The 137,027-nt window shown below is 43.1% G+C and overlaps 3 protein-coding genes across 6 annotated transcripts; 2 read left to right on the forward strand and 1 right to left on the reverse strand.

Moving 5' to 3' along the window:
- Positions 1-17,057: 17,057 nt before the first annotated feature.
- LOC112229608 (glycoprotein-N-acetylgalactosamine 3-beta-galactosyltransferase 1) lies at positions 17,058-29,073 on the forward strand. Its single transcript, XM_024395543.2, has 4 exons — positions 17,058-17,363; positions 17,665-17,857; positions 22,434-23,098; positions 26,459-29,073. Exons 2-4 carry the CDS (start codon positions 17,689-17,691, stop codon positions 26,633-26,635), a joined length of 1,011 nt encoding a protein of 336 aa, XP_024251311.1. The 5' UTR covers positions 17,058-17,363; positions 17,665-17,688; the 3' UTR covers positions 26,636-29,073.
- A 30,792-nt stretch (positions 29,074-59,865) lies between these two features.
- LOC112229607 (replication protein A 14 kDa subunit) lies at positions 59,866-61,540 on the reverse strand. Its single transcript, XM_024395542.2, has 4 exons — positions 61,163-61,540; positions 60,831-60,905; positions 60,520-60,631; positions 59,866-60,162 (listed from the first exon to the last, which is right to left on the reverse strand). The coding sequence occupies exons 1-4, from the start codon at positions 61,256-61,258 to the stop codon at positions 60,080-60,082; spliced, it is 366 nt and encodes a 121-aa protein (XP_024251310.1). The 5' UTR covers positions 61,259-61,540; the 3' UTR covers positions 59,866-60,079.
- A 26,765-nt stretch (positions 61,541-88,305) lies between these two features.
- Positions 88,306-120,438, forward strand: glcci1a (glucocorticoid induced 1a). 4 transcript variants are annotated; one of them, XM_024395538.2, is made up of 8 exons: positions 88,306-89,157; positions 106,119-106,267; positions 109,214-109,303; positions 115,051-115,197; positions 115,421-115,570; positions 116,196-116,412; positions 116,556-116,676; positions 116,848-120,438. In XM_024395538.2, exons 1-8 carry the CDS (start codon positions 88,752-88,754, stop codon positions 117,176-117,178), a joined length of 1,611 nt encoding a protein of 536 aa, XP_024251306.1. In that variant the 5' UTR covers positions 88,306-88,751; the 3' UTR covers positions 117,179-120,438. The 4 variants fall into 4 exon arrangements, with proteins under 4 accessions (XP_024251306.1, XP_024251308.1, XP_024251309.1 ...); XM_024395540.2 differs by having other exon boundaries at positions 106,122-106,267; XM_024395539.2 differs by having other exon boundaries at positions 88,307-89,157; positions 115,054-115,197.
- The last annotated feature ends 16,589 nt before the right edge of the window (positions 120,439-137,027 follow it).

The following is a 137,027-nucleotide window of genomic DNA, read 5'->3' on the forward strand; positions in this document are numbered from 1 at the left end:
CAATCTCTGAAAGGCAAACCTTGCTTGAATTTCGTCTACCTTGTTGTCAAGAGACTAGACATTGGCGAGTAGTATACTCAGGAGAGGTGGCCTGACCAATGGCCCTTCTGCCACGCTGTATTTTTGTGTCGGCTTCTGGGAGTAGATCCATTGTCCTGAGTGGTGGTCCAAACAGAGGATCCGCTTCGGGAAAGTTGTATTACTGGTCGTAATGTTGGGAAGTTGTCACTCTTCTATCCAATAGTTCTTCCCGGCTGTATGTAAAAAGACTAAAGATTTCCTGGGGTAACAATGTAAGGAATAATACATAAAAAACTAAATACTGCACAGTTTCCTAAGGACTCGAAGCGAGGCGACCATCTCTGTCGGTGCCATTTTGGGGCCTCTGTGCTATATAGCTTTAGTAACCTCCATAGAGTCAGCGGCCCCTGTGCCGTATAGCCTCAGTCAACTCAACAGAATCAGGGGTCTCTGTGCCATATAACCTCTCATCTCCCTAATGCCCCAACTCAGTAACGCCCCAACTCCCTAGCGCCCTAGGGAGTTGGGGCGCTAGGGAGGGGGGGGGGTAGGAATGGGGTACTAACCCTGGGAGAGCCCCTGGTTGCATGCAGAGGGTGTGTAGGGGGGTTATAGCAAATGGTTGTCCAACTGGTGAACTTGCCAGCAATAACACAGACCTGTCTGTGACCTGTCTGAGGATTACTGCTCCTACTAAACCTCTGTCAACCTGGACACCTCAACACACCAGATCTGACACACAGACACAACACTGGGAAATATGAAGGAAAGGTTTGAGGTCAACTTCATGTAAATTCAGTCAAACCAGTCATTGCCTTTCAAGAGGAAAATTGGAATTGAAATTTCAGTGTACTTCCGGAACTGACCGTTATAGTGTATGACGTTAACTGGCTACTAGAGGATGCTTTTGATGAATTAAGGTCACTAATTTGAAAATAACTCCTTTCACCTTTCACCTGGTATTAATTGAAAGGAGAAAACAAAAACCAGCAGACACTAGGATTTCTGTGGAATGAGTTTCACACTATCTAGGTTAGCTGATGAGACAGATAAGAAAGTGGACTGACTAGGCTTCCAGGGGGACCTCTCTCTCCTATATCACATAGACAAGAAATTGGCTGTGGGCACTGAAACCAAGATATTTATTTTATAGATTTTTTATTTAACTAGTCAGTTGAAAACAAACTCTTATTTAAAATGATGGCCTACCAAGAGGCAAAAGTTCTCCTGCACAGACAGGGGCTGGGATTGTAAGCATTTCACTATAAGGTGTTGTATTCGGAGCATGTGACAAATACAATTTGATTTGATTAAAAATACAAATGTAGAACAAAACACAAATCACGACAAGAGACACCGCAAAATTACATAAAGAGACCTAGCACAACAACACAGAATGGTAGCAACACAACATGACAACAACACAGTAGCAACACAACATGGCAGCAGCACAAACATGGTACAAACATTGTTGGGCACAGACGACAGCACAAAGGGCAAAAAGGTAGAGACATCATGTAAGAGAAGCAACATTTAAATATACACCTCAGAGATAATTATTTTACATTCCCAATGGATGATTACAAAAAAAGGGACTTACCCCTGTGTTGACAAGCACATTCTAAAAAATAATAGCTCACACTCAGTGCTCAGTAATGTATGTTCCAATTTATCCTCCAGCAGGTTGTCTGTGAGGCTGAGGACGTGCTGCTGTGGCAGGGTGCTGGCGATGGAACGTAGCCTGGCGTTGGTGGGCCAGTCCCTGCCTGGGTAGTCCGACAGCCTGATGGTGAACAGACAAATGTTGTGGTTCTTGGCCTCGGCCGCAGCACTGGGGCTGCAGGGATGGTCCACACTGGCGGTCATCAGCAACGTCACCCTCAGGCTGTCAGCCGCTGTCTCACGGCTAAACACCTGGGTTTTATTATTATTTCAATGGACATTGGTGTTGGGTCTCATACTTGATTTTGTTTTGGAGCACTTTGTTCTCAATTGGTTCTACTTTCTTGGAATAGTCCCCTATAGATGGTCAAACTATCAACAGACATTTATCTGCAACCCTGTTGGCTTGGGGCTAGAGCTTGGGTTAGGTTTAGTGGATAGTTCATTAAAAGTTAGTTGATGGTTAGTTTAACATCCATCAATCATCTGTAGGGGACCAAATAAAGATATGCTGACCTGTGTAGCGTTAGTGATGGCGTAGGCTGAGTAGGATCTGTGTCCGATGTAGGCCATGGACGCCACTCTGCTCTGGAACAGAAGAAGATGGAGAGCAGTTAGGGTTAAGTGCATTGCTTGTGGGCACAAGGGCAGAAGATTACATCTACAGTGGGCTACTAATAACAGCAACACACTGATTGCCAGCCCACCACCAACAAGATGTTTGTCTTGTCTGTCATGGGATAGAACCCTTGACTCTCTGGTTGCTAGCCCATCCCTCTAACCTCTACAGTACCAACCTGCCATAATGCAGCGCAGCTAGCATCATCCTCAGTCTCCAACCTGCTGCCTGGATCTGCATGAGCCACATGCTGAAACACAGGACAAAGTGTTTCTGCTTGTCAAACAGCAGCACCTTGGCCTTCTCTGAGCTGTCCAGGATGAACATGATCTCCACGGGGCAGATCACAACTATTGGGGAGGGGGAGAGAAAGATGGAGAGAAGACAGGTGGAGAGAAGAGAGAGGGGTGGAAAGAGAGACGGGAAGAGGATGGAAGGTGAATGAATACATTAAGGAATTAATGAACGGATTGATGGATGAAGAAAGTCTGCTTTCTGGAACCCACTATTTATTCCTTCATTTTGGAGGGCCTGATTGTAATCTGGCCAGCAGCATACCACCCTGCATATCACTGCTGGCTTGCTTCTGAAGCTAAGCAGGGTTGGTCCTGGTCAGTTCCTGGATGGGAGACCAGATGCTGCTGGAAGTGGTGTTGGAGGGCCAGTAGGAGGCACTCTTTCCTCAAGTCTCAACAATATCCCAATGCCCCAGGGTAGTGATTGGGGACACTGCCCTGTGTAGGGTGCCATCTTTCTGATGGGATGTTAAATGGGTGTCCTGACTCTCTGAGGTCATTAAAGATCCCACGGCACTTATTGTAAGAGTAGGGGTGTTAACCCTGGTGTCCTGGCTAAATTCCCAATCTGGCCCTCAAACCATCACGGTCAACAATAATCCCCAGTGTTCAATTGGCTCATTCATCCCCCTCCTCTCCCCTGTAACTGTTCCCCAGGTTGCTGCTGCAAATGAGAATGTGTTCTCAGTCAACTTACCTGGTAAAATCTCTCTGGCTCTTCCTGTATATATACACTGCTCAAAAAAATAAAGGGAACACTAAAATAACACATCCTAAATCTGAATGAAATATTCTTATTAAATACTTTTTTTCTTTACGTAGTTGAATGTGCTGACAACAAAATCACACAAAAATTATCAATGGAAATCAAATTTATCAACCCATGGAGGTCTGGATTTGGAGTCACACTCAAAATTAAAGTGGAAAACCACACTACAGGCTGATCCAACTTTGATGTAAAGTCTTTAAAACAAGTCAAAATGAGGCTCAGTCGTGTGTGTGTGCCCTCCACGTGCCTGTATGACCTCCCTACAACTCCTGGGCATGCTCCTGATGAGGTGGCGGATGGTCTCCTGAGGGATCTCCTCCCAGACCTGGACTAAAGCATCCGCCAACTCCTGGACAGTCTGTGGTGCAACGTGGCGTTGGTGGATGGAGCGAGACATGATATCCCAGATGTGCTCAATTGGATTCAGGTCTAGGGAACGGGCGGGCCAGTCCATAGCATCAATGCCTTCCTCTTGCAGGAACTGCTGACACACTCCAGCCACATGAGGTCTAGCATTGTCTTGCATTTAGAGGAACCCAGGGCCAACCGCACCAGCATATGGTCTCACAAGGGGTCTGAGGATCTCATCTCTGTACCTAATGGCAGTCAGGCTACCTCTGGCGAGTACATGGAGGGCTATGCGGCCCCCCAAATGCCACCCCACACCATAACTGACCCACCGCCAAACCGGTCATGCTGGAGGATGTTGCAGGCAGCAGAACATTCTCCACGGCGTCTCCAGACTCTGTCACGTCTGTCACATGTGCTCAGTGTGAACCTGCTTCCATCTGTGAAGAGCACAGGGCGCCAGTGGCGAATTTGCCAATCTTGGTGTTCTTTGGCAAATGCCAAACGTCCTGCACGGTGTTGGGCTGTAAGCACAACCCCCACCTGTGGACGTTGGGCCCTCATACCACCCTCATGGAGTCTGTTTCTGACCGTTTGAGCAGACACATGCACATTTGAGGCCTGCTGGAGGTCATTTTGCAGGGCTCTGGCAGTGCTCCTCCTGCTCCTCCTTGCACAAAGGCGGAGGTAGCGGTCCTGCTGCTGGGTTGTTGCCCTCCTACGGCCTCCTCCACGTCTCCTGATGTACTGGCCTGTCTCCTGGTAGCGCCTCCATGCTCTGGACACTACGCTGACAGACACAGCAAACCTTCTTGCCACAGGTCGCAATGATGTTCCATCCTGGATGAGCTGCACTACCTGAGCCACTTGTGTGGGTTGTAGACTCCGTCTCATGCTACCGCTAGAGTGAAAGCACAGCCAGCATTCAAAAGTGACCAAAACATCAGCCAGGAAGCATAGGAACTGAGAAGTGTTCTGTGGTCACCACCTGCAGAACCACTCCTTTATTGGGGGTGTCTTGCTAATTGCCTATAATTTTCACCTGTTGTCTATTCCATTTGCACAACAGCATGTGAAATTTATTGTCAATCAGTGTTGCTTCCTAAGTGGACAGTTTGATTTCACAGAAGTGTGATTGACTTGGAGTTACAATGTGTTGTTTAAGTGTTCCCTTTATTTTTTTGAGCAGTGTATATATATATATATATATATATATATACACACATACACACACACACAATGAAGAGTGTTATGACTTATGTACACACTAGATGGGCGCCAACACCATAATACAAAACATTAATTAATGCCAGATCAATTTGGGCCAGTGTAATAGTTTATAGGAACAGGTTGCACATGAAGTCTCCAGTGAGGGAATAACTGCAGGTGTAACTGTCACGTTCTGACCTTTGTTTCCTTTGTTTTGTATTTATTTAGTATGGTCAGGGCGTGAGTTGGGGTTGGCAGTCTATGTTTGTTTTTCTATGATTTGGGGATTTGTATGTTTCGGCCTAGTATGGTTCTCAATCAGAGGCAGGTGTCATTAGTTGTCTCTGATTGAGAATCATACTTAGGTAGCCTGGGTTGCACTGTTTGTTTGTAGGTGATTGTCTATGTTAGTTGCTTGTGTCAGCACAGTTCTCATTATAGCTTCACGGTCGTTATTTGTTTATTGTTTTTGTATAGTTTGTATTCAGTGTTCAGTGCTTTCTTTTATTAAATACTCATCATGAACACATACCACGCTGCATTTTGGTCCTCCAATCCTTCTCGCCTCTCCTCTTCAGATGAAGAGGAGGACGACCGTGACAGTAACATAATGACTACCCAGGGAACCAGAACCACTGCTCTCTGTCAGATCTGTCTGTTTCATTCACCCGATAGAATGGATTCTGATGCCAAGTTATTCTCAGTTACCTTTTGCCTCTATAGCAGTAATTTGCAGGATATGGTCAAACCATTTTTTCTTCTGAAATTTTCTCCATTTAGTTCCAAAAAAGTTTGACATTTCTTGAATTCCATTTCAATTGATTTATTTCATATCAAATATTTCATTGTAAATATGTTATTATAAATGTATAATTCCTGAGAATTATTCTGAGAACTAGTTAATACTCCCAGATCAATGGATTGATTAATTTAAAAGCACAAACAACCCTGAGCTCATCATCAAAATGACAGAGTTACCCGACATCATTTTAAAAAATAGCATTTCGATCTGCAACACAACATACAACACATGCGATTGTCATTTGCCTACAACAAATTTCTCTCTGGAGATGACTTGATGTTCAATAGCCTACAGTGCACTTGACACAAATGTTACATAACATAGTTTAAAATCAATTCAACCGTCCCTTGATTCTTATTTAAATACAATGAATCACAGTAATAGTCAGCTAATTTGCTCTGAAATACATAGTCCGGTGGGCAACCTTTTTAATCCCCGGTTTAGTCCTAAAGCAAGAGAGAGCCACCGTGATCAACCTGCTCGAATCGATTCAAACCTGCACAAGGGGCTGCACTGGAACACTGAATTTTTATGAAGCGCACCGACCATCACACTGTTGTCAAACGGATTGATGGAAAGAAATATGAGTATAGGTTATTGCAATTACCAACCTAAATTGACAATAGGACACATGTTGGTGGCATTAGTAGCCTCATATATTTGTCTTTCACAGTACTTAAAATGTCATCCTGAGGAATCGGCCAGAAACTTTCCTGGTTGAAGGGTGCTCATTAGCTGGAGGGGGACAGTGATCTACATCTACACTGTGACAGGGACCATGCTGCTTCTTCTTCCACACATGATAAAGATGTCAAACCACAGAACGTGTCTGTCAAAAAGTTCTACTTCTGAGAATGTTCTCAAGGAATGATGCTTGATAACTGCATGGCTGGAATTGAAGTACTGTGTTGCTCTATTGGTAAGAGCAGGACACTATCCAAACCCAAGGTTGTGGGTTCAATTCCCACAGGGATTACAAAGGCCTACACAAAATGTAAGAACTGTCCTATGCTGTAAGTCAATTTGGATGAAAGTGTCTGCACAGTGGCATATAGTGTTATTATTATTCAGTGTGGTTGTTGTGAAAGCCATGCTCTGGCACTGTGAGAGTGAGTACTGGGTCGGTAGCTGGGTTCAAGCTGGGTGTCTGGGCCAGGCTATGTTAAACCAACAGAGCCGGGCGGCAGGACCGATGCCAGCCCTGCCACCACTGGCCAGGGAGTTTGAAGGGCGGCTTCCTGACATCTCTTGGGATGCAGCGACTAAACATGAGACTGAGATAACAAAGAAACAAAACTATAGACAGCAGGCTCTGATGGAGAATAGAGGACTCCAACACAGGTTGTCTTGTCTCTCCATCAGTTGGGAGTTTGCACAGTCTGTCATCCAAGAGGCAAGAACACCAAATAGTGTCATGACTAATCAAATCAAGTCAAATGTATTTATATAGCCCTTCGTACATCAGCTGATATCTCAAAGTGCTGTACAGACACCCAGCCTAAAACCCCAAACAGCAAGCAATGCAGGTGTAGAAACACAGTGGCTAGGAAAAACTCCCTAGAAAGGCCAAAACCTAGGAAGAAACCTAGAGAGGAACCAGGCTATGAGGGGTGGCCAGTCTTCTTCTTGCTGTGCCGGGTGGAGATTATTACAGAACATGGCCAAGATGTTCAAATGTTCATAAATGACCAGCATGGTCAAATAATAATAATAATCACAGTAGTTGTCGAGGTTGCAACAGGTCAGCACCTCAGGACTAAATGTCAGTTGCCTTTTCATAACCAATCATTAAAAGTATCTCTACCACTCCTGCTGTCTCTAGAGAGTTGAAAACAGCAGGTCTGGGACAGGTAGCATGTCCGGTGAACAGGTCAGGATTCCATAGCCGCAGGCAGAACAGTTGAAACTGGAGCAGCAGCACGGCCAGGTGGACTGGGAACAGCAAGCAGTCATCATACCAGGTAGTCCTGAGGCATGGTCCTAGAGCTCAGGTCCTCTGAGAGAGAGAAAGAAAGAGAGAAAGAGAGAGCATACTTAAATTCAGACAGGACACCAGATAAGACAGGAAAAGTACTCTAGATATAACAAACTGATCCTAGCCCCCCGACACAAACTACTGCAGCATAAATACTGGAGGCTGAGACAGGAGGGGTCAGGAGACACTGTGGCCCCATCCGATGATAATCCGGACAGGGCCAAACAGGAAGGATATAACCCCACCCACTAGACATGACATGTTGTTCAACAGATATTCAGAGCGTTGCTGCAGATATAAATATGGCAACATTCTAAAGGTTCCATGTTCTATCTGCAACATTTTAAAGGTCTGTGCACCATCAGACACATTCTAAAGGTCAAATCAAATCAAATCAAATCAAATTTTATTTGTCACATACACATGGTTAGCAGATGTTAATGCGAGTGTAGCGAAATGCTTGTGCTTCTAGTCCCGACAATGCAGTAATAACGAGCAAGTAATCTAACTAACAATTCCAAAAAAACTACTGTCATACACAGTGTAAGGGGATAAAGAATATGTACATAAGGATATATGAATGAGTGATGGTACAGAGCAGCATAGGCAAGATACAGTAGATGATATCGAGTACAGTATATACATATGAGATAAGTATGTAAACCAAGTGGCATAGTTAAAGTGGCTAGTGATACATGTATTACATAAGGATGCAGTCGATGATATAGAGTACAGTATCAACGTATGCATATGAGATGAACAATGTAGGGTAAGTAACATTATATAAGGTAGCATTGTTTAAAGTGGCTAGTGATATATTTACATCATTTCCCATGATTAAAGTGGCTGGAGTAGAGTCAGTGTCATTGACAGTGTGTTGGCAGTAGCCACTCAATGTTAGTGGTGGCTGTTTAACAGTCTGATGGCCTTGAGATAGAAGCTGTTTTTCAGTCTCTCGGTCCCAGCTTTGATGCACCTGTACTGACCTCGCCTTCTGGATGGCAGCGGGGTGAACAGGCAGTGGCTCGGGTGGTTGATGTCCTTGATGATCTTTATGGCCTTCCTGTAGCATCGGGTGGTGTAGGTGTCCTGGAGGGCAGGTAGTTTGCCCCCGGTGATGCGTTGTGCAGACCTCACTACCCTCTGGAGAGCCTTACGGTTGAGGGCGGTGCAGTTGCCATACCAGGCGGTGATACAGCCCGCCAGGATGCTCTCGATTGTGCATCTGTAGAAGTTTGTGAGTGCTTTTGGTGACAAGCCGAATTTCTTCAGCCTCCTGAGGTTGAAGAGGCGCTGCTGCGCCTTCCTCACGATGCTGTCTGTGTGAGTGGACCAATTCAGTTTGTCTGTGATGTGTATGCCGAGGAACTTAAAACTTGCTACCCTCTCCACTACTGTTCCATCGATGTGGATGGGGGGTGTTCCCTCTGCTGTTTCCTGAAGTCCACAATCATCTCCTTAGTTTTGTTGACGTTGAGTGATCAAGGTTCCATGTTCTATTAGACACATTCTAAAGGTCTGTGTACCATCAGACACATTCTAAAGGTTCCATGTTCTATTAGACACATTCTAAAGGTTCCATGTTCTATTAGACACATTCTAAAGGTTCCATGTTCTATTAGTCACATTCTAAAGGTTCCATGTTCTATCAGACACATTCTAAAGGTCTGTGTACCATCAGACACATTCTAAAGGTTCCATGTTCTATCTGCAACATTTTAAAGGTCTGTGCACCATCAGACACATTCTAAAGGTTCCATGTTCTATCAGACACATTCTAAAGGTCTGTGTACCATCAGACACATTCTAAAGGTTCCATGTTCTATTAGACACATTCTAAAGGTCTGTGTACCATCAGACACATTCTAAAGGTTCCATGTTCTATCAGACACATTCTAAAGGTCTGTGTACCATCAGACACATTCTAAAGGTTCCATGTTCTATCAGACACATTCTAAAGGTCTGTGTACCATCAGACACATTCTAAAGGTTCCATGTTCTATCAGACACATTCTAAAAGTATGTGTACCATCAGACACATTCTAAAGGTTCCATGTTCTATTAGACACATTCTAAAGGTTCCATGTTCCTATAGTCACATTCTAAAGGTTCCATGTTCTATCAGACACATTCTAAAGGTCTGTGTACCATCAGACACATTTTAAAGGTTTCATGTTTTTTATTTTTTATTTCACCTTTATTTAACCAGGTAGGCAAGTTGAGAACAAGTTCTCATTTACAATTGCGACCTGGCCAAGATAAAGCAAAGCAGTTCGACACATACAACAACACAGAGTTACACATGGAGTAAAACAAACATACAGTCAATAATACAGTAGAAAAATAAGTCTATATACAATGTGATCAAATGAGGTGAGATAAGGGAGGTAAAGGCAAAAAAAAAGGCCATGGTGGCAAAGTAATCAAATCAAATCAAATTTTATTTGTCACATACACATGGTTAGCAGATGTTAATGCGAGTGTAGCGAAATGCTTGTGCTTCTAGTTCCGACAATGCAGTAATAACGAGCAAGTAATCTAACTAACAATTCGGCCAAGGCCCCATTTAAAAAAACTACTGTCATACACAAATCTATCATTCCAGTGTTTTACTTGCTATAACTGTATTTACCCTTACCCAGGTGGTAAAGGTAGGTAACAACACATCCACAACGCTGATCCTCAACATGGGGACCCCTCAGAGGTGTGTGCTCAGCCCCCTCCTGTACTCCCTGTTCACTCATGACTGCATGGCCAGGCACGACTCCAACACCATCATTAAGTCTGCTGATGACACAACAGTGGTAGGTAGGCCTGATCACCGACAATGATGAGACAGCCTTTTGGAAGGTCAGAGACCTGGCCGTGTGGTGCCAGGACAATAAACTCTCCCTCAACATGATCAAGAGAAAGGAGATGATTGTGGACCCCAGGAAAAGGAGGACCGAGCACGCCCCATTCTCATTGATGGGGCTGCAGCGGAGCAGGTTGAGAGCTTCAAGTTCCTTGGTGTCCACATCACCAACAAACTAACATGGTCCAAGCACACCAAGACAGTCGTGAAGAGGGCATGACAAAAATTATTCCCCCTTAGCAGACTGAAAAGATTTGGCATGAGTCCTCAGATCCTCAAAAGGTTTTGCATAATCGAGAGCATCCTGACAGGTTGCATCCCTGCCTGGTATGGCAACTGCTCAGACTCTGACCGCAAGGCACTACAGAGGGTAGAGGTCGACCGATTCATCTTAATGGCCGATTAATTAGGGCCGATTTCAAGTTTTCATAACAATTGGAAATCGGTGTCCGATTTTTTTTTTTACACCTTTATTTAATCTTTATTTCACTCGGCAAGTCAGTTAAGGACACATTCTTATTTTCAATGACGGCCTAGGAACGGTGGGTTAACTTCCTCGTTCAGGGGCAGAACGACAGATTTTCACCTTGTCAGCCCGGGGGATTCAATCTTGCAACCTTACAGTTAACTAGTCCAACGCTCTAACCACCTGCCTCTCGTTGCTCTCCACGAGGAGACTGCCTGCTATGCAAATGCAGTAAGCCAAGGTAAGTTGCTAGCTAACATTAAACTTATCTTATAAAAAACAATCAATCAATCAATCATAATCACTAGTTAACTACACATGGTTGATGATATTACTAGTTTATCTAGCATGTCCTAGGTTGCATATAATTGATGCAGTGCGTATCGTTGCTCCAATGTCTACCTAACCATGAACATCAATGCCTTTCTTAAAATCAATACACAGAAGAATATATTTTTAAACCTGCATATTTAGCTAAAAGAAATCCAGGTTAGCAGGCAATATTAATAACCAGGTGAAATTGTGTCACTTCTCTTGCGTTCATTGCACGCAGTGTCAGTGTATATGCAACAGTTTGGGCTGCCTAATTTGCCAGAATTTTACGTAATTATGACATAACATTGAAGGTTGTGCAATGTAACAGGAATATTTAGACTAATGGATGCCACCCCTTAGATAAAATACAAACGGTTCCGTATTTCACTGAAAGAATAAACGTCTTGTTTTCGAGATGATAGTTTCCGGATTCGACCATATTAATGACCTAAGGCTCGTATTTCTGTGTGTTATTATGTTATAATTAAGTCTATGATTTGATAGAGCAGTCTGACTGAGTGGTGGTAGGCATCAGCAGGCTCGTAAGCATTCATTCAAACAGCACTGCGTTTTGCCAGCAGCTCTTCGTTGTGTGTCAAGCATTGCGATGTTTATGACTTCAAGCGTATCAACTCCTGAGATTAGGCTCGTGTAACCGATGTGGAATGGCTAGCTAGTTAGCAGGGTGCGCGCTAATAGCGTTTCAAACGTCACTCGCTCTGAGACTTGGAGTAGTTATTCCCCTTAACCTGCATGGGTAACGCTGCTTCGAGGGTGGCTGTTGTCGATGTGTTCCTGGTTCGAGCCCAGGGAGGAGCGAGGAGAGGGGCAGAAGCTATATTGTTACACTGGCAATACTAAAGTGCCTATAAGAACATCTAATAGTCAAAGGTTAATGAAATACAAATGGTATAGAGAGAAATAGTCCTAATAATTCCTATAATAACTACAACCTAAAACTTCTTCCTGGGAATATTGAAGACTCATGTTAAAAGGAACCAACAGCTTTCATATGATCTCATGTTCTGAGCAAGGAACTTAAACGTTAGCTTTCTTACATGGCACATATTGCACTTTTACTTTCTTCTCCAACACTTTTTTTGCATTATTTAAACCAAATTGAACATGTTTCATTATTTATTTGAAGCTAAATTGATTTTATTGATGTATTTTATTAAGTTAAAATAAGTGTTCATTCAGTATTGTTGTAATTGTCATTATTACAAAGACATTTAAAAAAAGAATTGGCAGATTAATCGGTATCGGTTATTTTGGTCCTCCAATAATCGGTATCGGCATTGGAAAATCACAATCGGTCAACCTTTAACAGAGGGTAGTGCGTATGGCCCAGTACATCACCGGGGCCAAGCTTCTTGCCATCCAGGACGTCTATACCAGGCGGTATCAGAGGAAGGCACGGCAAGCGTTACCAGAGCGCCATGTCTAGGTCCAAGAGGCTCCTAAATAGCTTCTAACCCAAGCCATAAGACACCTGAACAACTAAGAGGAGGAGAAGAGAAGCGAGGAGAAGAGAATATCATAGAATCATAAGCAGTAGCTCCATCCACCATGGATCCCTATCCTCAGTCAATCAGGCAGGCCACCCTGGTGACAGACAAAAGGACTACATTCTCTCTGCTCGGGTATCCAGCTGCCATTCCATCATCACTTCATTTGACTCATTAATGCAGGACGATGGACTCCCGTCCTCTCTAATTCATCATTACACTGGAAAAACACTCTGTTGGTTCCTCACAGACAGTCATTGTAGTACTGGGCCATATCTGGCTTCAGTTTACCCCCATATCATATGAAGCATATTGAGCACCTGGTAGAAAGCACTAGGCTAAATCAATCCTATAAATTATGATTATTTCATGAATAAGGATAATTCATTAAGGATGACCCCCTGTATGACAAATGAGATACATAATTATTGGTTAGATATATTATACATAAATTAATAAATGGTTTGCTAAACAAATCCTCAGAGGCTATCAGGACACAGGCCTATGCCAGTCTGCCTGTAAGGCAATTTTAATAAAATTCTGACTACGAGACCCATACTGACTGTCAGAATAAGTGGTCTAGTCTCACTCCAGATACAGACAGAGCCAGTACCTGTCACAAAATACCTGTTGGATGAGTGTGTGTGTGTGTCTAACAATATCATTACTGTTGTTGAGACCCAACGTCTTAGAGCAGTGGTCCCTAAACACCGGGCCGCGGACCGATACCGGGCCGCACGGAAAAGATAAATACATTTTTAGCCAAAAGAGAAACCTGTGCTATCATTTTAGCTGCAGCCTCTCCTAAGAGTTCATGACAAATGTCCTTTGCAGCAGGTAGAATCAACTCCTTGCCAATAGTGAAAGGCTTCTTGGCCTTTAGCAATACGGCTAGCCATTAAGTATGACGCTCTCAGTGCAGCCACGTTTGTTGATGTGGTGGCTTTCAAGACTTACTTCTGTCCTTCATGTTCACGTTTTCTTCGCTCAAAGAATTCAACAGGTTTGTCTTTAAGTGTAGGGTGCTTGGATTAGATGTGCCAAAGCAGATTTGAGGGCTTCATTGCCTCGTTAGATAGCCTATCTCCACATACTATGCATAGGGGGCTTGGAACAAGCACGTCACCTGTCACAATAAAGCCATATTTTAGGTAGAACATCATATTTTCTATTGAATGAGGCTATTTTTTTTTTGCAGTCTCGGGCTTTGCTGTCTGCATTATCAACAACGTCGTTGGGCCTTTTATCTTCCTTACACCTTCTAAAGAAGCTCTCCAGCTATGTTTGTTTGTTTTTATTCATGTCAGCTAACATAGTACAAAGTTGTCGGGCAACACAGCTCACGCAGACCGTGATGAACACACATTACTCAAGTTCAAAGTCTGTAAACTGTTGTGGCCCTGACAGAGATATTAGAGTGGTGAGAAAGGGACCAACAGACTGCACCAGGTTCAATGTAATTACTGCACAAATAGCCTATAATTGTATAGAATTATTATTTTACCCCCAAAAACAAAGAAAAATGTATATATTTATCCTTTCCGTGTGGCCCGGTAGTGAATGTCCACGGCCTGGTGGTTTGGGACCGCTGCTATAAACTACAATATTATGCAACGCTAGTGTTGATGATATTGTACAACATTTCTTTTTTGCCGTTTACATTTTGTGCTACTGCACCCTTTAAGCCAGTGGTACCGGTCGATCTCATGTGTCTGAAGGTACAAATCAAGTGCACTATATGCCGACCGCTGGCTAATCGGGTGGCTAAGATTACCGTGTCCGCATTAACATAGCAGGCGTAAAAGAAAGGTACAGCAAAGTTGATACTGTGAGATTTCAAAACATTTAAAACCATGACTAGAGAGAAACTGTCAAAGACTGTTTATAAAAGTGAGTTTATGTTTAAGTTCTTACTCAGCACTGTCAACACTTTTATAAGCCATAAAATGTGCATTCTTCCTACTTCCACTCCTACTACAACCAACTGTAATGAAGGAGTAGGAAAGTGTATCATGAATTTGTGCATGAGGCGACTCGAGTTTCGCCATCAGCTGGAAGACAGTGTCAGTGGAGGAAAGGGAGAGCGGAGGGACGTTGAGAGGTGGACCCTGTGTGTCACGTTCTGACCTTTATTTCCTTTGTTTTGTCATTATTTAGTATGGTCAGGGCGTGAGTTGGGGTGGGCAGTCTATGTTTGTTTTTCTATGTTTTGGGTATATCTATGTTTCAGCCTAGTATGGTTCTCAATCAGAGGCAGGTGTCATTAGTTGTCTCTGATTGAGAATCATACTTAGGTAGCCTGGGTTTCACTGTGTGTTTGTGGGTGATTGTTCCTGTCTCTGTGTTTGCACCAGATAGGACTGTTTAGGTTTTCGCACATTTATTGTTTTGTTAGTTATTTCATGTCTAGTTCCTTTATTAAAGAACATGAATAACCACCACGCTGCATTTTGGTCCGCTTCTCTTTCACCACAGGAAAACCCTTACACTGTGACTGACCATCAGTATAATGTTTTTAAATGGTCTGAACAACAATACATGTGAGCGGTAGATCTCGGCTTGCGTTTTGACTCAGAAAGTGATCTTGACTCAGAAAAGGACCACCGCTTTAAGCTCACCTGAGAAAAATGACAAACTGACAAAAATGGTATCTATGTATAACAATAAAAGGTTCATTTAACAGTAAAATAAAACTAAATGCATTTCAAAATGTAAGCTGTGAATGCCTGAAATCTATTATCGTGTAGAAGTTAACCAAATGATGCTGCTATTGTGTGACTGTGACATACAGGCTCAATAACTAGGATGAAAAATATTTTCAATTGGTAAGAAATAGTCATTAATGCCCATGACATGTGCTATCCTGTGCATATATATGCACATGCATAATTTAATTGTACATAAAGTATGATCAGAGAAGATACAAAACATATCTGAAAAATGTGTTTATCTGGGGGTCACCTCAACACCAACGTTTTTTTACAGCTTTGAAAGTGGTCACTAGTGGGTACTTACACAGCTGTCAATAACCTAATAATAAAACATCTGAATGGCTTAAAATAAAAACGGTCATGGATATAACAACCAGATAAATGGGTTGAACACAAAGATTGACGTGGGCTTAATAGATACGCTGCATGTACTACAATACTGATGATAGATAACATATGTTCATTGTGCTGTGATTAAATCTTGATTCAGAGATGCAGAGATATTGTCTAGGCTCTGGAATTATGGTAAACACCGCCATCGTGCGGCGAGGGATTAAACGGCACATGTTCTTCTAGAAAATAGTGACCAACGATATTTGTTAAATCTCCTGTCCCTTCAAATATCCTCTATTCAAGGCAATAACTAGCATGGCCATAAGTATACGTACGTGCTTATCAATTGATTTATTAGCAACACATGTATATCTATTGACCGTGCACATGCAATGACAAGCAGTTCTGTAGTGTTGCCAACTTACCCCCCATTCCCTCATGAAGACAGTGACCTCCTCGGGCGCCGCCGTTTTGTTCCTTCTGAATTCATCTTTGACATACTGGTCTCCCAGCGCTCTCAAATCAATGGGCAGGAACCGGTGCAACAGTAGAATCCTCTTGTACAAAGAGAAAACTCTTGATACATGGGAAGGATTCGCCATGAAGTTGTTGGCAAGAGAAACACGCAAAAACAAATAAATCTAGTAAGATCGCTAGCCAACTATGTATGACGGTTAGCTACTTGACTTTCCTTCAAAGACAATTTGGTGGCTGATTGTATGACAGGTGAATGTTAACTAAACAAGCTATACGAATCTGTGATTGCTGGCTCGAACTCACAACTTTCAGGTTTCAAGCTAAACGTCCCGTTCACAAGTCCTTTCGTGACAAATGTGAAAGCAAGCAGGTGAAAGCAAATACCTTTGTAGAAAGTTATTCACGTGAATTTCATATGTTCCAGTTATTGGAAATGACTTGAACCAAATGATATATGCATTGCAGCACTAAGCAGTAGCCTAAATGACAAAAAAAACAAATCAGTCAGAGGATTCTCAATGTCCATCGTAACCTGAGACAAGTATTATAAAGAGTGGTTATGAACATGTTATAGAACTGTTACAAAGTTGTTATTTATAAAAACAGGACATTTTTATTTGAGTTCCCTCCCCCAAAGATAAAGAGAAAAAAATAGGGGCGACACTGACTAAATCGATTTTTGTTTCGTAGAACATTCTTGTGATTGCAGGTAAATGGATGAAAGCACGATCCGTATACCGTTCGTTCAATATCCGAATTTAAACAACAAATACGGATACCATTTGTATCAGTGGATATGATCAGACATGGCAAAATTAAGACAAACTGCTTGGTAACATCCCATGCATGAGTATAGGAGGTACCTGATAAACCATGAGTTCACCTGCCTATAAAACTCACTCCCACCGCTATGTGCTCTTACTCTTGTCAATCCATGCTTCTATGCGTTATCCACAATCAGAGGAGAATATTTGTGTTAAACATTTTTGTGTGAACAGGTAAGCCCGTTTTCTTCCAGTAAAAATGAACAACGATCATATCAAAATATTTGAATATCAAAATGTTGCAAAATGTGTTATTGTAACTTTAAAAGTAACAGTAAACTTTGATTGAGAGTCATTATTACAATCCTTTTTTTAAATGCATCCCCGCTTGTAAAGTGATCTTGAACATGATAGCACAAACAACGTCAGTTGTATACTGTATATAGCATATTTGCAAATTATTTTTGACAGGTTGGAAGTAACAAGTGTTTGTTCACCTGCCCTTAACTCACTTATTTTTTTGTATCACTCACAGGGTTTGGTCTGAAAGAGGGGAATTATGATCACTCTTTCACTGGTACCCTTTGTGTCTGGGCTGTGTATAGGATTTCTGTCTATTCAATACTTTGTTTACTCAGACACCAGCACTGCAAAACCAGCTGTTTTCTCACTGGGTAACTCCAGTGGAGTTCATAATGACAAAAGGGTTCCAAGACACATACACTCAGGTAATTGACTTCTGAATATCCATTCACTGCATTTTATTTGTGGCTTTCTTAATCCCAATATTGTAGTAAAATGTTACTCATCAAAAACGAATGTAATGTAAACAAATGCGTTTAGAGGTTTTCTCCACTTGCTATGACGATGTAAGGTCTAAGTAGAAAGCTTTTTTTGTGTGTGAGAGAATCTTCTAACATCTGTGATTCCTGAAAGAATTCTGGTTCCAAGATGCCAGTGGATTTGAGCATAGTGCTGAGAACACTACTGTTCGGGGTTTGATTCCTGCATAGGCCATATGCAGTTGTTTCAATGACAACCAAATACTTTGGATAAAGTACAGTTTCCCAAACTCGGTCCTGGCCCCCCAACAAAAAAACGTTGGTGCCCTATCACTACACAGCTGATTCAAATACAGAGCCTTCAGAAAGTATTCAAACCCCTTGACCTTTTTCCACATTTTGTTGTGTTACTGCCTGATTTAAAACGGATTAAATTGAGATTTTGTGTCACTGCCCTACACACAATACCCCATAATATCACAGTGGAATTATGCTTTTAGACATTTTTACAAATGTATACAAAATGAAAAGCTGAAATGTCTTGAAAAGTTTAAATGTGCTTAAGAAGTCACAAAATAAATTCATGGACTCACTCTGTGTGCAATGTGTTTGACATGATTTTTGGTACCTCAGTCGAGCAGTGAAGTTCAAACATAGATTCAACCACAAAGGCCGGTGAGGTTTTCCAATGCCTATCAAAGAAGGAAAACCCACCTATTGGTAGATGGGTAAAAACTAAAATCTGACATTGAATATCCCTTTGAGCATTGGGAACTTATTAATTACACTTTGGATGGTCGTATCAATACACCCAGTCACTACAAAGATACAGGCGTCCTTCCTAACTCAGTTGCCAGAGAGGAAGGAAACCGCTAAATGTTGGAATATTGCTGTGGAGACTTGCTTCCATTAAGCCACAAGAGAATTAGTGAGGTCGGGCACTGATGTTGGGCGATTAGGCCTGGTTTACAGTCGGCGTTCCAATTTATCCCATAGGTGTAAGATGGAGTTGAGGTCAGGGCTCTGTTCAGGCCAGTCAAGTTCTTCCACACCGGTCTCAACAAACCATTTCTGTATGGATCTTGCTTTGTTCACGGGGGCAATGTCATGCTGAAACAGGAAAGGGCCTTACCCAAACTGTTGCCACAAAGTTGAACACACAGAATAATTTAGATTGTCATTGTACAGAATGTACATATAGGTAAGGATGAAGTAACTAGTCAAGAAGATAGATCATTAACAGTAACAGCTGTAATGTCTGCTTCCAACTCACATGCTCTGTCACGCCCTGATCTGTTTCACCTGTCCTTGTGATTGTCTTCACCCCCTCCAGGTGTCGTTGATTTTCCCCAGTGTATTTATCCCTGTTTCCGGTCTCTCTGTGCCAGTTCGTCTTGTGTTTCCAAGTCAACCAGCATTTTTCCTGTTCTCGTGCTATTTGCATTTCTCTTTTTTCTAGTCCTCCAGGTTTTGACCCTTACCTCTTTCTGGACTTTGTACCCGCCTGCCTGACCATTCTGCCTGCCTTAACCACGAGCCTGTCTGCCACTCTTTACCTCCTGGACTCTGATCTGGATTTGACCTTTTGCCTGTCTACAACCATTCTCTTGCCTAATCCTTTTGGATTAATAAACACTGTAAAGCTCCAACAATCTGCCTCTTGTGTCTGCATCTGGATCTCACCTTGTTTCATGATATGCTCAAACACATATATCCCCTGAACGCAGCTCACTCTCCAGATCCCAATCACCTGAATTCTGATCACCTGTTTACACACCTGTATGTCATTATCACACTATTTAGTTCAGTTCGAGGCACCCCATCATTGTGAGGTATTGTTTTTTTTGTGTGACACACTTCTATTCGGAGCTCTGTTTCCCCCGTAATTTAATCCTCCCGTGTATGATAGTTTTTGCCTGCCTCACTAAAAACGTATTTTAAAATTCTCTGCCTGTACCTTAGCCTATCGGATATTTAGCAGTCTTCCTTCCGGCGCCGACAGAGATAGCCGCCTCGCTTCGCGTTCCTAGGAAACTATGCAGTATATAGTTTTTTGATGTGTTATTTCTTACATTGTTACCCCAGGAAATATTAGGTTTTATTACATACAGTCGGGAGGAACTATTGGATATAAGAGCAACGTCAACTCCCCAACATTACGACCAGGAATACGACTTTCCCGAAGCGGATCCTCTGTTTGGTCCACCAACCAGGACAATGGATCGGATCCCAGCCGGTGACCCAAAACAACGGCGCCGCAGAGGGGCCAGACGGAGCGGTCTTCTGGTGAGGCTCCATAGACAGGCACACCGCTCCCGAGTATACTACTAGCCAACGTCCAGTCTCTTGACAACAAGGTAGATGAAATTCGAGCAAGGGTTGCCTTCCAGAGAGACATCAGAGATTGTAACATTCTCTGTATCACAGAAACATGGCTCACTCGGGATACGTTATCAGAGTCGGTACAGCCACCTGGTTTCTTCACGCATCGCGCCGACAGAAACAAGCATCTCTCTGGTAAGAAGAAGGGCGGGGTGTATGCCTTATGATTAACGAGACATGGTGTGATCATAACAACATACAGGAACTCAAGTCCTTTTGTTCACCCGACTTAGAATTCCTCTCAATCAAATGCCGACCACAATATCTACCAAGAGAATTCTCTTCGATTATAATCACAGTCGTGTACATCTCCCCCAGTCAGACACATCGACGGCCCTGAAAGTACTACATTAAACTCTATGTAAACTGGAAACCACATATCCTGAGGCTGCATTTATTGTAGCTGGGGCTAATCTGAAAACAAGGCTCACAAAATTTTATCAGCATATCAAATGCGTGACCCGGGCTGGCAAAACCCTGAATCATTGTTATTTTAACTTCCGCGACGCATATAAAGTGTACACATCACGGACAAACTTAAATCGTCCACCCACACAGACAGCGTGGTGAAGAAGGCGAAGCAGCGCTTCTTCAACCTCAGGAGGCTGAAGAAATTCGGCTTGTCACCAAAAACACTCAAACTTTTACAGATACACAATCGAGAGCATCCTGTTGGGCTACATCATCGCCTGGTACGGCAACTGCTCCGCCCACAACCGCAAGGCTCTCCAGGGGGTAGTGAGGTCTGCACAATGCATCACCGGAGGCAAACTACCTGCCCTCCAGGACACCTACACCACCCGATGTCACAGGACTGCCAAAAAGATCATCAAGGACAACAACCACCCGAGCCACTGCCTGTTCACCCCGCTATCGTGCAGAAGGCGAGGTCAGTACAGGTGCATCAAAGTGGAGACCGAGAAGCTGTTTTTCAGTCTCTATCTCAAGGCCATCAGACTGTTAAACAGCCATCACTAACATTGAGTGGCTGTTGCCAACACACCGACTCATCTCTAGCCACTTTAATAATGGAAAAATGATGTAATAAATGTATCACTAGCCACTTTAAACAATGCCACTTTATATAATGTTTACATACCCTACATTACTCATCTCATATGTATATACTGTACTCTATACCATCTACTGCATCTTGTCTATGCCGTTCGGCCATCGCTCATTCAAATATTTGTTATGTACATATTCTTATTCATTCCTTTACACTTGTGTGTATAAGGTTGTTGTTGTGAAATTGTTAGATTACTTGTTAGATATTACTGCATGATCAGAACTAGAAGCACAATAATTTCGCTACACTCGCATTAACATCTGCTAACCATGTGTATGTGACAAATAACATTTGATTTGAAAAGCTGTTCAGGAACCTGTTGCTTTCAGACTTGGTGCATCAGTACAGCTTGCCATGCAGTAGCAGATAGAACAGAACTTTGTAGGGCCTTCCTCTGACACCACCTGGTACAGAGGTCCTGGATGGCAAGGAGCTCGGCCTCAGTGATGTACTGGGCCGTACACACTACCCTCTGTAGCGCCTTGGGGTCAGATGCCAAGCAGTTGCCATACCAAGTCGTGATGCAGCCCGTCAAGATGATCTCAATGGTGCAGCTGTATACATTTTAGAGGTTCTGAGGGCCCATGCTAAATCTTTTTAGCCTCCTGAGGGGGAAGAGGTGTTGTCATGCTCTCTTCATGACTGTGTTGGTGTGTGTGAACCATGATAATTCCTTAGTGATGTGGACACAGAGGAACGTGAAGCTCTCGACCTGCTCCACTACAGCCCTGTCGATGTGGATGGGTGCGGGCTTGGTCCTTTGTTTCCTGTAGTCCACGATCAGCTCCTTTGTCTTGCTGATGTTGAGGGAGAGGTTGTTGTCCTGGCACCACACTGCTAGGTCTCTGACCTCTTCCCTGTAGGCTGACTCATCGTCGTCGGCGATCAGGCCAATCACCGTTGTGTCGTCGGCAAACTTAATGATGGTGTTGAAATTGTGCACGGCCACGCAGACGTGGGCGAACAGGGAGTACAGGAGGTGTCTAAGCACGCACCCCAGGACCAAGTTTGGGACACCATGTGCTAATTGACCACACTTTTTATTCATAATTTTTAAATGATCTCTTTCAGATGAGGACAGGAGTGTTGCAGCCAGCCTGTCCCAAAATGTACGAGTACTATGTTGGATCATGACTGGGCCTAAGAACCTGGAGTCCAGAACCAAACACATCCGGGCCACCTGGGGCAAACGATGCAACAAAGTCCTCTACATGAGCTCAGTGGAGACAGAATTCCCCACGGTGGGGCTCAACGTAACTGAGGGACGAGACCAGCTCTACTGGAAGACCATCAGAGCCTTCCAGTACATCTACCAACACCACCGCAACGACTACGACTGGGTCCTCAAAGCCGACGATGACACGTTCGTGGTCATCGAGAACCTCCGACACACATTGTCTAAACAGGACCCGGAGAAGCCTGTATACTTTGGGAGAAGGTTCCGCCCGTTCGTCCAGCAGGGTTACATGAGTGGTGGAGCCGGCTATGTCCTCAGTAAAGAAGCCGTCAGAAGGTTCATCAAGGGATTCGACACTGGGAAATGTTCCCACTTCTCCACCATAGAAGACATGGCTCTAGGGAAGTGTATGGAGACTATGGGTGTGGAGCCCGGGGACTCCAGAGATGTGAAGGGAAGGCAGACGTTTCATCCCTACCCACCACACAAGTACCTGGTCAAAGAGCCACCCAGAAAACTGCCCTGGTATCTCTTATACGACCACCACAAACCAAGAGAGGTAAGCATAGCCTAACCCTAATGAAGTGGACACTTTCATCAAGTATGATCATACATATCACTCTATTCAGTTATATTTTCAGGTCTGTATGTGAGTGTGATGCTGTCTCCATGCGTAATCTAATCAAATCTAATTTTATTAGTCACATGTGCCGAATACAACAGGTGTAGACCTTACAGTGAATTGCTTAATTACGAACCCCTAACCGACAGTGCAGTTTAAAAAAAATACAGATTAAAAATAAGAGATAAAAGTAACAAGTAATTAAAGAGGAGCAGTAAAAAATAAACATACACAGGGGGGTGCCGGTACAGAGTCAATGTGCGGATGCACCGGTTAGTTCAGGTAGAATGTACATGTAGGTAGAGTTAATTAAAGTGAGTATGCATAGATGACAACAGAGAGTGGTGTGGACAGGGGAGGGGAGGGGGGGGGGGCAATGTGAATAGTCTGGGTAGCCCTTTGATTAGATGTTCAGGAGTCTTATGGCTTGGGGGTAGAAGCTGTTTAGAAGCCTCTTGGACCTAGACTTGGCACTCCGGTACCACTTGCCGTGCGATAGCAGAGAGAACAGTCTATGACTAGGGTGGCTGGAGTCCTTGACAATTTTCAGGGCCTTCCTCTGACACCGCCTGGTATAGAGGTCCTGGATGACAGGAAGCTTGGCCCCAGTGATGTACTGGGCCGTTCGCACTACCCTCTGTAGTGCCTTGCGGTCGGAGGCCGAGCAGTTGCCATACCATTCAGTGATGCAACCATTCCCTTGATGGTGCAGCTGTAGAACCTTTTGAGGATCTGAGGACCCATGCCAAATCTTTTCAATCTCCTGAGGGGGAATAGGTTTTGTCGTGCCCGCTTTACGACTGTCATGGTGTGCTTGGACCAGTTTGGTGGTGATGTGGACACCAAGGAACTTGAAGCTCTCAACCTGCTCCACTGCTGCCCCGTCAATGAGAATGGGGGCGTGCTCTGTCCTCTTTTTCCTGTAGTCCACAATCATCTCCTTTGTCTTGATCATGTTGAGTGAGAGGTTTTTGCACCACAAGGCCAGGTCTCTGACCTCCTCCCTATAGTTTGTCTCGTTGTTGTCTGTGATCAGGCCTTCCACTGTTGTGTCATCTGCAAACTTAATGATGGTGTTGGAGTCGTGCCTGGCCGTGAAGTCATGAGTGAACATGGAGTACAGGAGGGGTCTGAGCACGCACCCCTGAGGGGCCCCTGTGTTGATCAGCGTGGTGGATGTGTTGTTACCTACCCTTACCACTTGTGGGCGGCCCGTCAGGAAGTCCAAGATCCAGTTGCAGAGGGAGGTGTTTAGTCCCAGGGTCCTTAGCTTATTGATGAGCTTTGAGGGCAATATGGTGTTGAATGCTGAGCTGTAGTCAATGTACAGCATTCTCACATAGGTGTTCCTTTTGTCCAGGTGGGAAAGGGCAGTATGGAGTCCAATAGAGACGGCATCATCTGTGGATCTGTTAGGGCGGTATGCAAATTGGAGTGGGTCTAGGGTTCCTGGGATGATGGTGTTGATGTGAGCCATGACCAGCCTTTCACAGCACTTCATGGCTACAGACGTGAGTGCTACGGGTCGGTAGTCATTTAGGCAGGTTACCTTAGTGTTCTTGGGCACAGGCACTATGGTAGTCTGCTTAAAACATGTGTCACGAACTTCAAAATGAGCAGACCAAGGCGCAGCAAGCAGCGTCCATTGAGTTCCACATCTTTTTAATACAAAGTGAAACTAGAAACAAAACCACAAAACTTACAAAGAACGTGAAGACGTAGTGCCCAAACACACAAACACAAACAATATCCCAAAAAGCAGGTGGGAGATAGGGCTTCCTAAATATGATCCCCATTTAGAGGCAATGATTACCAGCTGCCTCTCATTGGGAACCATACAAAACCACCAACATTGAAATACACATTCTAGAACACCCCCCTAGTCACACCCTGACCTAAACCACTATAGAGAATCCAAGGGCTTTCAATGGTCAGGGTGTGACAACATGTTGGTATTACAGACTCGGACAGAGGTTGAAAATGTCAGTGAAGACACTTGCCAGTTGGTCAGTGCATGCTCGCAGTACACGTCCTGGTAATCCGTCTGGCCCTGCGGCCCTGTGAATGTTGACCTGTCTAAAGGTCTTACATCGGCTGCGGAGAGTGTGATCAGTCTTCCGGTACAGATGGTGCTCTCATGCATGTTTCAGTGTTATTTGCCTCGGAGTATCAAGTTGTTTAGCTCGTCCGGTTGGCTCGTGTCACTGGGCAGCTCTAGGCTGGGCTTCTCTTTGTAGTCTGTAATGGCCCTGCCACATCCGACGAGCATCAGAGCCGGTGTAGTACGACTCGATCTTAGTCCTGTATTGATGCTTTGCCTGTTTGATGGTTCGTCGGAGTGCATAGCGAGATTTCTTATAAGCTTCCGTGTTAGAGTCCCGCTCCTTGAAAGCGGCAGCTCTAGCCCTTTAGCTCAGTGTGGATGCTGCCTGTAATCCATGGTTTCTGGTTGGGGTATGTACGGTCACTGTCGTACCCACGTTATCGATGCACTTATTGATGAAGCCAATGACAGATGTGGTGTACTCCTCAATGCCATTGGAGGAATCCCGGAACACATTCCAGTCTGTACTAGCAAAACAGTCCTGTAACTTAGCATCTGCTTCATCTGACCACTTTTTTATTGATCTAGTCACTGGTGCTTCCTGCTTTATTTTTTGCTTGTAAGCAGGAATCAGGAGGATAGAATTATGGTCAGATTTGCCAAATGGAGGGCGAGCTTTCTATGCATCTCGGTGTGTGGAGTAAAAGTGGTCTAGAGTTCTTTTCCCTCTGGTTGCACATTTAATATGTTGATAGAAATGAGGTAAAACTGATTTAAGTTTCCCTGCATTAAAGTCCCTGGCTACGAGGAGCGCCGTCTCTGAGTGAGCGTTTTCTTGTTTGCTTATGACGGAATACAGCTCATTCAATGCTATCTTGGTGCCAGCCTCTGACTGTAGTGGTATCTAAACAGCTACCAAGAAATGTATTGCGTGTAATGTATTGTGAAAGGTGTCATAGATGCTTTGGGATTAGAATTCAGTGTGTCATGATTATGGCTTATGAGTAGCTAAAGAAAATATTTACTCATGGCTTTGTACTTATAGGTAAGTAGCCAAAATTTGTGCGAGCAGGAAAGGCTCATAAGACAAGAGCCTATATCTTGTTTCTGTATCGTGAGGCAGCTTGATGTCTATCGCAGGGCCTTATATAAACACTTGTATAATGTTTTATACAGGCTTAATAAAGCATTTGGCATACTACCTAAACGACTATTAATATACTTAGTCAGACTGTCGTTCTTCTTTCCCCCAGGGCCCAGAATGTTGTTCAGATCACATCGTATCATTTCACTACATCTACCCTGTAGAGATGTACACGCTGGAATACTTCACCTATCATCTACGGCCCTATGGATACAAGTACAGGTACAACCCTGATGCTGTAGCAGCTGAAATTGAGAGTAACACCACCACACCTGTCTCTGCTTAACACAGAGATATCACAGACGGACTACTGCACTGAAGAAAGAACTTATTAGTGTGTCATGTTTAAATGCCGAAACAACAGCCTGACATTACCACTCTCTTTGGTAAGCTGAGCAATGAGACTGAGGAAATGGAACCACTCTCAAATTCACTGACATGGTAGTTTTAAACATATTTTGAAGCTATACAATGTTTGTTTGAATAGACAACAAATACATGAACAATAGAGTAATATAGTTTATTTTTGTGACAGGGTGAGACTGTTGAACTAAGCTCATAAGGCATTTGCATATCATTATTCAAATTTGCATTGAGAAGCAAGGAATCTTCCAGACTTTGCCTTTAACTGTAGGCTTGCACTATCGACCACAACTGTTAATCGTATAATCTGTGTAGGTCTTATCTGTACATATGATATTTATTGAAGGCTCTTATGATTCGGGCATTCTATATTTTGTGTATATTTTATTATATATTTATTCAAACAAACAGCTACGTTCATTCTGTTTGAGTTTCACATTTCCTTCTTTGCTTTTGTTGTATAATGTAAATATATATATTTGACAATTTACAGTAAAACAGGTTAACATGATATTTTGTTCAAAAGAAAATAGAAGTATGTACTTAATGTGTTCTATAGATTTCTGAAGGTCTAACGCAATATTACATTCAGATTGTTAGCTAAAGATGTGTACTGAACTTAGTCAAGATTTCAACATAAAATTATATTTCTATTTCTTTTTTTAAATATTTCTATGAGACTCCTGACCTGTGAGAATGTGTTCAGTGTTTTTGGTTTGGAAGTTAAGGTGTCTTTTAATGGACAATTATTTGAAGCAACACAATGAGTAAAAACAAGGGTGTGTGAAAATATAAAAAATATAAAGAGGTTGAATATTTATACAGTACAGGGGGTAGTTCACAGACTACATAAAGAACACAATAGAGAAATAGAGTATACAGGTCCTCTCTGGAGCATCAGTGTAGCAGTGCTGTCGTTCACCTGATCTTTGGTCAAACTGTAACTGATAGAGAGGCTGTGTCCCGATTCTCCACCCTTATCCCAAAGTATGCACTTACACACTCCACATCCTTGGGAGAGTTGGGATGCAGCCATAGATAGATAGGAGCCCATATCCTCAGTGCATCCCTCTGACATCAACATTGGGAAATGTGCAGGCTTTGCACACGGCCCAACTCTCTTTCAACAAAGCACAACTGTCTGTTACGTGCGGACGCAGGTGCTCCTGCACCTGGCTTCCGACTCAAACTGATTTCCGTTGCCCTGGCAACCTCCGTACCAGAACTGGGCACGGCCCAGGGTCCAACACGGCCCAGGGTCCAACACGGCCCAGGGTCCAACTGCTGTCTGCACCCCACCACTGGAACAGACAAGAGGTTTTTGTAAGACTTTATAAAGTCTTCTACATCATTATAACAAGTTATAAAGCATTACATTTGTTTTATGAATGCTTATATTATATGACTTTCTATTTTAACTGACTTACAGAGAGACAAATGGGTTAATACTATCTGTTTGCTGAAGATGTGACAACTGGTTTTGTAACATTATGATGTAATCTGAACAAGGAAACAGATCCGAGCCTACCATAGACAAAACATTTATAGTGGGTGTATGGAAATGTGTGAAGAAATCCATGCACAGATAAGACAAGCTAGCTTGATAAGCCACACAAAGACAAACAATACACACAGACCCCTGCAAAAAACAAACATTAGTTCAGTTCCACATGCCAATTTTCAAAAAGAAAAACATTTGACCTTTTTAAAAAAGGACACTGGTATTGAAAAGAAACAAGAGATGTTGAAAATATGTGTCTGCAAACAGATCTTCAGCAAATGAAGGGTCTATGCCAGGGTGTACGTTCTAGGAGTAGAAGCTAGAGGTAGGAGCTAGGGGGTAGGAGCTAGGGGTAGGAGCTAGAGGTAGGAGCTAGGGGTAGGAGCTAGAGGTAGGAGCTAGGGGTAGGAGCTAGGGGGTAGGAGTTAGGCGTAGGAGCCAGGGGTAGGAGCTAGGGGGTAGGAGCCAGAGTGTAGGAGATAGGCGTAGGAGCCAGGGGTAGGGGCTAGGGAAGGGGTGGGCAAACTTTTTGGCTCGAGGGCCACATTGGGATTTTGCAATTTAACGGAGGGACACATTTTTTGGGGGACCAATTGTTTGTTAAAATCAATTTGCGGGGACCTCCTGAGTGGCGCAGTGGTCTAAGGCACTGCATCGATCCCAGGCTGTATCACAGTTGGCCATGACTGGGAGATGAGGCGGTGCACAATTGGCCCAGCATCCGGGTTAGGATAGGGTTTGGCAGGCCGAGATTTCCTTGTCCCATCGCGCTCTAGCGACTCCTGTGGTGGGCCGGGCGCATGCACGCTGACACCGTTGCCAGGTGTACGGTGTTTCTTCAGACACATTGGTGTGGCTGGCTTCCAGGTTAAGCGGGCATTGTGTCAAGAAGCAGTGTGGCTCTCAACCTTCACCTCTCCCAAGTCCGTACGGGAGTTACAGCAATGGGACAAGACTGTAACTACCAATTGGATACCACGAAATTGGGGGGAGGTTTAAAAATATATAATAACAATAGATAAGTACCGTACTTTGACCCCCCCCCCCCTAGGAGCTAAGGGGTGGGGGCTAGGGTTAGGGGCTAGAGGGAGAGGCTAGAAGCTAGGGAGTAGGGGTAGAAGCTAGTGGGTAGGGACTAGGAGTAGGGTCTATGTGTAGGAGCTAGGGAGTAGGGGCTACAGGTTCAGGGCTACAGGGTAGGAGCTGGGGGGTAGGGGCTAGGAGTTAGGGGGTACATGGGGAATGGGGTAGAGGCTATTGGATAGGGGCTATGAGTAGGGGTTACGGATACAGGGTAGGGGCTATGGGGTAGGGCTACGGGGTAGGAGAAAGGGGGTAGGTCCTACGGGTAGGAATGAGGAGGTAGGGGGTAGGGGCTAGGAGTAGGAGCTAGGGGTAGGGGAAAAGGCCTAGAGGGTAGGAGCTAGGGAGTAGGGGCTACAAGGTAGGGGCTACAAGGTAGGAGCTAGGGGGTAGGGGAAACAGGGTAGGTGGAACGGGATAGAGGATACAGGGGAATGGGGTAGGGCAAAGGGGTAGGAGGTATGTGGTACGATCTAGAAGTAGGGGCTAGGCCTAGGGGGTAGGGACTAGGGGTAGCAGCTAGGAGGTAGGGGATAGGGACTAGGGGTAAGAGATAGGGGCTATGGGTTAGCAAACACACACAACCTGTTCTACTGATATGTTGAACTAGCTGTCAAAAGCCACATTTCATATTATGAGCCAAATCTACTGTAAAAGAGCGTAATGGGAGTTTACTGGTATTGTCATAAACATATAGTTAAAAAGACCTCTCATAAGATTAACAACACTAAAAGATATGTAAAATACAATCATGGGTGGGAGAGCTTACTGGTATTGTTATAAAGCATATTGTTCATCTGTCTTTATCCCTAATCAAACAACCTCATATCACACAATAGCCAATGAAATAGTCTGTATAGTAATAGAAGCAATACTTATGTCTTTTGAAATCTGTGGCTTATGGTATGAAGGGAAATACTGATAGTAAAAACAAACATTGCATTCTAGTGAAGTAATTTGATAAGAACTGATCACACTAAAATGCAACCTGGTTTCAGAGCATTTCGTATTATTGTGTATGTAAATCTGGGACAATCCATTTAGTATGATATGTTAGGTTTTGTATGTTATGTATTCATTTGTGGATGTCCATCATGCATTTTGAATGATATGTTACGAATAACAATTTGTATAGGTTACAAATCCGCAAAATGTACAATATGTTAGGAATTTGCTAACTGTACAATATGAAGCAAATTTGCAAAAACGTATGCTGTTACGAATTCCAATTTGATGCGATTAACATTAGCTGGGTGGCTAACACTAACTTTAGCTAGCTGGCTAACAATAGCTCGGTTAGGGTTAAGGTAAGGAATTTGTATAAAAGGTTAAGGTTAGGGTTAGTTAAATGGGTTACGTTTAGGGTTAGGGTTAGCTAACATGCTAAGTAGTTGCAAAGTAGCAAGTAGTTAAAAAATGGCTAATTAGCTAAAATGCTAAATGAGATTTGAACACGCAACCTTTGGGTTGTTAGATGTTCGTGTTATATAGCCAAGCCATCCACCCCGACCAACCACCCTCCTTTCGTTTTTGCCTTGAGTAACATTCTGTCTCATGAAACCATACCAAATGTAACATGTCACACTAATTTGAGTGTCCAGGATTTAGATTTACTATGTTATGTCCAGTGGTGACCCGTATTTCAGGGAAGGTGAGGCCCCAAAACATTTTTGGGGGGGGGGCTTTTCTGTTTTGCATGTTATTTTGGCATAAATACGCGTCACATATCAGTTTGCAAACAATGTAAAAGAATATATATCATTGAGATAATAAAGCCGCATAGAAACGTGGTCTCTTTTCTGTTTTTTTTTTAGTAAATCAGCTCCAAAATGCATGTTTTCTGTGGTAGTGTTGTACCGTGATTGTCTCAGTGTTCTGTCACTCATGAGGACACATCATCATCGCCAAGTCTAAGGGTAGAGCTAGAAAATTCCAGCCCCTTGGGTGCTGCCATAGAGTTACAATAGAAGTGCCCATCCAAGAAGGCTCAAGGTCATTGGTCACTGATAAAATGTCAAATCACATTACATCTACAATAGCTTTGATTGCACTGATCATGTCAACATCATACTTTCAAAATCTTAGCTAACTGTCATCATCATGAATCAAGTCGACAATCTACTGGCAAATCCTTTTTAATCCTTGTCATATGAAGAGAAATAATGAAGAGAAATTATAGATAAAACTTATTGGTGTTCATCGGCCAAAAACATGACACAACAAGTTGGAAATTGCAAATTCAACAGTGAGTGGTTTGGAAGGAATCAGTGTGGCTAACAATCAATCAGTGTGGCTTGCAATTATTAGCCTGCGATTCAGTGGAGTGGCTGTGTGGTCCAAAGTCTAAGATTAAGAGTCTCTTTTCCTAGTTTAAAACTATAAACATTCAACATTGGCCATACTGTCAATGAAGCATGATTTGTGCCTTGCTCAAAACAACTGTTAACTCGGAACTGCAAAATCTGACTTTAGTGAGTTCAAGACAACTGGTAACTTGGGAGACACGAGTTATGACTGGGAAAATACATTTTGAACATTCATCCAACTCGGAATTGTAAATTCGGAACACGGGCCTCTTTCAAAAGCTACGACCTGAAGATCACTGATCACTCATGATTCAACCACCCCCACCCCAGGGTTCCCAGGTCTCTTGAAAGCACCCTAAATCCAGAGAATGCCAGACTTGGACAACAAAGTTTGATGACAAAATTTTCCCACGAAGGACCGCCGCGCCACCTTCCTGTTCAAGTGAGTACAACAAGGTGAGTACAAAAAATGTATTGTATGCTGTTGCATAAATTATGTAATATGCCAGGGAGATACAGTTGAAGTTGGAAGTTTACATACACATAGGTTGGAGTCATTAAAACTCATTTCTCAACCACTCCACGAAATTCTTGTTAAAAAACTATAGTCTTGTCAAGTCGGTTAGGACATCTACTTTGTGCACGACACAAATATTTTTTTACAGACAGACTATTTAATTTATAATTCACTGTATCACAATTCCAGTGGGTCAGAAGTTTACATACACTAAGTTGACTGTGCCTTAAAACAGCTTGGGAAATTCCAGAAAATGATGTCGTGGCTTTAGAAGCTTCTGATAGGCTAACTGACATCATTTGAGTCAATTGCAGGTGTACCTGTGGTTGTATTTCAAGGCCTACCTTCAAACTCAGTGCCTCTTTGCTTGACATCATGGGAAAATCAAAAGAAATCAGCCAAAAAGAAGGTGCGAAAAGTGCAAATCAATCCCAGAACAACAGCAAAGGACCTTGAAAGATGCTGGAGGAAACAGGTACAAAATATCTATATCCACAGTAAAACGAGTCCTATATCGACATATTCTGAAAGGCCACTCAGCAAGGAAGAAGCCATTGCTCCATTAAAAAAGCCAGACTACAGTTTGCAACATTCCATGGGGACAAAGAAATGTCCTCTGGTCTGATGAAACAAAAATAGAACTGTATGGCCATAATGACAATCGTTATGTTTGGAGGAAAAAGCGGGAGGCTTTCAAGCTGAAGAACACCATCCCAACTGTGAAGAACGGTTATGGTAGCATCATGTTGTGGGGGTGCTTTGCTGCAGGAGGGACTAGTGCACTTCACAAAATAGATGGCATCATGAGAGAGGAAAATTATGTGGATATATTGAAGCAACATCTCAAGACATCAGTCAGGAAGTTAAAGCTTGATCGGAAATGTACGATGACCCCAAGCATACTTCCAAAGTTGTGGCAAAATGGCTTAAGGACAACAAAGTCAAGGTATTGGAGTGGCCATCATAAAGCTTTGACCTCAATCCTATAGAACATTTGTGGGCAGAACTGAAAAAGTGTGTGCAAGCAACTAGAACTACAAACCAGCTCTGTCAGGAGGAATGGGCCAAAATTCACCCAACTTATTGTGGGAAGCTTGTGGAAGGCTACCCGAAAAGTTTGACCCAAGTTAAACAATTTAAAGGCAATGTTACCAAATACTAATTGAGTGCATGTAAACTTCTGACCCACTGGGAACATGATGAAAGAAATAAAAGCTGAAATAAATCATTCTCTCTACTATTATTCTGACATTTCACATTCTTAAAATAAAGTGGTGATTCTAACTGACCTAAGACAGGGAATTTTTACTAGGATTAAATGTCAGGAATTGTGAAAAACTGAGTTTAAATGTATTTGGCTAAGGTGTATGTAAACTTTTGACTTCAACTGTATAACTCTCTCTCCCCTCTTACCTTGGTAAGGGGACAACAATGACAGGTAGCAGTCACCCATGCAGGCAGAAATCCATAGCCTTCGCATGAGAAAGGCTGGAGAAAACTTGCTTTAAAAGATTGATACTAAGACATCACACATTGTGGCCTCCTGGGTGGCGCAGTGGTTAAGGGCGCTGTACTGCAGCGCCAGCTGTGCCATCAGAGTCCCTGGGTTCGCGCCCAGGCTCTGTCGTAACCGGCTGTGACCGGGAGGTCTGTGGGGCGACGCACAATTGGCCTAGCGTCATCTGGGTTAGGGAGGGCTTGGTCAGTAGGGATGTCCTTGTCTCATCGCACACCAGCAACTCCTGTGGTGGGCTGGGCACAGTGCGCGCTAACCAAGGTTGCCAGGTGCATGGTGTATCCTCCGACACATTGGTGTGGCTGGCTTCCGGGTTGGATGCGCACTGTGTTAAGAAGCAGTGTGGCTGGTTGGGTCCTGTATCAGAGGATGCATGACTTTCAACCTTTGTCTCTCCCGAGCCCGTACGGGAGTTGTAGCGATGAGACAAGATAGTAGCTACTACAACAATTGGATACCACGAGAAATTAAAAAAAAAAAAAAATCACACATTATTTTGTTTCTTATATTTAGTTGTTTTTGAAGTCTTTTTGTAAATTAGGTGAAGAATGCTGAAGGGAGGGAGTACAGAAATATTGATTACAGAGTAAGCCTACAAAAGATTCAGTATCCCTTTCAAATCGCTTAATAAATAAATGGTATGGAATCTTTTTATTCTATTGTACATCTTTGCTTGGAACCATGGTTACAGACAAATACTGCGGATTTAATCAAACACTAATTAATGAAACATATATTCTGCCCTCAAATCAATGGTTGAATGTGTTGAGTATTTTTGTTGACACTACCTAACCCCCCAACAGGTGTATGTAAATGTCCGACTTCAACTGTATGTATACTGTAGCTAAGAAAGTAAGACGAAGTGTATGTTGTATAGTAAGCTGTTAGTAGCCCATGTGCCTCACCATAATAATTTGGTCTATTTACCCCTCTTAATTTTGTCTACTGTTCTGACTTGGTGGTGCACATGTAGCCTATAACCTGTTTTGAGAAATGCAATCATCAAATATTGTAAGAGCTTTCATTGTCTGCTTTTTTGCCCCCTTTATTTATCCTACTGTTCTGACTTGGTGTACAGGGAGAACACCTTAAGAACAGCCCATGTTCTCAATTATGTTGCTGTACATTTCAAAAGTGCTGAACAAATAGTTATATTGACTACATCCGTCGCAGCTCTCTCATTAATGTCTTAATCAAAATTACGGATTGCCTCTTATCAGCTTGTCATCCCCTTATGCCCTAGTTTGTACATCTCAATTGTCAGTAGAAACCACATTTGTTTAAGCAAATCAGCCATATCAGCTATGTTTATTTTGAAAAAGGCAGTAAATGAGGCTGAATGAACTGTTTCACTGCCAGACAAGGCTCCGCTGATAGCCAGGTGTAGCAGTGGTAAGGTGTTGGGACTGCTCAAATCAAATACTATTTTATTGGTCACATACACATGTTTAGCAGATGTTATTGCGGGTGTAGCAAAATGTTTATGCTTCTAGTTCCGACAGTGCGGCAATATCTAACAAGTAATATCTAACAATTTCACAACATATACCCAATACACACAAATCTAAGTAGAGGAATGGAATTCAGAATATATAAATATGTGGACGAGCAATCTCAGAGCGGCATAGCCTAAGATACAGTAGAATAGTATAGAATGCAGTATATAATATACCTGTACATGAGGAGTAATGCAAGATATGTAAACATTATTAAAGTGACATTAACAAATGGAAAACAAGTCACTTTACTAAAGTGGCCAATGATTTCAAGTCTGTGTATATAGGCAGCAGCCTCTCTGTGCTAGTGATGGCTATTTAACAGTCTGACGGCCTTGAGATAGAAGCTGTCAGTCTCTCTGTCCCCAGGGTGAACAGGCAGTGGCTCGGGTGGTTGCTGTCCTTGATGATCTTTATGGCCTTCCTGTGACATCGGGTGCTGTAGGTGTCCTGGAGGGCAGGTAGTTTGCCCCAGGTGATGCATTGCGCAGACCGCACCACCCTCTGGAGAGCCCTGCGGTTGTGGGCGGTGCAGTTGACATAAGAGGTGGTAATACAGCCCAACAGGATGCTGTCAATTGTGCATCTGTAAAAGTTTGTGATGGTTTTGGGTGACCAAAGCCAAATTTCTTCAGCCTCCTGAGGTTGAAGAGACACTTTTGCGCCTTATTCACCACACCGCCTGTGTGGGTGGAGCATTTCAGTTTGTCAGTGATGTGTACGCCGAGGAACTTAAAACCTTCCACCTTCTCCACTGCGGTCTCGTCGATGTGAATAGGGGGGTGCTCCCTCTGCGTTTTCATGATGTCCATGATCATCTCCTTCATTTTGTTGACGTTGAGTGAGAGGTTATTTTACTGGCCCCACACTCCCAGAACCCTCACCTCCTCTCTGTAGGCTGTCTCGTGACCATTCGTCACCGTTATCGTGCAATTAATGTATTTTTTAGTGTTGTATTGCGTAGTGGCTTTGCTGGCATGCATCCCAACATTGATTTTTCCCCAACCAAGATTTCCATGCTAAAATCACCACTGGTTATGTCTAGTCTATGATACCAGGCTGTAAAATGCAGTGCAGCAAAACAATGGTTGCTGGCTTCTTGTCAATGCTTCTGGGAAACGTTTGCATAGAAAGCCTGATTGAAAATGTAGATAGGCACAACTCAGACTTCCTTGATGTCAATGGGAGACTTTCTTAAAAATGTTGTGTGAAGATCTCAAGTCGTAATACCACCCAGACTGAGAAAGTTGAAGAATTCCAAGTGGCCTTCCACACATGTAACTTGACTGAGAACCTCAGATGACACTCATAACGGCCATATAATCGAACCCTAAACTTAGCCACTAGAATTCCCTTCAAAAAACGCTTAAAACCAAACCCATGCATAAATCCTAATGCCTCCTCTATTAAAGATGACCCGCCTTAAACCCTAACATTCTCTAACATCTACAGCAGGGATGGGCAACTTTGATGGGGGGCCCCAGTGGATCGTGGGTCTGTGTACCCACATCCATACCCCTCCAACTTGCATGTAAAACATTTTAGCGGCCCCCTCGTAATAGCGAAGTTGGAAAAAAATCTGTTTTAAAGCTAATTTACTACAATTCTGCACATTTTGCCATGGGGCATAGAGAAAATGTTGCCGTTTTAAAGCAAGTTTGCTGCATTTCTAATCATTTTGCCATGGGGTGGAGATAAAAATGTGCAGTTTTACAGCTAATTTCCTGCAATTCTACAAAAAATTTTATTTCACCTTTATTTAACCAGGTACGCTGGTTGAGAACAAGTTCTCATTCACAACTGCGACCTGGCCAAGATAAAGCATAGCAGTGTGAACAGACAACAACACAGAGTTACACATGGAGTAAACAATAAACAAGTCAATAAAGGATCTATATACATTGTGTGCAAAAGGCATGAGGAGGTTGGCGAATAATTACAATTTAGCAGATTAACACTGGAGTGATAAATGATCAGATGGTCATGTGGTGTGCAAAAGAGCAGAAAAGTAAATAAATAAAAACAGTATGGGGATGAGGTAGGTAAATTGGGTGGGCTATTTACCAATGGACTATGTACAGCTGCAGCGATCGGTTAGCTGCTCAGATAGCAGATGTTTAAAGTTGGTGAGGGATATAAAAGTCTCCAACTTCAGCAATTTTTGCAATTCGTTCCAGTCACAGGCAGCAGAGAACTGGAAGGAAAGTCGGCCAAATGGGGTGTTGGCTTTAGGGATGATCAGTGAGATACACCTGCTGGAGCGCGTGCTACGGGTGGGTGTTGCCATCGTGACCAGTGAACTGAGATAAGCCGGAGCTTTACCTAGCATGGAATTGTAGATGACCTGGAGCCAGTGGGTCTGGCGACGAATATGGAGCGAGGGCCAGCTGACTAGAGCATACAGGTCGCAGTCGTGGGTGGTATAAGGTGCTTTAGTAACAAAAAGGATGGCACTGTGATAAACTCAAATCAAATCAAATTTTATTTGTCACATACACATGGTTAGCAGATGTTAATGCGAGTGTAGCGAAATGCTTGTGCTTCTAGTTCCGACAATGCAGTAATAACCAACAAGTAATCTAACTAACAATTCCAAAACTACTGTCTTATACACAGTGTAAGGGGATAAAGAATATGTACATAAGGATATATGAATGAGTGATGGTACAGAGCAGCATAGGCAAGATACAGTAGCTGATATTGAGTACAGTATATACATATGAGATGAGTATGTAAACAAAGTGGCATAGTTAAAGTGGCTAGTGATACATGTATTACATAAGGATGCAGTCGATGATATAGAGTACAGTATATACGTATGCATATGAGATAAATAATGTAGGGTATGTAAACATTATATAAGGTAGCATTGTTTAAAGCGGCTAGTGATATATTTACATCATTTCCCATCAATTCCCATTATTAAAGTGGCTGAGTTGAGTTGAGTTGAGTCAGTGTCAGTGTCAGTGTGTTGGCAGCAGCCACTCAATGTTAGTGGTGGCTGTTTAACAGTCTGATGGCCTTGAGGTAGAAGCTGTTTTTCAGTCTCTCGGTCCCAGCTTTGATGCACCTGTACTGACCTCGCCTTCTGGATGATAGCGGGGTGAACAGGCAGTGGCTCGGGTGGTTGATGTCCTTGATGATCTTTATGGCCTTCCTGTAACATCGGGTGGTGTAGGTGTCCTGGAGGGCAGGTAGTTTGACCCCGGTGATGCGTTGTGCAGACCTCACTACCCTCTGGAGAGCCTTACGGTTGAGGGCGGAGCAGTTGCCGTACCAGGCGGTGATACAGCCCGCCAGGATGCTCTCGATTGTGCATCTGTAGAAGTTTGTGAGTGCTTTTGGTGACAAGCCGAATTTCTTCAGCCTCCTGAGGTTGAGGCGCTGCTGCGCCTTCTTCACGATGCTGTCTGTGTGAGTGGACCAATTCAGTTTGTCTGTGATGTGTATGCCGAGGAACTTAAAACTTGCTACCCTCTCCACTACTGTTCCATCGATGTGGATAGGGGGGTGTTCCCTCTGCTGTTTCCTGAAGTCCACAATCATCTCCTTAGTTTTGTTGACGTTGAGTGTGAGGTTATTTTCCTGACACCACACTCCGAGGGCCCTCACCTCCTCCCTGTAGGCCGTCTCGTCGTTGTTGGTAATCAAGCCTACCACTGTTGTGTCGTCCGCAAACTTGATGATTGAGTTGGAGGCGTGTGTGGCCACGCAGTCGTGGGTGAACAGGGAGTACAGGAGAGGGCTCAGAACGCACCCTTGTGGGGCCCCAGTGTTGAGGATCAGCGGGGAGGAGATGTTGTTGCCTACCCTCACCACCTGGGGGCGGCCCGTCAGGAAGTCCAGTACCCAGTTGCACAGGGCGGGGTCGAAACCCAGGGTCTCGAGCTTGATGACGAGCTTGGAGGGTACTATGGTGTTGAATGCCGAGCTGTAGTCGATGAACAGCATTCTCACATAGGTATTCCTCTTGTCCAGATGGGTTAGGGCAGTGTGCAGTGTGGTTGAGATTGCATCGTCTGTGGACCTATTTGGGCGGTAAGCAAATTGGAGTGGGTCTAGGGTGTCAGGTAGGGTGGAGGTGATATGGTCCTTGACTAGTCTCTCAAAGCACTTCATGATGACGGATGTGAGTGCTACGGGGCGGTAGTCGTTTAGCTCAGTTACCTTAGCTTTCTTGGGAACAGGAACAATGGTGGCCCTCTTGAAGCATGTGGGAACAGCAGACTGGTATAGGGATTGATTGAATATGTCCGTAAACACACCGGCCAGCTGGTCTGCGCATGCTCTGAGGGCGCGGCTGGGGATGCCGTCTGGGCCTGCAGCCTTGCGAGGGTTAACACGTTTAAATGTCTTACTCACCTCGGCTGCAGTGAAGGAGAGACCGCATGTTTTCATTGCAGGCCGTGTCAGTGGCACTGTATTGTCCTCAAAGCGGGCAAAAAAGTTATTTAGTCTGCCTGGGAGCAAGACATCCTGGTCCGTGACTGGGCTGGATTTCTTCCTGTAGTCCGTGATTGACTGTAGACCCTGCCACATGCCTCTTGTGTCTGAGCCGTTGAATTGAGATTCTACTTTGTCTCTGTACTGACGCTTAGCTTGTTTAATAGCCTTGTGGAGGGAATAGCTGCATTGTTTGTATTCAGTCATGTTACCAGACACCTTGCCCTGATTAAAAGCAGTGGTTCGCGCTTTCAGTTTCACACGAATGCTGCCATCAATCCACGGTTTCTGGTTAGGGAATGTTTTTATCGTTGCTATGGGAACGACATCTTCAACGCACGTTCTAATGAACTCGCACACCGAATCAGCGTATTCGCCAATGTTGTTATCTGACGCAATACGAAACATCTCCCAGTCCACTTGATGGAAGCAGTCTTGGAGTGTGGATTCAGCTTGGTCAGACCAGCGTTGAACAGACCTCAGCGTGGGAGCCTCTTGTTTTAGTTTCTGTCTGTAGGCAGGGATCAACAAAATGGAGTCGTGGTCAGCTTTTCCGAAAGGGGGGCGGGGCAGGACCTTATATGCGTCGCGGAAGTTAGAGTAACAATGATCCAAGGTCTTTCTACCCCTGGTTGCGCAATCGATATGCTGATAAAATTTAGGGAGTCTTGTTTTCAGATTAGCCTTGTTAAAATCCCCAGCTACAATGAATGCAGCCTCCGGATAAATCGTTTCCAGTTTGCAGAGAGTTAAATAAAGTTCGTTCAGAGCCATCGATGTGTCTGCTTGGGGGGGGGCTATATACGGCTGTGATTATAATCGAAGAGAATTCTCTTGGTAGATAATGCGGTCTACATTTGATTGTGAGGAATTCTAAATCAGGTGAACAGAAGGATTTGAGTTCCTGTATGTTTCTTTCATCACACCATGTCACGTTAGTCATAAGGCATACGCCCCGCCCCTCTTCTTACCAGAAAGATGTTTGTTTCTGTCGGCGCGATGCGTGGAGAAACCCGCTGGCTGCACCGCCTCGGATAGCATCTCTCCAGTGAGCCATGTTTCCGTGAAGCAAAGAACGTTACAGTCTCTGATGTCCCTCTGGAATGCTACCCTTGCTCGGATTTCATCAACCTTGTTGTCAAGAGACTGGACATTGGCAAGAAGAATGCTAGGGAGTGGTGCACGGTGTGCCCGTCTCCGGAGTCTGACCAGAAGACCGCCTCGTTTCCCTCTTTTTCGGAGTCGTTTTTGGGTCGCTGCATGGAATCCACTCCGTTGTCCTGTTTGTAAGGCAGAACACAGGATCCGCGTCGCGAAAAACATATTCTTGGTCGTACTGATGGTGAGTTGACGCTGATCTTATATTCAGTAGTTCTTCTCGACTGTATGTAATGAAACCTAAGATGACCTGGGGTACTAATGTAAGAAATAACACGTAAAAAAACAAAAAACTGCATAGTTTCCTAGGAACGCGAAGCGAGGCGGCCATCTCTGTCGGCGCCGGAAGTCATTAAAACTGCATCCAGTTTGCTGAGTAGAGTATTGGAAGCTATTTTGTAGATGACATCGCCAAAGTTGAGGATCGGTAGGATAGTCAGTTTTACTAGGGTAAGTTTGGCGGCGTGAGTGAAGGAGGCTTTGTTGCGAAATATAAAGCCGACTCTAGATTTGATTTTAGATTGGAGATGTTTGATATGAGTCTGGAAGGAGAGTTTACAGTCTAGCCAGACACCTAGGTACTTATAGATGTCCACGTGTACTAGGTCGGAACCATCCAGGGTGGTGATGCTAATCAAGTGTGCGGGTGCAGGCAGCGAACAGTTGAAAAGCATGCATTTGGTTTTACTAGCGTTTAAGAGCAGTTGGAGGCCACGGAAGGACTGTTGTATGTCATTGAAGCTTGTTTGGAGGTTAGATAGCACAGTGTCCAAGGAAGGGCCAGAAGTATACAGAATGGTGTCGTCTGCGTAGAGGTGGATCAGGGAATCGCCCGAAGCAAGAGCAACATCATTGATATATACAGAGAAAAGAGTCGGCCCGATTTGACACTCTGAACTCTGTCTGCAAAGTAGTTGGTGAACCAGGCAAGGCAGTCATTAGAAAAACCGAGGCTACTGAATCTGCCGATAAGAATATGATGATTGACAGAGTCGAAAGCTTTGGCCAGGTCGCTGAAGACGGCTGCACAGTACTGTCTTATCGATGGTGGTTATGATATAGTTTAGTACCTTGAGCGTGGCTGAGGTACAACCGTGACCAGCTCAGAAACCAGATTGCACAGCGGAGAAGGTACGGTGGGATTCGAGATGGTCAGTGATCTGTTTGTTGACTTGGCTTTCGAAGACCTTAGATGGGCAGGGCAGGATGGATATAGGTCTGTAACAGTTTGGGTCCAGTGTGTCTCCCACTTGGAAGAGGGGGATGACCGCGGCAGCTTTCCAATCCTTGGGGATCTCAGACGATACGAAAGGGAGGTTGAACAGGCTGGTAATAGGGGTTGCGACAATGGCGGCAGATAGTTTCAGAAATAGAGGGTCCAGATTGTCAAGCTCAGCTGATTTCTATGTGTCCAAGTTTTGCAGCTCTTTCAGAACATCTGCTGTCTAGATTTGGGTAAAGGAGAAGCCGGGGAGGCTTGGGCGAGTAGCTGCAGGTGGGGGGAGGGGGGGGGGGCGGAGCTGTTGGCCGAGGTTGGAGTAGCCAGGAGGAAGGCATGGCCAGCCGTTGAGAAATGCTTGTTGAAGTTTTCGATTATCATGGATTTATCGGTGGTGACCGTGTTACCTAGCCTCAGTGCAGTGGGCAGCTGGGAGGAGGTGCTCTTGTTCTCCATGGACTTTACAGTGTCCCAGAACTTTTTGGAGTTAGAGCTACAGGATGCAAATTTCTGCTTGAAAAAGCTGGCCTTTGCTTTCCTGACTGACTGCGTGTATTGGTTCCTGACTTCCCTGAACAGTTGCATATCGCGGGGACTTATTCGATGCTATTGCAATCCGCTACAGGATGTTTTTGTGCTGGTCGAGTGCAGTCAGGTCTGGAGTGAACCAAGGGCTATATCTGTTCTTAGTTCTGCATTTTTTGAACGGAGCATGCTTATCTAAGATGGTGAGGAAGTTACTTTTAAAGAATGATCAGGCATCCTCAACTGACGGGATGAGGTCAATATCCTTCTAGGATACCCAGGCCAGGTCGATTAGAAAGGCCTGCTCGATGAAGTGTTTTAGGGAGCGTTTGACAGTGATGAGGGGTGGTCGTTTGACCGCGGACCCGTAGCGGTTACAGGCAATGAGGCAGTGATCGCTGAGATCCTGATTGAAGACAGCGGAGGTGTATTTGGAGGGCCAGTTGGTCAGGATAATGTCTATGAGGGTGCCCATGTTTACAGATTTAGGGTTGTACCTGGTAGGTTCCTTGATGATTTGTGTGAGATTGAGGGCATCTAGCTTAGATTGTAGGACTGCCGGGGTGTTAAGCATATCCCAGTTTAGGTCACCTAATGGAACAAAATCTGAAGCTAGATGGGGGGCGATCAATTCACAAATGGTTTCCAGGGCACAGCTGGGAGCTGAGGGGGGTCGGTAGCAGGCGGCAACAGTGAGAGACTTATTTCCGGAGAGATTCATTTTTAAAATTAAAAGTTCTAACTGTTTGGGTGTGGACCTGGAAAGTATGACATTACTTTGCAGGCTAACTCCTCCCCCTTTGGCAGTTCTATCTTTACGGAAAATGTTATAGTTGGGTATGGAAATCTCAGAATTTTTGGTGGCCTTCCTAAGCCAGGATTCAGACACGGCAAGGACATCAGGGTTGGCAGAGTGTGCTAAAGCAGTGAGTAAAACAAACTTAGGGAGGAGGCTTCTGGTGTTGACATGCATGAAACCAAGGCTTTTTCGATCACAGAAGTCAACAAATGAGGGTGCCTGGGGACATGCAGGGCCTGGGTTTACCTCCACATCACCCGCGGAACAGAGGAGGAGTAGGATGAGGGTGCGGCTAAAGGCTATCAAAACTGGTCGCCTAGAGCGTTGGGGATAAAGAATAAAAGGAGCAGATTTCTGGGCGTGGCAGAATATATCCAGGGCGTAACGCGCAGACAGGGGTATGGTGGGGTGCGGGTACAGGGGATGTAAGCCCAGGCACTGGGTGATGATAAGAGAGGTTGTATCTCTGGACATGCTGGTTGTAATGGGTGAGGTCACCGCATGTGTGGGAGATGGGACAAATGAGGTATCAGAGGTATGAAGAGTGGAACTAGGGGCTCCATTGTAAACTAAAACAATGATAACTAACCTGAACAACAGTATACAAGGCATATTGACATTTGAGAGAGACATACAGCGAGGCATAAAGTAATCGCAGGTGTTGATTGGGAGAGCTAGCTAAAACAACAGGTGAGACAACAACAGCTAATCAGCTAACACAACAACAGCAGGTAAAATGGCGATGACTAGGCAGAGAGGGTCGGATTAACTACACACAGAGCCTGAGTTCGCGGCTGGGGCTGACAGATAAAAAAAATAATAAACAGAATGGAGTACCGTGATTAATGGACAGTCCAGCAGGCATCAGCTATGTAGCCAAGTGATCATAGTGTCCAGGGGGCAGCAGTAGATGGAACAGGGAAGCCGCCACTATGCTAGCACGCGGGCGACACAGCATTTAAAGTTAGTAGCCCGGGGCTAGTAGGAGCGTCTGCTCCGATGGAGGCCGGTTGAAGGCACAGCGGATGGAGTATTCGTCGGCAGACCAGTCGTGGTGGTGCGGCGGGGCGCCGCGTCGACAGAGAATCCAAGCCAGATGGCGAAAGAGGTGTGAAGATCAGAAGTAGTGGTCCAGGGATTACGGCAGGAATCCGGCATTGTTCTGGAGAGATAGTCCGATACTGGTAGACTGGCGAGTATTATCCAGGCTAAAAACAGGGATGTTATCTGTGCAGAAGGTAAAAGCCGCTAGCAGTGGCTAACAATGACTAAATAGCTTGTAGCTAATTAGCTGGTTAGCTTCTGGAGGTTCTTGAATGTGTTCTAAAATTTAAAATAATAGCGATTCCATATCACATTGGGTGAGGCAGGTTTCCGGAAGGTATAATCAAATTAAAAATCGAAAAGAGATTGAAAATAAAATTGAAATATATATACAAAAAAAATACGAAAAATACAAAAGTACACGAGAGGACGAACAAAACCCGTCTTCACTGCTACGCCATCTTGGAAGAATGGCCATAGGTTGCCATAGGTTGAAGGCAAATGTTTGCAGTTTTTAACATGATAGCTGATGATCAATGGGCCCCTACCCCGGTTTGTAATTCGACCATGCTTACTACAAGTTTAGATAGCTGGCCACTACACTAACTTACCAACCTAAAAAAAATGACATGGGCTAATTGAGTGACTGGTGACGCTCAACCAAATTTCCAAATTGCACCTTATGTATTATATTATTCTAACTATCAACAGTAAGTTAAGACTCTGAGTTTTATGGGGGGGAAATTGGTCCGCGGGCCTATAAAAGGGGACTCCAGTCTTGACCATTTTGGTCGTGAATTGTCAAAAGTTTCACTGCAGAAGTCATAGAAAGGACCCAGTTTCACGAGAGTGCAGTTGACCACACTTTAAGGGTATAAGATGCTATTTGGGACACCCAACCCTGTCTGGATTCTCTGAAAGCACTACTACTGTGTTTAAGCTTCCGTTATCAATACAGGTTCATAATTTATCATATTTCATTATGACGCATAATATTGCTTGGAATTGCCTTTTGAAGGTACAGCAACAGTCAGGGAGTCTAGTTGTAGTGGATATATATTGACTTTGTGTTCAGGAAATGTTTATTCAGCCAGCCTGACGTATAAGGCATGTTCAATATTTTGTCACCCGGGAGAGGGTGACTGGTAAACTCACTCAATTAAGTTGTGTAAGGCCCAGCACAATATTTGTCCATCCTGTACTTCAAAGGTAGACTATTCAGGATATCCTCTTGTATTGCTTAAGTTGGAGTTAATCAGTATGACTCTTATACTGGAAGCAGACAATGCTGTGTTTAACATAGGTGTATGCAGGTAGGCCAGAACTAACAAAGGATTCTACAGGACTGTGGGTGGTTGTCTGGCTAAACATTCTAGATCCAGAACCTTCAAAAATAGAACTCTACCTTTTCTCCAGGAATACCTTTCCCAGGCACCCTCTGTCCCTCGCAGTCCTGGCAAACCAATCTCACCCTGTTTCAAGACACAAAGAAAATGAAGACTATAAACAAGTTAACAAGTTTTTTAATAACTACCTCAAATGTCTGTGCTCTTTATACTCTATAGTACATGTACAATGGGACCTAATGAACTATGACCTCTAAATTAACTTTGACACCTTGCTTACCTTAGATTCGACCACTCCATCTTCCCCAAGTATACCAGGTATCCCAGAGGATCTGTCAGGTCCTGGTTCACCCTGGAGACGACCACAGATCAGACACACACCTCCACATTCAACACCTGCTCATCTCAGCTGTATATTGTATGCTGCATTGGAGACCTTTGCCATCTACTCACCTTTGGCCCTGGCTCCACAACTCCTCTCTCTCCCTGTGTGTTCCGTGCTGCCCTGGGAAGCCCTGGTCACCCTGTGGAGAAGACAACTGAATCAGTCCCTGATTAGAGGACCTGGACCCTCTCTTTCTAAAATTATCTGCCGCAATTGTTGCAACCCCTATAACTAGCCTTTTCAACCTCTCTTTCATATTGCCTGAAAATCCCAAAGATTGGAAAGCTGCCGCGGTCATCCCCCTCTTCAAATGGGGAGACACTCTAGATCCAAACTGTTACAGACCCATACCTATCCTACCCTGACTGACTAACTTTAAACATCAGCTGTCAGAGCAGCTCACAGATCATTGCACCTGTACATAGCCCATCTGTAAATAGCCCATCCAACTACCTCATCCCCATATTGTTTATTGTTTTGCTCCTTTGCACCCCTGTATCTCTACTTGCACATTAATCTTCTGCACATCTATCACTCCAGTGTTTAATTGCTAAATTGTAATTACTTCGCCACTACGGCGTATTTATTGACTTACCTCCCTAATCTTCCCTCATTTGCACACACTGTATATAGACTTTTTTTGCAATTGTGTTATTGACTGTATGTTTGTTTATCCCATGTGTAACTCTGTGTTGTTTGTGTCGCACTGCTTTGCTTTATCTTGGCCAGGTCGCAGTTGTAAATTAGCTCTTGTTCTCAACTGGCCTACCTTAAATAAAGGTGAAATAAACAAATAAATAAATAGAGGTGAAGAATGAAAACCAGCAGTACTAAGGAAAGCCCATCAATCCTGGGAACCCTGGGGCTCCTGTGTTTCCCTGGAGGTCACAAGTTAGAGGATCAGGGGATAAGAGGTAATCCCTTACTGCAGGGGTTCTCAATCATTTTTTGCGTTGGGACCCCATTTATGATAGCAACCTCATCAAGGACCCTGTCATAATATCAGAACACAACTCCTACTACAGTGTGATAAAAATGGCATACAAGAGGTTTTACTGACTTCTGCAGTGCATGGCCGGACTTATCAAGTCTCGGTCCCCGGGACTGAACAATTAAAAGGCCCCCCTCTTGGCATCAGAGAGACCATTTTCACATTTTAAAGCACATTTCCTGCTATTCTACAAATTTAGACTTGGGGCAGAGAGACAATTCTGTCGCCGGACCCCCTGCATTACCCCACTTTGAGAACTCCTGCCTTACTGTACTCCATGTTTTCATGACCATCATCACCATAGACACACATCACTTCAATACCTCACATCTTGAGGTGGTTTAGGTTAAGGTCAGGGTTAGGGTCAACATACCTTGTCACCTTTGAACCCATGTCATCCTGAAACAATAAGACACTGAGACATTATCTAGGTACATACTTCACTGTATGAGTATGAGAATACTCCAGTACATGTCATATCTCACATACATCATAGCGTACACATACAGTACATATCCAAGCTAGACTAATCAGTGGGTGGAACATCTAGTGATGGTGTCTCACCTTAGGCCCTGGTAGATCCTCTCCTGGGAACCCTTGTGTTCCCTGAAGCCCTGGAGGACCAATCAGACTCTAGTAGACATACTAAAGAAGATAAAAATAATTTCTATCCGTCAGCAAAGAGCATATTTACAATATGTCTCCGCCTAGTGTACATCCTGACACACTGCAGGGTAATTCTACAATTAGTCATAAAACCTGAGGAATGCTGTGAACTTACCGGCAGTCCTGGTTCACTCATACCCATGGGACTGGTGGGTCCAGGTCTTCCCTGGTTTCCTTTATCACCCTAGGACACAGGATAAATTAGGATTAGAGTCTGAGATATCACTAGAGAGATCACCCCTAGAGAGTCACCCCTAACAACAGACTTAAACTGGCCTTAGGTGTAGGAAACCCAATGCCAGTATCCCCTGGAGGTTCCGTCACTCCACTAGGTCACCCTGAGAAAAAGGGGCATCATTTACCTTTCCCCAACTTTCTCTGTACATTTTAGCTGTATCTTTATCTAGAACATTTCTGGAGGTATAGGAAGTTTAGCATCATCCTTACTTTGGGTCCTACAGGTCCTTCAGGGCCCTGGTCCCTGGTCCCCAGGAACTCCACTAAGTGGTGCAGCGGTCTAAGGCACTGCATCTCAGTGCTAGAGGCGTCACTACAGACCATGGTTCAATTCCAGGCTGTATCACAATCGGCCGTGATTGGGAGTCCCATAGGGAGGCGCACAATTGGCCTAAAGTTGTTAGGGTTTGGCCAGGTTAGGCAGTCATTGCAAATAATCATTTTTTCTTAACTGACTTGCCTAGTTAAATAAAAATGTATTCATTAAAAAAGACCCTGAAAAAGAGACAAGACAAACACCTCGGTCAATGCCTGAATATAAATCTTCTGCAGTGGGCTATAATCACAGGGCCTTGAGGTTTTCACAAATACTGTATAATCCCAAATAAGAAAACCAATCAAGTGGCGCAGAGGTCTAAGGTACTGCATCGCAATGCTATAGGCGTCATTACAGACTAGGGTTAGATCCCTGCAGGCTGACCTCGGTCGTCATTGAAACCTCTAAGTTTATTTAGTTTTAAAAAATTATCTCTCCTGGAAATGCGTGTGAGTAAGAACAAAGTATGGTATGGCAAACAGGTCATGTATATTTTGGAGGGTCAGGGTGTGGTCAATCAAATGATGTTTCCACTCCCCATGTGAACATGGTCTGGACCAGGTCTGAAACTCAAACCACCAACCGTATTCAGACGATGGACTGATGTTGTCATGGCAACACTGGAGGGGTGTGAAAAGCATTTAAGGAGGAATTAAGAGGGGGTGGATAACATGTGCGAAACACTAATCCTGCTGGACAATAGTCTGGTGGGAGATAAAGACAGTGCACTGCAGGCTTGGATTGACAGCTTTAGATAGGCTCCACTAGGACAAGGATAAGAACTTAGCCAGGACTCACATTCCACAAGTGCAGACTGGGAGAAGAGCTTCATACTCAGTGTGCATGTCCATGAGATACTGATGGTTCCAGTGAAGGGTCGGATGTGGGGGTGTAGACACAGGAATCGTTCAATTTGACCCCTCACTCATTCACACACAGGTATGAATGGGCAGAGTGTTGTGTGGGGAGTGGGATTAATGGCCATAAAAGTTGTATTGTATTATATCGAGTCACCTGCTCTCCTCTGGGTCCCTGAGGGCCTGGAGATCCGTCTGGCCCCCGTGGGAACAGGTCACAGTCGGGAGGGGAAACGGGACAAAACAGCCTATTGAGGATATGTGCAATTCTCACTCACAGTTACAAGCTTACAGGCTGTTAAGTCTAGCGTATAGCTATTTCTTCACATAACAATGTATTTCATCCACAGTCGGAAAGCCAAAAGAATGCACTGAGCAGCAGTTAGCTTTGGGGAGAGCCATTCACAATGAACAGAGCAGAGGCATGGGGAGAGTAGGGAGAGTAATTCATAAAAAACCTACTTGATCTCCCTTCATCCTGGGGGCGCCGCACCTGTCTCTCTTCCCCTGGAAAACAGGAAAAAGCTGAGAAAAACTGCATTTTGACTGCGCTGAGCCTTTTTAAACAGTGGCATGCCAGAGGACCATGGGCACTGGTTCAGACTGATATTATCTAGCTAGCATGTAGTGTAGAACAATCACTACTGTTTGTTGTCAGGGTCAGGATTGTTTACAGATAGGTTATTTCACTTATAATTCACCGTATCACAATTCCAGTGGGTCAGAAGTTTACATACACTAAGTTGACTGTGCCTATAAACAGCTTGGAAAATTCTAGAAAATGATGTCATGGCTTTAGAAGCTTCTGAGAGGCTAATTGACATCATGTGAGTCAATTGGAGGTGTACCTGTGGATGTATTTCAAGGCCTACCTTCAAACTCAGAGCCTCTTTGCTTGACATCATGGGAAAATCAAAAGAAATCAGCCAAGACCCCAGAAGACAAATTGTAGACCTCCACAAGTCTGGTTCATCCATGGGAGCAATTTCCAAATGCCTGAAGGTACCACGTTCATCTGTACAAACTATAGTACACAAGTATAAACACCACGGGACAACGCAGCCATCACACCACTCTTGCTTTATCTTGGCCAGGTTGCAATTGTAAATGAAAACTTGTTCTCAACTTGCCTACCTGGTTAAATAAAGGTGAAATAAAATAAATAAATAAAAGGAAGGAGACGCGTTCTGTCTCCTAGAGATGAACGTACTTTGGAGCGAAAAGTCCAAATCAATCCCAGAACAACAGCAAAGGACCTTGTGAAGATGCTGAAGGAAACAGGTACAAAAATATCTATATCCACAGTAAAACAAGTCCTATATCACTGCTCCAAAACCGCCATAAAAAAAGCCAAAAGTAGAACTGTTTAAAAAGTAGAAACAATTTAAATGTAATGCTACCAAATACTAATTGAGTGTATGTAAACTTCTGACCCACTGGGAATGTGATGAAAGAAATAGAAGCTGAAATAAATCATTCTCGTTACTATTATTCTGGCATTTCACATTCTTAAAATAAAGTGGTGATCCTAATTGACCTAAGAGAGGGAATTTTACTAGGATTACATGTCAGGAATTGTGAAAAACTGAGTTTAAATGTTTTTGGCTAAGGTGTATATAAACTTCTGACTTCAACTGTACATATGATATGAGTAATGTAAGATATGTAAACATTATTGAAGTGGAATTATTTAAAGTGGCATTGTTCAAAGTGACTAGTGATTCATGCATTAAAGTGACCAGTGATTGGGTCTCAATGGAGGCAGAAGCTGTTTTTCAGTAACTCGGTCCCCGCATTGATGCACCTGTACTGACCTCGCCTTCTGGATGGTAACGGTGTGAACAGGCAGTGGCTCGGGTGGTTGTTGTCCTTGGTGATCTTTTTGGCCTTCCTGTAACATCGGATGCTGTCCTGCACCTGACTCTCTACACCAGCTACACATAGGACCCATTACAACAACCTGTAATTTAAAATAATTTTTATTTGGATTTCATTATTATGGACATACACAAAATAGTCCAAATTGGTGAAGAGAAATTAAAATAACTTGTTTTAAAAAAGTATAAAAAATTAAAAATGGAATGCTGTCCAGTGAAGTTCCTTGAAGGCCGTTGTGGTGTCTGTTTGAGGGGGAATGTACACAGCTGTGAAGATAACTGATGAGAATTCTCTTGGGAGGTATTATGGCCGGCATTTGATTGTAAGGAATTCTAGTTCGGGTGAGCAGAAGGACTTTAGTTCCTGTATCTTGTTATGATTACACAATGAGTTGTTAATCATGAAGCATACGCCACCACCCTTCCTCTTCCCTGAGAGGTGTTTATCTCTGTCGTCGCGATGCATGGAGTAGCCCAGTGGCTGAATTGATTCCGACAACATATCCTGAGAGAGCCATGTTTCCATGAAACAGATAATGTTACAATCTCTGAAAGGCAAACCTTGCTTGAATTTCATCTACCTTGTTGTCAAGAGACTAGACATTGGCGAGTAGTATACTCAGGAGAGGTGGCCTGACCAATGGCCCTTCTGCCACGCTGTATTTTTGTGTCGGCTTCTGGGAGTAGATCCATTGTCCTGAGTGGTGGTCCAAACAGAGGATCCGCTTCGGGAAAGTTGTATTACTGGTCGTAATGTTGGGAAGTTGTCACTCTTCTATCCAATAGTTCTTCCCGGCTGTATGTAAAAAGACTAAAGATTTCCTGGGGTAACAATGTAAGGAATAATACATAAAAAACTAAATACTGCACAGTTTCCTAAGGACTCGAAGCGAGGCGACCATCTCTGTCAGTGCCATTTTGGGGCCTCTGTGCTATATAGCTTTAGTAACCTCCATAGAGTCAGCGGCCCCTGTGCCGTATAGCCTCAGTCAACTCAACAGAATCAGGGGGCTCTGTGCCATATAACCTCTCATCTCCCTAATGCCCCAACTCTGTAACGCCCCAACTCCCTAGCGCCCTAGGGAGTTGGGGCGCTAGGGAGGGGGGGGGGTAGGAATGGGGTACTAACCCTGGGAGAGCCCCTGGTTGCATGCAGAGGGTGTGTAGGGGGGTTATAGCAAATGGTTGTCCAACTGGTGAACTTGCCAGCAATAACACAGACCTGTCTGTGACCTGTCTGAGGATTACTGCTCCTACTAAACCTCTGTCAACCTGGACACCTCAACACACCAGATCTGACACACAGACACAACACTGGGAAATATGAAGGAAAGGTTTGAGGTCAACTTCATGTAAATTCAGTCAAACCAGTCATTGCCTTTCAAGAGGAAAATTGGAATTGAAATTTCAGTGTACTTCCGGAACTGACCGTTATAGTGTATGACGTTAACTGGCTACTAGAGGATGCTTTTGATGAATTAAGGTCACTAATTTGAAAATAACTCCTTTCACCTTTCACCTGGTATTAATTGAAAGGAGAAAACAAAAACCAGCAGACACTAGGATTTCTGTGGAATGAGTTTCACACTATCTAGGTTAGCTGATGAGACAGATAAGAAAGTGGACTGACTAGGCTTCCAGGGGACCTCTCTCTCCTATATCACATAGACAAGAAATTGGCTGTGGGCACTGAAACCAAGATATTTATTTTATAGATTTTTTATTTAACTAGTCAGTTGAAAACAAACTCTTATTTAAAATGATGGCCTACCAAGAGGCAAAAGTTCTCCTGCACAGACAGGGGCTGGGATTGTAAGCATTTCACTATAAGGTGTTGTATTCGGAGCATGTGACAAATACAATTTGATTTGATTAAAAATACAAATGTAGAACAAAACACAAATCACGACAAGAGACACCGCAAAATTACATAAAGAGACCTAGCTCCACAACACAGAATGGTAGCAACACAACATGACAACAACACAGAGTCAACACAACATGGCAGCAGCACAAACATGGTACAAACATTGTTGGGCACAGACGACAGCACAAAGGGAAACGAGGTAGAGACAACAATACATCACGCGATGTAAGAGAAGCAACATTTAAATATACACCTCAGAGATAATTATTTTACATTCCCAATGGATGATTACAAAAGAAGGGACTTACCCCTGTGTTGACAAGCACATTCTAAAAAATAATAGCTCACACTCAGTGCTCAGTAATGTATGTTCCAATTTAGCCATTTTAATCCTGTTCATTCAATTCAATTCAATTCAATTCAAGGGCTTTATTGGCATGGGAAACATGTGTTAACATTGCCAAAGCAAGTGAGGTAGATATTATATAAAGTGAAATAAACAATAAAAATGAACAGTAGACATCACACATACAGAAGTTTCAAAACAATAAAGACATTACAAATGTCATATTATATATATATATATATATATATATATATATATACAGTGTTTTAACAATGTACAAATGGTAAATCTCACTGCATGAGCTCTACTGAACTGGGATTTAGGGTTTGAGGGAAAATATAAACATCTAGAATTGTATAGTAATGTCAAGACATGTTGGTATCCTTGAGGACAGATCACTCCCACCACTCACCAGTTCTTTAAAGAGTTTATCCTCCAGCAGGTTGTCTGTGAGGCTGAGGACGTGCTGCTGTGGCGGGGTGCTGGCGATGGAACGTAGCCTGGCGTTGGTGGGCCAGTCCCTGCCTGGGTAGTCCGACAGCCTGATGGTGAACAGACAAATGTTGTGGTTCTTGGCCTCGGCCGCAGCACTGGGGCTGCAGGGATGGTCCACACTGGCGGTCATCAGCAACGTCACCCTCAGGCTGTCAGCCGCTGTCTCACAGCTAAACACCTGGGTTTTATTATTATTTCAATGGACATTGGTGTTGGGTCTCATACTTGTTTTTTAAAATTATTTTATATATATATATATATATATATATATATATATATATATATATATATATATATACACACACACACACACACACACACACACACACACACACACACACACACACACACACACACACACACACACACACACAGACACACACACACACACACACACAGAGAAGATTGCTATGACTATTGTACACACTAGATGGGCGCCAACACCATAATACAAAACATTAATTAATGCCAGATCAATTTGGGCCAGTGTAATAGTTTATAGGAACAGGTTGCACATGAAGTCTCCAGTGAGGGAATAACTGCAGGTGTAACATAATGACTACCCAGGGAACCAGAACTACTAGTCTTTGTCAGATCCTCTGTTTCATTCACCCGATAGAATGGATTCTGATGCCAAGTTATTCTCAGTTACCTTTTGGCTCTATAGCAGTAATTTGCAGGATATGGTCAAACACCATTTTTTCTTCTGAAATTTTCCCCATTTAATTCCAAAAGAGTTTGACATTTCTTGAATTCCATTTCAATTGATTTATTTCATATCAAATATTTCATTGTAAATATGTTATTATAAATGTATAATTCCTGAGAATTATTCTGAGAACTAGTTAATGCTCCCAGATCAATGGATTGATTAATTTAAAAGCACAAACAACCCTGAGCTCATCATCAAAATGAGAGAGTTACCCGACATCATTTAAAAAAATAGCATTTCGATCTGCAACACAACATACAACACATGCGATTGTCATTTGCCTACAACAAATTTCTCTCTGGAGATGACTTGATGTTCAATAGCCTACAGTGCACTTGACACAAACGTTACATAACATAGTTTAAAATCAATTCAACCGTCCCTTGATTCTTATTTAAATACAATGAATCACAGTAATAGTCAGCTAATTTGCTCTGAAATACATAGTCCGGTGGGCAACCTTTTTAATCCCCGGTTTAGTCCTAAAGCAGGAGAGAGCCACCGTGATCAACCTGCTCGAATCGATTCAAACCTGCACAAGGGGGCTGCACTGGAACACTGAATTTTTATGAAGCGCACCGACCATCACACTGTTGTCAAACGGATTGATGGAAAGAAATATGAGTATAGGTTATTGCACATTCTTGACGTTGATAACATCAATAGTCATTCCATTTTTTTCACTCTACAACATTGAGGTCAGACCACCTTGTGTTCTCAGTCATCATTCATACCAACTAAACCATGTTGTGGCCTATCAACGTGCAACATCCCTCCCACCCAACCTCTAATGTTATTAAAGTGCTACAATTAAATAAATAACATTAGTTGGACTACTGTATATGTCTATATTCATATCTGTACACTACGGAGTCCCATTGAACCCACACACAGTCATGGTGAACCTCTGTTGTCCTTCCGGTTCAGAGTGATCAAGTGTCTAGCATGATCCATTGAGTCAAATATCAATCCTCACTGACATGCCACTAAAAGTCGACAGGGGAAATATGGCCCTAATTATGATTTATAGGTAAAACACATGAGTACTGCAGACCTGGAGCAAATACTTACTGTCAGCCAAATACTTTCAAAACCTGAAGGTGCACTTGATTTAACTTGCCCGGTAGGCTAGCCTACAATGAAGCCAACGTAATAATCCCAAAAGTGCAAACACGGCCCACCTTGTGTGTTGGTCAAACTAATTAAATCAAGTGCACCTCAAGAGTTTGAGTTATAATTTTGACCTAGGTCTGGAGTACATGTAGGTCACCCAACTGCTTACACTCTTAGAAAAAAAGGGTTTCTAAAGGGTTCTTTGGATGTCCCCACAGGAGAACCCTTTTTGGTTCCATGTAGAACTCTCTGTGAAAAGGGTTCTATCTGGAACCGAAAAGGGTTCTTTAAAGGGTTCTCCTATGGGGACAGCCGAAGAACTCTTTTAGGTTCTAGATGGCACTTTTTTTCTAAGAGTGTAGGGATGGTGTGAATGATCTGTTAAAGGAAAGGAATAGGTTGAACATATTATTGATCAATGACCATTGAGTAACATCTTGGATCCACTCCAAGCAGCAACCCAGCACTGTTCAGGGACTAGCAAGCACCAGATCTCATCTGGATGACTTCAATGTGAAAGAGACATCATCACTGTACCTGTCTCCTTCCTATAACCTACAGCACAGAGACATGACCAAGAGGGTTTTCATGCCAACTCCTGAGGATGTAAATAAAAAATGTCTGAGAAAGAAGGATTGCTCCAACTGAAAAGGTTAACAATCTTCCCATGAGATGTATCAGGTTTGGTGCAACAGGCCAGAAGGACTACAGATGTTTACACAATATGTTTTTCTGAGATGTAATGAAGACACCTAGCGACTTCATCAAGGTCACTCACTATCACAAGATCCCAGGTTCACAAACTTGCTCAAATGACAAATTACCAACCTATATTGACAATAGGACACATGTTGGTGGCATTAGTAGCCTCATATATTTGTCTTTCACAGTACTTAAAATGTCATCCCGAGGAATCGGCCAGAAACTTTCCTGGTTGAAGGGTGCTCATTAGCTGGAGGGGGACAGTGATCTACATCTACACTGTGACAGGGACCATGCTGCTTCTTCTTCCACACATTATAAAGATGTCAAACCACAGAACATGTCTGTCAAAAAGTTCTACTTCTGAGAATGTTCAAGGAATGTTGCTTGATAACTGCATGGCTGGAATTGAAGTACTGTGTTGCTCTATTGGTAAGAGCAGGACACTATCCAAACCCAAGGTTGTGGGTTCAATTCCCACAGGGATTACAAAGGCCTACACAAAATATAAGAAATGTCCTATGCTGTAAGTCAATTTGGATGAAAGTGTCTGCACAGTGGCATATAGTGTTATTATTATTCAGTGTGGTTGTTGTGAAAGCCATGCTCTGGCACTGTGAGAGTGAGTACTGGGTCGGTAGCTGGGTTCAGGCTGGGTGTCTGGGCCAGGCTATGTTAAACCAACAGAGCCGGGCGGCAGGACCGATGCCAGCCCTGCCACCACTGGCCAGGGAGTTTGAAGGGCGGCTTCCTGACATCTCTTGGGATGCAGCAACTAAACATGAGACTGAGATAACAAAGAAACAAAACTATAGACAGCAGGCTCTGATGGAGAATAGAGGACTCCAACCCAGGTTGTCTTGTCTCTCCATCAGTTGGGAGTTTGCACAGTCTGTCATCCAAGAGGCAAGAACACCAAATAGTGTCATGACTAGACATGTTGTTCAACAGAGTCCAATGTTCAGAGCGTTGCTGCAGATATAAATATGGCAACATTCTAAAGGTTCCATGTTCTATCTGCAACATTCTAAATGTTCCATGACCAATCAGACACATTCTAAAGGTTTCATGTTCTATCTGCAGCATTCTAAATGTTCTAATGAATAAGACCTTGAGCAGGACTTGCAGTGGCATCCATGGTATTTCACTAAATACATTCCAAAGAGATCTTCTGCCAAAAGGCCTGTCATTTAGAGAGACGTGAAGCTGCAGAGAATCTGGTGTGTGAGCTTTTTCCTTTTAATTATTATGATGTAATTTTTTACAGCATTTCCATTGCAGCTTGTGTACAAGCACCACAGAGGCTTGGATTTAAAATGTAGTATAATAAAAAAAGAAGTGTTCAAACTGTACGAAATGTGACTTCAAAGTGTTACATACCCTTACCCAGGTGCCCTCTTCACGACTGTCTTGGTGTGCTTGGACCATGTTAGTTTGTTGGTGATGTGGACACCAAGGAACTTGAAGCTTTCAACCTGCTCCACTACAGCCTCGTCAATGAGAATGGGGGCATGCTCGGTCCTCCTTTTCCTGTAGTCCACAATCATCTCCTTTGTCTTGATCACGTTGAGGGAGAGGTTCTTGTCCTTGCACCACATGGTCAGGTCTCTGACCTCCTCCCTATAGAGCCTATATCTGGGATATATATCATGTCAGTTCATATTGTATGATGGAGAGTTGTTTCATTCATGGGAAAGAGCCACGAAGCTAATAGAAGAGATATCTGGCTTGGTATGTAAACTAAAATTTAGTCAGACTCTGTTACTCATAGAGACTGTTAGCTCTCTCTCTCTCTCAAAAAGACAGCTATCTTTGACAGACTGTCTCTGGTTGGATAAATGATGTCAAGTGACAGTGATAGCAACTTAACAATCCCCACTACAGTTTGTCTGAAAATCCCACAATATGGCAGCTGACCTGCCTCCCATAGGCTACTCCTCTCACACTCATCAAGAAGCACAATATAGCAAGCAGCATATCATATAACATTAGCACTATCAGACAATCATTACAGCTCCTGGGCAGGTCCTATAGATGAGAAAATTACAATAACAATTAGAATTTTACATCCGGTGATATTCAGTCAATTGTGCATCTCAGATTTCAGGTAAAGAATGTGAACCATGCATAGATGTCATAATATTTGGATGGCATTTGCCAAGACTAAAGTGATGAACAATCTCAAACTTGTCAACCCATGAATATATTGATGGGATATACTGAAACAAAAACATTGTTTTTTCAGGGGTGGGGAAACTACTTTTTATTTTAGGGTTAAATAATACAGTGATAGTGTTGCTGATGGTTATTTAGTCCCTACCTCACCACCTGGTGGTAAGAAGTGTGGTTCCAGCAGTACAGCAGCTTGTGTTGAACACTTTGCATCAACAGAGGGCGTTACAACACAGCCATGCATGCAGTAGAGTAGAAGATGGCAGAAAGCCATTTTCAAGTCAGATTTGAAATACAGTATATATTGTAGAGACCCCTCTAGCTCAGTGATCAACTAGATTCAGCCGCAGACCGATTTTTTTCTTGAGCGGAGGGTTGGAACATAATTACAAATCATTTGTAGACTGTAGACTGACCACAGATTCGCTGGTGTTTTTAGTCTTGTCAAAAAAAAATAAAAGGTGCTCAGAAAACTTGGGAGGGGAATATATATACATTTTTTTATTTAACTAGGAAAGTCAGTTCAGAATAAATTATTGACGGCCTCCCGTGGCAAAACCCTGACAACGCTGGGCCAATTGTGCGCCGCCCTATGGGTGAACCAAACACGGCCGGTTGCGATACAGCTTGGAATTGAACCAGGGTCGGTAGTGACACCTCTAGCACTAAGATGCAGTGCCTTAGACCCCTGTACCACTCGGGAGCCCACCCCCCAAAAATTTGACTAGCCAAATGCTTTTACTGTTATATCCTTCCTGTTTGGCCCTGTCCAGGGGTGTCCTCGGATGGGGCCAGTGTCTCCTGACCCCTCCTGTCTCAGCCTCCAGTATTTTTGCTGCAGTAGTTTGTGTCGGGGGGCTAGGGTCAGTTTGTTATATCTGGAGTACTTCTCCTGTCCTATTCGGTGTCCTGTGTGAATTTAAGTGTGCTCTCTAATTCTCTTTCTCTCTCAGAGGACCTGAGCCCTAGGACCATGCCTCAGGACTACCTGACATGACTCCATGCTGTCCCCAGTCCACCTGGCCGTGCTGCTGCTCCAGTTTCAACTGTTCTGCCTTATTATTGGACCATGCTGGTCATTTATGAACATTTGAACATGTTGTTATAATCTCCACCCGGCACAGCCAGAAGAGGACTGGCCACCCCACATAGCCTGGTTTCTTCCTAGGTTTTGGCCTTTCTAGGGAGTTTTTTTCTAGCCACTGTGCTTCTACACCTGCATTGCTTGCTGTTTGGGGTTTTAGGCTGGGTTTCTGTACAGCACTTTGAGATATCAGCTGATGTACAAAGGGCTATATAAATACATTTGATTTGTTTAGGACAGTCCTCCTAACCCTCGCTGTTCGTTAATTAGCTAAGGAGTAGACCCGCTAACGACAATATTATAAACAGTCGATGCAGTAACTTGGTTAAGATAATAAAGCTTGCTTTTAGTCGAGGAGGATGATATCAAACAAATTGAGACACGGCTTATTTTGGGTTTATTAATGAATCTTGTTATAATGACTAAACAGACCGTTATAAAAGCACTCATTTTTATTTTCCACATCAAGAAATAGAAGAAACTGTACATATACATTTAACACTTATATACAAGTATATTAAAAAATGGCAAACAAGAGAATGGAGTCTCATGTTGACAATGATCTTTAGGAAGTAATGAATAAGTGCAAAGTGCTCATCCACTGGTGGCTATTCCAAATGGATAGTGCTGGGGGAAATCATGGATGACTTTCAGGACTTCATTGTACAGCTCCAAGTCTGGAAAGAAAATTAAAATGCTATTAGTTAAACCATTATGTGAAGAAAATAAAGGGATGTCAAACAAGTTGAACACCGTCTTTGGTAGGTTTAAAAGTAGACTCTGCAAGGTCAATATCATCAAATACTGTGGGGCGACATCCTAGAAACACCATCATCAACAAGAATTAAAATATGCCAAGACCACCATTATTATTTATCCCAAATATGTGCTCTCCATTGAGATATGCCCACATTGGAAAGATAACATATTTTGTTGACTTTGTTGCAGGAAGTCACCCTGCTGTGTATAATGTAATTTAGCAGTCTAACTTTGAAAACACATTCCCTTTTCCACAGGAGAGATTATGTACTTACCGAAAGGAATGCCTTTGTCTTCTCTGAGTATGTTGTATGCAGAGGCCATTATTGTCCCTTTGTTGGACACCATACCAAGCACCTCCACCACCCCGCTCAGCTCCTCATCAAGCTGGGGAAAAATAAACAATGTTACATCAGGCAATATACTAAACTCAAGTACAATGTTCACTTTCATTGAGTGTTGTCTTTGTCAGATATTTGTATTCTCAATTCCTTGCTACTTACTGTTCAACCAGTCTACTGTAGCTAGCTAGTTAGTTAGTTATGTCTTGCAACTAACGTTATAGAAACGCTGTGACTGTACTTACGGGCTCGTTGAGTTCCACTGATGCAGCACTCCCGTCTCCGTCCGAAAGACTGAACGAGTTTCCTGTTGGGTGGACCTGTCATAGACGACAATAAACAATGAATTGCGATTTCGTAATGCTAAGTATCGAATTCCATTGCAATTTCTGGCCGTGTAGTCTGGTGTAACGTTACCACCACGAACCTTTCGTCAAGAGAAGACCGCCATCCAAATCAAATTGTATTTGTCACACGCGCCGAATACAACAGGAGTCGACTTTACAGTGAAACACTCACTAGAAATCCATTTTATAGTGCTGAACTAACGGTGGACCAATAAACACTAGCATATTACCTTCTCAACGCGTCCAACGAAGCAAATCGGCCTGCTGATATATCGAGACAGCATATCAGAGTTAATCCTGGCTTTTTGTGACTCGAAAACTGCCATTTCGAAAGATTTTGCTGTGCACAACGATTGTATATCAGACAAGCAAGTTGTAGCGCGGGAAATATCATGTATGACGATAATTTCCGCATTGTTCTATGTTACATTCTTTCCCAGGATACAAGCTCGTATTAATGATCGTCCCTCATATTAATATTGAAATGCCAGCTGAAGGGATACTTTTTATAAATAAAACTTCAGTCATTTAAAAGTTGAGTATAATAACCAAACACCCGAATCCAAGCGATATATTGCGGTATAACCATTGTAAAACGGATCAGAATTAGATCATTCTCGACATTGTTTCTACACGGACCATTTATAGGACAGGAATGACCGGAAACACATAAGACACAATAACAACAACACACGGGCCTATGTCTAACTAGCTACACGAAATCGAAGTGAAATTGCATAGATCATCTAACAATAGCAACAGTTTGTTACTTTACTCAACATTTTAAAGAAACTAAACACTGGTAAGGTAAGTCATTTGCATTTGTTTGATAAAAACCGAGCTAACTAGACGTTAGAAAGAGCCGCTAACGTTAGTTCGCTGGTCAAACGTGACGTTTGATACTTCGGAAGTTACAATGATATCAAACTGAAAGTCACATTGTATTTAGTTCTGATATTACAATATATGATCAACTTTCAGGCATAGTCCTAGGTTCTACATACATAAAGGTAACAACAGCAGAATGTTTACTGCATTTTATCATTCCAAGTGTCGTGATGTTGCAATATGTGGTCTTAGTTGTTTTTCTCGCCTTTGCAGACAGCGTAAGGAGTCAGTATGTTCAGTTTTTTCGGACATCGTAATAAAGACTCTTCCAAGAAGTCATCGTCAGAGGGGGATACAGATGGGTTCGTGATAATCGGTGAGAAACACACGAAACTTCATCTTGCTGAATTTGTAAGAGTGAGAAATGTAAATCTGCTATAGGCACTCAACGTCTAGATGCTCAACAGAACTTTGAGGTTTCAGGCCATCCTACTGCTCAGTAGGCTCCGGTCAGTTTGGAAATCAACACTCACCATTTAACAAGTTGGGCGGAACACACACACAAATAATGCTGTGATTATCATTTAATCCCTGAAATGTGTGGGTTCCACAATGCTCTTCTGGTTGTACAAATCTCGTTTTATAAATCTGCGAGTGGTCTCTAAATGGCGGCTGGGCCTCTCCTGATCACCTACTGATATCACCCAGAACAATGCTTTGGGGGTTGTGTCTCAGATAGTTGCACACAATGTTGTCATTGTGTCCAGTACTATTTTATTATAAAATTGTATTTTAAATGTTTCAAATTGCTGTACACATTTAGTCAAGAACATAGGCATATATTTTGAGTTTCTTGTTCCTTTTTTACATTTAAATTAACCTTCTTTTTTATCACCAAGACTAAATCCTGAACCTCTACTTTGTAACACTAAGCTTCAAAAAGGGTTTCAGTCCACGTACACTAAACAAAAATATGAACGCAAGATGTAAAGTGTTGGTCCCATGTTTCATGAGCTGAAATAAAAGATCCCAGAAAGATCCCATACACACACAAATCTTATTTTGTGCACAAATTTCTTTACATACCTGTTAGTGCGCATTTATCCGTTGCCAAGATAATCTGTCGTATCAAGAAGCAGATTAAACAGCATGATCATTACACAGGTGCACCTGTGAGGACAGTAAATGGACACTCTAAAATGTGCAGTTTTGTCACATAACACAATGCCACAGATGTCTCAAGTTTTGAGGGAGCGTAGAATTGGCATGCTGACTGCAGGAATGTCCACCAGAGCTGTTGTCAGATAATTTAAGTTCTCTACCATATGCCACCTCCAACGTCGTTTTAGAGAATTTGGCTGTACGTCCAACTGGTTTCACAACTTCAGACCAGGACCTCCACATCCAGCTTCTTCAGCTGCGGGATCGTCTGAGACCAGCCACCTGGACAGCGGATGAAACTGTGGGTTTGCACAGCCAAAGAATTTCTGCACAAACTGTCTGAAACAGTCTCAGGGAAGCTCATCTTGCTTGTTGTCTTGACTGCAGTTCAACGTTATAACTGACTTCAGTGGGAAAATGGTCACCTTCGATGGCCACTGGCGAAGTGTGCTCTTCATGGATGAATCCCGGCTTCAACTGTACTGGGCAGATGGCATTGTGTGAGCGAGCGATTTGCTGATGTCAACTTTGAAGAGTGCCTCATGGTGGGGTTAGGAAATGGGGATACCTAGTCAGTTGTACAACTGAATGCCTTCAACTGAAATGTGTCTTCTGCATTTAACCCAACCCCTCTGATTCAGAGAGGTGCTGCCTTCATCAACATCAACAGTGGGTTAACTGCCTTGCTCAGGGGCAGAATGACAGATTTTTACCTTGTCAGCTCAGGGATTCGATCCAGCAACATTTCGGTTACTGGCCCAAAGCCCTAACCACTAGGCTACCTTCTGGTTATGGTTTGGGCAGGCATAAGCTACAGACAACGAACACAATTGCATTTTATCGATGGCAATTTGAATGCAAAGAGATATTGTGATGAAATCCTGAGGCCCATTGTCATGCAATTCATCCGCCTCCGTAACCTCATGTTTCGGCATGATAATACACGGCACAATGTCGCAAGGTTCTGTACACAATCTCTGGAAGCTGAAAATGTCCCAGTTCTTCCATGGCCTGTATACTCACCAGACATATGTCACCCATTGAGCATGTTTGGGACGTGTACAACAGCGTGTTCCAGTTCCCGCCAATATCTAGTAACTTCGCACAGCCATTGAAGAGGAGTGGGACAACATTCCACAGGCCACAATCAACAGACTGATCAACTCAATGCGAAGGAGATGTCATGCTGCATGAGGCAAATGGTGATCACACCAGATACTGACTGGTTTTCTGATCCATGACGCTACCTTTAGGTATCTGTGACCAACGGATGCATGTGAAGTCCATAGATTATTTAAATTGACTGATTTCCTTTTATGAACTGTAACTCAGTAAAATTATTGTTTTTGTTCAGTGTAGTTTTAAGTATGTCACCAGCATTGAATAATGTCTTTCAACACTTCCTTGAGGTTGAGATGAACCTGAAATGAAAGTAAGGCATTGCACAACAGTTTTCTGGTGCTTAGGGGCATGGTAATTTTGCATAACAAGAAATTAGCATAATATAGGATTGCTACATTCTTTACTGAAAAATTAAGGTAAATCCTGCCAATTTTGAAGGTCCAATGCATCAACCTCCTTTTTAGTACTTTTTAAAATTCTAAGCCTCAAATAATGAAAATGTTATTGTAAGTCAGGAAGCTCCCTTCTCCTCTTTCCTCTACCAGTAAAGAGCAGTATAATTGGCTCTTTAAAAAACAGCGTTGACTGGGAGCCCTGCTGGTGGACCTGGGTTAAAATACTACTGTCATTTCAAATACTTTAGCTGGGCTTGATTGGGCTTGCCTGGTGCAATGGAACCAATAAAGTAGTCACAAAAGTGCAAATGCAACCCATCTGTAACTCCAGATAGATTAAAGCTAACGCCAAACACATTTAATGTGATTTCAAATAGTACTTGAACCCAGCTTTGGCTGTTGGTGAAGCAGTAGACACAGATGGTCAGGAGTTGTATGTTTCTCTTGGCAGACAGAAGAGAGCCAATGTTTCTTCCCAGATAAAGTAGAAAGAGTCTGACTGAGCTCACAGACGTTCTAGTGTAAACCCAATGACTGTGCTCTGTTTAATCACGTTCTCTGTTCAAAGACGCCAATGACTGTGCGTGTGTTTTTGTAAGGAAGGAAGGGCTCAGTCAGATGGCTGATGTGGAAACCAGGGAGTTTGAAAGGTGAATCACCATAATGGAATTAATAGATTTACTCTGGGTGTAATGAATTTTGATGGGAGTTGTGGTTGTACTTTAATTGAAAGCCACTGTTAGGCTAATTTGTCCAGCTGCATTGAAAATGAACATTCATAGACAATTTTCTGTTGATTTAAAAAAAAATCGTTTTTACTGTGTAAACTTTAACTTTTTAATTATCTGTGAAGGTTAGCTACGTGTTTTCCCTGAAATCTGCAATTCACATTTGCCATTCGCACCACAGCCTCTTTTGACTTTATGCTCTTTCCTGATACTGATGGCTCCAGACCGAAGGGAGCAGTTTTTACAAAGCTGATGGGGGGCTCTGTCTGGGTCTGTATGGCAGGGGGCATATCGTCTGTCTGGGTCTGTATGGCAGGGGGCATATCATCTGTCTGGGTCTGTAGGGCAGGGGGCATATCGTCTGTCTGGGTCTGTAGGGCAGGGGGCATATCGTCTGTCTGGGTCTGTAGGGCAGGGGGCATATCGTCTGTCTGGGTCTGTATGGCAGGGGGCATATCGTCTGTCTGGGTCTGTATGGCAGGGGGCATATCGTCTGTCTGGGTCTGTAGGGCAGGGGGCATATCGTCTGTCTGGGTCTGTAGGGCAGGGGGCATATCGTCTGTCTGGGTCTGTATGGCAGGGGGCATATCATCTGTCTGGGTCTGTAGGGCAGGGGGCATATCGTCTGTCTGGTTCTGTATGGCAGGGGGCATATCGTCTGTCTGGGTCTGTAGGGCAGGGGGCATATCATCTGTCTGGGTCTGTAGGGCAGGGGGCATATCGTCTGTCTGGGTCTGTAGGGCAGGGGGCATATCGTCTGTCTGGGTCTGTAGGGCAGGGGGCATATCGTCTGTCTGGGTCTGTAGGGCAGGGGGCATATCGTCTGTCTGGGTCTGTAGGGCAGGGGGCATATCGTCTGTCTGGGTCTGTAGGGCAGGGGGCATATCGTCTGTCTGGGTCTGTAGGGCAGGGGGCATATCGTCTGTCTGGGTCTGTAGGGCAGGGGGCATATCGTCTGTCTGGGTCTGTAGGGCAGGGGGCATATCGTCTGTCTGGGTCTGTAGGGCAGGGGGCATATCGTCTGTCTGGGTCTGTAGGGCAGGGGGCATATCATCTGTCTGGGTCTGTAGGGCAGGGGGCATATCGTCTGTCTGGGTCTGTAGGGCAGGGGGCATATCAAATCAAATCAAATCAAATTTTATTTGTCACATACACATGGTTAGCAGATGTTAATGCGAGTGTAGCGAAATGCTTGTGCTTCTAGTTCCGACAATGCAGTAATAACGAGCAAGTAATCTAACTAACAATTCCAAAAAAAAAAAAAAATACTGTCTTATACACAGTGTAAGGGGATAAAGAATATGTACATAAGGATATATGAATGAGTGATGGTACAGAGCAGCATAGGCAAGATACAGTAGATGATATCGAGTACAGTATATACATATGAGATAAGTATGTAAACCAAGTGGCATAATTAAAGTGGCTAGTGATACATGTATACATAAGGATGCAGTCGATGATATAGAGTACGGTATCAACGTATGCATATGAGATGAACAATGTAGGGTAAGTAACATTATATAAGGTAGCATTGTTTAAAGTGGCTAGTGATATATTTACATAATTTCCCATCAATTCCCATGATTAAAGTGGCTGGAGTAGAGTCAGTGTCATTGACAGTGTGTTGGCAGTAGCCACTCAATGTTAGTGGTGGCTGTTTAACAGTCTGATGGCCTTGAGATAGAAGCTGTTTTTCAGTCTCTCGGTCCCAGCTTTGATGCACCTGTACTGACCTCGCCTTCTGGATGACAGCGGGGTGAACAGGCAGTGGCTCGGGTGGTTGATGTCCTTGATGATCTTTATGGCCTTCCTGTAGCATCGGGTGGTGTAGGTGTCCTGGAGGGCAGGTAGTTTGCCCCGGTGATGCGTTGTGCAGACCTCACTACCCTCTGGAGAGCCTTACGGTTGAGGGCGGTGCAGTTGCCATACCAGGCGGTGATACAGCCCGCCAGGATGCTCTCGATTGTGCATCTGTAGAAGTTTGTGAGTGCTTTTGGTGACAAGCCGAATTTCTTCAGCCTCCTGAGGTTGAAGAGGCGCTGCTGCGCCTTCCTCACGATGCTGTCTGTGTGAGTGGACCAATTCAGTTTGTCTGTGATGTGTATGCCGAGGAACTTAAAACTTGCTACCCTCTCCACTACTGTTCCATCGATGTGGATGGGGGTGTTCCCTCTGCTGTTTCCTGAAGTCCACAATCATCTCCTTAGTTTTGTTGACGTTGAGTGTGAGGTTATTTTCCTGACACCACACTCCGAGGGCCCTCACCTCCTCCCTGTAGGCCGTCTCGTCGTTGTTGGTAATCAAGCCTACCACTGTTGTGTCGTCCGCAAACTTGATGATTGAGTTGGAGGCGTGCGTGGCCACGCAGTCGTGGGTGAACAGGGAGTACAGGAGGGGGCTCAGAACGCACCCTTGTGGGGCCCCAGTGTTGAGGATCAGCGGGGAGGAGATGTTGTTGCCTACCCTCACCACCTGGGGCGGCCCGTCAGGAAGTCCAGTACCCAGTTGCACAGGGCGGGGTCGAAACCCAGGGTCTCGAGCTTGATGACGAGCTTGGAGGGTACTATGGTGTTGAATGCCGAGCTGTAGTCGATGAACAGCATTCTCACATAGGTATTCCTCTTGTCCAGATGGGTTAGGGCAGTGTGCAGTGTGGTTGAGATTGCATCGTCTGTGGACCTATTTGGGCGGTAAGCAAATTGGAGTGGGTCAAGGGTGTCAGGTAGGGTGGAGGTGATATGGTCCTTGACTAGTCTCTCAAAGCACTTCATGATGACGGATGTGAGTGCTACGGGGCGGTAGTCGTTTAGCTCAGTTACCTTAGCTTTCTTGGGAACAGGAACAATGGTGGCCCTCTTAAAGCATGTGGGAACAGCAGACTGGTATAGGGATTGGTTGAATATGTCCGTAAACACACCGGCCAGCTGGTCTGCGCATGCTCTGAGGGCGCGGCTGGGGATGCCGTCTGGGCCTGCAGCCTTGCGAGGGTTAACACGTTTAAATGTCTTACTCACTTCGGCTGCAGTGAAGGAGAGACCGCATGATTCCGTTGCAGGCCGTGTCAGTGGCACTGTATTGTCCTCAAAGCGGGCAAAAAAGTTATTTAGTCTGCCTGGGAGCAAGACATCCTGGTCCGTGACTGGGCTGGGTTTCTTCCTGTAGTCCGTGATTGACTGTAGACCCTGCCACATACCTCTTGTGTCTGAGCCGTTGAATTGAGATTCTACTTTGTCTCTGTACTGGCGCTTAGCTTGTTTGATAGCCTTGCGGAGGGAATAGCTGCACTGTTTGTATTCAGTCATGTTACCAGACACCTTGCCCTGATTAAAAGCAGTGGTTCGTGCCTTCAGTTTCACACGAATGCTGCCATCAATCCATGGTTTCTGGTTAGGGAATGTTTTAATCGTTGCTATGGGAACGACATCTTCAGCACGTTCTAATGAACTCGCACACCGAATCAGCGTATTCGTCAATGTTGTTGTCTGACGCAATACGAAACATCTCCCAGTCCACGTGATGGAAGCAGTCTTGGAGTGTGGAATCAGCTTGGTCGGACCAGCGTTGGACAGACCTCAGCGTGGGAGCTTCTTGTTTTAGTTTCTGTCTGTAGGCAGGGATCAACAAAATGGAGTCGTGGTCAGCTTTTCCGAAAGGGGGCGGGGCAGGGCCTTATATGCGTCGCGGAAGTTAGAGTAACAATGATCCAGGGTCTTTCCACCCCTGGTTGCGCAATCAATATGCTGATAAAATTTAGGGAGTCTTGTTTTCAGATTAGCCTTGTTAAAATCCCCAGCTACAATGAATGCAGCCTCCGGATAAATCGTTTCCAGTTTGCAGAGAGTTAAATAAAGTTCGTTCAGAGCCATCGATGTGTCTGCTTGGGGGGATATATACGGCTGTGATTATAATCGAAGAGAATTCTCTTGGTAGATAATGCGGTCTACATTTGATTGTGAGGAATTCTAAATCAGGTGAACAGAAGGATTTGAGTTCCTGTATGTTTCCTTCATCACACCATGTCACGTTGGCCATAAGGCATACGCCCCCGCCCGTCTTCTTACCAGAGAGATGTTTGTTTCTGTCGGCGCGATGCGTGGAGAAACCCGCTGGCTGCACCGCTTCGGATTGCGTCTCTCCAGTGAGCCATGTTTCCGTGAAGCAGAGAACGTTACAGTCTCTGATGTCCCTCTGGAATGCTACCCTTGCTCGGATTTCATCAACCTTGTTGTCAAGAGACTGGACATTGGCAAGAAGAATGCTGGGGAGTGGTGCACGATGTGCCCGTCTCCGGAGTCTGACCAGAAGACCGCCTCGTTTCCCTCTTTTTCTGAGTCGTTTTTTTTGGTCGCTGCATGTGATCCACTCGGTTACACTGGTTGTAAGGCAGAACTCAGGATCCGCATCGCGAAAAACATATTCTTGGTCGTACTGATGGTGAGTTGACGCTGATCTTATATTCAGTAGTTCTTGTCGGCTGTATGTAAAGAAACCTAAGATGACCTGGGGTACTAGTGTAAGAAATAACACGTAAAAAAACAAAAAACTGCATAGTTTCCTAGGAACGCGAGCGAGGCGGCCATCTCTGTCGGCGCCGGAAGTAGCTATCATCTGTCTGGGTCCGTAGGGCAGGGGGCATATCATCTGTCTGGGTCCGTATGGTAAGGGGGTGGATATCATGTGCCAGTCTAACCTTTCACTTTCCCAGCCAGCAGCCTGCTGGTTGGGTAGGTTCAGGCTGAGGCTGTGGGAGAGAAACACTGCCTACAGGGATTAACTGTTGGGATTGGGAGGCTGGCAGCAGGATCCTCTGTGGCCCTTCTCACCTCCATCCACATTTGGTTATTCAGGCAGAGAGAAATCCTCATGGGGAAAGTGGGCGAGCGAGAGGAGGCAGGCAGTGCATTAAAAAATGAGACCCCCCCCCCACACACACACAATGTACAGTAGAATTAACACTGAAATTGTGAAAATTATGATAATCACCTTTTAGTGGAAGAGCTGTTATTTTTATGCCTGGGTTTTCAGCCTCTTTAGGTTTTGGCCCACAGCATGACTTCACAATCTGATTATTCAGACCAATAACCAGTCATCTTTTATTTGCGTTTGTATCCTCCTACATTGAAGGGGTAAGCGGGGTAGACTTTAGACTATCTGCCAGTCAGGGCTGTATATGCAAATATATACACATTTGTATCAACACGCCCACATGACCAGACTGAGCATTTCTATGGCAAAAGGAAGCTCAGGGAAATAAATTACAAAAAAATATATTATTTTCATGAAAATAAACACACACAGTGATTTATTAGACATACAGTGTGATTTTTAAACATTTCATAAAAAAAGATTGCATGCAGTCTTTTAAGGGAAAAAAATCTGCAGACTCCACCCCTGACGCTAGATGGAGGGATGGCTCACATTTGTCAGGGGCCATGGAGTTTAATCTCATTTTACCTCAGAAGATTAGCTAATTAGCTATTACAATAACAACAAATTCCTCTTCCCAGTCTAAGCTGTTCATCTGTAACACCACATTTTTTTGTCCTGTCAGATGGAATAAGATGAGAAAGGATTTGTTTTATTATCTCCCTAGTCATCTCTGTGACGATCCAATTTCGAGGGCCTTCAGGCCCTCAAAGGCAGGATGTGTGTTTGCACATCCCTGTCTGATGCTGACACTCTTGAGGATTGGGCCTGGTTGACTGCTGAAGTCATGAGCAGCTGCCTGTGCCTTTTCTGGGAGCCAATCTCCCTCTCTCACAGTCTCTAAGCCCAGTCGGTAGACAGACAATAGCCTTACTTGTATTTGGATGGCTGTCAGTGTCTACTGTCTCACGACAGTTGAAGTTGTCTCTTTCACTAACTTCTTGTTCAATAAGCCTACACCCCCACACCACATTCATTTGAACCTTTGTCCTCAGCGGTTGTGTTATTGTGTCTAAAGTCTTTATTTATTTAGCTCAGATAGTAGGGCACTGAGTAGCAAATGCCACAGTTTTCCAGGGAGTCCTGAAGTCATTACAAGTAATGCAAGGGTGTGCATGTGAGTTCATAAGTGTTTTAGTCATTGATCACTGGTCACTTAAGAGAAGATTGTCACTTAACCCATTCAGAAAATAAACCTGAGGCTAACTGTGTCTATCATTAGTAGAGCTAGTTTGTTCTATCCTATCTGGACTGGCAGAGCTGTTTAAAAAGAAACCTGCTAGCCTGACAAGCTGCATGTCATTGTCAAGGTCCACACTCTAAGCAGGTCACACAACTCCAGCACGAATCATGACATAACGTGATGTCATTGACAAGGTCCACACTAAGCAGGTCACACAACTCCAGCACGAATCATGACATAACGTGATGTCATTGACAAGGTCCACACTGCACAGAGCAGGTCGATGCAGAATGTAACTGTGCTCCTTTTCATTCCTCTTCGCTTGTGTTAAGTTGATCAGCTCCTGATCCAAACCAGAACGTTATAAAGTCTCTCTCCTTCCCTGACACTGTTTAGACAAGATTTTCATTTTGACGTCCTTTAAAAAAAAAAGTTTTTTTGCCAGTCCAGTTTCCGCTGACAGTTATCCAAACACACAAAGTGAAGGTATTTTCACAATGTTGAACGTGAAAACGACATGCAGCCTTACAATAATGTGAAGTCAAGTACTACCAAACTAACCTGTCCTCTGTATCATAAAGCAGAGATTGTGTGTGTGTATATATATATATATTATTTATTTCAGTACTTTAGCTTGGTTATCCCTCTCTCCTTCTGAAGGATTTAGTAAATGGGAGAGAGAAATTCCTGCACGCTATTGAGCAGACGGATGCATGCTCTGTTTTACTGACAGAGAGAGAGAGAGGCCTGTTCCCGGATAGGGAGTTAGGCCCTAACTGCCTGTATGTGTACTCTCATGCCCAGAGAGAGAGGCCTGTGTCTGACTGAGTCCAGAGACAAGGCCATGTGTGTACAATGCTGACAACACATAAAGAGGTGAATATAGGCTAGGCTTACTTTACATGGCATTATTTAGATGCCCTTGTTGTCTTAGGACTTGCACTGCTTGCTGTGGAATAATGAGTGCTTTGTAGGTGAACAATGCTTACCATGCCAAGAATTAATTCACAGATGTGGATGGAAATGTGGGCTTGTCGGGAAATTGAGGGAAGAGCTAGGGATATTTTTGTACCTGTAGACCTGAGGGGGGAAATCAAAGCTATAAATTCAAGGCATAAAAGGCATTTATATTGCATACTTCTATACCTCAAACATGGATGGATATATGAATATCCATCATAACAATAAATTAAGACAATAGACAAAATATTTGTATTAAAATAAAAATTATCTGAGCTTGATGTTACTGAAGCTGAGAGACGTTGTACTACTAGACTAGAGTGAGCCGATAGATCCCATTGTTCCTGTGCAGAGTAGAGTAACCTTTGTTTTGTCAGGGTGCTCTGGGCCTCAATTCCCTCTCATGGAGATAATTTAACCCTCTATAGAGAGAGACGTTGGTGGACTGGAGACGCACTGAGCTCCGATCAAAGGAAACTGGTGAGATCAGGGAGGATGACTCCATGCTGGAGAGTGAGTTTACTCCCAGAGGAGAGGGGTAGGAGTGGAGATGGAAATGGTTACAGAGGGGAGGAAAAAGGGAAGGAGGAGAGTTTGAAAAGTGTTTATCTGTGGACATTGACAACATGCAGTCAATTAGTCTAGTTACTAAGGCCTGGTAGTTGTCCCCCAGATGACATGATGCAAGAGGAATGGGGTTGGGAACATAGGCTAGGCTACACCAGAGAGAGGGTTGGGGACATAGGCTAGGCTACACCAGAGAGGGGGTTGGGGACATAGGCTAGGCTACACCAGAGAGGGGGTTGGGGACATAGGCTAGGCTACACCAGAGAGGGGGTTGGGGACATAGGCTAGGCTACACCAGAGAGAGGGTTGGGGACAGTCTAAGCTAGACCAGAGAGAGCTGCAGGTGTGTTCTGGTCCACGTAGTGCTCTGTGGGACTGTATTAATGCTGTGTAATCTATTAATGTGATTAGAAGGCCACTCTACTCGTTAAACCACATATAATCACCCAATTGAGCTGGTTGTTCCAATGAAGGAAAAAATACACCAGTCAGAATAATAACTTCTGTTACGAAGACCATTAGGAAAGTAGGACTTGGAGAGGGTTCTAGTAGTGGGACTCAGGCACAGGTATGTTGATGAAGAATCTAGGCCTAAGCCCACAGTGTATAATGACACAATGACTCTTGTTTTGTTTTGTTTTTTTCTCTCCAGGAGAAACTGTTGAGGAACAGAGGCAGAAGATCCAAAACATCAGCAAACCATCATGTAACGTCATTGTGCAACCATCAAAGGTGATTGTCTTTCTAATCAGGGGACGGCGCTATGCAGAACATACAGTATAACTCTCCGTATGGGATCTGGTCGAAAATAGCACACCATATAGAGTAATTTAGGACGCAACATGGGTTGCGTTACTCAAAACTGCCAAGATGTCCGTCTTGCATGTGCTGTACCAGGAAACACAACTGTTGTAGACTTAAACGGACAGCAGTGAGACTGACTGACTTAAAGCACTGTGAGTTTGCTTTCTTCTTCCCTGTCTGGCCTAGCTCATCCTGCCTGCATACATACTGCCTACAGTCTGCTGCTGCTGTGTTGGTGACAGATGCTGAGTGGCATGGGTGTGATCCTGTAAACACACAGAGGCTTGCGGGCCAACGAATGCCACTACCATTCAGTATGCTCCATGCCTGCTACACTGGGTCTGGACTGCAGTCTGGACATATGGTGGCTGTAGAAAAGCTCTATTGTGTTGCTGCTAGTTGTCCGTATGATCTGGTTAGGGCCACTAGTCCTTGAAGTTGCCTGTGGCCATTATGAGTTTAATCAAGGGCAATATGTCAATGGAAGCTGTGTGTGTGTGTGTGTGTGTGTGTGTGTGTGTGTGTGTGTGTGTGTGTGTGTGTGTGTGTGTGTGTGTGTGTGTGTGTGTGTGTGTGTGTGTGTGTGTGTGTGTGTGTGTGTGTGTGTGTGTGTGTGTGTGTGTGTGTGTGTGTGTGTGTGTGTGTGTGTGTGTGTGTGTGTTGAATGTCATATGGTGACATTGCACTGCAGCTTGGCTCCCGTAGTTCAATGATTGAGATCTACGGTGTGCCGTGCCCTGCCCTTTCATGTTGTGCACATAGGAAGTTACAGACCCTTGACCTTCATACAGTACAGACACCTACCTACAACACTATAAACCTGTCCTGATTCATACTGTACAGACACCTACCTACAACACTATAAACCTGTCCTGATTCATACTGTACAGACACCTACCTACAACACTATAAACCTGTCCTGATTCATACTGTACAGACGCCTACCTACAACACTATAAACCTCTCCTGATTCATACTGTACAGATGCCTACCTACAACACTATAAACCTCTCCTGATTCATACTGTACAGACGCCTACCTACAACACTATAAACCTGTCCTGATTCATACTGTACAGACGCCTACCTACAACACTATAAACCTGTCCTGATTCATACTGTACAGATGCCTACCTACAACACTATAAACCTCTCCTGATTCATACTGTACAGACGCCTACCTACAACACTATAAACCTGTCCTGATTCATACTGTACAGACTCCTACCTACAACACTATAAACCTGTCCTGCTTCAGGGTGGGCTATATATGACAAATAGAGAGTGACAGATGGTGGGACACTACCTACAGAGTTCTTTATTGGTTATTACAGAGGTTATATTAGGCTATAGTGGTTAAGGATTAGAAATATAAGCTTACTTTATATGTGAAGTGGTAGAAGTTATAAAAAATTAGGAAAAGACGGCACACTGCTGTTCATGCTCCCAGGTGAGTCCTCGTCATCATCGTGTTTGAGAGCACAAACACTCAGACTCATTAAAGGATGTTTCCGTGGTTACATCCCAACTGAATGTTATGTTAATTGTACAGGAATTAGCCATTTCCTGTAACAACATCTTCTCTGCATTTAGGCTTTCATTCGGTCTTAATTACAAGGCCCAAAGCACAGCTTTGCACTTGGTGTGTACACCAAATCCTTTTGAATTAACGAAGTCAATTGAAGAGTAAAAACAGTAGGCCTATAATATCATGGAAGACACAGGCTAAAATCATTTTGTGTGGTGCTTGCTTGTGTTTTGTGGTACACTCACTTGTACGCTAGTTGAGTTTCAGTGTTTGCTTGTGTTTTGTGGTACACTCACTAGTAGAATTAGTGAGTGTACACTTAAGTAACTAAGTGTACTATATACAGAAAATATTGAATTAGTCAGTTCCAATACCATATTTACATGTGCAGGAATACTGAAATGATGGAGGTAGATATGTAAAGGGTAAGGTGACTAGGCAACAGGATATAAGATAAACAGAGTAGCAGCAGCTTGTATGTGAGTGGGTGTGTGGGTGTGTAGAGTAAATGTATGTACAAATTATGTGTGAGTGAGCAAATCGTGTGTGTGTGCGCGCATTAGAGGTCGACCGATTATGATTTTTCAACGCTGATACCGATTATTTTGGGACCAAAAAAAAGGGTGATACCGATTAATCGACCGATTTTTATTTTTTATTATTATATATATATTTTTTTACATGTGTGTGTGTGTGTGTGTGTGTGTGTATGTATGTATGTATGTATGTATGTATGTATATATATATATATATGTATGTATGTATGTGTGTGTGTGTGTGTGTGTGTGTATATATATATTTTTTGTAATAATGACAATTGCAACAATACTGACTGAACACTTTTATTTTAACTTAATATAATGCATATGGGCTTTTGGATAGGTGTTCTTAAGGTGATTCCACAGGTTGGTGGTATTTTTTGATTTAGCCGTTGCTGACCCCATGATTACATCTTTATCACAAATAAGACACCTTGTTTCCCTGGTGCCAATTCCATGTAATAGTCCCACACTGGTGCTCTGCTTTTCTCTGCCATCTGTAAAACACACACAGCTCTGAAGTGACAATGATACTGAAGAGTCTGCTTAGGAGACAAATACTCTCAACTGTTTTGAATAAAAATAGAGTTTAAGTTACCTGTGATGAATGTTGAAAACAAAAACTGTCATTTCTATATGCAGGAAATCCTGTTTTAATAATGGACATGGTAAGAATTGACTACCAAAGTGCGAGTCATAATCCCCATGACACCTAGTAAAATCTGAAAAGCGGTTCCTTCATTTATTCCATAGGATATTTAGATTCACTTAAAATAAGGTCTGTGTTTCGTGTAGCATTACACCACCTTGCCAATTTTATAACTGTGTAGATATCCATAGGACAAAGTAACTCTGATCAATATTGGCTAAATATAAGCGAAGATCATTTTTTTTGTAGAGTGGATTTATGAAAATATTTTGACAAACGTTCCCTTATCCTAGTGAGATTTACCCGGGTGTCAAAACACCGAGGCGGTTTAAGCCTGCACGAAACACAGACCTTATTTGAAGTAGATCAAGACATTCTCTATGGAAGACATGAACGGTAAAATAACGAAGGAACCCCTTTCAAGTTCAGCCGCAAGTTATTACAGGAATTATAACACCGACTATTTCTCTAAACCATATACCTTTGACTATTATGAGCCTGCTGCTGCCTACCACCCCCCAGTCAGACTGCTCTATAAATATCAAATACGAGCCTTAGGTCAAATCCGGAAACGATCACCTCGAAAACAAAACGTTTATTCCGTTCTGTATTTTATCTAACGGGTGGCATCCATGAGTCTAAATGTTCCTGTTACATTGCGCAACCTTCAATGTTATGTCATAATTACGTAAAATTCTGGCAAATTAGTTCGCAAAGAGCCAGGCGGCCCAAACTGTTGCATATACCCTGACTCTGCGTGCAATGAACGCAAGAGAAGTGACACAATTTCACCTGTGTCACGAACCGGCTCAAAGCCCGTAACAAAAGAGAGACAACGTGGAGATAAGGAGTAACAAAATGTATATTTATTAAATAAGTAACTAAGTACAATATACAATGGTGTGTGTAATCAGTAGTGTGAGTGTTTTGCATGTATGAATGTGATAATGCAGGGTGTTGAAAGGTGCCAAAGCAAACAACCAAAAGGCCACCAAGATGCACAACAAAATCTAGAAAGGTGTCTGCATGGAGAGAGTCTCCTCCATGAATGTGGAAGAGGTCTATTTATCCTGGGACACACTGGGCCCAGGTGTTTCCCATGTAGCTGACGACCCTCCCAACTCCGCCCACCGGCATCCTAATAAGGAAACAAGAACAAAGAGAGAATAGGCAGACAGAGTGGGAGGGTCGTCACACCTGGATAATATTGCCTGCTAACCTGGATTTATTTAGCTAAATAAGCAGGTTTAAAAATATATACTTGTGTATTGATTTTAAGAAAGGCATTGATGTTTATGGTTAAGTACACATTGGAGCAACGACAGTCGTTGATTGATTGTTTTTTATAAGATAAGTTTAATGCTAGCTAGCAACTTACCTTGGCTTACTGCATTTGCGTAACAGGCAGCCTCCTCGTGAGGCAGGTGATTAGAGCGTTGGACTAGTTAACTGTAAGGTTGCAAGATTGGATCCCCCGAGCTGACAAGGTAAAAATATGTCGTTCTGCCTTGTTGCTAGGCCGTCATTGAAAATAAGAATGTGTTCTTAACTGACTTGCCTAGTTAAATAAAGGTGTAAAACAAAACAAAATCGGCGCCCAAAAATACCGATTTCAGATTATTATGAAAGCTTGAAATCGTCTATGGCTTGGGTGGTTGGAGTCTTGGACGATTTTCTGGGCCTACTTTTCTCACCGCCTGATATAGAGGTTCTGGATGGCAGGGAGCTCGTCCCCAGTTATGTACTGGGCTGTCCACACAACCCTCTGTAGTGCCATGCGATCAAGGGTGGAGCTATTGCCATACCAAGCAGTGATGCAGCCAGTCAAGATGCTCTCAATGGTACAGCTGTAAAATCTTTTCAGGATTTGAAGGCCCATGCCAAACCTTTTCAACCTCCTGAGGGGGATGAGGCACTGTCGCGCCTTCTTCACAACTGTGCATGTGTGTTTTGGGCCATTTTTAAGTCTTTAGTGATTTGGACACTGAGGAACTTGAAGCTGTCTACCTGTTCTATTGCCGCCCCGTCAATGGGGCTGTGCTCGCCCCCCCAATTCCTACAGTCCACAATCAGCTCCTTGGTCTTGCTTGTGTTGAGGGAGAGGTTGTTGTTCCGACACCATATTGCCAGGTCACTGACCTCCCTGTAGGCTGACTCATCGTCGCCGGTGATCAGGCCTACACCATTGTCAGCGAACTTGATAATGTTGCTGGAGTCGTGTGTGGCCACACCTTGTGGCTTCCTTCCTTAAGACTTCGCAGAGCTCTGAAACATCATCTTGACCGTGTCATGACACTGTTTTGTGTTCGATCACTAGTGTTTTAGTTGCAACCTACCCGCCCTTAAAAATCTGTTTTCATGTTTGCCAAAAATGTGCCACATTAGTGTTCCTTGTCATGTGTAACCTTTCTAAATGTAATGCCTGAAGGTGGACATTTTCTCTCCTCTTCTCCCCAGTCTTCCAGTGCAACACCTTCCCAGGCCCACCACTCTCCAGCCCCCGCTCCACCTTCCGTGATCGCCCCATCACCAGGGCCCATGTGGATGCCCCCTGCGCCCATCGTGGAGGCCCCACCGTCTCTCCCAGAGCTACTAGGAGATGTCCCGTTCACCCTGGCCCCCCATGTCCTGGCCATGCAGACAGGGGGTCCCGGGTTCCTCTTTTCTGAGATGCTGATGTCCCCCCGAGACATCAACCACAACCTGGCCTCCTTCACTTACGACTTCACCCTGGAGAACTCTGTGCTCTGTGACCATTGACCTGTCTACTTTCTGACTGTATGACCTCTGACCTTTTTGATCTGTCAACCTCCTCCAATACCAACCCTTTGTCAACCCTGGGTCGTGTTCATTGGGCAGCAAACAGAAGAAAACGTACTGAAACAGGGCAGGACAACCAGGGCTTGCCGAATAAGATAGGCACATTTTTGTTTTTAGAGTTTAGCTACATGTGCTCTACTGAACACAACCTTGGACTGTCTTGTCTCGTTACCTTTCAGGTTTAGTTTCAGTTCCATGGGGCTCTGTCTGAGAATGGCAATACTATAATTAATAATAAACTTGGTTCTGGTGATGATCAGCATTAGGTGGGGTCAAAACTGCACCTGCCTGCAGTGATGTAGGTACACACAGTATGTAGGGAGATGGGTACACAGAGTTCCACCTTTTTAAGATTGCAGATTAGGAATACTAGTTAAGCATGTTAATCACTTGCTGATGCATGTCATAGTAGTGCTGGCTCACTGTTTTAAGTGTGTGTGTGTCAGAAGACCGTTAGCTTCATGTCTGATGATAGGAATGCTTGAACATAGTTGAGGCTTGCGTTGAAGAACAGAGTCAGGGTTTAGATTCACCTGCTGTTGTTGTTGGTTTAGGAATCACTGATTGACCTTTTGGGTTTGCACTAATGTACGTACCAGACAGATTTCAAATGGAATCTTAGGAAGGAAATTACTTCTTTATCTGGTTACGTTTTTTACCCTGGTGTCCTCACCTTTGCCAATGACGTTAAGAATACTTTAACAAGACATTTCCAAAGAAGTTTGTAGCATAAGCATTTCTACAATGGAACTTTGTAGCTTTTTGATAATGTATTTAAAATGTAAGAATATATATATATACCCCCTAATTTACAACAGTTATTTTCAGGAGAGTGGCCTTCTCTTTTGGTCATCTTCAGCATGGTGTCATCATGTGTTGTAACCTCCCAAACATTGTATTTGTTATTTATTCTGAACCAGGTTTCCTCTAGTTCTCATGGCACAGTTCAGATTTGACAGTGTTTCAAGGTATCCTGTAATATACAGTGCCTTCGGAAAGCATTCAGCCGTCCTTGATTTTTTTCCCACACATTTTGTTACGTTACAGCCTTATTCTAAAATGGATTAAATAAAACATTTTTCTCAGCAATCTACACACAATAACCCATAATGACAAATTGAAAAAAAAATGTGTTGATATTTTTGCAAATGTATTACAAAAAATATACGTATTTACGTAATTCAGGACCTTTGCTATGAGACTTGGTATGGAGCTCCGGTGCATCCTGTTTCCATTAATCATCCTTAGATGTTTCTACAACTTTATTGAAGTCCACCTGTGGTAAATTTAGTTGATTTGGACATGATTTGGAAAGGCACACACCTGTCTATATAAGGTCCCACAGTTGACAGTTCATGTCAGAGCAAAAACCCAGCCATGAGGTCAAAAGAATTGTCCATAGAGCTCCGAGGCATGATTGTGTCAAGGCACAGATCTGGGGAAGGGTACCAAATAATTTCTGCAGCATTGAAGGTCCCCAAGAACACAGTGGCCTCCATCATTCTTAAATGGTAGAAGTTTGATACCACCAAGACTCTTCCTAGAGCTGGCTGCCCGGCCAAACTGCGCAATTGAGGGAGAAGGGCCTTGGTTGGGGACGTGGCCAAGAACCCGGTGGTCACTCTGACAGAGCTCCAGAGTTCCTCTGTGAAGATGGGTAAACCTTCCAGAAGGACAACCATCTCTGCAGCACTCCAGCACTCAGGCCTTTATGGTAGTGGCCAGACGGAAGCCACTCCTCATTAAAAGGCACATGACAGTCCGCCTGGAGTTTGCCAAAAGATACCTAAAGACTCTCAGACCATGAGAAACAAGGTTCTCTGGTCTGATGAAACTAAGATTGAACTCTTTGGCCTGAATGCCAAGCGTCACATCTGGAAGAAACCAGGCACCATCCCTACGGTGAAGCATGGTGGTGGCATCATCATGCTGTGGGGATGTTTTTCTGTGGCAGGGACTGGGAGACTAGTCAGGATCGGGGGGCAAAGACAAACAAAGCAAAGTACAGAGAGATCCATGATGAAAACCTGCTCCAGAGCGCTCAGGACCTCAGACTGGGGTGAAGGTTCACCTTCCAACAGGACAACGACCCTAATCACACAGCCAAGACAAAGCAGGAGTGGCTTTGGGACAAGTCTCTAAATGTCCTTGAGTGGACCAGCCAGATTCCGGACTTGAACCCGATCGAACATCTCTGGAGAGACCTGAAAATAGCTGTGCAGTGACACTCCCCATCCAACCTGACAGAGCTTGAGACGATCTGCAGAGCGGCATGAGAGAAACTCCCCAAATACAGGTGTGCCAAGCTTGTAGTGTCATATCCAAGAAGGCTTGAGGCTGTAATCACTGCCAAAGGTTCTTCAACAAAGTGCTGAGTAAAGAGTCTGAATACTTATGTTAATTTATTATTTCAGTTTTGTTTATTTTTTACATAATTTTGCAAAAATGTATAAAAACCTGTTTTTGCTTTGTGCGGTGTGTGGATGCGGATTTAAAGAAAATCTATTTTAGAATAAGGTCACAAAAAAAGGTGGAAAAAGTCAAGGGGTCTGAATACTTTCTGAATTCACTGTATCTATATACTGCATTGCACACTGGTAAGCAAATGATCTTGTGAACAATTACACATTCAGTTAACTCTCAATCAAAACTGTTGGACTGCTGTACAAATGGCCAAGAGAAGCCACATTATGTTGCATAATAACCTGTTTATTTTATGACAAATATTTTGAAGTTAACTAATTATGAGTAGTTAACTCACAAGACAACCACTCAATAATCTGAAAAGATGGCTCATAAGTTGCACTGGTATTTTCAGTGCAATGTTGTGGTATTCCACATCATGTGAAATCATCCACAGATGCTGCGTTTGTACAGGCAGCTCAATTATTTTTTTTTAAATTTGATTTTACTTATCAGATCAGCTCTTGACAATAATTGGGCAAAATAAAATCTGATTTTGGCTGCCTGTGTAAAGTTACTTTCTACTGTATACATTAGGAAATGTTTGGTATTGACCCTCTGGACAATCCTTTGCTATGCATAGCTGCAAACCAAGTGTATTCTGTCTGTCTGTGTTAAACGGCACTGTGGATTTTCCCAGGCCTCTTCCTCTCTTTGTCATTCAATCACTGACCTAACCTTGCATGTTGATTTTGTTTCACAGGCATGGAAATACACTGCTCAAAAAAATAAAGGGAACACTAAAATAACACATCCTAGATCTGAATGAATGAAATATTCTTATAAAATACTTTTTACATAGTTGAATGTGCTGACAACAAAATCACAAGAATTATCAATGGAAATCAAATTTATCAACCCATGGAGGTCTGGATTTGGAGTCACACTCAAAATTAAAGTGGAAAACCACACTACAGGCTGATCTAACTTTGATGTAATGTCCTTAAAACAAGTCAAAATGAGGCTCAGTAGTGTGTGTGGCCTCCACGTGCCTGTATGACCTCCCTACAACGCCTGGGCATGCTCCTGATGAGGTGGCGGATGGTCTCCTGAGGGATCTCCTCCCAGACCTTGACTAAAGCATCCGCCAACTCCTGGACAGTCTGTGGTGCAACGTGGCGTTGGTGGATGGAGCGAGACAAGATGTCCCAGATGTGCTCAATTGGATTCAGGTCTGGGGAACAGGCAGGCCAGTCCATAGCATCAATGCCTTCCTCTTGCAGGAACTGCTGACACACTCCAGCCACATGAGGTCTAGCATTGTCTTGCATTAGGAGGAACCCAGGGCCAACCGCACCAGCATATGGTCTCACAAGGGGTCTGAGGATCTCATCTCGGTACCTAATGGCAGTCAGGCTACCTTTGGCGAGCACATGGAGGGCTGTGCGGCCCCCCAAAGAAATGCCACCCCACACCATGACTGACACTCCGCCAAACCGGTCATGCTGGAGGATGTTGCAGGCAGCAGAACGTTCTCCACGGCGTCTCCAGACTGTCACGTCTGTCACATGGGCTCAGTGTGAACCTGCTTTCATCTGTGAAGAGCACAGGGCGCCAGTGGCGAATTTGCCAATCTTGGTGTTCTCTGGCAAATGCCAAACGCCCTGCACGGTGTTGGGCTGTAAGCAAAACCCTACCTGTGGACGTCGGGCCCTCATTCCACCCTCATGGAGTCTGTTTCTGACTGTTTGAGCAGACACATGCACATTTGTGGCCTGCTGGAGGTCATTTTGCAGGGCTCTGGCAGTGCTCCTCCTGGTCCTCCTTGCACAAAGGCGGAGGTAGCGGTCCTGCTGCTGGGTTGTTGCCCTCCTACGGCCTCCTCCACGTCTCCTGATGTACTGGCCTGTCTCCTGGTAGCACCTCCATGCTCTGGACACTACGCTGACAGACACAGCAAACCTTCTTGCCACATCTCGCATTGATGTGCCATCCTGGATGAGCTGCACTACCTGAGCCACTTGTGTAGGTTGTAGACTCCGTCTCATGCTACCACTAGAGTGAAAGCACCGCCAGCATTCAAAAGTGACCAAAACATCAGCCAGGAAGCATAGGAACTGAGAAGTGGTCTGTGGTCCCCACCTGCAGAACCACTCCTTTATTGGGGGTGTCTTGCTAAATGCCTATAATTTCCACCTGTTGTCTATTCCATTTGTACAACAGCATGTGAAATGTATTGTCAATCAGTGTTGCTTCCTAAGTGGACAGTTTGATTTCACAGAAGTGTGATTGACTTGGAGTTACATTGTGTTGTTTAAGTGTTCCCTTTATTTTTTTGAGCAGTGTATATACTTGTTATCTTTTGTATTTTGGGGAGATTTAAGTTTGAGTAACTTTAGTTTGTTTGGTTTACTTGGATGTATTTTGGGGGTTTACTTACAAAGTGGTTCATTTATGTGGTTGTGCATGTTTGCTATTAACAATACATTGTTTTAAAAATGATTTAATTATCTTGTCCTGCTGTTTATTTTTTTGTAATTGAACTGAGGTTTCTCTAAAGGTGGTTGACCTGTAAAAGCATGAGTGTTAGTAGTAGTAGCTACTACATAGGAAATGTGTTTTTATTGGGTTAGAATATGTTTTACATGCTATAACCCAATGACAACATATCCTCTATCTGCCCTACTTACCTGCTTCTGTTTTCATAATGGCAGTACCTGAGCATCAGCCAAGTATTTGCACATTATCCTGATATCATGTACCAAGTACTCAGTGTTGGGGAAGCTACTCTGAAAATATTGTTACCAATTACTTCACACTGGAAGAAAGTAAGCTACACTAAAGCTACCCTTAAAAAATATACACTTTACTTCACTAAAGTTATTTTGAAATTGTAGTCCACTACATCCAAATGTAAATCTGAAATGTCATAGTTGAAAAATGTCAAGAACAGATCCCTCTGTTGTCCGATGTTAACAGAATGTCATTTGTTCTATTAATCAAACTATTTTTCAAGTGAGAATTGGACAGGTCTGATGCTGATTTCACCCATATTTTGTTTTTGCAAAAAGAGTAGTAGAGTTTAGTTCTAGTAGTTAGCTACACCACTACATGGCAAAAAAAGTATTTAACTACTGAAAATACTACCTTGATTTGAATTTAGTTCAACGACCACCAAGCTACTTCAAAATGTAGGTAAATTACTAGTTGAACTACACAAAGTTCACTACTCCCCAACCATGCAACTTCAAAGTGATATTAAGAGTTTATGAAGGATGTTACATGCAATAGTACATCCGGAAAACCTCAACATTCAGTTGTGGTTTCTTTGAAAATGTAGCCTATCTGTGAAGAAGTTTGAATGGCACTTTAAAATCAAACTATTTTACATTGTGATACAGTGCCTTGCGAAAGTATTCGGCCCCCTTGAACTTTGCGACCTTTTGCCACATTTCAGGCTTCAAACACAAAGATATAAAACTGTATTTTTTTGTGAAGAATCAACAACAGGTGGGACACAATCATGAAGTGGAACGACATTTATTGGATATTTCAAACTTTTTTAACAAATCAAAAACTGAAAAATTGGGCGTGCAAAATTATTCAGCCCCCTTAAGTTAATACTTTGTAGCTCCACCTTTTGCTGCGATTACAGCTGTAAGTCGCTTGGGGTATGTCTCTATCAGTTTTGCACATCGAGAGACTGAAATCTTTTCCCATTCCTCCTTGCAAAACAGCTCGAGCTCAGTGAGGTTGGATGGAGAGCATTTGTGAACAGCAGTTTTCAGTTCTTTCCACAGATTCTCGATTGGATTCAGGTCTGGACTTTGACTTGGCCATTGTAACACCTGGATATGTTTATTTTTGAACCATTCCATTGTAGATTTTGCTTTATGTTTTGGATCATTGTCTTGTTGGAAGACAAATCTCCGTCCCAGTCTCAGGTCTTTTGCACACTCCATCAGGTTTTCTTCCAGAATGGTCCTGTATTTGGCTCCATCCATCTTCCCATCAATTTTAACCATCTTCCCTGTCCCTGCTGAAGAAAAGCAGGCCCAAACCATGACGCTGCCACCACCGTGTTTGACAGTGGGGATGGTGTGTTCAGGGTGATGAGCTGTGTTGCTTTTACGCCAAACATAACGTTTTGCATTGTTGCCAAAAAGTTCAATTTTGGTTTCATCTGACCAGAGCACCTTCTTCCACATGTTTGGTGTCTCCCAGGTGGCTTGTGGCAAACTTTAAACAACACTTTTTATGGATATCTTTAAGAAATGGCTTTCTTCTTGCCACTCTTCCATAAAGGCCAGATTTGTGCAATATATGACTGATTGTTGTCCTATGGACAGACTCTCCCACCTCAGCTGTAGATCTCTGCAGTTCATCCAGAGTGATCATGGGCCTCTTGGCTGCATCTCTGATCAGTCTTCTCCTTGTATGAGCTGAAAGTTTAGAGGGACGGCCAGGTCTTGGTAGATTTGCAGTGGTCTGATACTCCTTCCATTTCAATATTATCGCTTGCACAGTGCTCCTTGGGATGTTTAAAGCTTGGGAAATCTTTTTGTATCCAAATCCGGCTTTAAAATTCTTCACAACAGTATCTCGGACCTGCCTGGTGTGTTCCTTGTTCTTCATGATGCTCTCTGCGCTTTTAACGGACCTCTGAGACTATCACAGTGCAGGTGCATTTATACGGAGACTTGATTACACACAGGTGGATTGTATTTATCATCATTAGTCATTTAGGTCAACATTGGATCATTCAGAGATCCTCACTGAACTTCTGGAGAGAGTTTGCTGCACTGAAAGTAAAGGGGCTGAATAATTTTGCACGCCCAATTTTTCAGTTTTTGATTTGTTAAAAAAGTTTGAAATATCCAATAAATGTCGTTCCACTTCATGATTGTGTCCTACTTGTTGTTGATTCTTCACAAAAAAATACAGTTTTATATCTTTATGTTTGAAGCCTGAAATGTGGCAAAAGGTCGCAAAGTTCAAGGGGGCCGAATACTTTCGCAAGGCACTGTATATCTGGAAAGTTTACACCCCCTTATTCTGAACCCGGTCTTCAGCGCTACTTCTTTTTCAGTCCTTGTCCAATGCCTTTTAAATGTGCAATATGCAGAAATGGCTCTGCCATTTCCCGGTTGCTAAAAATCGAATAGTTTGCAAAATATTGTATTTTCAACTGTTTGAAGCTGCTGTACAAAACCAAAAGTAAAATATGCTAAAGACAAATTACAGCGCACATGGAACAGATCTACCACTTCTTTGACTTGCTTTCAATGAGAGTGACATACTCTATGACTTATATTTCTATGTGAATTTGGTCGTCACCCAAAAAGTTACATATCGCAGCCAGTGGTGGAAAAAGTACCTAATTTTCATATTTGAGTAAAAGTAAAGATACCTTTAATAGAAAATGACTCAAGTGAAAGTCACCTGGTAAAATTCTACTTGAGTAAAAGTGTTTGGTTTTGAAATATACTTAAGTATCAAAAGTAAATGTAATTGCTAAAATATCCTTAAGTATCAAAATCAAAGTATAAATAATTTAAAACTCCTTATCTAAAGCAAACTAGATGGCATTATTCACTTGTTTTTTTATTTATTTATGGAAAGCCAGGGGCATGCTCCAACAGTCAGACAATATTTACAAACTAAGCATGTGTTGAGTGAGTGTGCCAGATCAGAGGCTGTAGGGATGACAAGGGATGTTCTCTTGATAAGTGTGTGAATTAGACAATTTTCCTGTCCTGCTAAGCATTAAAAGTGTAATGAGTACTTTTGTATGGAGGAAAAAGTACATACTTTTCTTTAGGAATGTAGTGAAGTAAAATTTGCAAAAAATATAAATAGTAAAGTACAGATAACCCCCAAAAAACGACTTAAGTAAAAATAATTGAAAGTACTACTTAAGTACTTTACACAACCGATAGCAACTGTAACATTTATTTTGGTTCTGTATCCGCTTTGTTTTTCAATCGTATATGCATTTGATTGTGAATCAGCTATATATATATATATATATATATGTTTAGCCTAGTGGTTAGAGCGTTGGACTAGTAACGCTAGTAACGGAAGGTTGCAAGTTCAAATCCCCGAGCTGACAAGGTACAAATCTGTCGTTCTGCCCCTGAACAGGCAGTTAACCCACTGTTCCTAGGCCGTCATTGAAAATAAGAATTTGTTCTTAACTGACTTGCCTAGTAAAATAAATACATTTTAAAAAGAACTTGATCAAATTTGTACAAAAGCAGGCTATTAAAACAAGTTAAAAAAATACTTTTATTATTGTCTTGTTGGTAGTGAAAATACATATGGGGCTTAGTACTTTATAAAACTGTAATACATGTGTTAGTGTAACAGTATTGCTTCTGTCTGTTACATTAGTACAGCAGTATGTGGATTTTTAGGAGGGATCTAGCTACAGTATTGTAATACTTCAACTGTGCAGTGGATGTTTCAATTTACGATGACTGGTATAAGAATAACATTGCAGTTGTCAACAACAGAAACCCAGACGACCTTTGTTTTTCTGAAGATAGTGCACCACCCATTTCTCTGAGATTTAACTCTGCAACCAATCGCTTGCTCGAGAGCAGTCTATCTTCAGCCAACTTCAATGAATCGATTGGTGGATGCATAGTGTGCCCGATGACCTCGTCCTTCTAGTATTATATTAACCAATCAGAGGTTTACAGTGAGTTATTTTGTCCCGCCCTGGTCTGTCAGCCAGTAGTTTGCCAGAGGAGGGACACTGGAAAGGGATTGCGCGTTGGAAGACAGACGACACAGAGACATAGCTAACTAGCTAGCTATGTTGTTATAGCGCTTTTATAAGTGAACTTAGTGATTTAAATAGTTTTGTTCGATATGAAAATGTTTAATTGAGTTTTTCGAGAATGCATATTTGTTGAAACACTTCAACATGGACAAGTAGAAGAAAAAGTGAGAAAATGTAGTAGCTAAGCTAACTCTGGGCAGCTTATTAATAACTAAACTCAACTGGACTTTTACAAGAACAAATGTTCCAGCTTTTTTGGGAAAGTTACCAACTTGCTTTATCATGTAACATTGATATATTTGAGTAAACAAACGAAAGTACTCGCAAGTAACTTGAGGCTTATTCAAGATTTAACTTTGTATATTTGTTTTTGCCAAGTTTGTGAACTGGAAGAGTTGCACTGTGGCAATCAACATAATGTCAACAGCTTCATCAGCAACCAACTCAACCCAACAGCAACAACAGCGGGTCAAGCGAAGCGGTGACAGCGGGGTCTCCCCAACCATCTCTCCGGCCGGCTGCAGCAACGGCAGCACCACCACGATCCGGTTGCAGCCTATTCGTGCCACGGTGCCATACCAGCTCTTGCGTGGAAGTCAGCACAGCCCAACCCGCTCCTGCTCCTCTTCCTTCACAGTCGCGAGCAACACAGAACCGACATCGACGTCCCCTTGCAACAGTCCCTCCAGCCCGACGCAGCTGCTGCTCGCGAACCCGGGTGGAAACGGCTCGGTGGAGGGCAGGCTGGTCGCAAGGCAGAGACGCTCGCCGCCGGACAGCAAGAGCTCACCTGAGCGGTGTCCGATCTCGCCTGTTTTCAAAGGTGCAGTAGTGCCGTTTGTCCACCATTTATTGCATCCAAAGCTAGACAGGCTAGCTGTTGCTATAGCTAGCAAGCTAATTGGGTCAGATCGGGGTCTCTGCTAGACGCATCAGCATCACTAGCACGCAAACACATTTCTGTGTTTATAGGCCAATCCAGATATAGCAAATAACAAACCTAGCTAACCCTGAAAATGCTGAAATTTATTGCGTATGTCATATGAATTATTATGGACCCAGTATCCAAATGTTGTCATGTTCAAATATCGAGGCGATGCTTTGAAACCAGATATGTACTATGTTGTTTGATTTGCAAACTAATGCTTTGGGCTTTCGATTTCTGTATCCGTGGCTATTATGGTGACGATGCAGTTACTGTACCTCCAGGCCAGCGCGCGGCAGTTGGATAAACACGACTTGTTCGTCGTATTAAAATAAATGAATAACTGCAACCACATCGGCGGACATGTTAAAAGTATTCAATCAATATTATTCATGATTAGAGTGACATGGAAATGTATTTAGGTATTTTCTCTGAAATGGACGCTTGTTTACCAGCGCGAAGGAATGGAAATAATTACGTCGTTGACTGGAGAAGGTCGCGCGCTTATGGCAACACTGGGGCCTAGCAGGAGCGAGCGCATCTCGAGACGTAAACACGATAATTCTATTGCAAATATGAGTGCTGCTCTTGCTCGTTGCAAATAAGTTTATCTAAAGCTGTAGTGTTATTTGCCACCTTAGAGTCAATTGCACTCTCCTGTATTTGACAGGTAGGTAAATACATCCATCTAAGAGGTGAAATGTGATTAGGGAGTGCTATTCTTTCCCAGAACGTATGATGGTATGGATTCTTGAAGAGGTAGAGACTGTATTCCAATCCATTTCTTTAGCTACCAGGTCCACAATATACTCTCTCTGTGCACCCTCTCTCAAAATAGGAGACCTTCGTAGCCTAGGTGTGCAATGCGGATTCTGCAGGTTTAGTAGGACTGTCTGCTGGTAGTAGTACTGATTGAACAGCGGGATACCACTGCCCAGACCCCTAGAAAGCCTTGACCTCTCTCCATGTCAAGCTAGATATTATGCAATATGGTGCAATATGGTGAGGTCACAGATCATCACAGAGTTTCTGTACTTTTTAGGTCGGGGGCATTGGACAGGGGGCACCACGACCGGGTTTGAATGGAAAAGGAGGCCTTAACATGTCTTATCATACAATCTCTTAAAAGCATATGATATTCAAAGGGCTAGATTTCTCATCTTTAACAGTTTGTCATTTGTACTGTAGTATTTATGAATTTGAGCTCAGGTCTAGCATGTAGGGTCTAGTCTCCAAAGAATGACAAGTGACAACCACATGATAGAAAAAGTAATTTGATACCCTCTGTGTTAGTATGCCATGCGTATGCAGTCATTGTTGATGGCCCTATGTGTTATGCAGTCATTAGAACTCATCTATTAACATTAGAGGTCGACCCATTATGATTTTTCAACGCCAATACCGATTATTGGAGGACCAAAAAAAGCCGATACCGATTAATCTTAATCAATAATTATTAATAATAATGACAATTACAACAATACTGAATGAACACTTATTTTAACTTAATATAATACATAAATAAAAATGTATTTAGCCAGGTTAACCCACCGTTCCTAGGCCGTCATTGAAAATAAGAATGTGTTCTTAACTGACTTGCCTAGTTAAATAAAGGTATACATTTATTTTTTTAAACGGCAAAATCAGTGCCCAAAAATACGGATTTCCGAATGTTATGAAAAATAGAAATCGGCCCTAATAAATCGGCCATTCCGATTAATCGGTCGACCTCTAATTAACACTATTTAGTTCCTACATTAGCATTAAGGACTCCCTGAAAAACACTGGCCATTGTTACTGAGTGGACTATCCTGGTTAAATAAATGAAATGAGGTAGTGCTTTGGGCCCAGTCTGTGTTGGTTATGCAACATGCACAAGTCTGTGCGTAAGTAGGTGTTTGTTTGATAATGGGTGACAAGCAGGCAAGCTCACACTCTGGTTTGTCACTGCTGAAAGCGTTCCTTGGTTCAGTGTGGCATGTTCTGACATTCCATCACATTAAAAAAAGGTAATGTTCTGAGAGATGACATCGTCATGCTTAAAGACCAGGAAAACCCCTGGAGAGACACTCCCACAACATTCTCATTCATCTTGACTCAAAGGCCCTTTTAACACATAACCTTTAGCTGAAACTAGCTTATATGAACCAAAAATAACAGGAAGGTGTTTAAAACCATCTGTTTAAAGTTGACTGACACTCAGTCAGTTCTGTGTCGGAGGTAGGCCTATATCCTATCTATGGCTTTCTGCAGAGACAGGCCTAACTCATTGCTACAGGGTTGTTATGTTAAGGCAATGATTTTGTACTGCTTCAACCTAACATATATATGTTAGGGACATGAGTTGCTTGCATTTCCATAGCATATTGAATCTGGGCTCATATTCCACCATGTATGGAATAATCAATACCTTGTTGTATAAAAAGGGGGGATGTTATGGTTACAGGTCTTTAAGCGTATAGCTTGTAAAGCAGGCTTATAGAGGACTGCAGGCTGGGAGTGATTTAGAATACCTTACTCCTGCATGAACAGCTTTAATGTAGCCGTTTTTATCATTAAACCTTTTATCTTCAGGTAGTAAGTTGGGGGCAGTTAAACTTTCTAGCAATTTCTTGTAGTCACCCCTTTATGGCCGGTTTCCTGGACACAGATTAAGCCTCAGTCTGGTCCAGGACTAAAAAGCATATTCAGTGGATATTCTGCATTCAAAGTGTTTCTGTACCCGAGAAAATTGCCCCTCGTGTCAAGTTATGAACAAATGGGACAGTGAATATGTTGACGTAGGCATTATATAATCTAGTCTATGTTCCTTTTGACACCTGAAGTCATTACCTACAAGGGACTTGTGAATTCTGTCCAGGTATAACTTCAGAGAGAGCGAGGGTTGTAAACTACGCGGAAAAGTGTGTGACGCAACAGTTAATGAGCCAGTTCACCACGCTCTCGTGAAGCTGTAAAACAAAGACATGGCAGCTTCCTGTAATAGGCTTGGCATTAAAGGAACACAACACAACAACAACCACCTACTTCCTGATGAAAGGATCCATACTGCAGATCTGTGAGCTACGTCCTATATTAAGCTAGTGCACTACTTTTGACCAGAGCCACAGGCTTCCAAAATGGCACATAGTGCACTACTTTTGGGCAAATCTATAGGGCTCTGTCATGCTCAGAGCCTGCTCTGCTAGTGACAGTCTTTGTGCGACCCTGTGCTGAACTGTCAGCCACACTTAAAGTGAGAGAGGGATTATGAGTGATTAACACATGACATCATCACCTTGAACCGAGAACACAACCTGTCTCTCTTCCAAACTCCAATATGGGTCAATGTTGCCTTTAAATAATAAGGGGTTGAATGAATGAGTTAGTCGTGCAGATAGAGAGGGATTGCGTATCTTGCATGAATGCTGAGCATTCAACCTCTGGAAACACCAGGATTGTGGGTTCAATTCCCGCATGGATCACATAGCCTACACACACTCAAAATATATGGATGCACTAACTAGTGTAAGTGGCTTTGGATAACAGCGTCTGCTAAGTAGCATGTGTTATTGTACTATTAACCCCCTTTTGTAAACCGTTTAATACTGTACGGATACACAGTGAGAGTGATTTCATCACCTTTATTTAAGAACTATCATTTTGAATCATCACATACTTTTCTGTCACCAATGTCAAATAAATGTCCCATTCTACATAGAAGGCTTTCATCTTGGCTAGAGAAGCTTGTATCTGCGACCAGACCCAAGTGTTAGGCTATTTCAACTTATTTATTTCGTTGTTTACATCTCTATTTTTGGCCTGGCTGAAAAATCATTGACATTTCCGGAAAGCATATGCACACAGGGCATCATTCCAAAGTGGGAATATGTGTTTTTCTTTCATTCTTGTTTTATGGTATGGCTCTCAATGTAGAGGCCTGGTTGGACTGACACCCCAATGCTAACATTTATTTTAAGTTAAATACAAAATGTATAACTAAAATATAGTTGCATAAGTATTCACTCCCTTTGTTTAGGCAAGCCTACGTTAGTTGAGGAGTACAATTTAGATTAACAAATCAAATGATGAGTTACAAGGACTAATAATAGATGTTGACATGATTTTTTGAATGACTAACCCTTCCTCTGTCCCCCATACATACAACTGTCAGGTCCCTCAGTCAAGTATTGAATTTCAAGCACAGATTCAACTACAAAAGACCAGGGAGCTTTTCAAAAGCCTCATAAAAGAGGGCAGTGATTGGTAGATGGGTAACAATAACAAATCAGACATTGAATATCTCTTTAAGCATGGTATAGTTAATAATTATGCTGTGGATTATGTATTAAACCACCCTTACACATCAAAGATACAATCGTCCTTCTGAGCTGAGCTGCAGGACAGGAAAGAAACTGCTCAGGAATGTTAACAGGAGGCTATTGGTGATTTTAAAACAGTTGGAGTTTAATGGCTGAGATGAGAGAACTGAGGATGGATCAATAACATTGTAGTGACTCAAACAGAGTGAAAATAAGAATACAAATATTCCAAAACACACAACAAGGCACTAAAGTAATACTGCAATTAAAGGAAAAGAAATACACTTTTTGGATTAAATGCAAAGCCTTCTGTTTGGGGAAAACCCAACACATACGTGAGTAACTGCCTCCTTATTGTCAAGCATGGTGGTGGCTGCACCATGGTATGGGTATTCTTTATTTAACTAGACAAGTCCATTAAGAACAAATTCTTGTTTACAATGACGGCCTACTCCGGCCAAACCCGGACAACGCTGGGCCAATTGTGCGCCGCCCTATGGGACTCCCAATCACAGCCGGATGTGATGCAGCCTGGATTCAAACCAGGTACTGCAGTGACGCCTCTTGCACTGAGATGCAGTGTCTTAGACCACTGCGCCACTCGGGAGCCCACTTGGGGTATGCTTGACAGCGTCAAAGACTGGAGAGTTTTTCAGGATGCAAAGAAGCAGGATAGAGCTAAGCACATTCAAAATTCTAGAGGAAAAGCTGTTATGTCTGCCTGACACCAGACACTGGGAGAGGAATTCACAAATCTCTTATGAAACTTACCCAAGAAGACAGCTTTAATTGCTGCTAAAGGTGTTTTTTTCATATGTTATTTACTCAGGGGGGTGAATACTTATGTAACCAAGCTATATTAGTGTTTTATTTTTCATTCATCTTTAAAAAATGTTTAAATATTTCTTCCACTTTGACATTACATAGTATTTTAAGAAGATTTTTGACAAAAATTACAATTAAATACATTTTAATTACAGGTTGTAATGGTAAAATGTGGAAAAGTCTAAGGGAGTGAATACTTATGCAAGCCACTGTAAGTAGCCACATAATGTAAACCTGTGCATTTTTCCCCTGGTCTGATAGATTGGTGAGAGATATGCTATAGTAATGGTTACATTATAGTCAATATGCTATTGTAATGGGGGCTATAACCATATTAGGGTTATTGAATGACTTGAGACTGATGGTTATTGCATGTGTTAGCTGTTGTTTCTGTCACATATGTAACCTAGGCTTAAACCTGTGACATTGTCCTGTTAAGATAAGTTTTCCATATGTAAGCCTGTGTTCCCTTAAACATTGTTCTGGTGTGATGTGGGAGAGTTTCTCCGTCAGTCAACACCATTCCTTTCTCTCTGTTCGTTCCCCCGGTAATTGCCATCTATCACCTTAATCTAAGTCATTGTGGGTGTATTTGATACATAGTTGGTCCTTGCCTCACCAATGTTCAGCAGTAGGTGTTAGTCTATGGCCTGAGGAGAAAGTATGTAGGTTTAGAAGAGTCTTTTAACTGCCATGACGTGTCTAGTACTGTATAGCACTGTATTGTTGTAACTGTCACGTGGCTTTATTTAACAGGCTTACTAGGCCTATTCCATATAGTATCGTATTCTATATTTTCCAGCTCTGTTTAACTATTATTTTTAAAACTGACTGCAGATTGGCCTTAGCCTGGCATCCAAACAGATTACGTTTTAATCGTGAAAGCAGCCTTCCGTCTGGTTTAACCAGTCTAGTTTGGCTCTTTTTCCTTCATGAAAGTCTCCACTTTAGGCTTAACCTTGTGAAACCTGACCTTAAATGTTGGATGTTATTTTGATAAGGCACTTTGAAGAGCTCAGCTTGAATGTTTATTCTTTGTTATCTGACTGGTGCCTATTTTGAACCTTCCTTGTGACAGTGTGTCACATCACATAGCTTTGAAGAAGACATCGTAATGTCTGTTTTGAATGTTTGCATATTGATCCATTCCCTTACAGTTTTCCCCCTCGTGTGATAGGGATTTACGCTTCGTTGCAACAGATATAATCAAACTGATCTTTGTTTTTCTCGTTCCCTTATGTTGATATGAATGCTTGTATTGCCGACTAGACCTAACCGTTACAGGCACAGAGCTGGTGTGAGGAAGGCCTACACTCATAAGGTGTCCGCATGCTTCAGTTCGGCTGACACCTAGCTGAGCTTGCATACTCCCTTAAAAGACTGCTTGAAAAATGAGAAAAATGTGGCAATAGTACTGTTTGTCAATTTTGAGACTCCATAGCCATGATACACTTCCTCAAAATAATCAGAGGTAATTCAAGAAATATCTCTTTCATTTTGACGTTTTTTGCCGAACAAAAGTTTGTCCTGCAGTTTTGCATCTGACTAGGATGTTTGGTGCAGTATATCCCTAGTGAAAATAATTTGCATGAGGACGAGTCGTCTCTCATTTAATGACAACAGGCACTTCATTGACGAATCCCTACTGTTGACCAATTGCTGATGAGGGGGTGTAGACTTATGCTCTTGACTTTGGCTTGCCTTGAGAATTTTGTGTGTGCACCCGAACAGCCGAAAAACCTTTGCTGAAGTCAAAAACCAACAAAACGTCACAAAATGCCGTCATAATAAATGGTCGAACTGATTCTGCTGGGAAGCATGCGGACGCCTTGAAAAAAAGGGTTCCAAAATCCATTTTGTTTCCAGGTAGAACCATTTTGGGTTCCATGTAGAACCCTCTGTCGAAAGGGTTCTATCTGGAATGAAAAACGATGCTACTTGGAACCAAAATGTTATACCAGGAACCAACCAGGGTTCTTGATAGGGTTCTGCTATAGGGACTGCCGCAGAACCCTTTAAGGTTCTAGATAGCACTGTTTTTTTCTAAGAGTGTAGTAGAACAGCAAACATTTAAATGAGCAAGTTACAACTCATACAAATGAAATGATGGGAAGCCCAATAAGTTTGAAGAGGAGTGTCTTAACGATTTGACCTGCGATATAGATCAAAACTTTTGGGTGAACTGTTGGAATCATAGAAATAACATGATTTATATTAAGAAGCAAAGTGGAAAGCAGCATAATTTTTGTTTGGAACAGTCTGTTGACTGCATTTGACCTAACATAACAGCATGCAACTGTTCCTCAAGAGGAGAGAAAAATGGAATAAACTATAAGAACAGACATTGCACTTGGCTGAGTGGCATTTGAAAATATTGTGATATATATGTGATGAATTTCTTGCAATATGGATTTTGCACATGTCAATATTTTGTGATTTTGAATGTGAATTAGATTATAATGTGACAATTCTAAAGTATCCCAGAGCTTTTGTGTTTAGTCGGAAAATAGACTTCACGACAGTCAACCAGACATGCTGTTTTAGCTTCCTGAGAAGAAACACAAGTAACATCTTTCAAGAAGAGCTTAGCGTATTATTTCCTCTTTCTTACTTCCTGTTACTTCTTACTTCTTCTGACCTCTGCTTCCCTGATACAGCTAACTGCTGCTTGACATAGTGTGTCAGAACACAGCCAAGGCCTTACTAGAAGTACCCTCAGAATGCACTAGTATTTACCTGTAATCCAGTGGATTTTCCCCAGGTGACCTTGTCCTGTGCCTTTCTCAGTGGGATCTGATCCCACTAAGGCGTACAGGACCTGTCAGTCAGCGCAGGGGCAGGTTAAGGGGGCCAGCCTCCCTAAGCCCACCTAGTACACTTGAGGGCAAAACACTGCTGTGCTAATGTCTTTGAAAAACATGTCAACCTCTTCCCTCAAAACCTCCGATCATAGCCGCACATCAAATCAAATGGTTTTGTCAAATACAAATGGTTAGCAGATGTTAATGCGAGTGTAGCGAAATGCTTGTGCTTCTAGTTCCGACAATGCAGTAGTAACCAACGAGTAATCTAACCTAACAATTCCAAAACTACTACCTTATACACACATGTAAAGGGATAAAGAATATGTACATAAAGATATATGAATGAGTGATGGTACAGAACGGCATAGGCAAGATGCAGTAGATGGTATCGAGTACAGTATATACATATGAGATGAGTAATGTAGGGTATGAAAACAAAGTGGCATCGTTTAAAGTGGCTAGTGATACATGTATTACATAAAGATGCAGTAGATGATATAGAGTACAGTATATACATATACATATGAGATGAGTAATGTAGGGTATGTAAACATTATATTAAGTAGCATTGTTTAAAGTGGCTAGTGATGTATTTTACATCAATTTCCATCAATTTCCGTTATTAAAGTGGCTGGAGTTGAGTCAGTGTGTTGGCAGCAGCCACTCAATGTTAGTGGTGACTGTTTAACAGTCTGATGGCCTTGTGATAGAAGCTCTTTTTCAGTCTCTCGGTCCCTGCTTTGATGCACCTGTACTGACCTCGCCTTCTGGATGATAGCGGGGTGAACAGGCAGTGGCTCGAGTGGTTGTTGTCCTTAATGATCTTTTATGGCCTTCCTGTGACATCGGGTGGTGTAGGTGTCCTGGAGGGCAGGTAGATTGCCCCCGGTGATGCGTTGTGCAGACCTCACTACCCTCTGGAGAGCCTTATGGTTGTGGGCGGAGCAGTTGCCGTACCAGGTGGTGATACAGCCCGACAGGATGTTCTCGATTGTGCATCTGTAGAAGTTTGTGAGTGCTTTTGGTGACAAGCCGAATTTCTTCAACCTCCTGAGGTTGAAGAGGCGCTGCTGCGCCTTCTTCACGACGCTGTCTGTGTGGGTGGACCAATTCAGTTTGTCCGTGAAGTGTACGCCGAGGAACTTAAAACTTACTACCCTCTCCACTAATGTCCCATCGATGTGGATAGGGGGTTGCTCCCTCTGCTGTTTCCTGAAGTCCACAATCATCCCCTTTGTTTTGTTGACGTTGAGTGTGAGGTTATTTTCCTGACACCACACCCCGAGGGCCCTCACCTCCTCGGTGTAGGCCGTCTCGTCGTTGTTGGTAATCAAGCCTACCACTGTAGTGTCGTCCGCAAACCTGATGATTGAGTTGGATGCGTGCATGGCCACGCAGTCATGGGTGAACAGGGAGTACAGGAGGGGGCTCAGAATGCACCCTTGTGGGACCCCAGTGTTGAGGATCTGCGGGATGGAGATGTTGTTACCTACCCTCACCACCTGGGGGCGGCCCGTCAGGAAGTCCAGTCCCCAGTTGCACAGGGTGGGGTCGAGACCCAGGGTCTTGATGACGAGTTTTGAGGGTACTATGGTGTTAAATGCTGAGCTGTAATCGATGAACAGCATTCTCACATAGGTATTCCTCTTGTCCAGATGGGTTAGGTCAGTGTGCAGTGTGGTTGCGATTGCGTCGTCTGTGGACCTATTTGGGCGGTAAGCAAATTGGAGTGGGTCTAGGGTGTCAGGTAGGGTGGAGGTGATATGGTCCTTGACTAGTCTCTCAAAGCACTTCATGATGACGGAAATGAGTGCGACGGGGAGGTAGTCGTTTAGCTTAGCTTTCTTGGGAACAGGGACAGTAGTGGCCCTCTTGAAGCATGTGGGAACAGCAGACTGAGATAAGGATTGATTGAATATGTCCGTAAACACACCAGCCAGCTGGTCTGCGCATGCTCTGAGGATGCGGTTGGGGATGCCGTCTGGGCCTGCAGCCTTGTGAGGGTTAACACTTTTAAATGTTTTACTCACGTCGGCTGCAGTGAAGGAGAGTCCGCAGGTTTTGGTTGCGGGCCGTGTCAGTGGCACTGTATTGTCCTCAAAGTGGGCAAAAAAGTTATTTTGTCTGTCTGGGAGCAAGACATCCTGGTCTGTGACGGGGCTGGTTTTCTTTTTGTAATCCGTGATTGACTGTAGACCCTGCCACATACCTCTTGTGTCTGAGCCGTTGAATTGCAACGCTACTTTGTCTCTATACTGACGCTTAGCTTGTTTGATTGCCTTGCGGAGGGAATAGCTACACTGTTTGTATTCGGTCATTTTTCCGGTCACCTTGCCCTGGTTAAAAGCAGTGGTTCACGCTTTCAGTTTTACGCGAATGCTGCCATCAATCACGGTTTCTAGTTTGGCAATGTTTTAATTGTTGCTATGGTACGACATCGTCAATGCACTTTCTAATGAACTCGCTCACCAAATCAGCGTATTCGTCAATGTTGTTGTTGGAATCAATGCGGAACATATCCCAATCCACGTGATCGAAGCAGTCTTGAAGCGTGGAATCAGATTGGTTGGACCAGCGTTGAACAGACCTGAGCTCAGGAGCTTCTTGTTTTAGTTTCTGTTTGTAGGCAGGGAGCAACAAAATGGAGTCGTGGTCAGCTTTTCCGAAAGTAGGGCGGGGGAGGGCCTTATATGCGTCGCGGAAGTTAGAACAACAATGATCCAGGGTTTTACCAGCCCTGGTTGCGCAATCGATATGCTGATACAATTTAGGGAGTCTTGTTTTCAGATTAGCCTTGTTAAAATCCTCAGCTACAATGAATGCAGCCTCAGGATATGTGGTTTCCAGTTTGCATAGAGCCAAATAAAGTTAGTTCAGGGCCATTGATGTGTCTGCTTGGGGGGGTAATATATACGGCTGTGATTATAATCGAAGAGAATTCCCTTGGTAGATAATGCGGTCGACATTTGATTGTGAGGAATTCTAAATCAGGTGAACAGAAGGACTTGAGTTCCTGTATGTTGTTATGATCACACCACGTCTCGTTAATCATAAGGCATACCCCCCCGCCCCTCTTCTTACCAGAAAGATGTTTGTTTATGTCTTCGCGATGCGTGAAGAAACCAGCTGGCTGTACCGACTCCGTTAGCGTCTCATGAGTGAGCCATGTTTCCGTGAAGCAAAGAACGTTACAGTCTCTGATGTCTCTCTGGAATGCTACCCTTGCTCGGATTTCATCAACCTTGTTGTCAAGAGACTGGACATCGGCGAGAAGTATGCTAGGGAGGGGTGCGCGATGTGCCCGTCTCCGGAGCCTGACCAGAAGACCGCTTCGTTTGCCTCTTTTACGACGTCGTTGTTTTGGGTTGCCGGCTGGGATCCGATCCGTTGTCCTGGGTGGAAGGTAGAACACAGGATCCGCTTCGCGAAAGTCATATTCCTGGTCGTAATGATGGTGAGTTGACGTTGCTCTTATATTCAGTAGTTCCTCCCGACTGTATGTAATGAAACCTAAGATTACCTGGGGTACCAATGTAAGAAATCAAATGTAAAAAATACTGAATAGTTTCCTAGGAATGCGAAGCGAGGCAGCCATCTCTGTCGGCGCCGGAAGTTTTTTTGCAACACAACAAAATACCAACATTTACTCAATACTTCCTAGTTATGAGAAACTTCAGCGTAGGTCAAGTCCTCCATAAATCAGAGGTGTTATTGTGCACTTCACCAGTCTGTTTCATGTCATACTGGAATGTTGTTTTTAGAAACCTGGCCTGTTTGGTCAACTTTGCTAAAGGCCTATATATACGCTAGCTAGCATCGTGTGAGTTGAAAGTTTTTGTTTTTGAATATTCTAGTCCCTTACAAGGCCACAGGGTTAGGATGGTGTAAATATTGTTGTTTCTGAGTGTTGCTAGAACAAACACACAGCCCTTGACCCAGATCCTCAGGTCCCAGGGAGCCTGGAAAGAGCCTTGGGGGTGTGTGTGAGGTATTTTTATCAGGTGTAGGGTTGCCTCATCATGAAGGCTTGGCCGTGAGGAAGGATGGGCTGGGCTGCTCCAAGGGTAACCAAGTCAACCTGCAGTCTCTGACCACAACACTGTGACATTGTTGTTTCAGTCTGCATCCTCACATATTGCCTCTAAAAAATATATTGTGGGGATTCTAAAAAGTGTTTCTGACTGTACATAATGTGGTGGATTGGCATAGTAATCTGATCTGTTTTTTAATAGATTATAAGCGCAAAAGTAATGTACTGGGTCAGACAGCAGACCTATCAGCTTGCTGCCAGCTCTTACCAAACCTTTGGAAAAAATTGTGTTTGACCAAATACAATGCTATTTCTCTGTAAACAAATTAACAACAGACTTTCAGCATGCTTACAGAGAAGTGCACTCACCGTGTACTGCACTGACACAAATGACTGATGATTGGTTGAAAGAAATTGATTATAAGAAGAATGTGGGAGCTGTACTGTTAGATTTCTGTACAGCCTTTGAAATTATTGACCATAACCTGTTGTTGAGCAAACGTACAGTACCAGTCAGACGTTTGTACACACCTACTCATCCAGGGTTTATTTTGTACTATTTTCTACATTATAGAATAATTGTGAAGACATCAAAACTATGAAATAACACATATGGAATCGTATAGTAACCAAAAAAGTGTTAAACAAATCCAAATATATTTTATATTTGAGATTCTTCATGACAGCTTTGCACACTTAGCATTCTCTCAACCAGCGTCATGAGGTAGTCACCTGGAATGAGTTTCAATTAACAGGTGTGCCTTGTTAAAAGTTAATTTGTGGAATGTCTTTCCTTAATGAGCCAATCAGTTGTGTTGTGACATGGTAGGGGTGGTATACAGAAGACGGTCCTATTTGGTAAAAGAACAAGTCCATATTATGGCAAGAACAACTCAAATAAGCAAAGAGAAACGACAGTCCATCATTACTTTAAGATATGAAGGTTGGTCAATCCAGATAATGTCAAGAACTTTGAAAGTTTATTTTTGTGTAGTCGCAAAAACCATCAAGCGCTATGATGAAACTGGCTCTCATGAGGACTGCCACAGGAAAGGAAGACCTAGAGTTACCTCTGCTGCAGAGAATATGTTCATTAGAGTTGACTGTCTCTCATGAGGACCGCCACAGGAAAAGAAGACCCAGAGTTACCTCTGCTGCAGAGAATACGTTCATTAGAGTTGACTGCATCTCAGATTGCAGCCCAAATAAATGCTTCACAGAGTTCAAGTAACAGACACATCTCAACATCAACTGTTCAGAAGAGACTGTGTGAATCAGGCCTTCATGGTCGAATTGCTGCAAAGAAACCACTATTAAAGCACACTTGCCTAGTTAAATAAAGGTGAAAAAATGTCAAAATAAGAAGACGCTTGCTTGGGCCAAGAAACACGAGCAATGGACATTAGACCGGTGGAAATCTGTCCTTTGGTCTGATGAGCCCAAATTTGTGACTTTTGGTTCCAAACGCTGTGTCTTTGTGAGATGCAGAGTAGGTGAACGGAGGATCTCCGCATGTGTGGTTCCCACCATGAAGCATGGAGGAGGAGGTGTGATGGTTTTGGGAGGCTTTGTTGGTGACACTGTCCGTGATTTATATAGCATTCAAGGCACACTTAACCAGCATGGCTACCACAGCATTCTGCAGCGATAAGCCATCCCATCTGGTTTGCGCTTAGTGGGACTGTTGTTTGTTTTTAAACAGGACAATGACCCAACACACCTCCAGGCTGTGTAAGGGCTATTTGACCAATAAGGAGACTGAAGGAGTGCTGCATCAGATGACCTGGCCTCCAAAATCATCCGACCTCATCCCAATTGAGATGGTTTGGGATGAGTTGGACCGCAGAGTGAAGAAATAGCAGCCAACAAGTGCTCAGCATATGTGGGAACTCCAAGAATGTTGGAAAATAATTCCAGGTGAAGCTGGTTGAGAGAGTGCCAAGATTGTGCAAAGCTGCCATCAAGGTAAAGGGTGGCTACTTTGAAGAACCTCAAAACCCTTGCATGAGTAGGTGGTGTCCAAACTTTTGACTGGTACTGTATGTGTTATGGCTTTTCAACCTCTGACATATCGTGGATTCAGAGCTATCTATCTAATAGAACTCAGATTGTTTTCTTTAATGGACGCTTCTCTAATGTCAAACATGTTAAGTGTGGTATACCGCAGGGCAGCTCTCAAAGCTTTCTACTCTTTTCTATTTTTACCAATGACCTGCCACTGGCATTAAACAAAGCATGTGTGTCCATGTATGCTGATGATTCATCCATATACGCATTTCGAACCACCACTAATTAAGTCACTGAAACTCTTATCAAAGAGTTGCAGTCAGTTTTGAAATGCTTGGCCAGTAATAAACTGGTCCTGAACATCTCTAAAACTAAGAGCATTATATTTGGTACAAATAATTCCTGAAGTTCTAGATCTCAGTTGAATCTGGTAATGAATAGTGTGGCTGTTGAAAAAGTTGAGGAGACTAAATGACTTGGTGTTACTTTAGATTGTAAACTGTCATTGTCATAAAATATAGATTCAGTGGTTGTAAAAATGGTGAGAGTTCTCTGTAATAAAGAGATGCTCTGCTTTTTTGACACCACACTCCACAATGCAAGTCCTGCAGGCTCTAGTTTTATCATATGTTGATTATTGTCCAGTCATATGGTCAAGTGCTGCAGCTGGCCCAGAACAGAGTGGCATGTCTTGTTCTTCATTGTAATTAGAGAGCTAATATCAATACTATTCATGCCAGTCTCTCTTGGCTAAGAGTTGAGGAAGACTTGACCACATCACTTCTTGTTTTTGTAAGAAACATGAATATGTGGGAAATTCCAAATTGTTTACATAGTGAACTTGCCCACAGCACTGACACACACGCTTACCCCATTGGACATTCTACCAGGGTTCTTTTCACACTCCCCAGGGCCAGAACAAATTCAAGGAAACATACAGTATTATACAGGGAAGTCCCTTCCATCTCATGTAGCGCATGTGAAACCTGGTTAAAACAACGCCTCTCCCCCATGTGACCTACTTGTTGTGTGTATGTACTGACATGTATGTGGAACTGATAGATGCACACTACATGTTAATGTTTTTAAGTGTACATTATATATATAAAAGTATTTGGACACCCAAATAAGCTATTTCAGCCACACCCGTTGCTGACAGGTGTATAAAATTGAGCACACAGCCAGCCATTAAATCTCCATAGACAAACCTTTGCAGTGGAATTGCCTTACTGAAAAGCTCAGTGACTTTCAACGTGGCACCGTCATAGGATGCCACCTTTCCAACACGTCAGTTTGTCAAATCTCTGCCCTGCTAGATCTGCCCTGGTCAATTGTAAGGGTTGTTAGTGTGAATTGGAAACGTCTAGGAGCAACAACGGTTCAGCCGTGAAGTGGTAAGCCACACAAGCTCACAGAACAGGACCGAGTGCTGAAGCGCAGCACATAAAAATCGTCTGTCCTCGGTTGCAACACTCACGAGTTCCAAACTGCCTCTGGAAGCTACAAGAACTGTTCGTCGGGAGCCTCATGAAATGGGTTTCCAAGGCCAAGCTTCCGCACACAAGCCTAAGATCACCATGCGCAACGCCAAGCGTTGGTTGGAGTGGTGTAAAGCTCTCGGCCATTGGACTCTGAAACAGTGGAAACTGAAATTCTCTGAAATGATGAATAACGCTTCACCATCTGGCAGTTTGATGGACGAATCTGGGTTTGGTGGATGCCGGGAGAACACTACCTGCCCCAATGCCAACTGTAAAGTTTGGTGGAGGAGGAATAATGGTCTGGGGCTGTTTTTCATGGTTCAGTATAGCCCCTTGTTCCAGTGAAGGGAAATCTTAATGCTACAGCATACAATTACATTTTAGAAGATTCTGTGCATCCAACTTTGTGGTAACAGTTTGGTGAAGGCACTTTTCTGTTTCAGCATGACAAAGCCCTCGTGCACAATGCGAGGTTCATACAGGTTTGTTAAGATCGGTGTGGAACAACTTGACTGACTTGCACAGAGCCCAGACATCAACAGGGTCTCTAACACCTTTGGGATAAATTCGACCTCACTAATGCTTCCATTCAGCCACAAGAGCAAGTCCCCATAGCAATGCCCTAACACCTTCCCAGAAGAGTGGAGGCTGTTATAACCGTAAAGGGGAGACCGACTCCATAATAATGCTCATGATTTTGGGATTGAGATGTTCGACGAGTAGGTGTCCACATACTTTTGATCATGTAGTGTATGTAAATTGTAAAGTATCTTGTCTGTCATGTTTTTTTCTTTTCTTTTTTTTACCCCTTTTTTCTCCCCAATTCCGTGGTACCCAATTGGTAGTAGTTACAGTCTTGTCTCGTCGCTGCAACTCCCGTACGGGCTGCAACTCCCGTACGGGCTCCGAAACACAACCAAGCCGCACTGCTTCTTGACACAATGCACATCCAACCCGGAAGCCAGCCGCACCAATGTGTCAGAGGAAACACCTTACACCTGGTGACCTGGTCAGCGTGCACTGCGCCCGTCCCGCCACAGGAGTCGCTAGTGCGCGATGAGACAAGGATATCCCTGCCGGCCAAACCCTCCCTAACCCTGACGACACTGGACCAATTGTGCGCCGCCCCATGGGCCTCCCGGTTGCAGCCAGCTGCGATAGCCTGGGCTCGAACCCAGAATCTCTGGTGGCACAGCTAGCACTGCGATGCAGTGCCTTAGACCACTGCACCACCTGGGAGGCCACTGTCTGTAATGTTTTTATCGTTACATGTCAGACCCCAGTAAGGCTAGCTGTCGCCATTGGTGTTGTCTAATGGGGATTCTAATAAATCGTTGCCTGTGAGAGCCTCCTCAAATAAAATGTCTCATCCTCCTCCTCTCTTGCACACCCTCTCTCTCTTTCTCTCTAGTAGAGAGGTCCAAGCCCCAGCAGCGTAACACGGGAGCCATCCGGCGGACTTCCTCCCTGGGTACCATCACCGGCCCCTACCTTACCGGCCAGTGGCCTCGTGACCACCACGTGCACTACCCCTCATGCATGAAAGATAAATCCACTCAGGTAGGTGTCCCCTCAATTCCTGTCCCCACTATGTGTCATGTTTTATCTGGTTCCCCCACTGAGATGAATGAATGACTGTACACTATTCTTTGTGCATTAAAGACAAATCCACTCAGGTAGGTGCCTCCCCACTTCCTGTCCCCCTAACCTATCCTTCATGTGTCACGCTTTGTTCAGTCCCCCTACTGAGATGAATGCATGTGGCATTTAATTCAACGACAAAGACCTAACGATATTCCAGCTAGAAGAAACTAGGTTTATTGATAGCTCTGGTTTGCTGATCTGCACAGTTTGATCAGCAAAGCATGCTAGTTTTGAACTAGCATGCTGAAGTGAAGGACAGGAAACTACTACAGTTGTAGGATCTTAATTTGATTTATATTGTCACAGCAAAATAATCCAGCAGCAACAGAATTTTAACATTTACTCCATAATGGTTCTTGATGGATGGTTAGGCTATTAGCTGGTCAAAAGTAGGCTACATTAAAAGTGCAAAACTGTTAATATAACTGTGTGTTAGTGTGAGTTTTCAGTGAATTTATGTAAATGACAAAGCTCATCTGTAGGAACATTCTCAGCAACAAAAGAGTGATTTAAAAAAGTGATCAAAATAAGATCCTACATCTGTAAGCAGAAGTGGCTGAGTACTGAGCTGCATCGCTATAAGGAAGTGGGCTCTTTCAAATGACTAGTGGCAGTCAAGTTTGTACAGTACTCAGTCACTGATTCACCTGCACACACAGATATTAGTTAGCCGCTGTTGACCTCTTTCACAGGTCTATACACCCTGTTTCCGTCGGTCACTTTGAGATTTACCAACTACGCATCTGTGGGCCTCTCTAGACTTACAATAGATTAACCAGCCTGACTCTCTGTATTGACCTGCCTGGCCTTCTGTGTTTTGAACAAGTAGGCACTGGGTGTCACTGCAGCACAAAGGTGTCATTGTGGAGAACATGCGAGCTCCTGTCTGTCTGTGTGACACACGGCTTCTGCTTGTCAGATGAAGTCAACTGTTTGTGCAGAGCCATGTTGCTGCCAGTCCTGCTGCGGCTGGAATTTCCCCCTCCTCTTTCTCTCCTCCTGCTCCTCTTTCTCCTTCTTCCATTCTTCACCTTTTCCTTGTAATTTTCTGTCATTCTCAGCCTTTGGGTCTGTGACCTGGAATGTTCTCCTCCTCCCCCTCTTCTTCCTCCTCTTCCTCGCTCTGTTCTGTACATTGCTGTGACCTGCAACACCCACACCATCCTTCCAAGTGACAGACAGGCCCAAACACATAGCACTAAGATTATGCCAAGAGAGAAGAAGTATTTGTGTGTGAAAGATTGATTGTGCAGGCTAGTGAGTGTACTGGGCCAGTAGGTTAGGTTAAACCTATTCCTCAACTGGACTAAAACTCATTTTAATGGACATTCTGCTTTCTGCGTTGAACAGGATTTTACAGTGTCAGCCCAATATTCTGGATCCCTCAAACTGGTCATTAAAGGGGTAGATTAGGCCTTTAGTTTTTTATTTCTCTTCTCTGGGTCTAGTGTGGGAGCCAGCCTCAGTGAGAGTGAACTAGCAGGGTTATGACACCACCGGAGCCAGAGATGGCATCCCATAATGACCTCCTACATCCTGTTTTTACTGCACTGCTCGGCAACCAGGGCCCAATAAGCTCCTCAGGCCACCCAAACGCCACATTGCTAGATCATCCCAGAAACCATATTACTGTGGACTCAACCTGGCAGCCGGTTTACTGTATGAATCAACCCGTCCATTCCACTTTTCCTTCACTTCAGCTCTTTGTCCAGATGCATGGAAACATCTGCCACATCTACACGTAGGGAAGGTGGACAAGGGAAGGGAAGGTGGCCCAAACAGGGATCGGTATGTGGTCACACATTGTCCACTGAAAGAGGAGAGGAGATGGTGTGTGTATGTGTGCGCATGCGTGTAACTCAGTTTTTGTGTGTGTGTGTGTGTGTGTGTTCTCCTCCTCCTCTTCCCTTAAATAGGAGATGAAAAAGACAATGTTCAAAGCTTTCTCTCTCTGTTTCCTGCCTGGCTTGGTGATGGTGTTGAGCGGGTTACAGAGGACAACCTTTGAAATGTGAAGTCTCCACAGATTAATAGAATAACTCAACTCACCACTTCACAATATCTACTACCGCTTTTGGCTATAGCACTGGCCGAGCACTTCCATTGGCCCTTACAGTGTACATTCTCGGATGCTCTGATGAAAGCATAACCGCTGAAACGCTTTTCACAATAAAAAGGTGAAATTAGGTGATGTCTTTGTTTAAAAAAAAAAACATTTTGGAGTGCCGCTGTTTCCCAATGTTCTTGACCTTGGGATTTAATTTGAAGTGTACATTCTCTCCTCCTCTCTCTCTGCCCTCTTGAAAGCAGAGACACACAGAGCTAGGACTATCTATATCACAGCAACCACTCTATTTAATCCCTGTCTGATGCCTGCCATGTGTGGAGAGCCCTTCTTCTCTCTTTTTCTCCTGTTTACACTTGTCTTCCTCCTCCTCTCTTCCTCCTCCTTGCCTCTCTCAGCTCCAGGAGCAGGTCAGACCAGGGGTAACCAAGGGGACGAAGCAAGGGCTTCTCTCTGTCCAGTTGACATAATAACTTCTTCATCACAGTAGCTGTACCTAGGCTGTGGCGTTTAGAGACCTCTCCTTGTTCTGATGTCAACTGACACACACAACTCACGGCTAGTTGTGCTCCATTTTCGATCTTGTTATACAGGATGTACTCATATCAAGGTTTGCATGTCAAACCTTACACTTTGCAAAGGGCACATCTGAAATGGCAAAGTAGAGCTCTGTTTAGGCTTAGGGCAAAGGCCTTTTATTCCTGACCATAATGATCATGATGATTGACGTGGCTAATGAGGATAAGAGGTTGGTAATTAGGTCATGATATCATCGGTCGTTTCCTTGTTGTGTCCAGACACCTGGATGTTGGAGTGAAGAAGCAGGAGAGAGGAGGAGCACACACCAGCGCTCTGCTTCTTGGGGCAGCGCCGACCAGCTCAAAGAGGTACACACTCACACACCACACTTAAACATGTCACAAGAAACCCTATTTAAGAAACGACAACTTGCAGCACTTTCCTAATGACCGTTGGACCAAGGGGGTTCTCAAATCAACAATGACAACATACTGTACAGTAGGCCTCCCTGTAAAACTGATGGAATATGCTATCCTAGCACACTATGTATCCGTATCATTGCTGTCATCCTCCTTTAATCCAGACATAGATTCTGCTATGTTGAGATGGCTTGAAGTTGACAAGACAATACTAGAATGTTATCAGTGTCTATAGGAAACTGCCTACCACCTGCCATCCGTCTCTCTTTCTCACACGGTACCACCTTCTATATATAACTTCCTGTCTGACCTCAGACTTCCGCATGCTCAGGGCTTGGTCTGTTCTAATGCTGGGTGTCAGAGACAGAGCGTCGCGCCGGGCCGGGCGGTCGTTGTCTTATCATCCCCTCTCAGCTCCACCCTGGTGCTATAATGTCACAGGCAGGGAGGAGGCAGATAACACTATCTATCTCCCTCGTTAACTAACCAGACACATAACCCAACAGGCAATTTATGGACAGGAAAGACAGCCAGGCAGGCCTCGGATTCCTCTTTCATTTTTAACCTCTCTCTTTCTTTCTTTCATTCTTTCTCTCCCCTTTCTGTCTCCATCTCTCTGTTTGTCTCTCTCTCTGTTGTCTCTCAACGTCCTAGTTTAGCAGCTGCAGAACAGCTAAAATAGTGGTGTTGAGGCATGTTCCTTAGTGCTAGTAGTGGAGCTTGGGGCTGTAGTGGAGCTGCAGTGCAGAAGGGTTGAGTTGAAGTCTCCTTCAGTTAGGGCTATATAACCTCAAGAGATCCCAGTGTTATTAAGCGACTGTAATCCACAGTAATCCTAACCTCATAGACCTCATTATTTACAAACACTTCCTGTCACTTAACTCTTGTTGTGATCTTATTTCCTCAGCGTTATATAGGATGTACTCGCTCCACTTTCAGCCGTGTGTAAAGTGCTGCCCGGGCCAGCTTAATGTCTTACAACTCACACACACCCGCGCACGCACACACACAGCAATGTCACAGGGACAACATGTTTGTTGACTTGCCATGTCATGCTGCCGGACAACGAACACATTCATACTTTGTCACAGCTGCTGACTGGGTTTTCAGTTAGCTACTGTGCACTACCTGTTTTCAGTTAGCTACTGTGCACTACCTGTTTTCAGTTAGCTACTGTGCGCTACCTGTTTTCAGTTAGCTACTGTGCGCTACCTGTTTTCAGTTAGCTACTGTGCGCTACCTGTTTTCAGTTAGCTACTGTGCGCTACCTGTTTTCAGTTAGCTACTGTGCGCTACCTGTTTTCAGTTAGCTACTGTGCGCTACCTGTTTTCAGTTAGCTACTGTGCGCTACCTGTTTTCAGTTAGCTACTGTGCGCTACCTGTTTTCAGTTAGCTACTGTGCGCTACCTGTTTTCAGTTAGCTACTGTGCGCTACCTGTTTTCAGTTAGCTACTGTGCGCTACCTGTTTTCAGTTAGCTACTGTGTGCTACCTGTTTTCAGTTAGCTACTGTGCGCTACCTGTTTTCAGTTAGCTACTGTGCGCTACCTGTTTTCAGTTAGTTACTGTGCACTACCTGTTTTCAGTTAGCTACTGTGCGCTACCTGTTTTCAGTTAGCTACAGTGCGCTACCTGTTTTCAGTTAGCTACTGTGCGCTACCTGTTTTCAGTTAGCTACTGTGCGCTACCTGTTTTCAGTTAGCTACTGTGAGCTACCTGTCTTCAGTTAGTTACTGTGCGCTACCTGTTTTCAGTTAGCCACTGTGCGCTACCTGTTTTAAGTTAGCTACTGTGCTGGCATAAAACAGTTGAGCAACATATTTTATAATACATGTTGGCTTTTTTTCTTTTCTTTACTGTCTTTATTTTGGACCCAGCCTTATAGGAGAGATTTGGCCTATTATCACCTACTGATTCTTTATATCTGGAAGCTGACTAACTGTTGAGTGCACCAGGTTCATGATGGCTAAAGAAAGTGGATCACGTATCAGCCTGTCCATTCAGACAGAGCCTCCTGTTAGGCTGGGTGTTTGTGTTTTGTTTCTATAGTAAAAAGACTTGGTGGAATGTTTCACATTGCATTTACACAAACCATCCTTTATCTTCTTCCACCATAGCATGTCTTGCTGGTGTAAAAGGTGACCTGTGTTGTGCTACTATGGTAAAATGACTGAGTCTACAATGACTTCTGTGTAAAGGCGCAAGGAAAATAACATGTCTGGGCTTGTCCTGGCTGGTAGTGAGATGCTGCATACATAATAAGAATAAGATGGCTACCATGTGGCAACTGTTTATCTGATTTGCCATTAACTGTACTGTGCTTATATCTGATATAGAAAGGCCCCCACTTTTCTGAGAGTTCAAAAGGCTATTTTGGCAATTGGAACTTTCCTCTGTGGGCTAATATGGATGCAGAATTATAAAGACAAAGATTTGGGTCAAATATATATCTAGAGCCACACAAGACAGGAGTTCTAGCCATTTGTCCGTATTGGTCAGAGCACAGGGGATTCTCAAACCAGATAAGGAAGCCAATACACTCTCATATCTTCTGTTAGATGCAGTTTAGCACCGTCTGTGGGGCTTTCAAAGGTGTGAATGGCACCATGCAAATGAAACATATTGGTACATCGTAAATGGCCTTTCGAGATGTGTTTGCATACTCAAATTGACCCAGTCTGTGTGCTCGTTTGATGTTTTATGGATTCTTCCTTTAGCTATTAGATCAATGACTAGCCTGCCAGCTAGTCGCCTTCCTTCCACACTCCTTTAGATGGACACTACCATTCAAAAGTTTGGGGTCACTTAAAAATGTCCTTGTTTTCCATGAAAATATACATTAAATGAGTTGCAAAATGAATAGGAAATATAATCAAGACGTTGACAAGGTTTTAAATAATGATTTTTAATTGAAATAATAATTGTGTACTCCAAACTTTGCTTTCGTCAAAGAATCCTCCATTTGCAGTAATTACAGTCTTGCAGACCTTTGCATTCTAGCTGTCAATTTGTTGAGGTAATCTGAAGAGATTTCACCCCATGCTTCCTGAAGCACCTCCCACAAGTTGGATTGACTTGATGGGCACTTCTTATGTACCATACGGTCAAAATGCTCCCATACCAGCTCAATAGGGTTGAGATGTGGTGACTCTGCTGGCCACTCCATTATAGACAGAATACCAGCTGACTGTTTCTTACCTAAATAGTTCTTGAATTGTTTGGAGCTGTGCTTGGGTCATTGTCCAGTTGTAGGAGGCCCCAATTCAGGCCCCAATTCAGCACCGTCCACAGGGTATGGCATGGCGTTGCAAAATGGAGTGATAGCCTTCCTTCTTCAAGATCCCTTTTACCCTGTACAAATCTCCCACTTTACCACCACCAAAGCACCCCCAGACCATCACATTGCCTCCACCATGCTTGACAGATGGCGTCAAGCACTCATCCAGCGTCTTTTTATTTTTTCTGCGTCTCACGAATGTTCTTCTTTGTGATCCGAACTAGAGGTCGACCGATTAATTAGGGCCGATTTCAAGTTTTCATAACAATCAGGAATCGGCCTTTTTGGACGCCGATTGTGGCCGATTACATTGCAATCCATAAGGAAACTGCGTGGCAGGCTGACCACCTGTTACACATGTGCAGCATCAAAAGGACCTTGTGGCTGCAAGGAGCCAAGGTAAGTTGCTAGCTAGCATTAAACTTATCTTATAAAATAATCAATCTTCACATAATCACTAGTAAACTACACGTGGTTGATGATATTACTAGGTTAACTAGCTTGTTCTGTGTTGCATATAATCAATGCGGTGCCCGTTAATTTATCATCGAATCACAGCCTACTTCAACTTCGCCAAACGGGTGATGATTTAACAAAAGTGCATTCGCAAAAAAAGCACAATCGTTGCACAAATGTACCTAACCATAAACATCAATACTTTTCTTAAAATCAATACACAGAAGTATATATTTTTAAACCTGCGTATTTAGTTAAAATAAATTCATGTTAGCAGGCAATATTAACTAGGGAAATTGTGTCACTTCTCTTGCGTTCAGTGCACGCAGAGTCAGGGTATATGCAACCATTTCTTCCTAACAAGGACTGTAATTAATTTGCCAGAATTGTGCGGTTTCCTTTTTCCTTTACATAATTATGACATAACATTGAAGGTTGTGCAATGTAACAGCAATATTTAGACTTAGGATTGCCGCCCGTTCGATAAAATACAGAACAGTTCCATATTTCACTGAAAGAATAAACATTTTGTTTTCAAAATTATAGTTTCTGTATTTGACCATATTAATGACCAAAGGCTCGTATTTCTGTGTTTATTATATTATAATTAAGTCTATGATTTTATATTTGATAGAGCAGTCTGACTGAGCGGTAGTAGGCAGCAGCAGGCGTGTAAGTATTCATTCAAACAGCACTTTACTGTGTTTGCCAGCAGCTCTTAGCAATGCTTGAGCACAGCTCTGTTTATGACCTCAAGCCTATCAACTCCCGAGAATAGGCTGGCAATGCTAAAGTGCCTATAAGAACATCCAATAGTCTACGGTATATGAAATACAAATGGTATAGAGAGAAATTCCTATAATAACTACAACCTAAAACTTCTTAACTGGGAGTATTAAAGAACAGGGAATATTGAACCACCAGCTTTCTCATGTTCTGAGCAAGGAACTTAAACGTTAGCTTTTTTACATGGCACATATTGCACTTTTACTTTCTTCTCCAACCAACACTTGTGTTTTTGCATTATTTAAACCAAATTGATCATGTTTCATGATTTATTTGAGACTAAATATATTTTATTTATGTATTATATTAAGTTAAAATTAAAGTGTTCATTCATTCAGTATTGTTGTAATTGTCATTATTACAAATATATATCTAAAAATCTTCTGATGAATCGGTGTCGGCTTTTTTTGGTCCTCCAATAATCGCTAATAATTGAAATAATTTAACAATTTAAAAATCATAATCGGTCGGCCTCTAATCCAAACACCTCAAACTTCGATTCGTCTGTCCATAACACTTTTTTCTAATCTTCCTCTGTCCAGTGTGTTATTCTGCCCATCTTAATCTTTCCTTTTTATTGGCCAGTCTGAGATATGGCTTTTTCTTTCCAACTCAAAAACAAGGACATTTCTAAGTGATCCCAAACTTTTGAACAGTGTATGTAGGGACTGCACAACTCCCGAGTGTTGCAGCGGTCTAAGGCACTGCATCTCAGAGCTAGAGGCGTCACTATAGACACCCTGGTTCGATTCCAGGCTTTATCACAACCGGCCGTGATTGGGAGTCCCATAGGGTGGCGCACAATTGGCCCAGAGTCGTCCGGGTTTGGCCGGTGTAGGCCGTCATTGCAAAAAATAATTTGTTTTTAACTGACTTGCCTAGTTAAAGAAAATACATTTCCAGCTCTACATGTGATCTGATGTATTAATCACTGGAGCTGCCTGCCTAGGGGCTTTTCCCTGAGCTACGGCGACCCCTGGTGGATATATTGGTGTCAAAAACGTGATAAGATGAAATAGGCTACATTACACATGACAAAGTTCAGCTGTTAACATGCTACTATTCCTTTCTCTCTCTTTCCCCATGTTTATTTTCTCTCTTTGTCTCTGTCTTTCTCCCTCTTCTCCTCCTCTCCACTTCTCCCTCCTCTCTTCCTCTCCTCCTCTGTTCTCCTCAGCAGATAGCCAAGCTCCGGCAGCAGCTGCGTGGCGGTAGTAAACAGCAGCAGGGAGGTCGTCAGTCTCAGTGTCAAAGAGACAAAGACAGCCTGTCTCCTTTACAGGGACCTAACAACACCATCAACACCACCGCCAACCAAGCACAGGTGAGGCACAATACTGCCATCCAAACCTGAGTTAAAATAAAACGGTGTGTTTAGCTTGTTTGGCAGAGTGGAACCAATGCAATCGGCTCAGAAGTTCAAACTCTGCGCCCTCGCCAACCCAACATGCCAGTGAAGCTTAATCACAAAAACTGTGCTTCTTATAATATGTGTAAGTTGGAGGTTTCATTTTTGAATGTCTCTCTCTGTGGTTGTGTCCCTGCAGTGGTCCTGCATGTCTAAGTCATCTCAGATGTCCAACATGACGGTGCCCAAGTCCTCCATCACCAGAGTGCCCAGCAGCATGGAGGGAATCAACCACGAGCTGGAGAAGGTCTTCATCAGAGACAATAACGGAGAGAAGGAAGAGCTCAAGGTGGGGGAACGGACTGTTAGACATATACGATCACTTATTTCAACCTGGACTCAGAGCATTTCGTATTATTCTGTACGGAAATCAGAGACAATTAATTTAGTATGATATGTTACGATTCATGTTTCATATGATATGTATTAATTTGTGGATGTCCATCCTCCATTTCATATGATATGTTATTAAGAATTGCAATTTGTTGTTGCTAACTCTAGCTAGGTGGCTAACGCTAGCTTGAGATTTGAACACATAACCTTTGGGTGGCTAGACGTTTGCGTTATACACCCAGACCAACCACCCTCCTTTAGTTTTTTGCCTGAAGTAACCTATCTTATGTAACCATACCAAACGTAACATATCATACTCATTTGAGTGTCCCGGATTAACAATTACTATTTTACGTCTAGTCTATGAGACAAGGCTGCATATATTTACACTTCATATTTACGCATATTGACTTCAGTCAGGCTCATGTGTCTGGAGGTGACAGAGGAGTAAACACGCACACAAACGCAACCATTCATTCACCTGTTGTGTCACTGTCAATCCTATTACTTGCAAATATTTACTGACCAACATCTTGCTCTCTCTCCCCCCTCCTCCCTCCTCATCCCCCTGCCATCCCCAGGTGTTGGAGGTACCAGACGGGCGGCGAGCCCCCTTTCCCCCCCAACAGCGTAGCAGCAGTACCCGCAGTGTGGACACACAGACTCCCTCTGTCCCTGGCCGCTCCAGCAGTAGTTCCAGCCTGTCCCCCTGTCCCTCTCCTGCCTGCCCCCCGGGGTCCGGCTCACACGGGGGCAGCCCTTACTCCACTGACGATCTGCTCTACGACAGGGATAAAGGTAGGACTGTTAGAATTCCATCTCAGACCAAGGGCAAGGCCTCCACTGTCCATCCTGCTGTTGTGCCCTTGAGCACGGCTCTGAACTACCACCTTGGACTGTGTTTGTGTCTGACCGTTTCTGACCATTGTCTCTGTCTACAGACAGTGGCAGTAGCTCTCCGCTGCCTAAGTTTGCCTCGTCTCCTAAACCCAACAACAGCTACATGTTCAAGAGAGAACCCCCAGAGGGCTGTGAGAAGATCAAGGTGTTTGAGGAAATGAGGTAAGTACAGCAAGAGACCAGGAACCTGGTCCAGGAGGGTTTGATTATATTTTTTAGGATCTCTTTTATCGCACCACATTTTCCAAGCCGTTGATACTGAAGGTCAGTTACTCATAGATGTCATGAAAAGAGTTAACACGCCGTCTCTTCCTTTTCCCTTTGTCTGTCCAGCTCCAGGCAGTCAGCGTCCGTCCCTCTCTTCTCCTGCCCCGACAAGAACAAGGTCAACTTCATCTCCACCGGCTCCGCCTTCTGCCCCGTCAGACTGACCCCCGGTGCCCTGCACCTCTCTGTGACCTCTCACCCCGATGATGACCCCGAGGCCGGCCCCAGCTCAATGATGTCAGCATTCTGCCGTGTCCTCCCCTCTCAGGTCCACACCTCCACCAGCACAGATGACGCTCCCACCCCCGAGGAAGCTGCCCCTGCAACGCCCACCTCTCCCCAGCAGGGGGAGACACTAGAGACTGCCCTTCAGACAGACAGCCTGGCCATCAGCTAGACCTGGGCAGAGCTGGCCTCTGTCACATGGTTCTGTTTCTTATTGTTATTAATCATTTGATTATTACGTCCCCACCACCATCATCATCATCATCATCACTGAAGTCTGGTCTCCTTTCTCTAAATTACCTCCCCCTCCTCTCTGTCTTTGCTGAACTCTACATACTCTGCATGGCGTAGTGCTAGCAACAATGTACCTGAAGACGACGACAACAACAACAAACAACTGAGAAAACAAAGACAAGTGTCCCACATGTTCCTAGCCTATTCCTAAAGCACTGTTCCTGTCAGAGATAGACATGATGTTCTTTAACAGCATGTAATAAGTAGAGATATTGGACGCTGGCATGGGATGGATGGGAAGAAAATGAGACACTTTGGATAAGGGGCATGCGTTTTAAACTGGCAGTGTGTTTAAGATTAAAGACATGCTCCGGTACTTTGCCAACTAAAAAAAGTATATTTTAAACCTTCCGCTTTGGGCTGGATGTGTCAATGTGTGGATCATACATGCATAATCTATGAGCAGAATTACTGTCTTACCTCAATTAGCCACGGAATTCTTAGTTTGAAAGCCACTATTTTCTTGAAGATGTGCTGCGCCATTTCTTCTACATTTCCCCCTACATAGGCCAGCCAGCCCCCTAGCAATTAGAGTTCTAGCCAATGAGCTTCAGCCCCTGGCATTTGAACGACAGCTAGCGTTATCCAATGAAAATTGCAGGTTGGACCTAATGGCTCAGCGAGAGAGAGATCAATCGCATATGTGAAGTAGTACGCAATTTTCAGGGACTACTTTTGGCTCGTGTGTGATACTTTCAGAACTACTGGCTAAAAATGATGCAAAAGTACCGGAGAATCTCTTTAACTTATGTGTTATTGTGTTCTGTTTTGACATTCTCCACAGTATGAATAAGCTCTATACACCATATTACACATTATATATCTTGTGAAAAGAAAAAAAACAACGCTTGTTTAAATAGAAAAAGGTGTATTGCTGTGTTATGTTATGTACAGTAACAGAGAAAGGAAGATTTTTTTTTTCAGGATTTATGTTTACACAATCCAGGTTATGTTTCCAAACCTCCTTTGAAACATGCAAAGAATAATCAAAAAAGTGGGAAAAAAAGACATAAAGAAGAAAATTCGAAATGGCCGCAACAATCCGGTGCACAAGTCTCCATTGCGTCTGGCCTTGCTTCAGGTATATATCACAAACGGAGTCTAAACTCAGGAAATGTGGAATGTATGCCCATATTCCATGACACAGGTTGACTCGGCTCCGACTGCATTTCCTTGTTGAAGCTTTGCTTTCTCTCATTCCAGATTCCATTCCATAAATTCTGAACCTTTTATTCCCCCTAGACATGGTGTTATGATGTGCTGCCCTAAGACTTGACCTGTGCTTGGTTGACATGAAAGGTTGACTGTGATGTTAGCAGTGGTGGAAAAAGTCCCCAATGTCATACTTGAGTAAAAGTATAGATACCTTAATAGAAAGTTACTCAAGTAAAAGTTTTTTAAAAAGCAGGCGGCACAGTTTTCTTGTTTTTAAATTGTATGGATAGCCAGGGGCATCCATTGTATGAATAGCCAGGGGCACACTCCAACACTCAGACATCATTTCCAAAAGATGCCTTTGTGAGTCCGTCACAAACATGTACTTTTGGGTGTCAGGTAAAATGTGTGGAGTACAAAGTACATTATTTTCTTGAGGAATGTAGTGAAGTAAAAGCTAAATATATAAATAGTAAAAATATAAATAGTAAAGTATAGATACCCCCAAAAATGACTTAAGTAATACTTTAAAGTATTTTTACTGAAGTACTTTACACCACTGGTTGTTAGGTGTCTTGGTTGTCTTTATGAGTGACTAGTAACAGACCAAGACCACTGTGAGAGATAACGGCTGTGCATGTTTGAGAGAAGTCTGTAATGGCCATGACTGTCGATGCCTGACAATTCTGTGTGGTCAAACCCTCTGCAGCCGTTGTGCTGTGGTCAAGGTCAGGTAGCAACTTCAGTGTTCAACTTCAGGTCAATCTGGGTTGACTGGTCCTAGTCAAGTCATGGCCTGCAGTAACATCAAATAAAATAAGCATTTGATTGGTTACATTCAGGTGACGTCCAGTCTGAGACTGTTTTAATATCACATAGACAACATAATTATGCTTTACTATTGATTCATAAGACATTCCATGAGATTCTAGCTGGTTAGGGGTCGAGAAAACTCATCAAGTCATGTCCAAACGTTGATCTTTAGGCCCTCCAGTGCGCTGAGTTTAAGATTTGATTAGAGAGGACCTAGTAGGTTTATTGCACCTGCAGAATTGGTAGATGTTTCAACTATGGATTTCTAAGGGAAGGAGTAAACTGTCCCAATCCTTATCCAGTCCATGTCTTTGTAAAGCATTACACTTCAGAATGTCATGACTCATGAGTAATTATTGACATCATCTTCCTCAAAGGAAGCAATTCTCCTATGAGCGTCCCATGTTTGATTCTGTGCACAATAATTCCCTCTGCAGATTTGTCTGTAACATCATTCTTGCATGGAACACAACACCACCTGTACAATGATTCCTTTAATAAGACCTTCAAGTCAAAGATAAACCATAATCAGAAACATTATTTATTTTGATATGCTAATGTGTGCTTGTGGAATTCCTGTCTGCATTGATACTCTTGTTCGTTGTTAGATATACTATATGGCTTTTAAAAATATCAATGCAATGTTGATGTTGTTTTTAATCATTTAGCACCTTATTATCAAGCGATATAGCTTATCCAATGACTTACATACATTAACTATGTGGCATTGGTTAACTAGATGTGTGCAATAATAGACAAGGTGTTGGTGTCCGTTGGGTCGGATATGTTTCGCTTCTTCTTCACCACTCCCATTTCCTCTCTCTCATTCCTTTGGTTTGGAGTTTAGAGCCAAATCAGCACTTAAGCCAGATTCACACTATAGGACTGTACTGTGCTGGCTCTGATCATTTATTTTCCAGCACGGTTCCAGCAACTATAGTGGCTCGGCCCGGTATGGCTCAGTAGTGTGAAAAGCCTAACAACCTGTTGAGAAAGCCATTACTCGACACATAAACCAGCACTGGATATGATGTCACCAGAGCACATAGTTATTGGCTAGCAGGTCATCAGTGTTCATCAGCTCACCCAATCAGCTCGCTCCTCATTGGATCTGTGGGGCAAAAGGTCATGCACAAACACAATAAAAGGATTGGTTGTTGATGTGATTAACCAGTTTGTGTGTTGTTTTGACCATCACTGAGTGTGTGCAAGTTATAGAAGGAGGGGAGTTTGAAAGTTATAGGAGGGGAGTGTGAAAGTTATAGGAGGAGGAGAGTGAAAGTTATAGGAGGAGGAGAGTGAAAGTTATAGGAGGAGAGAGTCGGAAAGTTATAGGAGGAGGAGAGTGAAAGTTATAGGAGGAGAGAGTCTGAAAGTTATAGGAGGAGGAGACTGAAAGTTATAGGAGGAGGAGACTGAAAGTTATAGGAGGAGAGAGTGAAAGTTATAGGAGGAGGAGACTGAAAGTTATAGGAGGAGGAGAGAGTGTGAAAGTTATAGGAGGAGGAGAGAGTTTGAAAGTTATAGGAGGAGGAGAGTGAAAGTTATAGGAGAGAGTGTGAACGCTATAGGAGGAAGAGACTGAAAGTTATAGGAGGAGAGAGTGTGAAAGTTATAGGAGGAGGAGAGTGAAAGTTATAGGAGGAGAGAGTCTGAAAGTTATAGGAGGAGGAGACTGAAAGTTATAGGAGGAGGAGACTGAAAGTTATAGGAGGAGGAGACTGAAAGTTATAGGAGGAGGAGACTGAAAGTTATAGGAGGAGAGAGTGAAAGTTATAGGAGGAGGAGACTGAAAGTTATAGGAGGAGGAGAGAGTGTGAAAGTTATAGGAGGAGGAGAGAGTTTGAAAGTTATAGGAGGAGGAGAGTGAAAGTTATAGGAGGAGGAGAGTGAAGTTATAGGAGGAGGAGAGAGTGTGAAAGTTATAGGAGGAGGAGACTGAAAGTAATAGGAGAAGGAGACTGAAAGTTATAGGAGGAGGAGACTGAAAGTTATAGGAGGAGAGAGTGAAAGTTGTAGGAGGAGGAGAGTGAAAGTTATAGGAGGAGGAGAGTGAAGTTATAGGAGGAGGAGAGAGTGTGAAAGTTATAGGAGGAGGAGACTGAAAGTAATAGGAGAAGGAGACTGAAAGTTATAGGAGGAGGAGACTGAAAGTTATAGGAGGAGGAGAGTGAAAGTTATAGGAGGAGGAGAGTGAAGTTATAGGAGGAGGAGAGAGTGTGAAAGTTATAGGAGGAGGAGACTGAAAGTAATAGGAGAAGGAGACTGAAAGTTATAGGAGGAGGAGACTGAAAGTTATAGGAGGAGAGAGTGAAAGTTGTAGGAGGAGGAGAGTGAAAGTTATAGGAGGAGGAGAGTGAAGTTATAGGAGGAGGAGAGAGTGTGAAAGTTATAGGAGGAGGAGACTGAAAGTAATAGGAGAAGGAGACTGAAAGTTATAGGAGGAGGCGAGTGAAAATTATAGGAGGAGGAGAGTGAAAGTTATAGGTGGAGAGTGAAAGTTATAGGAGGAGAGAGTGTGAAAGTTATAGGAGGAGAAGACTGAAAGTTATAGGAGGAGAAGACTGAAAGTTATAGGAGGAGAAGACTGAAAGTTATGGGAGGAGAGTGTGAAAGTTATAGGAGGAGAGTGAAAGTTATAGGAGGAGAGAGTGTGAAAGTTATAGGAGGAGGAGAGTGTGAAAGTTATAGGAGGAGAGTGAAAGTTATAGGAGGAGAGAGTGTGGAGGAGGAGACTGAAAGTTATAGGAGGAGGAGAGAGTGTGATGGTTATAGGAGGAGGAGAGAGTGTGAAAGTTATGGGAGGAGGAGACTGAAAGTTACAGGAGGAGAGTGTGAAAGTTATAGGAGGAGGAGACTGAAAGTTATAGGAGGAGAGTGAAAGTTATAGGAGGAGAAGACTGAAAGTTATGGGAGGAGAGTGAAAGTTATAGGAGGAGAGAGTGTGAAAGTTATAGGAGGAGGAGAGTGTGTGAAAGTTATAGCAGGAGAGTGAAAGTTGTAGGAGGAGGAGAGAGTGTGAAAGTTATAGGAGGAGGAGACTGAAAGTTACAGGAGGAGAGTGTGAAAGTTATAGGAGGAAGAGACTGAACGTTATAGGAGGAGGAGACTGAAAGTTATAGGAGGAGGAGAGAATGTGAAAGTTATAGGAGGAGGAGACTGAAAGTTATAGGAGGAGGAGACTGAAAGTTATAGGAGGAGGAGACTGAAAGTTATAGGAGGAGGAGAGTGAAAGTTATAGGAGAGAGTGTGAAAGCTATAGGAGGAAGAGACTGAAAGTTATAGGAGGAGGAGAGTGTGTGAAAGTTATAGGAGGAGGAGGAGACTGAAAGTTATAGGAGGAGGAGACTGATAGTTATAGGAGGAGGAGAGTGTGTGAAAGTTATAGGAGGAGGAGAGTCTGTGAAAGTTATAGGTGGAGGAGAGTGTGTGAAAGTTATAGGAGGAGGAGAGTGTGTGAAAGTTATAGGATGAGTAAAGTGTGTGAAAGTTACAGGAGGAGGAGACTGAAAGTTATCGGAGTTGAGTGTGTGAAAGTTATAGGAGGAGGAGAGTGTGAATAGTATAGGAGGGGGAGAGTGTGTGAAAGTTATAGGAGGAGGAGAGTGTGTGAAAGTTATAGGAGGAGGAGAGTGTGAATAGTATAGGAGGGAGAGTGTGTGAAAGTTATAGGAGGAGGAGAGTGTGTGAAAGTTATAGGAGGAGGAGAGTGTGTGAAAGTTATAGGAGGAGGAAAGTGTGAAAGTTATAGTAGAGTGTGTGAAAGTTATAGGAGGAGGAGAGTGTGTGAAAGTTATAGGAGGAGGAGAGTGTGAAAGTTATAGGAGGAGGAGAGTGTGTGAAAGTTATAGGAGGAGGAGAGTGAATAGTATAGGAGGGGGAGAGTGTGTGAAAGTTATAGGAGGAGGAGAGTGTGTGAAAGTTATAGGAGGAGGAGAGTGTGTGAAAGTTATAGGAGGAGGAGAGTGTGTGAAAGTTATAGGAGGAGGAAAGTGTGAAAGTTATAGTAGAGTGTGTGAAAGTTATAGGAGGAGGAGAGTGTGTGAAAGTTATAGGAGGAGGAAAGTGTGAAAGTTATAGTAGAGTGTGTGAAAGTTATAGGAGGAGGAAAGTGTGAAAGTTATAGTAGAGTGTGTGAAAGTTATAGGAGGATGAGAGTGTGTGAAAGTTATAGGAGGAAAGTGTGAAAGTTATAGTAGAGTGTGTGAAAGTTATAGGAGGAGGAAAGTGTGAAAGTTATAGTAGAGTGTGTGAAAGTTATAGGAGGAGGAGAGTGTGTGAAAGTTATAGTAGAGTGTGTGAAAGTTATAGGAGGAGGAGAGTGTGTGAAAGTTATAGGAGGAGGAAAGTGTGAAAGTTATAGTAGAGTGTGTGAAAGTTATAGGAGGAGGAAAGTGTGAAAGTTATAGTAGAGTGTGTGAAAGTTATAGGAGGAGGAGAGTGTGTGAAAGTTATAGGAGGAGGAAAGTGTGAAAGTTATAGTAGAGTGTGTGAAAGTTATAGGAGGAGGAAAGTGTGAAAGTTATAGTAGAGTGTGTGAAAGTTATAGGAGGAGGAGAGTGTGTGAAAGTTATAGGAGGAGGAAAGTGTGAAAGTTATAGTAGAGTGTGTGAAAGTTATAGGAGGAGGAAAGTGTGAAAGTTATAGTAGAGTGTGTGAAAGTTATAGGAGGAGGAAAGTGTGAAAGTTATAGTAGAGTGTGTGAAAGTTATAGGAGGAGGAAAGTGTGAAAGTTATAGTAGAGTGTGTGAAAGTTATAGGAGGAGGAAAGTGTGTGAAAGTTATAGGAGGAGGAGAGTGTGTGAGGTTTCATTAATGTTTTTGACCTGCCATGGAAGAGGAAACAAGACAAAATAAACTATCCAAAACACATTTTACAACAACAATACCACCAACAAATGAACTATCAACCAGCGGTGGAATGATTCATGCAGAAATGCTACGATGTTCCTGTGTACAGCAACCAGTCACACTAACAAAGCTTTGAACATGCTCCGCTCCTCTCTCACCTCTGTGTTAATAGAGACCGCTGTTGCAAGATTAGCCCATATGTAACATTTAGAAAAAACTCAGGAAGACTAGTAAGAAGCCTCCCTACAGGGCAGCGTTTGGTTTTCCTCTGTTTTGCACACCATTTCCTTGGTGTGTGCTCAAAGATGTTATTGGAGAATGTTGTTAGGCGATGAGCTTGCATACCGAGGGTACAGTACCTTTAGGTGTACTTTGAGAGTCCACCCACTGTTCTCAGATGACTGGTCCTGATGCGATGACACACACGTTGTTTTTGTGTTGTGTTATGGACAGCCGTGTGCGGCTGATGACTCTTTTTTTATTTGAATCAACATAGAAATCTTGTGTCTTATTTAAATTAAGTTATTAGCAGAACCAAAGCACTTCCTCTGGAGTTGTGTGTGAATGTCAAAACGAGGTCCACTTATACAGTTTATTTTAAAAGTTTTACAAGTTTACCTCATGTACATTTTTTAAATGCATACACTATCAAACACGTATTTATTTTCACAGCCAGGTTGGGCCTTTTCATGTACAGTTTATTATCTAGCCATCTTTGAGGGGTCACTATGAAATAGCAGAGTGTCAGTAGAGTGTTCTCTAGTGATAGAAAGGGGCCACTACAGAATGGATTCTACTTGATCTCAAACACATTACTCTCAATACACCATACCTGGTGCCTGTGCTCCAGTAAATACCTTTCTGACACTGATGGTGAGTGTCTGGAAATTAAAGCGATTGTTTTAATTCTCTGAATGATATCCACCCCAACTGTGTCATCAACTGACAGATTGCTATAACATGATGTGGTTAGCTGATACTTCAAATACCGATCCAGGCGTTGTAAGATCGGGCATGCGTCAGAAACGCCTTGGCAGAGGAACACGACCGGTGTGTGTGTGTGTTTGTGTGTACGCGCGCGTGTGCTTGTGTGTGGTAGACCTCGATATCATAAACTACAAGGACAATCAAAATGCATGCTTCAGGGTAGATTCTGGAATCTCAATGGAGACATACTGCATCTATGACGCAACATCTTCCTTATTGAGGATGATTGATTTATTGATAGAGGGTGCATGTGAATGTGTGGCTAAAGTGTTGAGGGTGCATGTGAATGTGTGGCTAAAGTGTTGAGGGTGCATGTGAATGTGTGGCTAAAGTGTTGAGGGTGCATGTGAATGTGTGGCTAAAGTGTTGAGGGTGCATGTGAATGTGTGGCTAAAGTGTTGAGGGTGCATGTGAATGTGTGGCTAAAGTGTTGAGGGTGCATGGGAATGTGTGGCTAAAGTGTTGAGGGTGCATGTGAATGTGTGGCTAAAGTGTTGAGGGTGCATGTGAATGTGTGGCTAAAGTGTTGAGGGTGCATGTGAATGTGTGGCTAAAGTGTTGAGGGTGCATGTGAATGTGTGGCTAAAGTGTTGAGGGTGCATGTGAATGTGTGGCTAAAGTGTTGAGGGTGCATGTGAATGTGTGACTAAAGTGTTGAGGGTGCATGTGAATGTGTGACTAAAGTGTTGAGTAAAAAGGGTGGCGGGGATCAAATATCGGTAGATGTAATCTACACACTTTGAATGTATCTCATGTATAGGTGTAGTAGGTCACCCGCCCTATATTTGCCAAGAGCCTCTATGGTGAAAGTGCAACAAGATAAATGTTGCCCCACGGCCATTAGTTAGTGGGTGACCATGGCTAAGCTGTCATAGTGATGGGAGAGGCGGGGAGGTTACTGTCTCTCTCTTCTCCTCCTGGGAACACAGTGGCAACAAGTACACCCGCCCCATCCCGGCGTCCCCCCTACCCCTTTCCTCCAATCTCACCTTGCGTCTCCCCTTTGAGGAACATAAACTCGTTTTTCAACCACTCCACAAATTTCTTGTTAACCAACTATAGTTTTGGCAAGTCGGTTAGGACATCTACAATGTGCATGACACAAGTCATTTTTCCAACAACTGTTTACAGACAGATTATTTCATTTATAATTCACTGTATCACAATTCCAGTGGGTCAGAAGTTTACATACACTAAGTTGACTGTGCTTTTAAACAGCTTGGAAAATTCCAGGAAATGATGTCATGGCTTTAGAAGCTTCTGATAGGCTAATTGACATAATTTGAGTCAATTGGAGATGTACCTGTGGATGTATTTCAAGGCCTACCTTCAAACTCAGTGCCTCTTTGCTTGACATCATGGGAAAATCAAAAGAAATCAGCCAAGACCTCAGAAAAAAAAATGTTGACCGCCACAAGTATGTTTCATCCATTCAATTTCCAAACGCCTGAAGGTACCACATTCATCTGTACAAACAATAGTACGCAAGTATAAACACCATGGATCCACGCAGCTGTCACATCGCTCAGGAAGGAGACGCATTCTGTCTCCTAGAGATGAAAGTACTTTGGTGCAAAAAGTGAAAATCAATCACAGAACAACAGCAAAGGACCTTGTGAAGATGCTGGAGGAAACAGGTACAAAAGTATCTATATCCACAGTAAAACAAGTCCTATATCGACATAACCTGAAAGGCCGCTCAGCAAGGAGGAAGCCACTGCTCCAAAACCGCCATACAACTGCACATGGGGACAAAGATTGTACTTTTTGGAGAAATGTCCTCTGGTCTGATAAAACAAACAGAACTGTTTGGCTATAATGACCATCATTATGTTAGGAGGAAAAGGGGGAGGCTTGCAAGCCGAAGAATACCATCCCAACCGTGAAGCACGGGGGTGGCAGCATCATGTTGTGGGGGTGCTTTGCTGCTGGAGTGGTGCACATCACAAACTAGATGGCCTCATAAGGGAGGAAAATTATGTGGATATATTGAAGCAACATCTCAAGACATCAGTCAGGAAGTTAAAACTTGGTCACAAATGGGTCATCCAAATGGACAATGACCCCAAGCATACTTTCAAAGTTGTGGGAAAATGGCTTAAGGACAACAAAGTCAAGGTATTGGAGTGGCCATCACAAAGCCCTGACCTCAATCCCATAGAAAATTTGTGGGCAGAACAGAAAAAGCGTGTGCGAGCAAAGAGGCCTACAAACCTGACTCACTTACACCAGCTCTGTCAGGAGGAATGGGACAAAATTCACCCAACTTATTGTGGGAAGCTTGTGGATGGCTACCCGAAATGTTTGACCCAAGTTAAACAATTTAAAGGCAATGCTACCAAATAGTAATTGAGTGTATGTACACTTCTGACCCACTGGGAATGTGATTAAAGAAATAAAAGCTGAAATAAATAATTCTCTCTACTATTATTCTGACATTTCAAATTCTTAAAATAAAGTGGTGATCCTAATTGACCTAAGACAGGGAATTTTTACTAGGATTAAATGTCAGGAGTTGTGAAAAACTGAGTTGAAATGTATTTGGCTAAGGTGTATGTAAACTTCCGACTTCAACTGTAGCTATTTCATAGCTGTGGTCTTGAGGAGGAGAGGAGTGACAGACAGTCTGTCAGATAACACTGCTGTTAGCTTGTTTATACAGTGACTGAGGAGTAGGGTACCATACAATATAGTACAGCCTACAGGAAAGCACTGTCACATGGACTGTAAACAGCCTCAAACCAACACTTTACGCAGGCTGAAACATGCATAATGTTAAGTGGATGACAGTGGGTCACGGCTCGGTTATATTTGGATATATCCTGTCACACCCTGATCAGTTTCACCTGTCCTTGTTATTGTCTCCACCCCCTCCAAGTGATTTTGCACGCCCAATTTTTCAGTTTTTGATTTGTTAAAAAGGTTTGAAATATCCAATAAATGTCGTTCCACTTCATGATTGTGTCCCACTTGTTGTTGATTCTTCACAAAAAAAATACAGTTTTATATCTTTATGTTTGAAGCCTGAAATGTGGCAAAAGGTCGCAAAGTTCAATGGGGCCGAATACTTTCGCAAGGCACTGTATTTACCAGCTGACTTCATATTTAACAGATTATGGGACATTAAATGGAAACTTTAACGTTAAACTTGAGACGTATCGATTTGGAAATCCCAGTTTGACATCCATTTGTCAATCATATGCCAAGCAGAACGTAAGTTCTGATCCTTTGCATACAGGAAGCTGGCTTCTTTGCATCTTGAACCATATACCTATTAGGCCTATCGTAACTACACTTTCAGGTTTAGGCACATAATTCAATGGATGCATTGAAGGGGAATTTATGTAGGTCTTGCAATTTCCAACATTTGAAATTATAATTTGTGTTTTAAAAGCAGTTAAAGGGATTTTGGGTGACCTAAAAATTGATTAAAAAAAACAATTCAAAAGGAACAATGATATGTACTATTTGTATCCATTAGGTGGCAATATAGGAACAAAAGAGAGTCAACTAAAGCTATGTGGTGTTTAGAGCTATCTAGAGCAGTGGTTCCCAACCTTTTTTGGTTACCGTACCACCAACTGAATTTGCCTCTGCCCAGAGTACCCATGAAATACCCCTCACGTCGATTTTACCAGTAACCCTATGGACCCATGAGTCTTTTTAAGTACCCCCTGTGGATAGGCCAAGAACCCCCAGGGGACCTAGTACCCCTGGTTGGGAACCACTGATCTAGAGGACATAATAATAGATCCTATGAGATTTAAATGACATTCAAATGCAGAAGATGTGTTATTTAAAATGCCTCTGAGAATATAATGCAGTCATAATATATTATGGAATGGTACAAATATGCTCGTTTAAAAATATGTTAATTTTAAGGACGCAATTTATATTATGACAACATGTCTCGGTCTACCTGCTAATATTCAATGTAATGCATGTCATATAGGCATTAAAATAACATAAGATCACAAAGTAGAAATGGCATTCGTTATGGTATGAATAATTTCTCAGAGTTCTTACTTTTGACTGAACACACAGCAGGCAGCCTTTTTTTAAACAGAGAAAACTCAATTTGGCCCTGTTTCAATTCTGGCTAATCGGCTTTCAGACAAACTCCATTCTCTGAGCTAATCTCCACCTCCCACCAACCTTACTGGGAAACATGGAACAAAGGTAAGACTCTTTCTTTTAAAATCACATTATGGAACAAAAAGCCTCTTGTAATCCTCTGTTTTCTCTGTTTTAGTAGTGTTGCTGTTCCCATATTATTCAAAGCCAATATTTCATGCAAAATAATAATACTAATCTGCCCTTCTATTAAAGAAGCAATGGAACAAAGCCAAACCAGTGATTTCCTATCAAATCAATGACTACCAACGTCAGTCATACAGTATGTGGCAGGCCTATGTGGCATAATCAATTGATGTACTCAATCTACTTGCATTACAAAAACAAAAATGCTACGGTCAGAGATTCAACTGGCAACAACACCCTCCTCACATTCATTTACTGAACTGTAATACTTTACTTAAAGCCCACAGGTAAAATGCATTATGATTCTGTTATAATGCATTATAATGCCTTATACGTGGTTGTAACAAGTTATAAAGCATTGTACCTGCACAAAGTGTGGCAGACTAAACTTGGCAGAGATGAGCAGAGACAGGCAGACAGGTTAGTTTCCCCTTCACCTTAATTCACACCCAGAACAATCAGCTCCTCAATTACTGGCTAGTTAGTGAGAGCTGGCCCCAATCAGAGCCCTCTTCACCTGACCAATCAGCACTCAGGACACAGAGTCCAAGCTCAGAGGTTAAACCCACACTTCCTCACTTGAGTTTCTGTCTCTTCTCACACTGAGATAGTCCGGTAGATAAGCTCAAACATGGATCACTTTGGTATAGAAGTGTGAAAATTATACAAGTTTTCTTGCCTCGATTTCAAATTGAAGAATATGATCTTATTTGGGCTTATCTACAGGATTTAGAGTAGGAAATACTGAATGCTGACAAAGTACTTCTGTTAGTATGCTATGCTTTAGTATTTGCATTTATTATGGATCCCTGTAAACTGCTGCCAAGGCAGCAGCTATTCTTCCTGGGGTCCAGCAAAATTAAGGCAATTATATACAATTTTAAAAACATTACAATACATTTCATAACAGATTTCACAACACATTAAGCACGACTCTACTACCACATATCTACAACACAAAATCCATGTGTAGGTGTGTGTATAGTGTTTATATTATCATGTGTATGTATGTATGTATGTGTCTGTGCCTGTGTGTGTCTCTTCACAGTACCCACTGTTCCATATTTTTTATAGTGTTGTTAAGAAGGAAGAGCAGTTCTTTATTATGGCCAGACTTCTCCCCATCTTAACTACTGTTGCATCAATATGTTTTGACCATGAAGGTTTACAATCCAGGGTTACTCCAAGCAGTTTAGTCTCCTCAAGTTGCTCAATTGCCACGTTATTCATTACAAGAAATAGATGACTGGTCCCAAATGAAATGCGTTTAGTTTTGAAATATTTAGGACTAACTTATTTCCTGCCACACATTCTGAAATTGACTGCAGCTCTTTGTTAAGGGTTATTTCTATTGCTGTGGTAGCTGACATGTATAGTGTTGAGTCATCAGCATACATAGACACACAGGCTTAACTCAGAGCCAGTGACAGGTCATTAGTAATAAAAAAAAGTAAAAAGTAAGGGGCCTAGACAGCTGCCCTGGGGAATACCTGACTCTACCTGGAATATGTTGGAGAGGCTTCCATTAAAGAACACCCTCTGTGTTATGTTAGACAGGTAACTCACAATCCACAATATAGCAGGGGATGTAAAGCCATAACACATACAGTGCCTTGGGGAAAGTATTCAGACCCCTTGACTTTTCCACATTTTGTTATGTTACAGCCTTACTCTAAAATTGATTAAATAATTGTTCCCCCTCACAATACCCCTTAATGACAAAGTGAAAACAGGTTTTTAGAAATGTTTGCAAATGTATTCAAAATAAAAACAGAAATACTTTATTTATTTATTTATTTATTCAGATCCTTTGCTATGAGATTCAAAATGGAGCTTGGGTGCATCCTGTTTCCATTGATCATCCTTGAGATGTTTCTATAACATGATTGGAGTCCACGTGTGGTAAATTAGATTGAGTGGACATGATTTGGAAAGGTACACACCTGTCTATAAATGGTCCCACAGTTGGGTGCATGTCAGAGCAAAAACCAAACCATGAGGTTGAAGGAATTGTCCATAGAGCTCTGAGATATGATTGTGTCGAGGCACAGATCTGGGGAAGGGTACCAAAAAATGTCTGCAGCATTAAAGGTTCCCAAGCAACACAGTGGCCTCCATAATTCTTAAATGGAAGAAGTTTGGAACCACCAAGACTCTTCCTAGAACTGGCCTCCCGGACAAACTGAACCATTGGGGGAGAAGGGCCTTGGTCAGCAAGGTGACCAAGAACCCGATGATCCCTCTGACAGAGCTCCAGAGTTCCTCTGTGGAGATGGGAGAACCTTCCAGAAAGAAAACCATCTTTGCAGCACTTCACCAATCAGGCCTTTATGGTAGAATGGCCAGATGGAAGCTACTCTTCAGTAAAAGGCACATGACAGCCCGCTTGGTGTTTGCCAAACATGCACCTAAAGGACTCACAGACCATAAGAAACAAGATTCTCTGGTCTGATGAAAACAAGATTGAACTATTTTGCCTGAATGCCTGAATGCGAAATGTCACATCTGGAGGAAACCAGGCACCGCTCATCAACTGGCCAATACCATCCCTACGGTGAAGCATGGTGGAGGCAGCCTCATGCTGTGGGGATGTTTAACAGCGGCAGAGACTGGGAGACTAGTCAGGATCGAGGCAAAGATTAACAGAGAAAGGTACCGAGAGATCCTTGATGAAAACCTGCTCCAGAGTGCTCAGGACCTCAGACTGGAGCAATGGTTCAACTTCCAACAGGATAACAACCCTAAGCACACAGCCAAGACAATGCAGGAGTTTCTTCGGGACAAGTCTCAATGTCCTTGAGTGGCCCAGCCAGAGCCCGAACTTGAACCCGATCTAACATCTCTGGAAAGACCTGAAAATAGCTATGCTCCCCATCCAACCTGACAGAGCTTGAGAGGATCTACAGAGAAGAATGAGAGAAACTCCCTAAATACAGGTGTGCCAAGCTTGTAGCTTCATACCCAAGAAGACTCGAGGCTGTAATTGCTGCCAAAGGTGCTTCAAGATAGCACTGAGTAAAGGGTCTGAATACTTATGTAAATGTGGTATTTCCAGTGTTTTTTATATACATTTGCAAAAATGTTTTTTAAAAAACAGTTTTTGCTTTTTCATTATGGGCTATTGTGTGTAGATTGATGAGGGACAAACACTATTAAATCCATTTTAGAATTAGACCGTAGCGTAACAGAATGTCGAAAAAGTGAAGGGGTCTGAATACTTTCCGAATGCACTGTACATGAGCTGTATGTTTTTCCAGCAGCAGATTATGATTGATCATGTCAAAAGCTGCACTGAAGTCTAAAACAATATTTTTTTTATAAAGTTCTCTCAGCCAGCCATTTATGTTTGTGCTGCACATGTTGAATGCCCTTCCCTATAAGTGTGCTGAAAACCTACTGTTTATTTGTTTACTGTGAAATAGCATTGTATCTGGTCAAACACAATCTTTTCCAAAAGTTTACTAAGGGTTGGTAACAGGCTTCTTGGTTGGTTGTTTGAGCCAGTAAAGGGTGCTTTGCTAATCTTGGGTAGAGGAATGACTTTTTCTTCCCTCCAGGCCTGAGGGCACCCACTTTCCTGTAGGTTTAGATTGAAGAGATGGCAAATAGGAGTGGTAATATTGTCCTCTATCATTCTCAGTCATTTTCCATCTACAGTATGTTGTCAGATCCAGGTGGATTGTTATTGTTGATCAACAATCATTTCTTCACCTCTGCTACACTCACTAAATGGAATTCAAAATTAGAGTGCTTGTCTTTCATAATTTGGTCAGTTATGCATGGGTTCAGAATTTGTTGTTGACACGTCATGTCTACATTTTCTAATCTTGCCAATGACAAAATCATTAAAGTAGTTGGCAATATTAGTGGGTTTTGTGATGAATGAGCCATCTGATTCAATGAATGATGGAGCCGAGTCTGCCTTTTTTTCCCTTCATTTTCTAAATTCATACATTTCTTTATATCATTTATCTTAGTTTCTTCTTCTTCTTTTAGTTCAGTTTAGTACATGATTTCTCAATTTACAGTAGGTTTTCCAATCAGCTGTGCACCCAGACCTATTTTCCATTCCTTTGACCTCATCTCTTTCTACTGTAAGGACCGATGCTGGAGAAGAGAAGCAGGTACGGGGAGAAGAACAGTTAATATGGAACAGACATCAAACAGGACAGAGACAGCGTCAGAACCGGGTATACAAAGACAAACAAACAATACCCTGAAGCAGGGAACAGAGCTTGGGAACAGACAGATATAGAGGAGGTAATGACACGGGTGATTGAGTCCAGGTGAGTCCAATCATCGCTGATGCGTGTGACGGGAGAAGGCAGGTTTGCGTACTGATGGTGGCAGGAGTGCGTAACGCTGGGGATCCTGGCGCCTTTCAGCTCCAGGGAGGGGGAGCGGGAGCATCTACCGACATCTACTTGACATCTACCGTACAATATTCAATTCCTCATCAATCCACTGGGATTTAACAGTTTTTACAGTCATTTTCTTCATTGGTGCATGCTTATTTCAGAATGGTTGCTCCTCATTACATACCAGACAACAAAATGTATTGTATGACCTCTTATACACTATATTAGGCACAACCTTTGGAACTTTGGTTTTCCTAGATATGGCTACTACATTGGGATCACTACATCCGATGGATTTGGATACTGCTTCAAAGCAGATTTCTGCAGCATTAGTAAAGATGTGATCAATACGTGATGATGATTTCATTCCTGTGCTGTTTGTAAATAGCCTGGAAGGTTGACTGACAACCTGAACCTTACAGCTTGAAGCCTTTTCTTGAGTGGGCAGCTTGATGAAAGCCAGTCAATACTTAGGTCACCCAGAAAATATACCTCTCTATGGATAACACATACATTATCAAGCATTTCACACAAATTATCCAGATACTTACTGTTCGCACTTGGTGGTCTATAGCAGCTTCCCACAGAAATGGGCTTTAGATGAGGCAGGTGAACCTGTAGCCATATTACTTCAACAGCATTTGACGTGAGATCCTCTCTAAGCTTTACATGAATATGACACAACACAAACGGCAACATGAAGATGTTGAAACCATGTATTGCTACCACTGTATCATCAAATGTATTATCTGAGTGAATTTCAGAGATAGTCAGTAAATGTGTCACGACTCCCGCCGATGTCGGCCCCTCTCCTTGTTCGAGCTGTGTTCGTCGGTCCCTCTCCTTGTTCGAGCGGTGTTCGCCGGTCGACCTCGCCGGTCGACGTCACCGATCTTCTAGCCATCACTGATCCATTTTTCATTTTCCATTGGTTTTGTCTTGTCTTCCATCACACCTGGTTCCAATCGCATCTATTACATGTTGTGTATTTAACCCTCTGTTTCCCCTCATGTCCTTGTCGGTGATTGTTCGTTGTATGTATCAGTGCTTTGTATGTTATGGTGTGCGACAGGTTTTGTACCCACTTTCTTTATTTTGTATATGTTGGTTTTCAGAGATTGTGAGCATTTATTAAAATACTCAGTTTATACCAAGTTCGTTCTCCTGCGCCTGACTTCCCTGCCACCAGCACGCACCCTATTACAAAATGTATGTTATTTGTTACTAGCAAGTTATCGATTTCATGAACCTTGTTTCTTAGGCTAGTGACATGGACATGGATGCTTGACTTTAATTTATGGATGTTTGGAAAAATTGAAGACAGAAGGCTGATGTTCAAATTGGTATAAACATAATTTATCTCTAAACCAAATTACCACCAATATTTTCTGTAGATTTAACTGTATTGCTTCAAGGCCTAAATACCCCCTATCAGAGCCCACTCTTGCATTGATTCCCTGGTCACAGACAGCTCTATCAATTCTATCAAACCCATCAAATATCAAGCCTATTGTGAAATCAGTCAAATGTATTCTATGAATCAGGAAAAACTAATATATGAGTTAGTCCATGCTCTCAGGGGACAGTAGCCATGGCAGTGGATGGACAGGGGATGATCAGGACTGACAGTCTCTGCTTTATTGTGTGTCTGTCTCTGTCTCGTGGGCCCATTGTGTTCAACTGGACAGTCAGGCAGGTAGCAGGCAGATCCCATGGATGTCAGAGCCCTGCTCCTTGCCTTGTATGCACATCAGCCTCCCCTTCCCTCCCCTTCTCCCTGTGAGCCTATCCCATTGTTCTCTCTCCCTTTCAAACAGACGCCTTGAATGCTACAATGATCAAGCAAAATAATCAACTAACCTTTTGTTTTAGCAGCCGTTTCAATAGGAGGAAATAAACATATTGTAATGAAGCCTTATCATATTCAGTTCAGACGTTCAGGGTGCAGAGCGATGTGATTTGTCTGCCAGTGTTGTCCAAGCCTCTCTCTCTTTCTCTCTCTGTGTCTCTCTCTCTCTCTCTCTCTCTCTCTCTCTCTCTCTCTCCCGCGACAAGGAGGAGGTTTGAAGCCAGCTTTCTACCAACCAGCACATTCTAATGCTCAATAGTTTTTTCCCCCCTCTCTCATGACATCGTCTAAGGCTGTGTGACTATGATAATCGTATGGCACTGGTTGCTCTGTAACGTTGCAGGGACACTGTGGGAACATTGTAGGAATATTGGGGGCTTGTAAGCTGGCAGGAAGGAAGGGTAGGGTATACTGCCATGCCATGGCACCCGCTGTGCCTTTCGTTTTGTTCAAGGCCAAATCATCCGCTGAAAGGCTCTCAATGCTTTCATTGAGTGGCTAAGAGAGAGGAAGCCATACCGACCAACAGTAGGGTGAGCTTTTTACCAGCCATGATAGACAGGAGTCAGACTAGCCAATGTAATGACAGCCTTTTCCCAGTCAAATGATTGACAGGCAGACTGGCCAATAGGACGTGATGTTACTGAAAGACAGGTGTCGAACTGTATTATGGATTAGCATCCAGGCATCTTTCTGACCTGTCCGTAACATGTATCAGTCTACTGTCAACCAGTCCAAATACAGATGTAGCAGATGTAATGAAATTAGTATTGGGATAGAGGACACTCAGTCAACTTCAGATAGTGTTTTCCCGGATAGCGTTTTCAGATCTTGCTTTATAGTGTCTCACCTACTCAAAATGTCCACAGGGCATTTTGAGTCAGAATACTGCCCTGTGAGAGTGAAAATCTGGGGTGTAAATTTCTGTATGAGCCAACCTATGGTGGTTGTGAGATAGAGGTGTCAAGGAGAGAGAGGAGTGGTGATGACCCTGTAAAAGGCATTATTTAAATGAAGCACTTCGCTAGGGAGATTACATCATCAGATGTGCAGGACACGCTCCACTCACAGAGAAAGAAACCAGAGGAATGGAAGATAATGAGAGAAAGAAAGAGGAGGAATTTTCATCATAGGTACACTTCAACTATGACAGACAAAATGAGAAAAAAAATCCAGAAAATCACATTGTTGGATTTTTAATGAATTTATTTGTGTTTTTGGTAGTTGTTTGGGAATTGTTAGTTCACTTGTTAGATTTTACTGCACTGTCGGAACTAGAAGCACAAGCATTTCGCTACACTCGCATTAACATCTGCTAACCATGTGTATGTTACAAATAAAATGTGATTTGTATTAGTGTATATATATATATATAAAAGCAGATAGTTTGTGATACAGCCTCGATTCGAACCAGGGTGTCTGTAGTGATGCCTCAAGCACTGAGAGGCAGTGCC

Source organism: Oncorhynchus tshawytscha, linkage group LG31 (assembly GCF_018296145.1).
Source record: "Oncorhynchus tshawytscha isolate Ot180627B linkage group LG31, Otsh_v2.0, whole genome shotgun sequence".
Classification (NCBI taxonomy): domain Eukaryota; kingdom Metazoa; phylum Chordata; class Actinopteri; order Salmoniformes; family Salmonidae; genus Oncorhynchus; species Oncorhynchus tshawytscha.

Bases quoted from the DNA above. Each gene is read 5' to 3' on its own strand.
- LOC112229607 (XM_024395542.2), bottom strand. From the start codon at position 61,258: ATGGCAGTTTTCGAGTCACAAAAAGCCAGGATTAACTCTGATATGCTG. The intron at 60,906-61,162 runs GTAATATGCTAG...CGTCTATGACAG, and splicing joins TCGTTGGACGCGTTGAGAAG to GTCCACCCAACAGGAAACTC. The intron at 60,163-60,519 runs GTAAGTACATAA...TTTTCTTTCCAG, and splicing joins AGACAAAGGCATTCCTTTCG to ACTTGGAGCTGTACAATGAA.
- LOC112229608 (XM_024395543.2), top strand. From the start codon at position 17,689: ATGATCACTCTTTCACTGGTACCCTTTGTGTCTGGGCTGTGTATAGGA. The intron at 17,858-22,433 runs GTAATTGACTTC...GATCTCTTTCAG, and splicing joins TCCAAGACACATACACTCAG to ATGAGGACAGGAGTGTTGCA. The intron at 23,099-26,458 runs GTAAGCATAGCC...TCTTTCCCCCAG, and splicing joins ACCACCACAAACCAAGAGAG to GGCCCAGAATGTTGTTCAGA.
- glcci1a (XM_024395538.2), top strand. From the start codon at position 88,752: ATGTCAACAGCTTCATCAGCAACCAACTCAACCCAACAGCAACAACAG. The intron at 89,158-106,118 runs GTGCAGTAGTGC...CTTTCTCTCTAG, and splicing joins GATCTCGCCTGTTTTCAAAG to TAGAGAGGTCCAAGCCCCAG. The intron at 109,304-115,050 runs GTACACACTCAC...TGTTCTCCTCAG, and splicing joins GCGCCGACCAGCTCAAAGAG to CAGATAGCCAAGCTCCGGCA.